Raw genomic sequence first — 144,179 nt, 5'->3', positions numbered from 1 at the left:
ATATACCTAACAGTAAAATGTTGGAAGCTATAAGTTGAATTTCACTTAATGTGACTTCCCTTTTTTTGTCTGGTCTATTAATAGGATTACATAAATAGTGAAATAAATAAATAAATATCACTAAGTGATAAACAGGTTGGTCCAAATTACTTCACACCTAGCTTGTTAATTGACAATTATGACTTAATGTTAATCAATTAATGATTTAACTTTTATCGATCTTTTTCTTCTGTTAGGTGGCCAAGCTTGAAAAGAGTTTCTGGTCTTAAAAAAAATCAAGATACAGGATTTGATGTGACGTGACGTAACTCACACCTCCGATCGTGTAAATGTTTTTAGTCAATATAAAATTATAGATTATTGTTCGAGAGAAAATTAGGGTAGAGTGTTTCATTTGATTGGCCCTAATGTGACTTGATAAGATCAAAATTAGGGTTTTTAAGAACCTAGCCCAATTCACCTGGTATTGTATATAAGTCCCTAACATCCCTAAAGATGTAAAACCTAAAAAAAAAAATAACTTTGACCGGCTTCAGAGTGTGCAATTTAGATGGGAATATATGGTCAACTCCAGAAAACATATATAATGAAGCCCTAAGCCCATTTGCCTCATGGGCTTTTTTTCTCTCAAACTTTGAGCATGAAAATCACGTGCTGTAATACTTGAAATTGAATTGAATAATTAATTAATACATTTGTGTAGCCTTCCAACCAACTATTTGGTGGGCTTTTAAGCCCTTAGCCACACTGCACGCTAGCCTTAAAGTAGGGTGGACTTTTTATTTCTTTCTGGATGAAGAACACATATCCATCAATCACGTCTAAATGTTCAAATTAAAATAAAATAAAATAAATATTTTTTAAATCTTATCTCAACCTTTGAATATGACTGATAGACATATGTCGTTCATCTAAAGAGAAATGGATTGATGGACCTGATAAAATTATGGGTAGGGGGTGGGGGAGGTGTAGTGTACGCTAGCTCTCCTCTCTTCAGCCTCTGAAATTGAAATGATTCTCACTTGCCTAGTTGTATTTTGAGGATTCAGATATTCTTCATCCCACGTTGCCTTCCGTCTTGTCCATTCGGCTGTGTAATGGGCGATGGTGCATCAACAGGTTAAATTTCAATCACTGGATGGAGAGGAATCATGTCTTTTTTGAAAACGAACTGATTCTGTTCTAATCATTTCTAAACAAACTTGTTGGAACCCTAGTGCTGATCCAGTGATAAATCACGCAAAATAAGAGAAGCGATAGAGTCCTTTGAAGACGGAGTTTGGCTAGTATGACCTACGTCTCCAGAGCTCAAGTTGAGCTCAATTCCACTACGAAGGACAGAAGAAAAAAATTACAGAAATTATACAAAACTCGTAAGGGCATATTTGGTTACATGAGTCTAGAGATTTCAAATCTATGGAGTCATAATTTATAAAATTAAATGTTTGGTTTTGGAATAAAATTTGTGGATTCATCCTAAAAAACTATTTGATCGGCGTGATTTTTGTGAATGTGCAAATGTATAGCTTTTTTGAAATTTTTGAATTTCACCATTTACCCATAAATTTACAAATTTATGTTTTTAGTGTAAAAAGGTGAATCTTTAGATTTCATGAATCTAAAGATTTTTACAATCAAACAGTATAATTCTCAGATTCATGAATCTAGAGATTTAAAATCTCTGGATTCATGTAACCAAACAGGCCCTAACTGAACATAAAGCTCCTCAAGAGGAATCAAAGCCCCATTAGTATTGCTAGAATCACGCCATCATTCAAGGAGAGAAAAAAAAAGAGAAGCCAAATCCCTAATCGCAGAGCTCTCTCTGCAATTCTAAACCGGCCTCCGAATGACCCACCCAATGTAATGAAATGAACCAAACCAATACAAATATATAAAGCATTGGTCCGACCCAAGAAAACAAGGCACAGAGACAAATAAGAACCCATCAGTTCAATTACAACAGAAATAGAAAGGTCAAACAACGGATTAAACTCTCTTTAAGACTGATTCTATTTCAAACCTTTGCATTCAATAATTGAATTTTACCTGTTCACACACATCACCCATCTGACAGTCAAGATCAAAAGGCAATGCAAGATTAAATGAATCCAAACTCAATTATTAACGTGTTTTTTTGTGCTAGAGTTGCAGGAACGAGTCGTTTCTTGGAATTTCTTGCATGAAAGTTTAAAGCAACAGAGGTCTAAGTTTCCTATGAATCACTGCACTTCTAGTGTTTCTAGGTAACTATTCCTTGTTTCCAGGTAATGGGTTCTTTAATATCTTACATCTAAGTGAAGCATGCATGGTCATAAATAATGAACTAAACTAAGATTTTCCACTGCATCTTCCCAGAAACTTTTCCGATGTGTGGGAGAAAATCAAAGTCTTATGCCTAACCTGATTTGGTACGACAGTGTACACATGCAATGGATTGAAACTCCCTAGAAATTTATAAAAGTTGAAAATCATGCACACACTCGAGAAAAAGAGAGAGAGAGAGAAGCCATGTCTCTTCCTTTTTTTCATTCCTTTTCTGTCACTCCTTTTTCCCTTCCAGTGGAGGAAAGATGGATTTCCATCCCTTGTTTTTGACTTTGCCTTTTGATTGGGAGATTCTCTATGTCATCACTTTGTAAACAAGTTAGAAAATTATTTTGTGAAGAAGATGCAGTGCATTAGTTGTCATATGCAAGCCCAGGCCAGCCCCCACTTGATTGTCCTCCCTGTAGGGGACTAGCCCTAATCATTTGATTCAACTACAAACGTCCAGGTTCTGTATCCATATATAATTAGTCCAGTTAATTGGGGTTCTATGATCTGACACCCAATCACAATCACCTTGCCTAGTGTTATGTGTTTGATGGGTTATTTGATGTATGAGTGTTTGATTGAGCTACTGTAGTGAAAAATAGATTGAAGGTGTGATTCAATCATTTTCATCAACTTCAGGTTTTGGTGGACTAGTTAAGTATTTTGTTTTTAGTATTAAAGCTGACATTACATCAAGGGTTCAAATTTAATTTAGCAGTACCTGAATTAGGTGAACGCTTTAAGAAAATGATTATCTATTGAAATGAGAGCTATTGAGAATGACAAGAAAGGCTACCTGAAGGGCTAAAACTACTAGTAAGAGATAAAGCTGAATTTTGGATAAAAATGGAGCACTTGTGTGGAGAATATTGTTGCTCCAAAATCTGACTATGGGCCAATTGGTTCGGCGCAGGACTTAATTTGGTTCCTGAAAAACAAAGAAAGTGAGTGTGGGCTGCCTCTGAGATGGAAAGCTACCTCCAATAATTAAGTCAGAATTTGGTGAACACAAATCCTCGTAAAGAGGGGTAAATGTTCCAAGAAGATAAAAATGATCGTCTTTTGGGTAGTTGCAAGAAAGTAAATGACTTGAGTAAATGTTTTTGGACTTACCCTAATTCGTGTAAAGTATTGGAATATATACTAAGTTCATACCTCTGAGGTGGCCAAGAAGCATCGGAGCCCTCAGATCTATTGTTCCAAATGAAGGGTTGAGGTGGCTTCTGATGGGTAACTTGATTAGCAAGCCAGGAACCCAAACTACTTAAAGAAGCTTCAAAACAGCTATACCCAATCCCACCAGATCAAGTGGTCAAGTTCACGTTGATATGGATATAACAGCAGTCCCTCACTTTGGCAGACAAAACTTAAGAGTGCAATACTCGAGGAAATCCTAAGCGAATGAGAAGCTTCCTTGCAGGCATTGAGCATTTAATGAATCTGAGTGTATTTAATGCTAAAATTAATGCGTTGATTGGCGTCTAGATGAAGATACGCAGAATCCTCTTGCAACGTTATTTTAGCCGAGATTAACTTATTGGGTGCTTAATGAAAGGCCATCCGAGAAGTCCATCATGACATCTGGCTGTCTCCAAGAAGCGTCCTTCTCAGCAAGTATTCTACCAAGAAGTGCATTATGAACCTATGAACCAGGATTGAGCCAAACGAACTGGTTCGTGTGGTCTACTCAGGTCCATGGGTTTAAACCATAACAGTTATAACAAATATTAAAACCCATATAGGTATCAAAGTCAGCAAGCGAACTTGCTCTCCTAATCCACCACCTCCATTTGGTCATTTGAAGCTTCCAGATTCGATCACAATGGTTACTGAGTTTGACGTTATCAAACATTTCTTGACTTTTTCTTCTTACAAGCTATGTATGTCTCACCACATGCATATGAGCTTTAAAGGGTTTTGCTCAGAAAGACTTTCACTCACTCACTAAAAATAGAGAACACAACAAAGTAGGTACTGGGTTTACCAAAAAAAAAAAAAAACAAAGTAGGTACTGGACTCGTGATAAGGAATAATGGACTTTGTACTGAAAACCCCTTTTTTTTTTTTCCCAGGTTTCCTTTTTATCTTATGGACTCAATTCCTAGGGGGAATGTATCTTACACCATTTATACTCTTGTTTATTGTTAAAGAAAGACTAGAACTGTTTTTTCTTCGCGTACATTAGCGTGTGAAGCTAAGTCATCTTAATAAAAATCTAGCACACCATATGCTTGTGAAAATTGCCCATTCAGCTATAAAGGTTTGAAGGGTAGGGAGATAATATATATTCCTAAAGTCAAATAAACTGAATAGACATTGGACTTGCTAGAATAATATATTCTAGCTTGAGATGCATCCAAAGCAATTGAATTATCCAATTGAGGCGATGAGACATTTAAGGATTGGTGTCTTCAAAATAAGAACTATCTTCGTGTCTTAAAAATAAGGACTGTCTTTTAGTTTTCTTTCGTTTTTGAGTCTTGTATACCGCCTTCGATGTTTTTTTGGAGTACTAGATTTTAGAACCTAGTGAGTTGTTGTATTTTGGAGGTGAGGATGCAAGTTTATCCTACTCTACACTAATAGGGCGCGATCAAACACTTTAAAGGATAATGAACTTGTGTATGCCTCAACTCTCCTGTTCGTGGTCTTTGTTGCTGTTTCTGGGTTGCAGTACTCGTACTGCAAACAATCAAGTGGTTCTGACTGTGTTTAACTTCCTGTTGTACTTTCCCTGTTATACTTGTTTTCTGCTTCTTGTTCCTGTCTTAAGCCTGTTTGTGTGCTTGATCTAAGATGTTTCAGGGCTAAAGACTCCAAGGCCCAAGATTATTGGCTCATCTTGTGCATTAATCTTCAGGATCCGGGCTGATGACAGAAAAAGTATTTGATCCATATGGGTATGTTGGGCCTATCAAAAACAAGGGTGAGCCTAGTTATCACATCCTGCATTAAACATTTAAACCCAACCCAATCACCATAAGTGATAAGCAAAACTCAATTATTGGTGTCCATTATCAAACATAAGGAGTTGGAGGAACCCAGAAGCCTGGTCCATATCCTACAGTGGAAGACATTAGTAGCCCAGATGGAGTTTCTCTTTCCAGGAGTTTTCAAGTAACCCAGAAGCTAGCTTTTCTTCATTTTCTGGGTGCCTTGGAGTTTTGCATGGCAGTGGGTTAGCACTTAACCTGCTGGGGTGTAGAGAGTAGTAGTAGCTGCTTTGTGATATGTTGTAACCTGCCATGCATCTTTCCCTGTTTCGTTAGAATGATCTTTTAGCGAGACAAAAAAAAAAAGCTTTTAAACAAACTTGAGAATGCTTCCAGCTGGTTCATGTGCTTCAACATGGAAGATTCAAGACCTGCCCTAGTGCCCTTCACACTTAGGTAGACAAAATGAGCACCAGTTGGTGCAATGGAGGCATCTGTTATCATTTGTCCCACCTCCTCTAGTGCATTCTGGGCATCATGAATCCCTATAAATAGGGAGCAAGGAAATACAGCTTTAGCTTTCCAAACCCAATAGTGATAAGTTTGATGTGATACAAGTATCTTAACATGAATGCATTGTGCATGTGAGGCCAATCAAAAAGTTCTATCTTCACGTTGTATGTTTTCTCCATGACCAAATCATCCATCCACCCACACTGTTGGAAAGGGAAGCCCTACCAAGTTCCAGAGTTCTAACAGATTTACTATTTGATGGTCCCCAATGTTGATCTCTGCTGATCTATAGTCTTGTTCGGATCCAATAAAAGGTTTAAAGCTTTTAGAGGGAAAACCCCCAGCCACACAGATTTGCCTTTCTCACTAGCCAATAAACATGAATGGAACAAGCAACATGGGCCATTGATTCATCACTGTAACGGATTTGGAATGGACTGGGCCAATCCAAATAGACATACTTCAAAATTTGCACAAACACCCTCTTTCACATACACACATACACAAAACATCATATAAGAGTTCATAACAAAACCTTGTAATACAAGAGTCTCATATATACAATCCTAATTGATAACTATAGGTTACAAAGATGAATATAATAGAGTGTCTATGGTGGATGTGTTTCTTGTACAGTGATAGCAGCCTCTTATGTAGATGTAATAAAACTAAGGAGATTTAGGGATCGAACTTTTGTCATTTCCACCTTTTTCTCATCTCTTGGCGTATGGATCCACAGTCCTTGTGACTAGTTTTATTCGCATTTGTATTCGTTGAAGGGTGTCCGTATCCAAAAATTTTCTTTCCGAAAAATATCCATATCCATCCGCTAAGCAACCAGATTCGGATTTGGATAATTGCTTATCAGATCGGAAAATATCCGGATAGAGTAAAGTATTCAACATTTTTTTTCTCTGAAAATGGATGATAATCAGATTCAAAAACCAATAATCGGTAATTCCAATTATCCAGTTAGAGTAAAATATTAAATACTTTTCTCTAGAAAATGGGTTAATAATCGGATTCAGAAACCGATAATCGGTAATCGGATGCTAGGAAATTGGAAATCGGAAATAAAAAATATAAAAAAATGACAATCATCAATCAATAATCAGATAGTTTATCAGATCAGATTATTATCGAATATCCGATAAAGTTTTGGATTCGAATTCGGATGCCTTCACTAAATTTCTGGCAGATTCGGATTCAGATTTCAATAGCAATTTTGCTAATCGGATTTGAATTTGAATACTGATGTATCCGATCTGTTTACAAGTCTAGTACATAGCTTTGAAAAGCATGTTGAGCCAAATCTACATATATGATGTACGGGGTAGGAGAAACTAGAATCTTTTAATGCATCCAAAAAAATTTGATGTGGCAATGTAATCATAAATGTTTTGCGGTTGCTTGAGATCCTAGACTTAGATACATGTTTCTAGATTATATATAGGCATCAATATCCTTGAGTGAGCTTGACAAAAGTTGGATACCCAAATCTGTGGAACAGTTCAAGTGAGTGTGACTTGGTATCTGATTCATTATTGATCCATCCACACTTCTAATCTTATATTTAAGTAGGAAATATATTATGGATTAAGTGTACTAATGATTGCACTTCAAAAATGTTGTTAAGTACATTGTTATGAAAGATTTCATGCATAATCATGATCTAGGTTTTCAATTATTGAATGCAAGTAATGTATAATTGCATGAAACTATTGAATGATGGCTATGATTATGATTCTCTCATGTGACTTTTTATGACCATGTTCGATGAGAAAATGAATAGACAACTAGAAATGTAATGAGCGATTGATTGGACAAAAGGAAATAACGAATCAATGAGTAGTGACCATTTCTATTCTCAATTGGGCAAAAAAGTAGTAACCACTTCACAATTGCACCACTCTCCAGTAAGGAGCATGTGTTTAGATATTCTATTATATGTCTTATCCTCGTTAAACTCTGTCAGTGTTTGTTGTTGATCCCAAACTTAGGTAAATGAGGAGGGTCGGTGCGTCAAATCGACAGGTGGCACTAGGAAAAACCTAGGCCCCTTTTACATGAGTTTGTATTTTACACGATGGCTATGACTATGATTCTTTTGATTGACCCCATGTTCGATGAGAAAATGAATGGACAACTAGTATTGAGATGAGCGATTGATATGGACAAAAGGAAATGGACGAATCAATGAGTATATAGCGATCACTTCACAATTGCACCACTCCGCCAGTGTTTGCTACTGGTCTTAATCCCAAGTAAAGGAAGAGGGTTGGTGCGTTAGGTCAACAGCCAAGTACCGGCAAAAACCCCGTCAAACCTTTTTTACATGGATTCGTTTTAACCTCATCAAATGGTTACAAGTATGACCAGGCACCAACCCTACATGAATCCTTTAGATCGAACTCAAATTGTTCCTCTCACTGCAAGGAGCAGATCGAATTCAGCTTTCACTGTAGCCTACTTGATTGCCAGAGGAGATGCTTTAGACTGATTGTTGCTTAATAAGAACTTTAAATCCTCTGTCTATCCTGTTTTGTCCACTGGACTGCAAGCACGTTTTTCCTTTTCTAGTCCACACAACCATAGTGGGAAGATGCTTTTAGGGCGTCGGTGGGTGGGGGCCTGATTTACTACTACTTATTTTCATTCTCTAGAATGCAGGAGAAAGTTTTAACCTCAACAAAATATAGTGGAGGTCATAAAGGTGAAGAGCTTCTGTGCACTCATCAGGTAAAAACATTGATACATGGGGATATGAATCATATGATCAGTACCAACACTGAGTTCAAGCTAATACCAAGTATTTCTTCTGGGTTCTTTCAATTTCCACTGGATTTTGATTCTCACTTGTTTTATTTTTCGCAGCACTACAGTCAAAAGTGCAAAACTCCATCTATCTGTGTCAGCTAGAAACCAAAACAGCAAGCTTTAGTTCAGACCAGAAGAACCTCAGTTCTGAGCTCCTTCATGATCAGAGTTAAAGGTATAAACCCCACAGTTCTGAGTTCCTCATTATCAGTATTAGAGGTAGAATGAAGACCATGTCGAGGTAGCTACACAGAAGTGACTAATTAGGGTTCCATACATGGAGGGGTTGAGTAATTAATCCATAGCCATTGCCAACTTAACCCAAATTTATATTACAAGAAGCTAAGAGACTAAGGTTTACTCATCTTGGATGTTACGTTGCTTGACTAGGCTTGGAGCAAGGTGCTATGCATGCCTTCATTTTCTTGAGGACAAGATATCACATCATAAAAGCCGTCATAAACTACAAGTTGGTATAGCAAAACCCTAAAATCACTAGAGATTAATACCTTAGAGCATTTGGGTTTTCTTTCCAATCATTTTTCGTCATTTGTCATTGTGATCGATCTCCATTGTTTGTCATTGTTGCAGTTCAAAAAGAGTTGAATCAACAGTAAAAACCGACCTATACAAGAGGAATCTAGAAGATTTGTTGGGGAGAGATTATTTTTCTGTCTGTGTAGGGTAGTTGTCTGCAGCTTTTTTTGGGTAAGTGTAACTACGACCCACAAGCCCTGTAGCAGTGGCCTTTTTATACAGTTCGAAATTTGGCTTTGTCTGAGACAAGCACTTCGTTTCATTCTCTTGAAAGGGACTTACTCTTGGGCGTTCAGTAAAGGGCAACAGCAAAAAAATTTCAGGGAATTCAAGAGAAACCAAAATCTTTGGCTTCCTTACCGTGGAATATATTTGTTAGTGGAAGCATATTCAAACTGAAATTTATCATATAATCCTACCAATACTAAGAAACTAGTTAAAGTGGCAAGAGAATCAGCAGAGACTAGACTCACCTTAAATAGCCGAACCTTTTTTAATAAAAAAACAACCAAGTCAGCCTACGGACGACTCATGAATAGGAATCATCAGAACCAAAAGGCCCCAAACCCTAGAAACTGGCAAAGGAGACATCACCATGTCATTCCCAAAAAGTGGAAGAACACATACAAGCTGAAGCCAAGTCCATTAATGCTTCTCGGCTAGAGTTCTTCAATTGTACCCTAATCCAGTCTGATGATTCAGTTTCCACTAGTTCAAGTATCAGTAGTCCAAAAGAAATTCAAAACACAAATCAACTAAACATAGGATGAATATCTTACTTTGAATTTGCATACTAGTAAATGGCTCTTGCGAGCATGAATTTTACAGCACTAGACTGTCTCTTTTCATCATATTTTCAGCACTACCATCTGGTTGAATTTGCATATATTTAAATGGCTCTTGCAAGTATGAATTTTAAAGCACTGGACCGTATTCTTTTCACTATCTGTTACATCATTGACCAGTGATGTGTTCATTTCAATCATCCAGGTGAAACCTCAGATGCATATGGTATAGACACAAAGGTGAACTAGCATTAGGGTTTTCTATCAAAAAGTTTCTAGGGCGCCTAATAAGTTTTTAAGTGAATGAAAAATTTATTAAAGAAACAAAAGGGAACACCCAGAGATAATCATAGGACAGCAAGATAGGTTACAGGGAACCATAGCTCACAAATATGGCAAACTCCTAGCAACTTGCAAGCTCAGAAAGCCAACAAATAAAAGGAGCCAAAGCCCACAAAGCAAAGGCAGGAAGAATCTGAAAGGTTTAGTACAAAAGATAATAAGAACAATGGGATAAGGTATGTATGAGAAATCATTATTTGCGTTTTCATTTCCAGTCCTTAGCAGTTATTTGTTTTCTGTTTAGTGCCTAACAAGTCTCCTTAATTAATGGTTGCTTTGATGATGCTTCAAAGATCAAAATGCATCCTCACACGAATAATTCTTTGAAGCTGCTACTTGATTAGGTCTTCCATTAGATTCCCTAGATGAAATCAAGTGAGATTTCCCAGTCTTCGTACAATAAAATGGAGCTTAATTTCCCTTTTCTGTTCGAACACATAATGTGCAATTACATTTAATGCTACTGGACTATCTAGGCTTCAGCAGGAAAAAAAAAATGAAATGAGGAAGGAAGTTGTCTAAACCAAGTAACCAAGCTACAAGGTCTGGGATTTCAATAGATAGATAACACAAGTACCTCAAAAATTTGAGAAAAGGGATTGATTGATGAATATTCATTTGCAGATGCTTCCTCTTTTCTCGGCTCTAACCCTCAACTAAATGTACCTTCTTCACTTCATCTTTCATCTGTTCGAATCTGTATTCTAAATAAAAGCTTTTCTCATGACTTCCACCTTGTGTTCATGATATTTGGAATACCCTGCTAGACAAAAAAGCTAGAAAACATGAAATGCATAGCCATGAAACTGTGTACTATGGATCATGGCCAAGTCGAAGTTCCAAGTCTACATCTTCTTCCCTCTTTTTTTTCTTCTCTTTTTCGGTCTTTCTTGGACCAATTTGTAAGCTCAAATCTGTTGGCCAGTCCTCCTCCTCATCTAAACTCGAAGGCCTGTATTGCCTTTGAATTGGAAGTTCATATGCATGTGGAAACCTAGGGCTAGATGCTGATGATGTAAAATTAGAGTAATGACTTCTCTTTGCCTCTGGGCCTGGAGAACGTGGTGGATGGCTTGAAATGGATGAAAAATCAGGAGCTTCATTCTGTTTGATCTTTGCTCTATCTCTTCTATGAATGTTCATATGCCCGCCCAACGCTTGTGCTGTGGTAAAACCTCTTTTGCAGAACACACATACATGCGACCGACCAGTATTTGCATCAATTTGCCCATCACTTTCTTCACTTGAACTCTTTGAGTCTTTGTGCTGGCCTGAATCCATTAAAGCATAAATTAAGATTACCCAGAAGCTGGAACAAGGGCAAATGATGAACTCTCAAAAGGGTTTGAAATATGGTGGTTGAAATTAAGCCCTAGAGAGTGTGAGAGAAGATGGGGAAAGGCTGAAGGGTTTAAATGGAACCTAAGAAGGTGTGGAAGGTGTGAAAAGAGCCAGTGAAAGGCATTAACATTTTCATATCTTCTGAAGTGAAGCTGCGTTGAGGGTGACACTGTTTTGGGTTTTGCCTTGAGAACTACTAATTTATATAGCCCTTTTTTCTCTCTCTCCCCTTAGGTACTACATTCATTTTAGCCTTAAATGGTTATATACATGTGATCGGTCCTTTCAACGTATATGCTGTTACTTTGTAGCTGTTATTGAGGTCTGCATACAAGAGCTCTCTCTTCTCTATCTCTCTCTCTCTCTCTCTCTCTCTCTCTCTCTCTCTCTCTCTCTCTCTCTCTCTCTCTCTCTCTCTCTCTCTCTCTCTCTCTCTCTCTCTCTCTCTCTCTCTGTGAAACATATATTCTTGTACAAATACTCTCAATAATGTACTTCAAATGGTACAGAAAAGGTGATAGTAGGAGACCCTGCAATACATTCAGACATGAATAAATAGTTGATAATGAGTCACTACTTACTCTCGTTTTGGAATTAAAGCAATTATGTTTGCCATAATTCCAAGCAAAGGCCATATGAATGAAAATAGTCACTTCCTTTTTGCACAAATGGTAATACAGTTTCTTCTTCTTCTCCTCTCGCTGCTACCACCCAACCACCTTCTTATCATCATGATCAGAAACAGCTCCATACCCATGAATTCAAGGGAGGGGCTACCCTAAGACACTGAAAAAAAGGCCCTACAAGTGGAGAGGACAACTCAAATCTAAAACCTCTAGGATCAAAAAAAAAATCCCTACCCATGAACTCAAGATCCAGCCCAAGAGAGGGCAGAATCCCAAAAAGAAATTGAATTTAGACCTAACTAGAAGATCAAATGTACTGGGGATTCCCAATTGCTCCACGAGGTCTTGAATATTCTTATGGGTCTTCTTCATTATCTGTACCTTGACGGAACAATAAATGCCTATCTTGATAATCATTGCACAAGCTACAGATAGCCCCCCCATTTGAACTATATAAATTTCTTCTTTTTTTAATGAAACCTTATACTAGGTTCTTTGTATAGTGGTATGATGAGATCCTTATTAGATGGAAATATCTTTCAATAATTTGCAGGCTAATTCATGGGCAACACAGTAGAGCTACTGCAGTTGAAATAGTTTTCTTTAACTCGATCAGTTTCATATTAAATTATTTTCCATCAACTCAAGTAGAAGGAAAGAGGAGATTCCATGTGCAACCCTTTTGGTTGCTTCGTCCTGCTATGTTCTACTTTAGACCCCTCTCAGAAAAGAGAATAAGAAGACGACAAAGAAGAAGGAGATGAAGGCCAGACAGAGAAAGCAGGAATGTAGGGACTACTAAAAGTAGGAAAGTGGTTGAAAAGAAAGAGAATGCAAGCTCATGGCATTGGTTGCTAATAACAGATGGAGCCATGGAGGGAGAGAAGAGTGCAACAAACACCTTTTAGCACCCAAAAATAAGAGAGAGAGAGAGAGAGATCATTTCTGCTACTTAGCACTACAGTCGATCTGGGTTTGGAACTACCATTTCTGTATCTGTTCATGAGAGCTGGAGGAGAACACAAGATATAAACCACCAGCCTATGATTCCTCCAGGGACATAGGTAGGAAATACCCCTACGTTATCATAATGGAGTTTAGGCTCAGCAAGAAGTGGGTTTTGTTTATCTTAATACTAAGAAAGAAAACTGAGCAAAGATGGCTGTCACTGTATACCAAATGTGTTATGTCTAGGAGCTTCTTGAGATGATTCACTATCTACTAGAAGAAAGGCAGAGTGAAGGTCTCTCAAAGTCTCAACATAATAAAGGCTACTGATGCAAGAACTTTCCCAGAAAAAACCCTAAATTTAAAAATCCCTAATCTTAGTTGTTCCACTTGTTTACACTACAAGACACTAAAATCAAACTCTGTAATGCTCATCTGAGTTGGTTTGATCTATAAGATATGGTAAGTCCCCAAGCCTTCCATTATCATAGAGCTCTTGGAACAATCGAGTTTTGAAAAACTGTTCTTGAGTCATACAGACTTATAAAAATATAAGGGTGTTAATTTGTAATCAAAACCGAACACCAAATCCAAAACTTAGCCACATTACTTGGATCAGACCGAACTGAATTAAATTGAGTTGAATTTGGATCAATTAGGTCTTTTTTTTTCAAGCGTACTACAAATTAGGTCTAACATATAACACTGAAACCCCACTAGCCCTTATCACTTAATTACTTTAATGAACTGATTCAGTACCTTAATTACTTTAATAAACTCATTCAAATTTCAGCAGACCTTTGGATTTAAGAAGTTTAATTATTTCTATTTAAAAACAAAAAGACAAAACAAAACAAAAGAAGAAGTTTAATTATAGGTGGATTATTAATGTTTTTAACTTAAGAATTATCATCTTCTATTTTAAGTGATTTTGTTCCTTTGAAAAAAATAATAAATAAAAACTTTTTTAGTAATGGAGTTTAATAAGTTGGCTTAAAACTATATTTAGGATCAATTTAGAACTGAATTCTAGAAGTGAATTGGAACTGTAACCAAACTAAAACCAGCAGGTTTACTTTTGGATCGAGAAATTGATTCAATTCTTATATCGGATTGGATTAATTACAGCGTCCTTACTTAAAACTGGCAAAAACCCAAATCAGATAATTGAAACCGAACTGATTGACACCCTTTCAGACTAGATTCGAGGATTAGGTGTTATTCAGGTCGCCTTGACTCTACTTTGTTGTAGATGGTTTTACTCGTCAAACACCAATATATCAATGAATTTAGGACTAGATGGAGCCATGACTTGACCTTTTGGGAACCATCTATGGCTCCGCCAAGTATTCGTTTTCATTCTCATTTTTGCTCTACTAAAAGAATCTAATATTAAATTTTTTTTTTATCGAAATGAAAATCTACTTGGTAACTATTGTCCAAATAAATTGTAGAATCGAAAATGTATTTGTTGAGTGAATAGTTGATTAGTTGTTTCTTAATACTCAAAAAATAGGATGCAATCTGGTTAAGTAATCTATGAGAAAAATAAGTGGGCATGTCAAGCACAAGCTCATTAAAGAGAGAAATCTTAAAGTAAAAAGGTTTTTAGGTGTGGGTCTCCTTAATGCAATATATTACATGTGGGTCCTAACCAAACTAACATCATTAGTCACGGTTAAGTATATTCAAGTTTCAAACGTAAAGAGACCAAAATTCCCCTCATGTTTTTTAATACATTGTGTTAGTATAATTTTTTTCTCCTTTTTCCAATAAAAATCCTATTTTTTCTTCTATTATTTATGGGTTAGTTAAGTTTGACCTAATATCACATATTGTCGATTCTTGTTGGCGGTAACATCTCTTTCTTCTTCCTCTATTCATTTTCTAATATAATTCTTCTACAGGTTCAACACAACTGATTTTCTGAAGAGACTTAGAGGAAAAAGATTGGATTTTGTGAGAGATTCACTGAACATAAATATAAGAACTTACAATCAAAATGTCCAAACTTAATGAATGCATATGAAAGAGTTTTTAGTGAAGCCGATGGAGAGAGAATAGAGGAAGAAATAGAGAAGGAACAAAGGAAGAAGAAAGAAACGTTACTCTAACCGTCATTGTTTTTCTCTTTTCTTTTTGAAAATTTAACCGGTGATAGAAGGTTATCTAATTAACCCATAAATAATGGGAGGAAAAATATGAATTTTTTTCAACGATTTAGATTTAATCAACAGATTTGACAATATAAATTTAGAGCCGTTTAGTTAACATATTCACACATCCGTTCAACTACCGTCTTCCCATATTTTTAATCATATAATTAATGCTTAATGACCAATTATCTCTTCTTAAAACCATATATTAACACAATGTATCAAATAACCTGAGGGGCACTTTAGTCCTTTCATGTTTGAAATATACTTAACAGCGGCTAATGTGTTAGTCTGCTTAGAACCCACACGTAATATATTGCGTTAAGGGGACTCAACATTAGTTTATAATACAGTAAAATGACCCACATGTAAAAAACTCTAAAGTAAATGATATTCTTACCGAAAAATCTTAAAGTAAATGATGTTCTTACATTGGTTTTTCATGTCATATAACCACTTGTTCATTAGAGCTATTCTAAAAATGATAAGAATGGTTTACCAAGAAAAAATTATAAGAATGAATATTTGCCTGAAATCCATAATTGATTGAGATTTTTTTTATTTTTTTTAAATAAAAATACGTATAAAAATAGATACCAAACATGAGAAATAAAAATGAAAATTGATATAAGAAAGAATCTATGTTGTAAGTAATTCATATTTTTGGAGATTAGGGTTCTTCTAGGTATCATTTTCCTATCAATCCTAAATGTGGGCCATCTTTTTTTTATTTCTATTTTATTTTTATTTTTTTGGAGGGAGTTGGTAAAGAGACCATCTAGATGAATCGCATGAATATTGTTTATATGTAATTTATTTTATATTTTTTTTTTTCCAACCGTTGTACTACTATGTTGTTAATTATTTTTAACCACCTAAGTCAAATAGAATCCCAGCCTAATCATGATCAGCCGGAGATAAATTGAGCTTAACCATCATTACAGCCTAAAGAAATAGAAGATTAATAAGAAAAGGCATTTTGGTATATAATAATGAGACGCAAGAGAAAATGATGATGGTGTAATGATGGCACGGTCATCAACCATATAATAAGAAATATAACTACCTAGTGGGATGGGAGCATAGGAGAGGATGGTGATTGATGATGATGGGTTTTGCTTCAGTCCTGCATAATTAATGCGTAGGACTGTTCGGAGATCGTTGGACAGTCGTCATGTGATTCGGTTTAAAATTCCGATCATTCGTTGCGTTTTTTATGATTTAAGCAAGGGCATGTTTGGTTATTTGAATCCAAAGATTTCAAATCCCTGGATTCATGAATCAGATATTTCAAATCCCTGGATTCATGAATCGAAGATTTATACCTGTTTAGTTGTAAAATATCCTTAGATTCATGAATCAACGGATTTCACTTTTTCGCCTAAAAATGTAAATTAGGGGCCTGTTTGGTTACATGAATCCACAAATTTGAAATCTCTGGATTCATGAATGGGCGATTTGGATTCACATCATCTGTAATTCATTTCCCTGCAATTCCCTGTAATTCTCTCATAGGATTGTACCATGTGGCATTTAAGTAATCCAAATGTTATCCAACAAACTAGAGTTGAAATAAAATTCAAATTTATGGGTGAGTTTAAATAAAATACAAATTTAGTTTAAATTGGATAACCATTTGATTACTTAAATGCCACATGACACAATCCTATGAGAGAATTACGGGGAATTGTAGGGAAAGGAATTACCAGACGATGTGAATCCGATTTATATTCGTTTGGTTGTGAAAATCTCTGGATTCATGAAATCTAGAAATTCATTTTTTCGCAATAAAAACGTGAATCTGTAGATTTATGAGTATGGGGTGAAATCTAGAAATTTCACCTCTACCATAAAAGCACTAAACATTTGTGCATTCACAAAATCACGTCGACCAAATAGTTTTTCTTAATGAAATATCCACAAATTTATGTTAAATTTTATGAATTATGATTCCAAATATTTGAACTCGCAAGATCATATAACCAAAGAGGCCCTAGTCATTCTTGGGTAGTGGATGAAATCCATGGATTCCATCATAAGTATAAATTGATGAAATTTGTGGATTCATGTGGAGTAACCCAACGAAACTCTGTGAACTTCGATAGATTTAAAACTAACCAAACACCAAACAATTTATTTTTTGAACCATGAATCCGTAAATTTGAAATCTATAGATTTTAAATTCCATTTCATTTCGTAGTTCATGGATTCATATAACCAAACAGGCAAGTAATGAGGAGTCAAAATTTTAATCGGAAACGCCACAAGACAAGCCTCTGCATTAATTACGCAGCACCGAAACAATCCCTGTGATGATGATGACGACGATGACACGATGACAATCAGAGTGCACTCCGAGATTCTTCAATGCTTTTAATATCTTAACTTTTTCTTTTTTTTTTAAATCTCCTATCTTTCGTCCACGTGTGGGGCGACAACGCATTCACTTTTATTTTCTTTTCTTTTTGATAAAAGGCAACTCATTCATTAATTAGTTACCATGGAGCATTCACACACCGACTTAATCAAATCGATTACATTTCTCCATGCTTCACGGCTTTAAACCTACTTGCCAAAGAAAAATAATAAAAATAACTTTTTTATTTTTTTAATGAAAAGAATAATAAGAAATAGAATAAATTATATGCATCCCTTGCTTTGTAAAATTCTTTTAATTTAGAGTTTTTTACATGAGTCATTTCCATTTCAATTGAAAACTCAGTGCACCCCTTCAAAATTGAAACCTTACAAATCCCCCTTCTACATTTAACACTGTTAAATTTGCTTTTCAAATTTGCTTTACAATTTTACCTTCAATTTATAAATTTATTTGAAATCCTAAATAATATTTGTAAGAATTTTTACATTAACCCCCTCATTTTCATTGGAAACATGGCGAAACCACCGACACGGCGACATATCGCGATATGTCGGCCGAAGAAATCTAACCCTATGTCGTTGTTCTAACATCGCCTTCTGCTCACTGCTTCTCTCTCTCCATTGGTTCCATTTTCTCCTTTTTGTTCCTCCCTTGCAACAGGTTTTGGATCTGCTCCTCGACCCTTACACAAAGGTACGTAATGCACTTTCTCCGTTTATTTAACCGTGTTTTACTGTAACTTGCTATTTCTGTCGATGTTTACAGTTTACGGTTTACCATGGAAACCCCAGATGGGCGGCTTTGGCTTGCAGGTGAGTTTGGGAGAGAGAGAAGCAGAGAGATCGTTGGCCGGCAGAGATCGCAAAGATGGAGAGAGATAAGAGGAGAACGCAGAGATGAGAGAGCACAAGTTTTTCTTTAAATCTCATACTCCATCACCGTCACCGCCATGGTTTCCGACACTGGTCACCACCATCGTTTTTCCGGTCACCCCCATCGTTTCTTCCCTTCTCCCAGAAATCAGAGTCCCTCTTTGATCTGCGCCTCTACGGTGTTGTGTGTGGAGACTGGAGAGAGAGACATAAGCATAATCGACTCCTTTTACCCCTCTGGCCCTCTCTCTCTCCCCGATATTTTAGATGTTTTTAAATTTTAAATTTTAAATTTTGATATTTTCATAATTTATCGCAATATATCGACTTTTATCGCGATATATCGATGATAAATTGATTTTATCGTATCGCTGGGGGGTTTCGTGTCGCCCCCCAACGACACAGTGAAAAATCACCCTTTGTCGGCGATAAATTGCCGACACAAGGTACCATGGGTGCACCCCCTCCAAAATCAAAACCTTACAAAGCATATTCACACTTCACACCTCACACCATTAGTGAAGGTACATGGTAAACTGATTAATGTCAAATTAATTTGTTTATATAACCACATTGGCCATAGAGTGATAAAATGATCATATAATAATTTTTTTTAATTTGAGAAAAATTTCGGTCATATAATTTGGGATAATATGGTGACATCAAAATATTGTTTGAATATTAAAAATATTATTTATAATTTTATAAAAATTTATTAAGTGTAGGTGAAAAAGTAAAATCATATTACGGATAAAAGAAAACAAATAATGTGAAGTGTGGAGGGAGGAGGGAGGAGGGAGGAAGCTTTGTAAGATTTTGATTTTGGGGAGGTGTTGAATGTTTCCCATTGAAATGGAGGGGCTCAGATAAAAACATTTTAGGATTTTAAATAAATTTATTTAAATGAGGGTAAAATTGTCAAATTAAAGTTAAAACTAACCAAAACCTAACGGTATCAAATATGAAAGGGGGCTACTCTGTCACGTCCAGCGCTCGACATATACACGTCCGTCTTAAAAATCAGTTTTGGTTAGTTTTCCCCTCCCCATTCTTTATTCTTTCTTGGGTTTGGGGTTAAAGATAAGTAGTTTGAAAACTTTGAAAATAAAATAAACATTGAATCATCACTTAATCCCATTATTCTAAGAATAGGGATGTGTTTGATATATAATTTAAAACATAAGAGATATAAATATAATAGAATGTTTTAAGGAGTATAAATATAATAGTTTACAAACTCAAGAATGCACGTGTAATTCACTCAAAAGAATAGCTTTTTTTGAGTGTAATAATGATGAAAAATTAACACGGAAGATAACATGGTAACACCCAAGTCCCAACCCCACGGCTTTGGCTTTGGCTTTGGCTTTGGCTTTGGCTTTAGCTTTCGACCCATCAAATCAAATCACTCACTCGTGCAAGGGAGCAGATCCAATATATCCAACAACCTTTATTATGTAATTTTCAAATACTTTTGTGAGGGTGATAAAATCACGGGTGGTACGGTTAAAATGGATAAAGTAAGAAATGATCATATTAGAATTAATAGAATAAAGTGTTATTCTGATTAGGATTGACAAGAACTTGGTCCAGCTCTGGGTGACCCTAGTTTGGGTGGCCCTAACTGGGGTCAATGTCCGCGTGAGTGACAGGATCAAGGATTAGGAATTAGGATTAAAGGACAGGATCAAGTAAAGATATTCAATGTAGGGCTAATCTTTGATACATGATAAGTTACTAGCGTCATTTCAAGTGACATGATCCATCATTTTCAATAAAAGTTTTTGAAATTTTAATAAATAAATAAATAAATAACTGAAAAAACTGAGTTGTCATTACTCTTGTGATGTTGGTGGAGGATCATGGTATTTGATTCTGAATGAAGAAAGTTTTTTTTTTTTTTTTTTTTTTTGTTAAAGAGATTTTTATATTATATAATAATAACTAAAATTAAAAAATATATATAAAAATTCTTTAAACAAAAAATATAATATAGTATCAAAATTGCTCAAAATTAAAAACAACGATAAACCAACAGGGGTTGGTCCAAGTGGTAAGCAGCTTGGTTCGCTTAAGCAAGGTTTCGGTATCGAATCCTTGTGGATGCAAAAATTCCCGCTGGGAGACTCACCCACCACAGCCAGGTGTGCGACGCGGGTCGAACCACCGGTATATAAACCGGGGTTGGCAAATAAATTAAAAAAAAAAAAAAAACAACAACAACAACGATAAACCTTGTCCCAACTCCACCAGTGTTCTGCTACTTGTTCTAAGCTAGGATAAAAGAGGAGGGTTGATGTGTTAGGCCGGCAGTCGACACAAGAAAAAATCTAGCTAAATCCTTTTTCATAAATTTGACCTTATATGCAAGGTCCAAAATATCAAACAGTGTCGCATCGGTCACTGACGACACCACCGACTCAGCAACATTTCAGTGACTTTTGGCAAGGGTGTCGATGAAAATTCGACCCCTGGTTTCAGGGGGTATTTAGGGTCGTTTTGGCTTGAATTTTGTTATGTAGCCTAATTTGGCCAATAAACACAATATGAACATTTTTTTTTGCCTAAAACATCACTTAATATAAAGTTTCGATTGGCACATACCAGGGATATATGCAGGCAAAACTAAAAGTTTGGAAAACTCATACAAACTAATGTAAACATGTAAAGAGAACACAAATACACAAGTGGTGAAGAAAAGTATTGAAGTCTACAATTCATTATACAATTATGTTGAATATGACTCATGCTTCACATTCTGTTGCTGACAGACAGAATCCCGATCCCCGGTGAGTGGGCTGGGGTCCGGGGAGCCCCCCCCCCCCCCCCCCCCCCCCCCCCCCCCCCCCCCCCCCCCCCCCCCCCCCCTCCTTTTTTTTTATAAAATTAGATGATTTTGGATAAAAATTTTATTTTTTTTTTTTTTTTTTTTTTTTTGTCTTTTTTTTTTTTTTTTTTTCTCTTCTCCCCCCCTCCCCCCCCCCCCTTGGTTTTTGCCGGGGGGGGCGCCCCCCCCCCCCCCCGAAGGGGCATTTTTCCGCGCCCCCCCCCCCCCGCGCTTATATATATATATATATATATACTAGTAAAAAACATACGTGCAAATGCACGTAGTGATATATGGGGAAAATAATTGAAGCAACTATAAATTTGAAAAAAAAAAAAAAAAAGGATTTGCAAAAAAAGGTGAGGAAAAATTGAAGCAACTATAAATTTGAAAAGAAAAAAGGTTTGCAAAAAAGGTAGAGTACATGCTTTTATAATAGTAGTATAAATGCATTCCACGAAACAAGGTAATCATAACTTTCAGCTGCATTTGGGCACGTAGTTATGCGGTTATACATAAGGTTAATCCCAAATATTGGGCACGTGATTTATAAAATATCTAGAGCTTGATATAAAATCATAGAGTATATCCCCGTGCCCAGTATAGTGGTAACGAAGATGTCAGCTTTTGAAAGCACATCTTTAAGGGTCAGGACATTGAAGCCTTCCATCAAAGCTTGAAGGGCACAAATAATGTTAACCGTATCAGTGATAATGTTAGGATGTTAGCAAATAATGTTAATGCCGTATCAAAAGATAAGATAATGTTAATTCTCGATTTTGTGAATCCGGGTCAATAAATCGAATCCAAATTTCGAGTTCTATAACAAATTCAAGAGCTAATAAAAAACTCTTTAGCAAATTGTTGAATTTCAACGGAATTGAAATTCAAAAAATGTAGAAGCGAACACTACAAATGGTACATAGGTGGATTAATACCTTGAAAACCCTTGACGCCCGCTTTATTTTCTTGGCACATCCTTTGCAATATGCATGTCGACATTCAAAACCGCCATTATCGATCCATCTTCTTTCTTCCCCATCTCCTTCTTCTCACCATTGTTCGGCTTCTCACCATCGTTCGGTTTCTGATTATCTTTCTGCAATGAGAGAACAAATACATAGAAACCCAATAAATTCCTCGAATATAACTGAACATCAAATTCAAATTTCAAAATTGAGAGGAAGAGAGAAGTAGAAGGCAACCCACCTCACCCATTATAGCTTGCTTTTCCGTGAACATGCGTTAACAATAATATACCAAAGAAGAACTTGAGCGTGCAGGGTTTACTTCGGGCTCTTACCTTCGATTCAACGGAAGGTGCGTATCTCTTCGGTTATTACTTTAACGAACTCTGCGGGTAATTCTGCAATAATCGGTTGGGAATTTGGAAAAATTAGATGAAAGAGAAAAATCGGACGAACGGGAAAGAAGATTGAGAGAGATTGGGGGTTTAAGAGAGTTCGAGAGAGAGTTCGAGAGGGAGGGGGAAGATTGAAGACTCGAGAGATTGAAAGGGATTTAAGAGAGATTCGAGAGAGAGTTCGAGAGGGAGAGGGATATAGAGAGCGCGACTTTGAGAGAGATTGAGAGAGGTCGTAGAGAGTTTAGAGGTGCGGTAATTTAGAGAGAGAGTTCGGAGAGAGTTTGAGAAGGAGAGGGATATAGAGAGTGACGGACTTTGAGCGAGATTGAAAGAGGTCGAGAGATAAATCGAGAGAGAAATTGAGAGAAGGATTAAAATTAATGATAAATTAATAATAATTAATGACTAAAATGTCTAAATTATCCTTATAAAAATAAATAAAGAAATAACAAATAGTACAACATTATTGGTATTTAAAACAATGATAGGGATAGAAAAGGACAGAAAAAGATTTGCGAAAAAGGTAGAGTACATGCTTTTATTATAGTAGTATGATATATATATATATATATATATATATATATATATATATATATTTTTTTTTTTTTTTATATATTTATATATTTATATATTTAAAATAAACAAAACTGCTTTTTATCTTGTCGGCAATGCTTTTGTCTTTAGTCAGCCTTTAAAATGTTGGATTTGAAATAATAAAAGGTTGATTTTATTTATTCGGACAAAAAGAAAGGTTGATTTTATTTATCTATGTTGGCAATGGATCCTTTTCTTTGTGTGGTGAAAAGAGAGATGATCATGTTATCATGATGGGCAAGGTCACCGCCTGATGATGATGGCGGTGATAGCGAAGTGCTTTGATTGTGAGTTTTCTTCCATGAACCGACATGGCCCCCCTCCTCTCTTAGTCTCTTCACACTCTTTGAGTTCATAGAATCCCAGCAGGTCCCCAAGGGTCACTTCTTCAATAATCAAGATTCACCACCACACAAGGTACATCGCTACTTCCCAACCTCAGGCTTTGGATTGGATCCATCAACCCAGCAAGATATAAGTCTATCCTCCCCTAACGGAGAGGTAATCCGACTCAAAAATTAAAAATTCGAACTCTTTTGAATCCTGACAAAATGAATGAACCCTGTCCCGAGGTCTGGTAGAGAGAACTGATGGCACAGGGATCTAAGACTCCACTAGTACTTTTAATGACTCACTCTTTTACATTTCTTGTTTAAAACACTTTTAGTGTTAGATTCACCCCTTACAAAAGATGCTTGTGTTCCCAACTGCCTTTGAGATCAATGTGAGACAGCAAGCAACCTGAACCCATGAAGTTACAAGTACCTCAAGCATATTTAGAGGAAGAAACAAGTAACCCATGGCCACTCAACTGCCTTAATTTCACCAAGGTATTAGATGCATGAGCTACTTGATCAGATATGATCAAACACACACAGAGAGTTACCAAATAAAGTCTAGTGTTGCAAAGCAGCAGATTCAGGAAAAGATAGCAGATGAATGTAAAGCATGGGTCAAACTCAGCTCGGCATTCAACATCTGGATACTGTGGATCCCCTTCTATACATTAAGATTAGAAACTACAGCCAGTGTACTGTACAGAAAATATGTTCTAATCCTAAACAACAAGGGTTATCATAATCTGATAGCATTACCCGATATATGATCAGCACCTTCAAAACCAAAAATAAAGTCCATTTGAATCTGGTTGTCGCTTCTCTATCCACTGGAGATCAGGATTCTCTATGATCAGTCGTTCTTCCTCATACAATGTTACTGGATACGTATGTCATCACTGTCTCTAGCATCTGGACCACTCCCCCAATCAGATGTCCCTCTAGTCAGTAAATGCATCCCTCAAGGCTGTGACACGGTAAGACCCAGACTAGTTTTTTGTTCTTCATCATTACCCCTGACTGGAATACTCCCAAACTGTCCGATATCTACATTTGAACTCATTGCACCGGCTAGAGAAGATGGCGACTTGCTACTAGAAGCAACGGCCTTTTTACGTCCACTAACTACCCTTTTGTTGTCAATCAGAAAGGAACCAAAAACAACCTGTGCAAAGTTTTACATTGAAAATTCAAACTTCAAAGAACTAGTCTGGCTCAAAACAGAAAAATTTTGAAAAAAAAGGAGGGAGCGGGAGAGGGGAAGTTGGGAACAGCACCTGTACTGGTTCAGCAGCATAAAATGGTCCTCCTACTACCACACCTCCAACAATCTCACGATTGACGCCTGCCATACATACGCCAAGCCCACCCGTTATTGAGTTTGCCCCTCCAACCTCCTGATGAAAGTAAGATCCACTCAGTGAAAGGATCTCAAAACGCCCCTGATCCAATTCATCAAAATCGATATCAACACATGAAATGAAGCAACATTTAATTTTAGGGAATGAGATGAGAAATGAAAAACGAAAGCAGGAAAGTGAAAAGAAAAAAGAAAGACGAAGGTAAGAGGAATAGCCAAGCAAGCCCAAAGAATCTCAGCTAGCTAAATTGCCTCCACTACATGGATTACTGCCCTCCATAGGCTCTATCTGAGGTCATACTTGATAAAAGACTTAAACTATGCATGTCCTTCCTCAATCAAAGATCATGGCGCTTGTCCCTACTTGGGCATCCCTAGGCCTCCATTGAACACGTCTGTACCCCCTCAAATACAGAAAATAATCAAAAGATGAGATTTAATAAGATTATGAGCACAGGGAAAATGCCAGATGATTGGAGGAGAAGTGTTGTGGTTCCAATTTACAAAAATAAAGGAGATATTCAAAGTTGTAATAACTATAGGGGCATTAAATTGATGAGCCATACGATGAAATTATGAGAGAAAATAATTGAAACCCGTTTGAGACACTTAACTACAGTTACGGAGAACCAATTTGGGTTTATGCCGGGAAGATCTACAACGGAGGCTATTTACTTAATTAGGAGACTTATGGAAAGGTATAGAGAATGTAGGAAAGATCTTCATATGGTATTTATTGACCTAGAAAAAGCTAATGATAGAGTCCCTAGAGCATTAATTTGGCAAGTACTAGAGAAAAGAAGTGTTGCAAGTAAATATATAGATATAGTTAAGGATATGTATGATGGTTCAGTGACTAGTGTTAGAACAGTGGGGGAACAAAGTAATGAATTCCCGATAACAATTGGACTACATCAAGGGTCAACTTTAAGCCCATATCTATTTGCACTGGTAATGGATGAATTAACCAAAGACATTCAAGATGAGGTCCCCTAGTGTATGCTTTTTGCGGATGATATTGTGTTGATTGATGAGACCCAAGTGGGGATTAATACCAAATTAGAATCATGGAGATTAGCTTTAGAATCAAAAGGCTTTTAAACTTAGTAGATCGAAGACAGAATATTTAGTTTGTAACTTTAGTCATGATCGGGCAGATGATGAGGTGGTGATACTTGACGATAAAGAGATTCCTCAAAGTGATTGTTTTAGGTACCTAGGTTCAATCATAAGTAAAATAGGTGATTTAGAAAATAAGGTTTCGCAAAGAATTAAAATAGGGTGGATGAAGTGGAGAGGTGCGTCCGGGGTCTTATATGATCGGCGTATTCCATTAAAGCTTAAAGGAAAATTTTATAGGACCGTTGTTTGACTAGCTATGATGTACGGTGCAGAGTGCTGGGCTGTTAAAAAGAATCATATAGATAAACTCAGTGTAGCAGAAATGAGGATGCTAAGATAGATGAGTGGCAAAACTAGGATGGATAAGATAAGAAACGATTATATTAGAGTTGGTTTGGGAGTTGCTCCCATAAGTGATAAGCTTAGAGAAAGTCGTTTGAGGTGGCACGGCCACATTCAACGGAGACCTATAAATGCTCCTGTACGGAGAAGTGATATAATCCATATTGAAGGAACTAGAAGAGCTAGGGGTAGACCTAAGATAACCTTAGGAGAAGTGGTGAGAAAGGATATGTATAGCTTAGGCCTTGTATCTAGCATGGCCTTGAACAGAACTGATTGGAGGGCAAGAATCCATGTAGCCGACCCCATTTAGTTGGGACAAGGCTTATTGTTGTTGTTGAATCAAAAGATGAGATTTAGAACTCCGTTCTGATAGAAAAACCTAATGAGGTGATATGGATGTTGTCTTCTAACTTATTGCTTTTGATTCAAGAAATCCATGTTTAAATCTAAATAAACATTAAAAGTAATGATAGCAAACCCCCCCCCCCCCCCCCTCTTCCTCTATCAAATTCTTTTAGCCCAAACTAGATCAAGAAGAATCTTGCCATATAGCTTGATGGTAAGATATATTATTAATTTTCATCAGAGGGAAGGAGTATTACGTGTAGACTGCCAACAAAAGATTTATTGGATAACAACTGATAAGATTAAACCAATGCAATGAAGAGAAAATGAGAACTCAATCCAGAAATTAGGATATTGGATATCTGACTCCACATGACATGACAAAGAAGCTTGGAATGGAAAGGGAAAGCGACACATTCTGACGTGCAGTTCTGGAAAAGAAACTCCAGATTTGGAATCTAGCAAACATTCTTCAGTCTATCAAATTTAAAGAACAAACCCTCACCATCCACATGTTTTGGAACAGTAACATCCAATACTCCATTATGTTTTTTCATGAGTCTGTTATGAAATTGGCCTCGTTAAAAAGTTCACACTATCCTACACCGTCTCCATTAATGATTCTTTGCATATGAGAGAGAGAGGGGCAGCGAGTGGAACCTTGAATGCTGTTAGAGCAGGGAGAAGCTTCTACTTTATCATGGAGAAGGGGTGCACAAATGACCTGTTTCAGAGAGTGTGACAAAAGATTGTACTCTGAAAGGCACTCGCAGAGAATGGTTCATTTAGATCTGAGAACCTCACTTGATGGAATTTCAACCATGGAACCTAATTTGATCTCTATCCTCATCACTGAAAACACAGTTACTGGAATCTGACAAGAGTCTTACATAAGGTGAGAAAAGGCACAATGCAGTTGCAAGATGGAAAGTCAACTTACGCAGTGGTGAGTAGACAAGCATTGATATGCATAGATAAGAGGCTATGGTGTCTCTGTGACTTCAGGAAGCAATCCACAGCATTGTTGGAAGAGATCATGGGAGAAGCATGGTGCTTCTTAACTGTAAAAAGAGTTTTTTTTTTTTTTTTTTTGGGGGGGGGGGTGTTTCAAAGGGCGGCAGGGTGGGGCAGCAACCTAGGACATGCTTTGCTTAAAGAACGTAGAAAGAGAGGAGACAATTTTATTTGTCAGGTTCCTAATTGGGATGCCTTTCCTGAAATGCAGATCGGGGCACCTACCTCCAATGAAAAATGTACCTTCATAGAAACATCACCATGGATTTGGTCATATGTTCTTTCACCAAACTCGACAATAAAAAACCAAGCCAAGAATGCTATTTTGCTCCTCTTGTAATAAGATGCAAACAATGATACAAGAGTACCATCCAAATGATAGATCCTATAGGGAATATATGGAATATGGGAGAGGGTTCTTTGAGCAAGCAGCATAGAGGAGCCCACAGATGAGGTGTGGTAAAATGGCACCATACATGGGAGGGCAGCAAGCACATTGCATGTGAAGAAGAGAGAGGCATGGAGATGCTAATAAGCCCTACACCCAGGGTCAGAAAAACTTTTGGCTCCCATGCCACCTGCATGGGGGCAATCTCCACACGACACCAGTGACAGTGTGGTGATTTCATTCTGTAGGGGGCCACATGCTGTCTAAGGAGAGAGAGTGTTACTGCAACCCACACACATAATATGTGAGAGACCATGAGAAAGAATTCCCACATTGCTTGCATTTGGGAATTTTCCTCATATTTATATCAGGACAACTGAATTTACCTGGGGCTACAATAACACCTAGAGCAGATACCATATTGTTTGTACTCCACATAGAACAGTGAAAGTAGACCCAGTGCCAAGGATGGGAGTCATGCCATGGCTGTGATTCACAATAAGCATGACTAATACTTTAGTCCACTGAACAGGATTCCTCCAAAGCCACTTACCTCTCTTGATTTTATGCCAATCAAATCGATGGGCTAGGGCAGTCCTTGAAGATCATCTTCCCCGTAAATTCATAAAGCTTGAAGGCCAACAAGAATCAAGCATAATATTAGTTGATGGAACAATAGAGACAAGTCTGGGGAGCCACAGATGAACAAGAAAATGGGAAAGAAAAAAAAAATTGGGGGGCTGGGGGGAGTACAAGAATGATCTATCTGTTTGACAGATGGGCTTGGGAATTTGAGGGGTTCATTCCTCAAACCATCAAAATATGAAATATAGACCCCACGCCCAACCCCTGTTCCAAAATAAAACAATAGATGCGAGAGAAAAACTGAAACACATTCAAATGCCAAGTAGCAGTAAGCATCTAGTATGTAGAACATGTCTTCAAAACCCAGGTTTATAAGCAGGTTAAAAAAAATAGCTAGCATCATAACAAGAATACATGGAAGTAACATAGGGTAGAAAACCAACGAAATTCCTGGGCAATTGGATGCCAGTATCTTCCCCAGTACCTGATCAAATTATCGTTTCATAAACTGAAAGTTTCAAGAAAAAACACCAAACCCAAAGGAGAATATGTAAGGTTATCTACCTCAAATATCAAGTTCCTCTCTGCAGCAGGATGGGAAAGAGTTGCTTTAGAAATATAACCTGTTGCTGACAGGACACATACTGAACGCTTCTCTCGTTGAATGAATGACAAGATACTCTGTGCAACATCCTATCAATCGAATCTATCCATTAGGAGGAATCCTATAAACTCAAATAAATTCAATATCCAACCTGTACATTGTTTATGACAAGTAAATAGTCAAAGATGGGAATGAAATACACAGGGGGAAAAAAAATTTAATGCCAACTAGTGAGATTCACCCTGAACTAATCGCATAAAGATGACCTAATATCTAAGATTGAACTCCGTGTTGTAGTAGATCAATATAGTGAAAATGAAAAAGTAAAATAAGAAGAAACTTTGACTAATGAGTTCCAGTGTTTTGTAAATAATTAACAAGGATGTCTCTGGGAGGGGATGAGGAAGTAGGTTAACCAACCTTGTAATGCCTCTGCCATCCCAAGCACTACAAAGGAAAAAGAATGTCTGAGCTCCATCGAACAGACATTTTAGAAAATTCTACTTGATTAGGTTAGAGCTGTAATACCACCAAGAAACTCATCTATGACTAACTTCACAATGTTCACAGAATATTACACCTAATTTTCCATACCTATTCAACTTGAAACCTAGTCTTGCTGGCAGCAGAATGCATGACTTATTTGCAACCACCCCTATCTAAATTTTGATGAATCTTCACAAGTTGTGAATGGTTAACAACATTGCCTATAGAAGCCTTTACTCCTTAGAGCTTAGAGCGTAGATCATAAAACCCTGAGTATATAACATGATTTCTAGTTAAATGCATATTTTCCAGGTACATCATGGTGAAAGAAATGGCAGAGTGCATACTTCTCCAGTAGATACAGTAATGACATGTGGTGTAAACCCCTGTCCTGCCTGCCCTGCATAGAATAGCAAAGCAATAAGCTGAACTTTAATTCAAATAAAAGAATACCAAGAAAATAAAAACTTATTGATAGTGCACAATGAGAGGAAAAGGGAATTTGTCTAGAACACAACTTTAAGAAATTTCAAAGTAGAGACAAATCTAATCTGTAGCAATCTAGCCAAAGTTTTCCAAAGAAGTGGGAGACAGAAACACTCAAGTAAGATATTTTCACTGAAATCCACTAGTAAATTGGACAGGATATATAACCACACTGAAGCATTGCACAACAGTGGCTCTGTAAACCCCAATATATTCCCAATGCTGTCAACGATCACAATGAAAGTCATTATCACCATACAGCTGAAGGTTACATTCATGTAAAAAGTTTTCACAAGATGATGACTTTATTCATCTTTCTTGAGAATTGCAAGTGGTTTACCACAGGCACACAGTACCAACATGGTAAGCTAGAAATGAGAAAGCCCTGAAAAAGTAAAACTAGGGATCCAAACCAACTTACCCCTGAATAAAACAGATTAGGTTTCCATCACTTACACGTAAAGATGCATAAGTGAGGTGTCAATTAGAGCAAGTAACAACTACCTAAAAACCCAAGCAAAGTAACTTAGTTGGCAAGTATCAACATTTTACGATTAAGAGGTCATGAGTTCAACTCTTCTTGGACTACCTATCCAAAATAGGAAACAAAAGTCCAATTACCCGAACCACCAAAATTAAGGTAAGGTAAGCTTGTTTATATTGTGATACCATTATCAAGTAAACCAGTTCCATGAAAAATAAATAAATAAATAAAACTACTTGTCAATTAACTCTTAAAGCATCTATAGCTAACTAAAGCATTTTAAAGAAGCAGGTATCATATGAATGAAATTAGAGAAAAAAACCTAGAAGCAAATTCCCAAATACCCATGCCTCAAAAAGAATCACATACCTGTATCAATGCTTAGTGCGTCAGATAGGAGTATTCAAAATAAACAAGTAACCTACATGCTTCTTGGTTTGACTTATTATCAAGTGACAAAGATATTATGCCTCATTCTACAACTGAACCTCTCCCTTACCCTTCCATCAGCCAAACATTGTGGTCCCATTGAGTGAAACAGAGATATCTTGATTTCCATCAGTTTTAAGAAATGGATGCCCAACATCAAACCATAATTCATCCACACAAGTTTTTCTTCCTCCCACCCCAACCCCCCCCCCCCCCCAAAAAAATCCCCTAAAAAATGATATATGTGGTACGTCCAGACCTATTTTCATGTGTTCATCATCCTTTTCCTTCTTATTTCTTTTCTCCTTTGCATGTTACAAATGAAATAACGACTAAGTAGTTGAGCAGAGTGAGATGGAGTCATGGAACCATAAAAGAAACCAAATTTGGTTTCTTTTATCATGATAGCAAAAGGCATTATTGTAACTAACTCAACATTAAAAATTTACAAGCAAGGAATTATTTCTAATGCGTGTTCACTTTATTTATTAAAAATTCACAAACGTTTTAGTCATCAGAGGCCAAGAAAAAGTAGAGGCAAATATCTACCTTGCCTTCCACAATATTTGGTAAGAACATTCTTTAATTTACAGAGAGAAGCATCACCATAAGCATTACCGCATATAAAACACTAATCTGACAGAGTTGCTTGATTATCTCTACTGTACAGTTAGATTATGCGATATTATATCCTCTTCTGCCAACTTTATTGTATTGATGAAATCTAATATCTGTTGGTAATTTTACTGGAAAAACACTAATCTGACAGATGTACTTGATTGTCTCAACCGTCCAGTAAACATAACTTGATTCCCTTGATAGCGAAATATTCTCTCTTCTTTCTTTCTTTTTTTTTTTCTTTTTTTTTTTTTTTTTTTTTTCAGGCGGCTGCAATTTTACTGCATTTAATAATAGAATGTGAACTAGAAAACCATATAAAGTTCCTAACTGTATTTTATAGCCTCCATCCTAGTTGTACTTTGATAAAGATATACCAGTAACATGTTCTTGAAGATATATGACGAAACAAAGATCAATCAACCAGGCAACACAAAAAAGATTAACAGGTTCAGCAAAATCTTGAAGCGTATTACGCTGTGCATGTACACACAAGCCCACAAAATCAACGATACTACATTCGCAAATAAGGAGAAATATTGCATGAAACACTGAAACAGAAACAAGCCAATGCAAGAACGCATGCAAGCATAGGAAAGCGAGCAAGATTCTAGTTAATTCACAAAGAAAATGACAAATGAGGAAGGGTTTTGGAATACTAACCAAGAGCAGCCAATTGGGCTTTCTTAGAAGATAGAGACTTCTCTGTTTTACGAGAATCAGCAGCAGGAGAAATAACAAGCGAAGAAGCAGAAGTAACAGGCGTCTTCCCTCGCGAATAAAAAGAAGGGTTATCACTAGGTGCTGGTTCTGGTTTACCATACTTTCTGGGTCTTCCTCTCTTTTTCTTGAAGGGCTCAGCAGAAGAAGAAGAAGCCACAGGTGCTTTACCGGTGACGCTGTGAGGAAGGAAGATAAGTGGGGTCCCTTCAGAAGTTGGGTAATGAATCCCTGATGAAGGGATGCCCTGAAGAGGACTAGACCATTTAGCATTCAGTTCATCTAAGCTGACGGAAATTGGGTTGGAGAAGGCACCGGCGCCGGCGGCGCCACCGGGTTGGTGTTGCTGATTCTGGTGGTGCTCGGGCTCTAGGTGGTGCTGGCTGTGGTAGTGTTGTGACTTCAGCCTAATCTTTTTCCCCTCCATCGAAGGAAAATTAAAAATCAAATGGATGGGGATTTGGGTAAAAGGTGCTGGCTTTTTCATTCTTTTTCATTTTTCAAGCGTATATAATATTACATAGAAAAATAGGGCTTTCACAAATGTTAACCAGAAACTGCATATCTATTATCATGCTGTACCTGCACGCATCATCAAATCTTGACCGTTCATGTATAAATCATAATCTTTTTACATAAATATCCAAAATTATCAAGGTGGGCCATGGGCACCTAGTTTATAATTTCAAACGTTTTTGTTCTCAAGGAAATATATAATAACATGGATTTTGAGGAATAAAATATTATTATATTATATATAATAAGTAAATTAAACTTTTCAAAAAGACAGAACAGGAACAAGACGAGAACCTTGAATTCTAAATTTTAACTATTACTCATTTCTTCATTTTTCTTTATTGTCTACAACTTTTTACTCTCCCAAGTCCCAATCATAAATTCTCACAAAGTTCAGGAGATATGGTTGATGGGTAGTGTTTTCAAACAAGGGATCTAGGGGTAATATTGAGAATTAATAATAAAAAATTAACAGTGTTAGTAATAAAGGTTTGACTAATAAAGTTGGGTCTCCTTAGTGTGATAAATTTCGTTTAGATCCTATAGCAACTAACACCATTTAAGAGGTGTTAAAGTTTGGTTGTTTCGTGACTAAAATACCTCTCCACCCACCCAATCCCACACCCCTCTCTGGCATCAACATCGTTCCTATTCTTTTTTGTATGTCTTTTTTTTGTTAGGCTTGCTCATTACTTTGAACCAGGTAAAGATGATCACCATGAAACTCATCATTTTTTTCTTAGAATTCTCATCTGTCACCATCCCAGATCCTTTAGAAGCAAGAGAGAAAGCAGTTTCAAAATTTCCAATGGTGAGGGTTATCCTTTTCTTTTTTTTCTAGTAGTGATCACAACATAATGCAAAGATAGGAGCAGAAGACAAAAACAAAGAAAGGACGTGCTCAAATGATTTGAGAGGGAGCTTAAGGATGATGTTGATGCCAAAGGAGGGTGTGGGTGTTGGGTAGGTGAAAATTTATTTTAGGCATTTGCAACCAAACTTTAAACTTTCTAAACGGTGTTAGTTACTATGGACTTATACATAATTTATTGAACTAAGGAGACTCAACATTAGTTTATGCTCTACTAAAAGAACCCACACGTAAAAACTCAAAATAAAAAGATGGACTCAATTGGTAGTGGAATGAGAAACCAAAAAAACATAAAAAAGAGAAGTGAGGGAAAATATGGAATATACAGCCCCACAAACTTATTTAGTTTTACTCAAAAACCTCACCTAAAAAGTTTGAACTTTTTCTTAAGCATGGAATGGCAAAAAAAAACTGGGGCAAAAGGTGGAAAAAGTTAAGTAAAACTCATTTCCTTTAGAAAATTTAAGGAAGCTTGTTTGTTCATTTTCCCATCCCGCAATAAACCAAACAAAGCGAACACTTAGAATTTGATTGGAAATTTACATTTTTCCCACTTTTTTTTTTATCCATCCTATTTTATTCCAACAAATAGATCGTCTGTAGGAGACAAAATTTTGGAGATTTTAATCTTGTACTACCGCTCCCGTTGGGTGTCTTGCTACAACCACATTTGACTATTGAGATCATATTTTGACATAAGTTGGGATCCTCTTCTCATCAAAGTAGAGGATTGTGCTCCCCTCACACTTCTCATTTACCTTTGAAGTTTGAACGTTGATAAAGTAGGCATAGGTGGGTAGAGATAAATTCTCCCATCACGCTTCTCCACCACACATCAAGAAGATGGCCCATGAGGGGACCCATGTTCGATTTTTCTTGTCAAGATCCAAACGTGGTCTGCTTTCTTTTTTTTTTTGGTAAACAGTACTTCATTCAGATAGCTAAAAAAAATACAAAAACAATAGCTTGAGTACACAAGGTTCAAAACGAACCAAGGAGCGGAAAAAGACCAAACTGTCATGCATTTAATAGACAGTGTCAGCCAGAATAAGGGTTGAGTCAGGCCCAAAGACCCATGTTCGATTTTTCTTGTCAAGATCCGAAGGTGGTCTTTCTAATGTGTGGTAGAGAGGTGTGAGGAGAGTAAAGACCTCTACCTTGAATGATAGAGAACCCCAACTTGACAGAGGTGGATTCCCCTCATAAACATTAGTCCGGATCATTTCCCCGTCGAGGGTGCAGCCACACACTATGGTGGGGCCCACAGGCAAAAAACAATTAAAAAATTAAATCTCACCACCTTCACCTGTGGGCCCCACCGTAGTGTGTGGTTGTAAAGCCGTTAGGGACCACAGAGTGCACCTCCAACGGGGAGATGATCCAAACTCCATAAACACGTGATGGAAAGGGTAAGCAAAGCACAATCCTCTATCTATTGAGATAGAATATCCAGACTCATACGATATTACCATACATACATGATAATAATTGTCTCACAAATCCATCACTAGTTATAGTGTAACATGTAATAATCTGATGAAGCAGCGGATGCTAAAGAACACAGAGGTCTCAGTTGAGCATCCAAAAAAGATCTGGATTGTGTTGGACTGAAACTTAGTTCTGAAGGAGAGCCAGATTAAGAGCTAAGTTACCTATATTTAAGGCAAATCCTGAAACTAATAATAAAAAGATTTATTTCATCCTTTTTTTTATTAATGCACTTCCAAACATAGCCTTCCAAACATAGCTAGATTTGATTCCAATAAGACTGATGGGAAGGACAGAGGAGGAAGACCAACGGTTGTCTTCTTTTCAAGTTGAACGACCCTAGTAGTTTTAAACGAAAGAAACCGTTAAATTTTATCCTTTCTCTCTCACTTTTTTCTCGCCCTGGTCTTTCTTCTCCCCCAGAAAACAATCAAATTCGATATCCTTCGATTAACGCAGGGATTTAAGGCAGTTCTGGTGGTTTTGAACTCTTGTTTTTCAGATTATGAGCAACAGCAATGCCAAGTCAATGGAACCGAAACCCCTCCCCAACCAACCCCAACCTCAAGACAACCACATCAACATGGCAGGAGTTTCAACAATGGAGGAAGGTAGTGTTAGATTTCCATTTCACCATCTCCCTACCCTGTCTCAGTGATTGTAGATATGTTTGTGTTTCTGCAACAGAAAGATGTACTAAGACCTTCTTTACTTCTTGAATGGCTGTTGTTGCAGGCGAATGTCAAAATAGTAACGAGGAAATAATTGTGGCAAATGCCCTAGATGAAGAGAAGCATGAGAGCAAAGGCAGCCACCTTGTTGGAATTTACGATAAGCCTCTTTCATACTGCGGATGTGGAATTGGTTGGTTCTTGTGAGTCTAGCAGATTAATTCATTCTTCCTAATTCAGATATCACTGTCGAATACTCACTTTGGATCAATCATTTGAGATGATTTCTTTCTTTGCAGCTTTATGTTTGGATTCGTCTTCCCGCCGCTTTGGTACTATGCTGCAGTTCTGTACTTCAGTAATCAAACTCTCAAGGATCCAAGAGAACGAGCCGGCCTTGCAGCTTGTGCCATTTCTGTAAGAAACAAAAGAAATATTTACTCCTCTGAACTTCAACTTGTTTAAAGCACACAGTATGGTTAGTGATTACTTCAGCCCTCCAATCCTAACCCCCAAATAACAAACTTGATTTGGTGTTGCAGGCTTTAATATGTACGGTGGTGGTCTTGGTCTTGATTGTTCTATTTGCTGTATACTACCGCCCTCTGTTGTGGAACAGTCAGCACTGGCTCAAGTAAGGATGTAGATGTACCCTGAAGCATTTAGTATTAGAATAAAATTTAAAGTATATCTTTAAAGATTTTCCATTTTCCTGATTGATCAAGAATCTTGCAATGCTGGATAAGAATCATATTGTGATGATTTTCATGAAAATTAAAAAGAAAAAACAAAATTTAGCAGATGAATTTATTGAAACTCTGGCTTATTATACATGTGAGCAGATGTGTTGACAAAAACCCAGTCCAAGAGAAGATTTCCCAAGAATGATTCTTATTAGAGGAAACTTGGGATACAACAGTGGCAAGAAACTATAAATTCCAATGAGGGGGTGGGGTTTTTTGTGGTCAATTGATAAAACTGGACTCTCTATCTTAACAATCTACTAATTCAGAACCAAGATGTAATAACATCAGTCATGCAAACACTATTTAAAAAAGGCTGAGGTACAAAGGATTCCTCCAACACTTCAAATCAGTGTTCTCGATCACATAACAAATTTCTACAAATAAATGGCATTGATTATATTATGGTCCAAAAGCTGTCGCGGACACTTCTCATAATCCATCCTCTGTTGTCTCTGCATCCACTGTGTTCTTAGAGGCTGCTATAGGCTGCAAGTTTCTGAGTTCCTCAAGCTGCAGTATAATGAACAATAGCATGCTAACATAAGACAGTAACTCAGCAACATAACTTGCCTTGTACATCCAACCAAAGAAATTCAACAGGTCAAGAAAATAAGTGATGAAACTAGGGAGGGTGTCGAGCATCGGATCCAAAGACCATTGCTAATTCAGTGATTATGGATTTGGCCCCACTCAAGTGTGTTACAGAATCCATGTTCTAGGTCTTAAATGTGACAACATTTTCAGCACCATTTCAACGTTAACAAGCCTTGACATCTTTGCCATCTCCACCTTTTCCCTGGTGTGTGATTCCAAAGAAATTAATGTAGCCTCAAGTGAATGAGGACCAGATATCCAAGACATTTAGATGAATATAAGTAAAAAGTAGGGTTTCACGGGGTTTTGACCAGAATTGATTCAGACCACTGGTTAGGGTTAGAACAGCAATATAAATCAGGTCTGAATTATTAGTTTAGAAATTTAGGACCCCCGTTTCTGAATATCTTAGATATCCAAATGCTGGGCTCTTTATCCTTGGAGGATGGAATTAGGGCATGGGCAACAAGGGCCAAGTCTTAGAGGCCTTGTGTTATGGGTTAAGGGGTCTAGGATGAGGGTTACAAATTTAGGTTTAAGGCATCAAGGATCTAGGGTCAGGGTTTTATAGTTTTAGACTTATCGTATTAAGAATGTAGGGTTAGGATTTTACAGTTTTAGTGTTGGGGTTTTAAGATCAGGGATTGGGAATCTATGGCAAGAAGGAATTAGGGTTTTGGAGTAATGAAAAAGGCTGCAATTGGGATGAGTGTCAATGGAAGTAGAGGTATAATGGATCTGCAAGGGGGTGGAATTCTGATGGAGGGGCGAGGAAATATGGATTTAGGGTTTATGAAGACGGAGGGCCAGGCCTCGGCTCAACAGTTGGACCACAGTTGTAGCCCCAAGGCCAAGGCACTGAAACAGCCTCCCACCCAAAATTACTGGGGTAAGACATTGTAGGAAAACTGTCCCCCTAGACTCTACTTGTGCAGGAGCCTTTGCCACTGGGTTCACCCATTTTTTAAAGATGGAGAGGTGATCAAATTGGGTAGGGTTCTCAAAACAGAAATTAAAAGAGTGGAAGGGAGAATTAGGGGGCTCTGCTGACATGCTACTTACCTATGAGGCTGTAACACAAGTCTTGTAATGGATTGATATGATGATGGACAGAAGTGGAGGCAGGTTGCAAGCACTGCCTAAGGAGACCCTTCAAGTAGAAACCCTATGTTTGCTCATCGATCACCTGGAGGTACCGCACCACTGAAGGAGCAGCTCTAATCTCATAATCACACTCTTATGCAGCAATAGACACCCTTTATTACTGCGTTTATAGCCTCTCTCTTTCCTAGTAACACTGAAAATAGAAACTAAATTTGAAAATAGGACTCTAATCTAAACACTAACCTAATGAGGACTGTTTACTCATGTGTATAAGGCCCTTGATAAGGATTATCTACTGAAGGTGTATCTCAGGGCCTGATAAAGTCTATTAATTAATGTATGTTATTCTTGATAGACCTGACCTAATCTAAACAAAATAAATAACCTAGTTTCGCACTTGGCCTAAACACTAAACTTATGGCCCCAATGGATAGGCCCATGACCACACCTACCAGCTAAACAAAGGCCTAATGCGCATATCTATCAACCCTAAGTTGATTTCAAGGGGAAATAGGCCAATTTGGTGTTGGACCTGCATCAAAATTGCAAGTCACCATGGAGTCTTCCATACCTTGTTAGATGGAAATCAGCAATGCCCCATACGCTGACCTTGTCACCTCACATGAATTTGGTAATTCAACACCTTATGTTGATCAGACAACTGAGGTGGGTAACAAATTTGGCATGTAATCAGTCGAATGCAAAAATATTGTTCCTTATGTAGCCCTAGATGAGACTAAGGACACACTAACAGGATCCCCTGGACACATTGTGGTGATTGTTAGTAAAAAGAGTTGGATTTTCTTTCAAACTAATAGTACATGATATTGTTGTTTGGCTTCATTCTAAAACTAGATTTTCTTTTTCCATTTTTTTCTTTTGGCATGTTAATCTCTATTACTCTTGAATAGTCCCTCATCGAACAGACCATCACTTGCTTTGTTGTTTTGGAAAGATGCCACGTTCTACAAATATTGGATGGGAATATTCTACAAACATAAACAACAATAGATTGCATACAATGTGTAATTTCTGTGATACACAACATTTGGGAGGTGGGTGACCAGACAAAAACAACTCATGGCAGGAGGGTATAGGAATGTTGCCAACTGTTCAAGTGCCTTATAGAGTTAAGTAGGGCAACACAAAAACATCTTATTGAAAGTAAAAGAAGGCCACTCGAATACAAGAAGATGATGGTGCCTTGGTAACCAATTTGATGGAGGATCTTGATGAATACGAAGGATTAGATATAGAAGTTGAAGATGAGCTAGAATTGGTATGGGCAATGAGGGAGTCTAGGAAAGAAGCTAGAGAAAGAGAATGGAGAGATGAGCAGTTGAGAAGAACTCAATCAATTAGGCCACAACCACAAGATCCAAAAGAAGTTGATGGCTCTTCTTATCGTCCATGTAAGGGTAAGGAGAGCATGCTAACCTCAATTGATCAACTAATGTTCAATCTATGTTTGATCATTGTGGTAAGAGTGGAAAAGAAAAGCCCGGATATCAGGGGCATGGATCTTAATTTATATAAGAGGATAGATGAAAGTAAGAAAGGATTTAGGAGAGCTTTTAATCAATAACATTGAGCAAGAGGATTTGTAGAGCAATATCTAGGTGGTTCCACAGTTCAAGCATCCCACCTCACAAGGCTAAGGATCTCCACGTCAAAGCATTGGTAAAGGAGACTCAACATCGTAGGACAAATGTAAAGCCACCGATATGTGATTCTTAGGCCATACTTAAATGAGATTGTAAAAGAAGTGGATGATAAGTTTAGGTAGAAGTGGCCTTTGTATGGGGGACCATCATGTGTGATGGTTAGAATGGCCAATTAGAGTGTGGCTCATAAATTTTCTCATATACTGTGATGGTTGGACCTTGTTCCATAAGTCTGTGAATGAACCCAGTAATATCAAACATGCAGGTTACTTGTTTCAACTTAAGGATGGTATTGTAAACGAAGTAGGGGAGGAAAAGTTGTTCAAATAGTAACTGATAATGCTGCCAATTTTAAGAAGACTAGTCATCTGCTTATGTTGAAGAGAAAGCATTTAATTTGGACACCGTGTGCAGCTCATTGTATCGAGTTGATGTTCAAGGACAATGGAGAGTTGTGTATTTTCGACACGCCTCTCGTGGCTTTCAAGTATCAAACGTTAGTTATGTATTTAAATCTCAACCTATGCATGCATACATATTAATCTTATATAATTTAATGCATTAGTCTTCAATCTTTAGACTTATAATCCATAGCAAGTGTGCCACGGCTCACATCTGGCTCAATTCTATTGACTGCTCTCCTTAGTGCATCCAATAAATCCATTCTAGTCCAAGACCGTGCTTGTGTGGATTTCTAGATTCAAATAATACACTACACAATGCATAAATAGTGAGTAAATGAGTAGCAACATTAAAAATGTGCATAAGGTATAAAGATAAGTTTAAGATTACTTTTTAAATGCAAATCTTGAAGCATCATATTTCTCCATCTACTTTTAATGATCTTCAAGTATTTTTTTGCTTGATTTTGGTTGGTCTACATCTATCTTCTTCATCACTTGTTCCATCGCATCAACAATCTTACCCATAGTTTGCACTTTATCTCCATAAACCTCAAAGAAGGCAAAAGAATGGATGCATAGCACCATGGATTTGATGCATCATTTGCCAAAACCTTGGCTCTGTGATGGCATTTTGGACTTCTTTCCCAATTTCTAACCTTGAATAATTACTGCCCAACCATTCCTAAAAGGTGAACATCCGAAGTAGGCTATCTATATGGGAATGGAGGCTATCAATTGCAATATAATTGGTTGCAAATCTTGTACTTGTAGGCCTCAACAAATCCCCTCTCATGCACCTTCTCATCATTGCCAACACATAACATGGTTACAAATTAAATCTGTAATCCTTCTTGCTTAAGAGACAAGCATATTTACTGTTGACAACTCTCCATTGTCCTTGAACATCAACTCAATACAATGACCTGCATACGGTGTCCAAAATAAATGTTTTCTCTTCAACATATGTAGATGGCCAACCTTCTTAAAATTGGCAACATTATCAGTTACTATTTGAACAACTTTTCCTCCCCTACTTCGTCTACAATACCATCCATAAGCTGAAACAAGTAACCTGCATCTTTGATATTATTGGGTGCATTCACAGACTTATGGAACATGGTCCAACCATCACAGTACATGAGAAAATTTATGACCGACAATCTAATTGGCCCACTCTAACCATCACACATGATGGTCACCCCATACAAAGGCCACTTCTCCTTAAACCTATCATCCGCTTCTTTTACAATCTCATCTAAGTATGGCCTAACAATCTCATATGGAGTCGGTGGCTTTACATTTGTCCCACAATGCTAAGTCTCATTTACCATTGCTTTGAAGTGGAGATCCTCAGCCTTCTAAGGTGGGATGCTTGAACTATGGAACCACCTGGATATTGGTCTATAAATCCTCTTGCTCAATGTTATTGGTTGAAAGCTCTCCTCAATCCTTTCTTACTTTCATCTCTCCTCTTATATAAATTCAGATCCATGTCTCTGATATCCGGGCCCTTACTCTTTCCTTTTCCACTCTTACCACAACGATCAAACATAGATTGAACATTAGTTGATCTACTGAGGTTAGTATGCTCCTTACCCTCACATGGACGATAAGAAGAGCCACCAACTTCTTCTGCACCTTGTCGTTGTGGCTTAACTAATTGAGTTCTTCTCAAATGCTCATCTCTCCATTCTCTTTCTCTAGCTTTTTTTCCTAGACTCCCTCATTGCCCGTGCCAATTCTGGCTCATCCTCAACTTCTATATTAGATCCTTTGTACTCATCAAGATCCTCCATCAAATTGGCTACCAAGGCACCATCGTCTTCTTCTATTTAAGTGGCTTTTCTTTTACTTTCAGTGAGATGTTTTTGTATTGCCTTACTTAACTCTATAGGGCATTTTGGACACTTGGCATCATTCCTATACCCTCCTGCCATGTGTTGCTTTTGTCTAGTCACCCACCTCCCAAATGTTGTGCATCACAGAAATTACACATTGTATGCAATCTATTGTTGTTTATCTTCGTACAATATTCTCATCCAATATTTGTAGAACATAGCATCTTTCCAAAACAACAAAGCAAGTGATGGTTTGTTCTATGAGGGATTATTAAAGAGTAATAGAAATTAACATGCCAAAAGAAAATCTAGTTTTAGAAAGAAGCCAAACAACAATCTCATGTGTTATTAGTTTTGGAAAAGAAAATCCAGCTCTTTTTAATAACAATCACCACCTTGCAGATTACCTATAACTCTATTGGTTGATAGTTTGCCAGTTGAGATGCAACCTCAAGGGGTTTAAGGGATTTTTCTTATGAGGTTTGTGTTTAGAATAAACAATGTAACAGAAAATAAGGTAGCAACCAAACAATGAGCTTCCTAAGACATGTATGGCACATTTAAAAAACTTCAGAGCCTCGCATTTTATCCTAGGTCATGAATAAAAGGAGCAAAAAAGACAGACAGTGGAATGGGAATTCTAACCAACAATCAGCTTATAAAATTCTAGTTTGATTTACAGTGCCTTCTATATCTACAGATGCAACAGAAAATGAGATAGATGTTTGGTTAGCTTTGTTAAGTCATGAGTAGTAGATTTGAAAGAAAATGGTTGCAACAGCGGTTTTCTAACAAAGGATTACAACATGTACATAGTTGGTTTGCCAATCTGGTTTACACAAAAAGTTTGTGTAAAGAGTTTGGTGCACCTGGGAAAAAGGTAACAACAACTGGGATACAAAAATTTCTAAGGAAGAAATTTGTGGATAAAAAAATTAAAATATTACTAAACATGCAAATAATGATGGTTTAAGATTGGAAAGGATAGCTTAGAATAGTATGAACAAAACGAAGGTCATCATCGTTTACTTTTATTGCGGTTTACTCTAGCTTTCTGCTCCAAAAGGGCAACGACAATACAATTCATGAGAGAACTAATCTACATTATCCAATCTATCTGGGATTTTCAGCTTGCAAACTTCAGAGAACTGAGAGAAGGTTTTATACCAATGTTCAGGAATTCAATTTAGGGATCTAGTTAGGAAAGATTCATAACTAACCTGACTTCAATTTAGGGATCTAGTTAGGAAAGAATCACCAAAACTTAGACAGAAATAAAAAGAAAAAGATGAAAACTAAACTAACCTGACTACTGAAAGATTCATAATGGAATTTGTTCTTATCCAACGATGTGGGAGACAATGAAAACTTGAATGATTTACTTGAAACAATCGACCACAGTGAATTGGGTACAGTAGACATTTTAGTCAGGTACCTTAAGACATCTCTAAGCGCAGCCAAGAAGAGCTAGGCTTGAGCAAGGTTTGAAATGAGGAACCCTTTTTTCCCACTTGTGAAGTAATTCAATATGAATGGATTTTATCAATATGTGTATTCTTTGCGATACTTATCGATACAAGCGATAGCATCAATACGTATACGTAAACAAATATGTTCTTTTTAAAAAATGAAAAATAATACGCATTGTAATATCACATCATTTCATGCCATATCATCCGGTACATCGCGCACGTATTGTTCTATTTGAATTTATTTTCAACTAATTCTTTTAAAAAGAGACATCTCGGTGTATGTATCATCTCTTGGCATATCGGCCGATATATTGAGAGTTGTGGGAAACAATAAGGAAAAACAAATTCCTAGAGACGTACGGCCTTATATCATATCGTAGGCATTCAATACCAATATGCATTGGCCAATAGGAGGCCTATACTTAAACTTTCCTATAATCAGCCTAGGGACAGAAAAAGATATTCAAAAAGAAGAACAGAAGAAGGAAAAGGTGAATGGGAGAAATAGGGACTCTCAAACATGAAATTTTTCCCCTATTATGCATTATAGATTACTAACTACTCTTAGTTTAGGAAAGTTTTCTAAACTAAATTACAGCAAGAAGAAAAAGTAAATATGCATAGATTAAATAATATCTCCCAGATCTACAAAAAGGAAACTAACCTAAGGAGACAACTTGTCAGTCAAGCAACAAGGAAAATAGAAAGTAAAATATACTAAGGCAACTTCTGAACCGCACATGGCCAAGATTATCCACGATATGTTAGCCGTGCTAAAGATGTAATCATCAACAGATGTAGATCCGAAATTGAAATGTGGGTATCGTTGGAAGTCCAAAAATTCAACAAAATAGAAACAAGGTGATAGGAAAGAGGATGGATGTAGGCTGTCAGATACCTGAATGAGGGAGCCCTGGGAAGCTGTGGATCGAGTGGAATGTCTTCGTGAAGTGAAGGCTCTTAGTTCAGACACAGCAAGGATCTAACTTGATCTCACCAAGAACCTAAGGTTTACTCAAATCCCTAGAGTTACCTTTAACAAGATCAAAATACCAGCAGCACTAGCAAAATCACATACAAAAGCATTCTATCTTTAGGAAAAATAACTTTTCTAATCAATTGTAGTCTATTCCGTCAAAACAAGAGCTATTTATAGCATCAAATTTGAAGTCCTAATGATCTTAGACCCTAGAAACTGATTTAAAATAGAACAGCAGCTAACATATTCTTGCACTAATTAAGCAACCAAAACGTGGGCTGCATTACATGAGTTAAAAGCTGGAAAAACAAAACTTACCCTGATGTAAAGATTAATAATCTAAATGACCATGCTATCCTTGATTTAAAAGTTGGGAAGAATTACTAAATTGCAACTAATTACTTTAAATGTTATTTAAAAAATACTATATAAAAAAAGCCAAATATTAAGTCTAGAAAAGCAATAATGATTCAAAATGAAACTGGGCAGCATGTCTAGGGGCTTCACCTCAGCTTTTGAAGGCAAGGCAGCAAATCCAACTATCCAAGGGCTCTAATTAGAGGTTGCATCTGCATCAGACTCCCTTACCCCATCTTTTCCTTGTGTTATTGTGTTTTGTGTGTGTTTGCCTGTGTGTTTTCTTTTGGGGGTTGGGGGGGGGGGGGGGAGTGATCAGACAAGAGGACTGAAAATGAATTTTGATATTGACTGTGTCATATTATGGTTTCTGTTGCTTAAAATCCTACATAAAACCTTTTTGTTTTGGCATTGACCAAATTGATATGTACTAAATTAAACCGAATAAACAGGAAATATAAGCTTCACAGATCATGGTACCAGTGAAAACTTCAAGATGGAAAGGTTTGGCACAATCAAAGCCACAAAGAGCTTCATGTATCAAGGTTTTATTGAAACTGGGAGGGTTTATGAGTTACAAAAGTTTATCACCCTGGCACTTGCATCTATAGCCACACAGATTACAGTATATAACTTCTTGAGACAGTGCAGGAGATTAAAGCTCTAATTCCAGAGAGCGATTTTTGAGTTACCGCAGAAGAGTGTCATGAATGAGATCCAGATCAAATGCAGATCAAGTTGGGTACTCCTATTTTGAATTCACTGAACTTGTGTTTCTACTGCCTATGTGATAAGGATAAGGCAGTCTAAGCTATCTACTTTTTGACTGATTAAATCTATCAATGGCTATAAACAACAATCAGAGGACCTATTTCTTAAGGACTGAAGAGCTTTAAATCCAAAGACAGGAGATTTAGAAAGCTGGAGCAATGACCAGCTAAAAGAGTAAGGTTCACCTAGAGTATGATTGTTGTTATTAATATTTATATTTAAATGTGATACCCAAAAAATATTTATTTATATCAAGTGCGAAAATGAGAATATCTGCTACAATTCAAGACTAAACCAAACCTCCTGGCAGGTTTTCTTGTGTTCCACCAAGAGTTCATCATACTTTATCTGCAGATCTGACAACTCAGCTTGTAGCCTTTCATGTTCAAGAACAGTTGGACCACATAGTTTCTGCTGAATGAACCTATCAAGCATTCACCCCAGAAAGAAAGAAAGAAAGAAAGAAAGAAGGAAAAAAAGGACCTATCAAACAGAGATAGAAAAGTCATATGTCAAGACTAACCATTGCTCCCTAAATTACTTTAGGATACTTCTCATTTGGACCCCCCGAGGTTTGAAACAAGTTATTTTTAGTCCAAAAAACATGACATTGCATTTGCCTCCCCTGCAATATCCAAAACATTTACGGGCACCTTTTTATGACCAAAATGCCCTTATGCATTTTCAATTTCTTTTTTTTTCCCGATCACATGACAGACAGTCAGATTTGCACAACATATACAAATTCCAATCCAACAATATCAATCAAAAAAAATCTAAGGTATCCATGTAATTATAATTTTTTTACGCTCAAGGGTTTCTTAGATTTTAAATTGGCATAACTGAGCCCCTGACTGAACCTAGATGGAAACCCTTGAATGTTAAAAACAAGGGTTCATGTATACAACCGTAGGAAAACCCTATGTTTATGTATTACATTTTTTGGTTTACCTATTTGTGGGGTGTTACTGTTTGTGAGATCAATCTGATGAGCTTTTTGTGAGAATGAAGCAGAGAAGAGAAGATGAAGCATCTGCAACTCTGCTTTGTTCTCTATCTTAGTTTCAAGGGCAGAGTTAGCATGGTCATCAACTTTTCCAATGGCAGCTTCAGTCACGGACTGTTCCTAGGCTTAAAGATTCCAATCCATTCTACCCAAACCAATACCATGATGATCATACATGATAACTGAGATGCCAAGAACCACAACCACAACCTTTTGAAATCATAATCAAAGAAGAACACCAACCCCACCACCACTGGATTCTAATAAGATAGAAGGAACCCAAAATGATATATTGCTCCTACCTTCGGCTGTGCAGGTTCTCTGGTGTCTTTGTTCATTTTGTAAATTTGTAAAAAAAAGAAAAGGTGATGTGAGAATCTTAAGATCTGAAAATGAAAACTATGAATCTGTGGATTTGAAAAGTAAGAAAGCTCATCAAATTGATCTCACAAATAGTCACACCCCACAAATTGGTAATCAAAAAATGGAATATATGAACATTTCATTTCACATTCCTTTTCTCCTCTTTTCTTCTCTAGGATTTTCTTGTAGTTGTATACATGAACTTTTCAAGGGGTTCCATCTAGTTTCAATCAACAGCTTGATTCTGCAAATTTAAAATCTAAGAAACCCTTGGATGTAAAAATAAAAATAAAAATATTATAATTACAATTTACAAGCATACCTTAGATTTTTTTTTTATTTGAGGACATTGGATTGGAATTTGTATATATTGTGCAAATCTGACAGTTAGTCATGTAACTAAAAGTCAAGAAAAAAATTGAAAATGTATAACGGCATTTTGTTCATACAAAAATCAGTGTGTCCTTAAATGAACATCATAGGTCAAACCTCAACGGGTCCAAATGAAAATTACCTATTACTTCATTATATAATTCCATAGGATGAGTCCCTGCATAGGTGATGTAGTTCAGATAATTATATTCAGTTGATGAGAGGGGATGCTGTAAAGAATTATCTTCAGTTAATGAAAGGGGATGCTGTAAAGAATCTTTCAAATGGTTAAGTACTATGTATCAATTGAACAATGACAATGGTCCCAAAAATGAGAAGAATTGGTCATCCCGATATGATATAAATGTCCCAACTAATGGTCATACATTTCTTAAATCTTTGATGACAACAAGGCTAGCAGAATAGTAAATAGGAACTGAATTGATACAGAAAACTTACTCAATTGCTGAGGAAGGTTTGTCATTCTGTTCATATAACTCAACAAGTACTACAGAAAATCCATGTAAGAAAATAGTTAACACATAAGTATGTCATAGGCTGGGTTAACTAGTTTAAGATATCTAAAAAGATGTGCATGTGCACATGTGAGGGGTGTGTGTGTGAGAGAGAGAGAGAGAGGAATACCTTTGGTGAGGGCATCAAGCACTCCACTAGACTCTAGATATTTCCTAAAAGCTCTCTTCTTGGCTTCCTTGTCCTGTATAAAAAAATTAATTATCACCGGCAGAATAAATCTTATCAAGAGGAGATTCAGAGACTATAATCCAAATCTTTTGTTTAATAGCACATATATTTATTACCATCAGAGCTTCAGCTGCTACAATTTGGACAACAAACCTTCTCTTCCTTTCCACTACATCTGGCCATCACTTCCTTTTGATATGCTGCTTTAAATACTTGTTCAATTCTTAGTTCAAGTGATTTCAGCCTCTTCTTTATTCTCATAAATTATTTCAGCGTTCTCCTGATCGTCTTAAAATCCTTCAATCTGAAGTGAATAGCTCTCTACAGACACTGCATAGGTGATCTTAGTTGCCAATGACCTCTTCCTATGCCCAACTGTATCATCCTTAAAGAACCATAATCCTAGATTTCTGCATCAGACAATTGCATGCTTGCATTCTCAGGTGTTTACTTAAATGAAATAACACTTGAATTGTTTTGTTCTTCCAATGATCAGCATTGTACTGTTCAGCCTTTGTTAAACCTTCCATTTCAACATTTAAAGAAGAAAACTAAATTAAAACCAATACAGCCCCCAGCCTCCACCAACACAAAATCTACTTGCAGATATAGAAGGCATTAGATCCTCTGACCAAGAATCCTAGAAACAGCATACAAACATAACCTGTTCAGGAATTTTCTTTGCATTCAACTGCCGGTAAAAATATTGAACACTTATCCAACAACTGTGATCTCACCGGAAAAAGCAAAAGCCTCTTAACAGAAGTTGAGTATCAATAGTCCTTAACACAGTCTCTATGCCAGCTTTCTCTAGTGCTATAGAACAGAATTAAGTAACCCGCAAAGATAAAAAGAGTCCTAAAGACTGAAGTACCCACTATGTAGAAGGCCAAAGAACAATTTGTCAAAAATTGGGTATTGAAAAGCCCTTTTGAATATGAATGGGTTTGAGAGATTTGCATACAAAGTAATGTCAAGTAATTTCTCAAGCACTTTTCTCCAGACTCCAACTAATAACTTAAGGACCAACAACAACAGAAGACAAAGCAACCAAGCAGTTTTGGTCCTAGGGCTGTCTACTCCTCCAGTTTCCCTAAAGATGCTCCGGATCGACCTTCATCTTCTCTGGGTCTTGGACATTCCCCTCTAACCTCCCTTCTTGTCTCACCGCCGCCCTTTCCTCACTCCCCTCTCACCCTAGTTCTCCACACCCTGACATTCTCATCTGGCCCGGAATGGTATCTTCTCCAACTCATCCGCCTGGCACTTCTTCAGGCCCCTTCCCCTCGAGTCCCTTGGTCCAAACTTGTCTGGTTCAAGGATTATATTCCTAGACACTCCTTCAATGTCTAGAGAGCCTTCAACTCTTGCCTTTCCACCCAATCCTCATCTATCATCATATCCAGCCCCTCCCATTTGCTTTCTCTGCAATTCCAACCCTGAAACCATCCCCCATCTCTTCTTCTCTTGTCCGTTCGCCGAACCTATCTCGCTTCTTGCCCTTTCCTCCTCCATTTGGCATTGTCACAGACACCCTCACGCTGTTGACCTTGAGTGTGTTTGGTTTATCTCTACCTTTGGCAGGTCATTGATCGCTAACGCAATTGCCAGGCTTGTTTTGGGTGCTTCTATCTGCACTGTTAGTTTGAGCATAATCTCCGCAGATGATCTCCCAAATCTCGCTCCATCAACACAAGTTGGAAACCCATTAGTAGTGATATCAGTATTAAGCTAGCTTCTGTCTCCCCAAAACCCCTTATAGATTCCTCATGGAATAGGCATATTGTTGTTTCCTAGGGCTTAGATCTCTCTCTTTTGGTCCAGTCACGGTATTCTTAGATGCAGCCCCCACCCCCTCCTTTGTACGTTCTTCCCTTCTGGTTGGAATTATATTTATTATTCTTCAAAACAAAAATAAGCAGAAGAGAAACTAGGAGCAAAAGCAAGTTGAAATTAGGAAGTTCTTACTATAAGTCTCTGGGTCTTGAATCTAATGTTCACCATAGTAATATGAGCATTCATGCAAATTCCACGCAACTAGCTAGCAAAATGCTAAACCATCTAGAACTGAAATAATTTATTGAAAGAAATGTTCGCAAAACACAGAGACATCGCTTCAGAAATAAAATAAGGTGACCAAACTCGCTTATTTGCAATTGGAGCTCAAAAACCATGGTTATAAGCAGGAAACAGAAGCAGATATCTGAAACGAGTGAACATATGCAAGTAGGTAGGAGGAGATTCAGGTGAACTTACCATCTCTATTGCATCCGTGAAATCCAAGCCAGATGTAATTCTTTTCAGGGTTTCAGAAAGATGTAACTGAGAAGGGGACGAAGCATCAGATGCAAAATCTCCCAAACGTGAAGCACTCAGAATGAAAACAGATTAATCAGTACTCTTCGTGTACGTTCAGAGCTCGAAAAGAACTGGCCACCCAACGGTCCCAAATCCCACCAAGCAATTACTTTCTCCGTCTTCTGCCAACCACCGACTTGAACATTAGATCGACCGGAAGTCGACCAGTCGATCAAGATCGAACTGGGTTAACCGGCCGGTTCATGTGAGCTCTATTTTCGTCATTTCTCTACTATTTTGTTAAACCTGAATATATTTTTCTTTTCCTTCTTGGAAAGGCTTTGAATAATCTTTGAAAGCTGACACCATTTAATTGGGACAATGCTTATTGTTGTTGTTGAATAGTCTTTGGAATAGACGTTGAGTAAATGGGTTGGTTACATAGATCCTTACTTCTAATCATATATATTTAATCACATGCTAGATGTAAAGTGTCACATATCCTCAAGAAGGATTTGATTTTGTATTGCCACTGAGTGACTGGCTTTGTGATGTTTTGTGAGCTTGAAGTTTTAAAGGACTTTGTTAAATGTGGATGTACCACTTTAATCAACTTTCTCTTATCTAGAGCTACATAGTCTAGCTCTCAGGACCCACTTGGTAATTGGCCAAACAACAATTTTTAGCGTTATTTCATTCCATAATGCCAAAGAACACTAAAATTGTTTGGGTAAAATGGGACGTTCTTTCGTTAAGATACGAACCGGTCCAATTTTCATGGTTGCTAAGGTTTTTGCAAAACAACTTCAACCTGTTTCATTGTTCTCAAAAACAAAAAACACATCAAAATTATGTCAAATATGGACAATCAACCCCGATCTAATCTTTTGTAAGTGCATCTCAAGCCTCTCCGTTTTGGCCCCCGCCAAGTAAAGTCAAGTATAGACGATCCCAGATCTATCAAGTTGTAGCGATTCAAATTTTCCCTGAACTTTTTGCATTTTCTTTCCGATACCGACACTCTCCCTTTTGATTCGGATGAGTTTAAAACATCATTTAAGTCTCTTATAACCAAGCAATGCTAGCTTGTTTGAGACGCTTAGAATTGTATGGATATCAACGCAACCTTGTTGCCTCAATGTTTCCGATGGATTTACATACATTGCTACCATATTCCATTTAAAATTACCCCATTCGATTTTCAACTTCCACAAATAAATATTGACCATGAGTCTGAATCACTGATACTTGGACTTGAGGATTGAAGATAAACCACATTCCCCCAAACAATGTCCATAGCGTCACTTCTAAAGTTAACTTCTCCACGAAGCTTTTTAATCACATCCTTTCCTCTTTTACTACTTATAGGGGTCTCCACGATAATAATTCCATCAGGATTGTATTCCTGTCTGTAAAATTTGAGCATTGGAGTGAACGCTTTACTTTCCACCCCTCTACAATTTCTACATTAAAACCTTCATAATTAACAAATCAAAGGTTTGACATCCTTCTACACGTGGATCGATTATTCATTTATGATCAGTTTTTCCACATGTGCCCCATTTGGAGGGTTGATATGTGGCAATTTACCCATCTTTGTTCTTAATGCCAATTGATCAACTTCCATCTGGTTCTTTGTACTAACAGTAGTAATGTTTCCCGAGATGGGGTTTGGATATTTATTTTCTCTTTCTTCCATTATGCCCATCAAATTATGCATGCATTCAACTCCTCCATTGTCTTTCACTTTACCTATCGTGAAATGTGCTCATTGGATCTCCACTGGCAACGTGTAACTTCTGCAAGCATCAATTACTAAATTTGTCGCTCTTAGACGTGGGCCCATATTGTTAATTGATAATTGTTTAGGAATTTCATCCTGCCTATTAGATCATGGTGTTCTTTCCTTATTGAAACTCTGTTGAATTTGTCTAATTTGACCAGTTTCTGGAACCATCATAGCATTTGAATCCGATTGGGACTCTACTGGCTCCTCATTAGTTTCCTCCGACATGAGTGATGTGAATCTAGAGCCCATAACTTGTATGATAGTTATGTTTCCAATTGTTCCCTATTATGGTTTTGCCCTCTTTGATCTTCATTTTCTTCTCCTTTCCATTCCTCCGGCAGTTTTCTTGTTATCTTTCTTGTATTGTTGCTTTAATTTACCTTATTTTGTATGGGGAAAAATATTATTATAAATAATTTAGCCATTTTTTTAAATATGTGTGGACCCCCACAAAATACATGTTGGTCATACATGGGCCCACACAATATGTGTAGTGAAAAAAACATTAGTGCTTCACCAATGGGGAGGTGATCTGGACTCTCATTTTCTAGCCTCCCCCCAATGTTGAATCCTAGTTCCGCTTCTGCCTAACATGATCTAAAGATTCTTAGACCTATAGCTCCTTTTGCAAGAGGAGGAGCATCACCGTTATGATAGCATCAAATATGAGAAAGATGGTGTGTTTGTACGTGGTGTTTCTTTGGTCATTGTAACATTGAGGCATGTTTTACATCTTACAAGAAAAAAGTTCTACAATGGATAGGGATGGACCCCCGTCAATTGTGATGGATCACAAAATGCTGTAAAGGGAGGATTTGGTGTCATTGGTCGTGAATGTCATGCCGACCAGTTTTTGCTATTGCAAGGGTACAACCCAATGAAAATACCCCACACACTAAACTCATGGAATTAAGGTTGGATTTCAAGGAGCTAAAGATCTGAAATATTGGCGATTAAAAGTGAAGTTTGGTTCAAAGGTAGGCACACTGATGTTTGAAGGGTGCCTACAAGGTTCTAGGGTATGTGTTACATACAATTACTTAGATACTGGAGCTAGCGACAGGTTTCTTGGAGTGCACTTTCGACCATCAAGTTAGGGAGTTAAATTCGTGTGCAGATTCCTTGGCTGGATTCTTTCAGTCCACCCAATTAGTCCATTTCCATCTCCATACTCTACTAGTGACACTTTCCAAATTCATATGCAATAGTGCCAATGGGAACAAAATATTTTCCCCTATAATCTAATCCTTTTGTTATTTTAACAAGGTTCCCCTTATTATAAAATAAAATATGAGAACAATAAATAAATAAATAAAAAGAAAAGAAAAAAGAAACAACATTTTCCAATACAATTCAATAAGCCTAATTAGTATTGTGCTTAGAGCTTTGCAAGATTTTAACCACCAGTAGATAATCTGAGAAGACCTATACATAATCAACATCCAAAGTCATGGCTATCAAAAAAACATCTCATATAGCCTTTGCCTTCACAGCTTGTTGGAATAGCCATACCAGCTCCATTGGATCATTAAGAATGAATCCCTTTGAGTCACCAATGAGATGTTAGCCTTCGAGGCAACATCAATAAAAGGCAAATAATGTTTTTGTAACTAAATCTATATTAATATATAACATTTCACATGTTGCTCATGTCTTCTAACATAAGTCTTATTTTGACACATTTCATTTTCTTTTATATTTTGGAATTGAGTTCACCCAGCCCAGCTTATGCACAAATTAACTATATTCTTAGGTAGGTAACTGCTACACATGATTAAAATATAAGGCATGGCTTCTTCATTAGTCACAAGGTGATTCGAACTCTTAACGTCCCTACTTGGAGGTATTGGTCTTTTGCCAACTGAGCAACCCCTCGAGGTTATTTTGTCACATTTCTTTCACATCTCATGACTTCAACAAATACACACTAATTGAACTCTTTCCACTTTCACCAACCTTAAAACCCTAATTTGAATGGTTTACCCAAAACCCTAATTTGAGGTTTTTCTGTCCCCCAGTTCTCCAACTGGCTATTCATAAAGCCCATGAGATCAAACATGCATTTATTGTCTCTTCCTTCCTTCTCATTTCTTAAGCATATAGTTCCAACCCTATGGTTGATAAATTTTTCTTTTTGTTGGTAAGAATAAAAACTTCATTCATTAAACTATAAAAAATAAATAAATAAATAAACACACAAAAAAATAAAATAGTTACATAAAGATAGATGCATGAAAACACAAGGTTTGAACAAAAACATCCGAAAGCAAAGACCGGAATTTGACCAAACTATCATACATGCAACAGATAGGGTCGCACAGGCTAAGGTATGGGTCAATAAAAAAAAAAAAAAGATGTAAATATAACATGAACCAATAAGCTCAAAATATGTGAAATATGCATCCTCCATCACAAACGCCCAAGCAGGCGGAAACATGCCACAAAGGTGGAGATTAACTTACCATATGGGTGGAGAGATAATACGCTATAGGGGCAGAGAGATAACACACCACAAAGGCGGAGCAGCTATAGCCTGTGTCTTGAACAACTACTGGATCAAATGAGAAGTCAAACGTGCAAGGAAATTTCACCACTTGACTTCGTGCTTTGGCAGTGGTGACTTTTCCTTCGCCATATTTGTGGCCGGATGATGTTGCAAAAGAAACATTGGCTGAGGAAATTGTAGGGGTTGTGATGGTAACAAAAAGCAATAGAACAAATGCTACAACATAAGCACACAACATCAAAACTTCCAAATTCGATGAAGTTGCTTCCAAACATAGCATCTATGATAAATAAGGGAAAAGAGAAGGAAACCAGTGGAGAAAGGGAAAAGATTTATGAAAATCGAAGAGGATATACGAGAAAGGAGGAATATGAAGAAGAAGAAGAAAAGGCAGAGAGAGGAGGTAGAGGAAGAAGAAGAAGAAGAAGAAGAGGCATAGAGAGTGGCTAGGGTTTCTCCGCTATTCGAGAAAGAGAACCCTCACACAAAATGAAAAAACATTTTATCCAAAGGAAAAAATGAAAAAACATATATTTTATCGGTTGCAGATGTATCAACAAAGCAACAACAACAACTGGAGATGCGTGTGCCACGCTCGTGGCTTAACTAACCAACTTGGTCGCACATTACTGATAGATTGATAGTACAACAAGACACGTGATAAATTTCCGTTTGTACAATGAAGATCGCATCCAATCGTTATATGTTTACATCACCGCTTTGTTCAGGCATGCAATCACTCGATGCTCAAAATCTTAAACTGCACTAAAGAAAGAGAGATCACATGCAAAAGAACTTCCCCCTTTTAACCTAAATGACACGAAAACTTTCCCTTTTGGGTGGCGACCAATTTTGATATCGTGACGTCCACTATGAAGCAACATATTTGTTAACACCAATGTGGCCATGCATGTGTGGGAGGCTAAGATATGCCGTCCGTTCACGTTAGTAGCCAGCTCAACATCTCAATCCAATCGCAACGTGTGTGGTTGGTTGGACCGCGAACGAGACAAGATGCTTACGTGGCCTCATATGTTAGATAATAGATAGTGGTAATTATTTTTTTACCATTTACCAAAGAAAAAACATTTCTTACCCAGAAAAACCGTACATAACATAAATAATTAATAAAACTCATAAAAACTAATAAATGAAAATACATAAACATTTTAATTTTCATTCTTTTTGTCAACAACCATTTTATATATATTAATATCAGTTTATATATATTAAGATAGGATTGGGGCATTACATAATAGGCGAGGGTACGCCCCTGGCCTGAGGGGATTCAAATTCTATTATCCTACTTGGAATTATTGGCTTTTTGCCAACTGAGTCACCCCTCTTCATTGACATAAATATTATAATGCTTAAGAGCACTTTGACTTAAAGTCTCGACCATTTGATTTGTATATTTAATTATCATTGCTATTACCAAGGTGAGATATAGAATCTGGATCTTCTTCTCATTGGAGTTACTGTATATGCTCCCTTTACGCTTTTCTATAATGGAGTAAGAGTGAAATCCACTTTTGAATATTGATAAATATATAGTGAGTTTCACTGGGCCTCCCTGTTTTTCCAAGTGCAGGTTTTCAGATTCTAATCAGATGGAAGAAATTATGTGACTCTACATGATCAACGTTCTTTAATCTACTGCTGTTGGTCAATACTTCGTATAGTTTAATACTCTAATTAGAAATGATTTTTTTTTTCACAAAAAAAATGTTATTTTTTTCATTTTTGTTATTAGCTTCATTTTTTATTATATTTTTTTCTTATTAGTTTCAATTTTTTTCCCGTTCTAGTAGAAGGAAAAACAAGGAGAGACAGACAGAGAGGAGGGAGAGCCCCTTGTATCCATATCTGTTTATTGGGTTATCGTTGGTGTTGTTATTATTTTTATATTAATTTTTTTTTTGGCCTCTGCTCTGCTAGCCCTTCCGAGTTCCGTCTCCAATCTCTTCTCCCTTTTTTGTTTTCTCGCTTGAAGCAGGGAGAGAGAAAACGGCTTCTATTTGCCATTGACGAGCTCTGTTCTACATTAGAGGTATGGGGTATTGTATATGAATTCTTATGTTTTCTCCTCCGATTGTAATTTCTAATTCGTCATCCTCTGTAGATTTATGTGTGTCCGTTTGCATCGGATGGGTTTTGGTTAGGGTTTAGAGGATTTCCTTCTCAATAATGTTTTTTCCCGGCGGAAGTTTTTCTAGGGCTTATTCAATTAGGTTGCATGGAATTGGGTTTATCGATTTAATTTTCTTTTTACAGGTTTCTAAATTTTTTTTTGTTGTTGTTGTTATTTGATATTTTGAATCTGGTATTTTTATGTGTGCGTTTTGTGCATATAAGTTGCTGGTTTTGATTTCTAGAAGAATTATCAGATGGGTCCTGTCTTTTGGGGGTTACCTCAAGCGCAAACACGTATTTTCTTTCTTGTTTCTAATATTTTTCTGTGTTTCACCTTTGAATACATTTACGGTGATGTTGGAGAGGGGATCTTTTTTTTTTTTTGTTATTTGGAGTGGAAGATTGTCCATTTATATTGATTGGGAATTCCACACCCCAACACTCCTCCCTTCCCACCCGATAAAAAAAAGGGTTCAATTTCTCTTTTTTGGATACCTCTATGTAGTGATTTCATAAATTGTCTTAAGGTGTTACTTTTAGGCGGTTTGTTTTTGTGCAAAGTTTTCTCTTGTGCAATTTGGCGTTGTTGAAGTTGGTCTCAATTGTTATTTTCTGGTGGGCGATGGTGTAGGGTTGCCGAAGAATAATTCTTAGAGTGGGTTATGGCTGGGAGTTTGAGCGAAGAGTATGGGGCTGGGAGGTCTTCCGAGGGTATCTCAAGCACGCAGCGTTGTCAATCTGGGGAAGCTCTGGCAGAATGGCGGTCCTCTGAGCAGGTTGAGAATGGAGTGCCATCAACTTCACCCCCTTACTGGGATACTGATGACGATGATGATTATGGTATGTTCCTTTTATGTATCAATTGCTTAGCGTCTTTCGCTTCGTTCTCCTGCAACCTCATTGTCTTTTATTGACCATTTTGTATTACAAATGGCAATCAAGCGTTTTACATATTGCTTTACACTTGGTGAATGCGGAGACAACCCTTTCCTTTTTCTATTCTGGGAGAGGGTTGGTAAATGGCTAATGATAGCACACTCTGTTGCTATTCTGTAGCATACAGTGTCTAACTCATCCAGTTGTTTAAAGGGGTGCATGCTTTCCTGCCATTTTTCTTGTGAGAGTTTGAAGGGCTTCTGTGAGTCAGTTCACTTCTTTTCTGTTAATTGGTGGAAGATTAGCTATCTAGGCATTGTTCGACTATGGGACTGCCATGCTGGCTAAGATTGACGGTAGGCTGCATATATGTGAATGTGAGCGATTAACTTGTACCCAGCATAACATTGGGTAGTGCGACTGTCTGATGCAGTCTTTCTAGTGGTCCAAATGAGGCTTTTTTATGAACTATGGTTCCTACAAACCTGCTCAAGGGTCTACATTTTGTGTGAACTGTTTCAGGTCCCTGTTAGATCAAGAATGCAGCTTTTGTGCTATTATCTGGCTTATTTTGGAAAATCCTTGAAACAAGTGGTGCACCACTGTGGTAGTATATGGAGGGGAAAAAGATAGAAGACAATAAGGTTTAGGTTGATTGATGGTTCCTATTACTCTATATTACTCTATATGTTGGTCCACCTTTCTCTTTTGTTGTCTTCTCCACATGACATACAAAGGGATGTTTGTACATCCCTATGATAGTAGTAGTTTTTGACAGTGAGTTTAATTTTCAGTTCTCTTTGCGGCTTGGCGACGTTGTGTCGGATAGGAAGAGAACATTTTTTAGCTTTTAGTGAGATGTTCCATGGGTCTTTTGTTTGGTTCCCAAGCTAGACTTACTGATGTGTGTCTCAAGACTCTGAAACATTTCTCCTTCATTAATCGTCTGTTTTATGTGTGTATGTAATAGTTATTGATAACAAAGAACAGTTTATTTTATGAAATGTATTTAAAACCCACAGCTTTTAAACTCCCTGCTTTTATTTTATGAAATATATTTTGAACTCCCAGATCTTATAGGAATATTAGTTAATGTGCATCTGTATTGTTTCACATCCATTCGTTTCAATCTGGTCATATTAGTGTTGTACAGCTGGAGAGTTTGCAATGTGGGTGGTGGGCAGACCTTTTTTTAAAAGGATGAAATTGGTCTTTCTTTCCAGTACATGTTTTTGTCATCTTAGCTAGATGCATAAATGGTGACTGCCTTGTCTCACCAGACTACCAAATGGGCATCAATTAAGTATAAGCTTTATGATTTTACTTTGCTGGGATTCCTGTTCAGTGCTGTCCATTGGAGAAAATGCCTATTACTGAGAAGGCAGTTGTGTTGCAAGTTTTTGATAAGCATCTAAGGGTTGTGCGGCCATTTCTCCCTTTCCCTGGAACCTCTTTTTTGGGGGTGGTGAGTGTGAAATTTGGTTTCTAAAATGTATTGGATGGTTTCTTGGATGCTTAATAAATAGAGGAAGGGGATAGGGATTGGGTCTTTCATGGCTTCTCATAGCCTTTGGCTTGAATCAAGCATATTTTTCTCTCTAATAGATAGAGGAAGGGGATAGGGATTGGGTCTTTCATGGCTTCTCACAGGCTTTGGCTTGAATCAAGCTTATTTTTTTCTCTAACTCAAATGTGGGTTGTATTCTTCCTAGTTCCTTATTTTAATAGTAGTTGGTTACCACCAAAGTATTCTAGAAATAAAATAAATCCTAGTAGCAATTAATTACCAAATAAATAGTCCAAATTCCAAAAAACAGAAACTATCAATTACATGAAGCAATTGCATAAGTAGAAACTTCCTAGTCTAATAAAACCCCCACGCAAGGCTTAACTAAACCCTAAAACATTAGAACTTTGCTAGCTGGAATAATTTATTCTCTCCATGCAATTAGCATTTAATCACCAACTTCATCTTCATGCAGTTGGGTTTTCCTGGTCTAAACATTATCTCCTCCTTAAACAGCAAGGAGATTGGGGGAATATCTCTATTAAACTGCTGGCTGATACTCTATCCAAATCTGGAATCTAGAAATCATAATTCCCCATGCAATCTGGTCTTGGGCTGCCTTATGAGAAGCTTTATTGTACCCAAAAAACCAACCACATCAGCAGACCAGGGTTTCTGTAACTACAATTGAATTCCACCGTGATACTGGATGGTTTTGGGCCTTGTTTGCTTATTCCTGCAGCTGCATATGGCCTTTGATCTACAGTAGCTCTCCTCATCTTGAAACGAAACTTATCCATGAGTTCAGTGAGTTATCGAATCGGACTTGCATGATGAATCTTTAATGGGAGGTAGAATGCGACAACCATTGATAATGTAAGACTGGATTTTGAATGACCTTATGTCATAGCCCTAGGCAGGATTTCAGCCAATTACTCACCATACAGTTGTGACCTCAGCAGCAGTTGATTACCATATAGTTATCAAGGCGCCCTAACTCCTTGGTCATCTTGGATGCTTTGGTGGACGGACACCTTTCGGCAGGGTGCCACCTTTATATTTAGAGCCTCTCCAATGTTACGGTCATCCGGATGCCTTGATAACTATGGCTTACTGTTGCTGACTACAGATTGCAGCAGATCACCAAACTTGCAAATTAATTGGTAAGTAAAAGATGGATGGATATAGAGATAGCAGGAAGATAGGGATAGGTTTCTCCCACAGGGCTTCTCTATGTACCTGTCTCCCACAGGAAAAGGCTCAACCACTCTCGCAACTGCAGGGCTGAGGATCTTCAAAGTGTATGAAGCCTTATCCACTGCTTTTGCAGGGTGGTCGTTTCCAGATTCTAACTCACAACCACTTGTCACAATGGAGCCGTCTTACCGTTCCACCAAAGGCTATTCTATATTTTTGGTCTTTCTCTTCTTAATAAAGTTCTTGCTGCTGTTGGCAATGAATATTTTGAATTAACATAGACTGGAGGAAGAAAGTTGAAAGATTGAAAATAGTAGATCAAGAAATGATTGCAATAGGAAATATCACTGAATAGTTTGAATCTTTCACTAAATGAGACAATTATTACACCAGATAAAATAGCTTAGTTATACCAGTTGAAGACTCCATTCCTAGTGCACAGATGTAAAGTGGAGGGAGGACATGGTGGAAGTTTAGTGGTAATGACTTATGATATGGAAGAACATAATCCCAGATTGTAATATGGGATGACATTTATTAGGCTGACCCCAACAAGATGAATTAAGTTCATTGGAAAGAAACTGGAATTGGAAGGGGAAGCAGAACCTAATATGCAGGATATGCTCCATTGCGTGGGGTCTGGGAAGAGTGTTTGCAGACTCAGAACTTGGTCATAATGGAGATACCTTATTGTAGCACCGAGGCAGTCTGTCATGCAAAGCATAGCTGGAATAGTCTTCCATGTTTCCTCCACACAATTAATGATTCGCCTTCAGCATTTTATATAGAAATTAGAAAATTTATAAAACAAATCCTTGACAAAAGATGGGCTAAGTGATATAAAATGAACTCTGTTTGGTTTTCTTAGTCATATCTATAAGATGAGATCATGTAAAAAATTTGATGCTTTCCTTCTGTTGGTTTAATGGCCATCCACCAGGAGTTCTGGGGTTTCATTCCAATGTTTTGGCAACAAATCCATTAAAGTTAAGTATGATGCTTGGTGTATCGATCTTCCGTAGCAAGGTAGCTTGTGGTTTTATTTGTCTCAAGAATAGGCTTGATGCAACTTTTGTGCATGCAATAGCAGAAAAGTAAAAATAAGTGATTTTTCCCCTTATCCCTATTCTACCTATGGTAGTAGAGAGTCTAGAGACTAGAGATAGAATTCTTATTATATTTTAGAGCAAATTGTTCGGGCACCCCAAAACAGAGGCCTTTATATATCGACACCTCACTTTATTTTTGAAAAGCAAAGACACCCCAAAGTTGCATGTTCAATGGACACGGTAGTTCACTCTTTGACTAAATGCCATTAAATCATTGTTAATTTTTTTGAAGTCTGAAGACTACCCTTTTAATTATATGGGATTATCTAGATTTACCCTGATTTAAAAGAAAAAGGGAAAAAAAAAAAAAAAAAAAAAGAAAAGAAAAGGAAGAGATTGGGTTGAGGATTTAATTAAAATTACTTTTTGCTTCCCTCACTTCTTAAATTCACAGACGAGAGCCAAACGAAAGGGGAAGGGCTTGATACGATTGATCCATAGCAACGAAACCCTAGCCAAGAGCCATTTTCATTGGAGCAAGAAAACTTTAGCCAAGATAAACTAAATCTATCTCAAAAACCTAAACCGTAACTCTGACATTTCCTATTAGAGTGATTTACGTGAATGATATATGCTCTCTCTTTCTTTATGGTATTTTTCTGGTTCCATTTCATATAAAGGTAAAGAAGTGACAGCAAGGAGACTAATTCATATCCAGTGAGCAAAGAGACTGATTTTAATATTCAATGGGGAAGATGCCATGAAGATTGCCCCAAAACAGATGGTATCATCTTTAGCATCTGCTTAATAAACTCAACATCATATTTTCTGTTTTTCCCCTCCAATCTAGAGAATTAGAAAGAATTAAGATTGTAGTACCCGATCACCAAAATAGAGAACACTAGTTGATTAGAAATCTATAACTAGCATTTTAATATTCAGGTTGGTTGTTAGTCTAGGTTGGTTCATCGTAAATTTTCTCTGTAAAACGAAACAAAGCAGCTGTTCTTGAACGAACATCCAAGCAGTTCAAATTGAGCACTTTAAAATCATAGGTCAATAGAATAGATGTCTGGAGACTTGTATTTTGAATTTGAGACAGATCCCTGCGATCAGAATATCAGGAATTATGAGATGAGAAAGTGGGTGGGGCTTCTTTTCTCCAATGAAAATGGCTTGAGGGGTTTTTCCTTTCGTTTGGATTTGGGTCTCTTTTGTGAATTTAAGGAGTGAGAAGAGGCAAAATGTAATTTTCATTCCACTATAAATAAGGGTATAACGGTCCTTACAGTGGTACCATTAACCATTCTTAACTGAATTGGAGCGGTGTGTTTTTGAAAGATAAACTGGGGTTTCAGTGTGTAAAGGCTTCTATTTCAGGGTGCCGGCAATTTGCTCTATATTTTATGAACTATTCTAAAGTCTGATTATTTTTTATAACCTAACAATATTGGTAAATTTTTTTATTGGTGTTGACAGAACAATTGTTTTTTTCTATTTGAAGGAATTGAAAGTGAAAAGACAAATTTGGTAGCTAATTAGAGATGTTCTACCTTTTGCCCCTTTTATATTTAAGGCAGTTGCTACTTTTTTCATCAAGTTATTGAAACTATCATGTGGATGAGATTTTTGCTGAGTTGATTTGATTATATAGGGCCAAAACCATCTGAGCTGTATGGAAAATTTACATGGAAGATAGAGAATTTTTCACAGGTTAACAAAAAAGAACTTCGGAGTAATGCATTTGAGGTTGGCGGTTACAAATGGTATGGTTTTGTTCTGTACCTGCTTTATTCAATACTTATTTTATGAACATCTTCCTCAGTTTTATTTGTAGAGTTCATTCTGTTATGTGCTATAGATCAATGCTTCTGGTATCTTGTTCTTATGTCATTCTTATGCTGAATTTTCCCCACCTCACCCCCCCAAAAAAAAAAAAAAAGAAAAGAAAAGAAAAGAAAAGAAAGAAAAAAATAGTGTAGGTTTGCCTTTTGGTTGTGGGTCTTGGTTCGTCACATCTTTGGATGTGATTCTTTTTTCTTTATCGATCACCATGACAATTTGGGAAATGGATGATTGGAGAGTCTGAGCCTTTTTCCAAAGGTAAGGAGGCGACCAAGTTGTAATGTTTTCAAGTATGAAAGTGCCTCTCTGCCAAAGTAGGGTTAAGGCTATGTACATGATGATCTCTCCAGACTCTGCAATGGTAGGAGCTTTGTACACTGGGTATGCCTTCTTCAAATAATTGGATGCACATGTGTAATGTGGTGATGGGAAAATCGGCTGATTGCAATGATCTTTGGCCTGCAGTGTATGGCAGAGTTTAGATAATTGAGAAAGAACCGGGGTGGGAGAAGTAGAAATAATGAAATGAGGAAAGATAGCTCAGTCCTATAATGAATTTAATAGAATTTTAGGACTCAATTTTACCTTTGAGCAACAAAATTATCAATTGAAACCATTCATCACTAAAAGGTCGCAATTTCATAAATTATTTTGATTTCAAGCTTGGTCAAAATCAGACTTGAAACCAGAACCTGGGTCCTGCTATATAGAACAGCATTTCAAGTGAAAAAAAAATCTGCCTTAATTTTCTTTTCAAGTGATTTGGCTGTAAACTTGTCATTCTCACATTGAGGCTATTAACTGGTTAAGCATGTATTGTATATTTTAGCCGACCATAAGTGATAAGCTTCGAGAAAGTTGTTTGAGGTGGCATGGCCACGTTCAATGGAGACCTATAAATGCCCCTGTACGGAGAAGTGATATAATCCACATTGAAGGAACTAGAAGAGCTAGGGGTAGACCTAAGATAACCTTAGGAGAAGTGGTGAGAAAGGATATGTATAGCTTAGGCCTTGTATCTAGCATGGCCTCGAACAGATTGGAGGTCAAGAATCCATGTAGTTGACCCCATTTAGTTGGGACAAGGCTTATTGTTGTTGTTGTTGTTGTTGTTAAGGCTTCTTGATGTTGTGTGTATTATATATTTTGCTTGAGGTAAATAGTTAATTGCAAGTGAAGATTGCTCAACTTTTATTAATGATTGATTATTCAAAAAATTTTGTTTGTAGGTATATTTTGATCTACCCACAAGGGTGTGATGTTTGCAACCATCTTTCTTTGTTTCTCTGTGTAGCTAATCATGACAAGCTACTTCCAGGTTTGATATAATTTATGATTGTGATACTTTTTAGGATATCAATTATTTTGTGTTATTTATAACTAACTTTTACATAATTATCATTTAAAAAAAACAGGATGGAGTCATTTTGCTCAATTTACAATAGCCGTGGTGAACAAAGATCCAAAGAAATCAAAATACTCAGGTATAACATTCTTCTCTGTGCCAAAATTGTTCGAGGGTTTGATCGGGCCTCCCATTTCCCTACTACGCTCCTTAAGGTGGGTGTCTGCTCAGTCTTCGACTCTATCCGTTGGGATTTCATTAGAGATGTCTTCACCTCAATGGGGGTTCCCCTCTCCTACAACTCTATAGAAGTCTACATTTCTACCCCTCATTTTTCCATAATTACCAATAAGTCCCCTATGGGCTTCTTCCCCTTTGGGGTTGGGATCCGCCAAGGATGCCCCCTCTCCCATTTCCTCTTCTCTCTTGCTCTTGAGGTTCTTTCTAGAATCATCTCTAAACACTAACCAAATCCTCATCTCCCCCATCCCTAAGTGCGGAGCCCTTGACTGATCTTGTTTTTGTAGATGATCTTATAACCTTTACCTTAGCCTCTCGTTCCTCCATCTTCTCATCCTATCTTCTTTGAGTCTCTCTTTGGATCTGCTTTGATATGGAGAAATCCAGTCTTCTTGGCGGATGTCGCAAAGTTAGTTAAAGCTTCCCATTTTCAGCTCATGGGATTCACTCATGGTTCCTTCCATGTGGTTTATTAGGGTTACCTCGCAATATGGAGGGGCTTACTAACAACCGTTGCACCCCTATGCTTGACTATATCTACAAGAAAATCCAATTTTGGAAGGGCAAGCTTATTTCCTAGCAAATTGATACTTCAATCTTCTTATTTTTATTGGTGTGGTGTCTTATTTGTTCCTAAAGCGACCACCAAGAGTATGGCGGCCCTCTTTTGTGCTTTCCTTTGGAAGCACTAGGAGACCACTTTTTTCCTCCACCCATCAGCTGGATGACTATTTGTCATCTCAAGGCTGAAGGTGGTCTAGGATTTTGCCACAATCAAGACTACATTGTTGCTAGCTTACTCTAGCTAATCTGCTAAATCTCTGTCACGCATGATTCTATTTGGGTTGAGTAGATCTACTCCCATCTCTTGAACTTTGACTCTATTTGGACTGCTCCTCTCCCCATAATCCTTCTTAGGTCTAGGGAAAGCTCCTATTCTTTAGCCCCATAGCCCTCTTGCTACTCCCATCATGGTCTTAAATGGCTCCTCTTTATCCTTCTGGCTTGATCCATGGCATCCGTGAGGCATCCTTTATAACCTCCTTGGCTTATGCATAATCTATGAGTCTCACGTCCCCAGATCCACCCCCTTTGCCTTCATTGACATTGTGTCCTAGTCTCCCCCGCCCCCACCCCCAATCCCAGTCCAACCTGAGTCGTGCAGGTTTCGACCTCACTCCCACCCTTACATCCTCTCTCCCATAATAGAACCAATTGGGTTCCATCCTCCTAGGGCACCTTCTCCACCTCCTTAGCTTTGATCCTCACCCATACCCCTGGCCAATTAGTCCTATGGAACCCCCTTGGTTTGGTTAAAAGGTCAGATTTCCCCGCCATTCCCTCACTCTTCAGAGTTTCGTCAACCAATGTCTTCCAACCCAATCTTTTTTTATTCGCCGCTATATCCTTGCCAGCTGCAACTGCATCCTTTGTTGGAATGGCACTGAAGACTGTGACCGTATCTTTTTCTCCTGTCCTTCCGCTCGGTGGGTCACTGAACTCAATTTGAAAAGCCATTTGCTTTCATTTCTCATCTAGACTCTAGTTATTTCCCCCATCTGGCTGTCTTGGACTCCCTAAGGAACAAATACTGGGGCTTAGGTTCCTCTTTCAGCCTATTACTTAAAGGCCGGTCTCCCTCCCACTCTCTTCCCTTTTTTTTTTTTGGGGGGGGGTTTGGGTAATGATAATTCATTCATCCACCCAAAAAAAAAAGAACTCAGGTTTGTTTCTTCATGTTTTAGTTGCTGTAGTATATATGGCTTATCAACAGTTGTCATGTTGTCTAGCTGACCCCAACTGTTGGAGGATACACAAGTTAACACTAACAAGGCACTTCAATGACCTAAGCACATTTGACAACTATGAGCCTTCTCTTTTATCCTTCCCATCGTATCCAAATGGTTTTGTTGCTGATAGTGCTAATTGAGGTGTGCAGATACATTACACCGGTTCTGGAAGAAAGAGCATGATTGGGGGTGGAAAAAATTTATGGAGCTGTCAAAGGTTCAAGATGGTTTTGTTGATGGTGACACTCTTGTAATAAAGGCTCAAGTCCAAGTTATTAGGTACCACTGAACTTCACTGGGTTATCTGATTTTTATCCATTTTGTTGGCGACTGTATTTCCCAGGCATTACTGGTCTGTTTTGTGTGTTTCCCTTACACATCTCCCTCTTTGTAACTCCCCTCCGTGGGGGTGGGGAGGGGTTGAAAAAGACATCTCTAGTACCTCTTCATGTATCTGGTTATGCGTTTAGAGTAAGAATTATCTATTAGTTTCTACTATGAATACGCTCTGATGTTCCATAGCTGTAAAATAATGAACCAATTGAGGTTCACCATAGAAGTGCTTTTCATTGTTTCTTGGTTGATGCTCTTCCCCATGTGTGATATCAGCAAATGCTCTCCTTTCTTAAGCTCCTTTTGCCTATCTCGATGTCTCTGCTGATGCATAACATTGATCTATTTTTCTCCCTATTGTGATACTCTTCTGATGTTCCACGTTTGGAAAATAATGTGACAGTGGAGGTTCTGAATGAGTGGAAAATGAATCATAAAAGCAGTTTTTCAATTTTCTCCTATTTAAGTCATAGAAGTGCTTTTCATTGTTTCTTGTTTGGCACTTCTCCCTATCAGCTCCAAAATCAGTAAATGCTCTATTGTTCTTAATCTTCTTTTGTTTGTCGCTTGTGGCTTGTGTTCTCCTTGAGCTGATATACACCGTCATAGAAATTGTGTCTACCTGATAGGGAGCAATGATTACAGTTGGGATTTGTGCCTTTTGATAACTTGCTTTCTTAATTAAAAATGAGTGAAGCCCTGGTGAATGGCAGCTGCAGCCATAATGGTCTTAAGGTAGTGGAATTGCTTAACAATAAGTTCTCAACCTTACGAAAGGCATGATGGTGAGGGCATTGTCTTGGAGAATGCGAAAACTTGATCTGCTCCTTTTCCGTGTGGACCTGTTTTCTTTTTTGTATTCCCCCTTTTACTCTGTGGTACAGATATGTATTTTTTTTCTATTCTTTCTTTCTGTGTGAAACCTGGCGTGGATTAATCGTGAACCACTTCATCTTTAGTGTGGCCCAAATTTATAATTGTAGATGGAAAACATAGGCTGAACTTGCACTCTTTTTCTGGCGTGTCCACCATGTGTCATAAGATGGCTTCTAAAATTAATGCAGATGGACCACCATTCACCACAAGGTGCTTATTTTAATGGAAATAAGCCTGGGGCTGTGTCGTGCTTTCAGTGCAATGTGTTTTTAGTGTAGTAGGCCACGTTATGCCCTAAACTATGAGTATAATGGCTTTCATGTGGGGTTGCTATTGGTAGGAGTTAGTTTCTTCTGATTGGTTTATTTTTAAGTTGTTTTGGGTTGGTAAAATTAAAAAATTTCTCCTGGTATAGTTTAAGTTGCAAATGATTTTTATCAAGTGCTTTGATCAGCTGGATTAGGATCTATAAGTTCAGACATGTTTCGAGCCTGTTTCCTTTATTATTTCAATTTCCTAGTCAATTTAGGGTACCTGATTGGGTTAGGTCTTTTGTTTATTGTGTTTGATTTTTTCGATTGCAAATGATCTTTATCAAGTGCTTTGATCTGCTGGAGTAGGATCTATAAGTTCAGACATTTTTGAGTCTGTTTTCTTTATTGTTTCTTATGGTTATGGGGAGAAGAGAGAGAAAACCCCCGGGGGGAGGAGCAATGTACAATTTGTTTAACGAGATATTTGCGTGAGCCTTTTCTGTGAGATTTCGATGGCTGAGTTATTTTCTGTGATGCTATTTGTGCTAGAGATCAAAGTAAGGTGCGAGGCCCTGGGTGAAAGACTCAAGTCCGAGAGAGTAACCCTTTTTTCTCGTTGCCTTCTTCGCTGCATTGTTTTTTATTTTAATTGTTCTCAATTTTCCTGCAAATCTAATAACTTATCACAATTTTACCATTGCTGTACCTAAGTTTGTGATCCTTCTCTGATACTTTTGTTGTATTTTCAATTATCTGGTCGAGGTGGGAGTGTTCTAGCAGTATATCTGGCTACATTGAGGACCAGATCATGTTTGGTTTGCAAGCTTGGTTTTTAAGTTTAGAATATTATATTTGATTGCTGTTTGTCTGGCTAAGAAGTGCATGGCTACAGATAATGCTTTACTAGGAGCTGGGTTGGTGCGGGTAGTCTTTTGTACTGGGGTCCATTTTATTGCTTGCTTCCTTGTTGACATATGTAACTCGAATCCTCCAATATAGGAGCTGTATCCACGTCTGGCAAGCTTGGATGTCTGGACATTGGGTCTTGGTCTTTACATCGAATATTGATGAGGGTCAATAATCTTTACTTCGGGTGGATGGGTTTCTTTTTATTTATTTTCTATTCTTTTTGGGGTTGGGGTGGGGGGATTGGTATAGCTCGAGTTAAAGTGGCCATGAAATTCCTGAACATTTCATAGTGAGTGTATTTATCTTGGACCAGTAGTCTGGCCGTTGTACAATGTATGAAAAGTTTACATCTACGTGTTACATCAAAGTTAACTGGATTTGCTTATTGACTCTGTTGAACTTGAGTACAATAAACTTATCTTTTATGCCCTTTTTTTGCTTTGGTTTCTCAGACTGCATGCATGCCATAAAAGTTGCATAAATGAATACTTTGGTTTTTATGCTAATTTGTTTCTCTGCCTCTGGGGATGTATTATGGTTGATCCACCATCTTATTGTTTTGGGGTCAAAGTGTTGCCTGACTAATATTTTTCTGGTTTCATCCTCAAATTGGATCCAGCCATCTGAATTAGGCTTCAAAGCATAGTCAGGTGATACATTACCTAGGAAGGAAGGCCTTGAAGTCCAAGGTGGTTAGCTGTTTCTTGTATCAAGGTGCCCACACCTGCAACATTTTAGAAATATCCCTGTCTCCTGGACCTAGGGAATTTTAAAAATACACCTGGAAAATGGTGGTTTGCCTTTTGTGCCTTGCCTTTGCTTACCTATGTACAATTACAACTGTGGTTGCAATTGGGAGTACATGACATCATGATGCTGACTATTATGTTTAAATGGATCCTGCAAATTTCCACCTGATTCTTTAACTGAAAATTTGCAATTTGACTTTGATTTTTTTTTGCATCAGGGAGAGAGCAGACCGCCCTTTTCGTTGCCTTGATTGTTTGTATAGGAGAGAACTGGTTCGAGTATATCTAACAAATGTTGAGCAAATATGTCGGCGCTTTGTGGAAGAGAGGAGAGGCAAGCTTGGAAAGTTGATTGATGACAAAGCGAGATGGTCAAGGTAAAATGTTTTTTCCAGCTGTCACACTAAATTTATTGTGAAGAGCAACTGTTTTGATTAGTAACTTATGGGATTTATTAACTCAGGAGGCTAGATTGCTGCATTGCGAGTTGCCAAGGACGTTTGCTTGAAATTGTGTCTTACTGAGATTGCTAACATTATTTGGAAAAATGTATTTCTCATGAACTGGGTACAACCTTTAAAATGTCCATCTTTTACATTGGACTCCAATGTGGACTACTGCAGGATCCTTACTATATTGGAGATATCTTCATTTATTATTCTATATTTTTGTTGTCATTAATTACCTGTTCCAACTAGTACTAAGCTACAGCAGTATTGGTACATCGGCAGTTTCTATGGAAACTGAGGCTTTCCATTACGTACTATTGTGGTTGCTGCCTTAATCAGTTAGATGGTCTTGTAAGTGTTTTTAGTCTGTACTGTACTATTATTTAAAAGAGATTTTCATTTTCGTGCTGGTTGCAGCTTCTGCTCTTTCTGGTTAGGAGTTGACCAAAGTACAAGGTGGTGCATGTCCAGGGAGAAATCTGATATGATATTAAAGGTTGTTGTGAAGCATTTCTTTATAGAGAAGGAAGTCACCTCTACATTGGTGATGGATTCACTCTATAGTGGTCTGAAGGCTCTTGAGGGCCAGAGCAAGAGCAAGAAAGGGAGAGCAAAACAATTGGAGATTGAAGAAACACCAGCTCCTATTGTCCGAGTCGAGAATGACATGTTTGTCTTGGAAGATGATGTGTTGCCACTACTCGAAAGGGCTGCATTGGAGCCACTCCCTCCAAAGGATGAGAAAGGTCCTCAAAATCGCACGAAGGTAAGCATTAGTGCATGGTATATTCTATTTGAGGTTTAAATATGTGTGGACTTCTACCGACCAAGCTGATTAGGCGAACTCCAAATTTATACACTCAGTTGTTGGAATTCATACTTAACTGCAGTCACTTGATTTCTAATTTATGTATTTTGGTTCTTGAGTTATAAAATAATAATTTTAAATTGGACTCTGTGTGTTTGCATTGGAGAGTTTCTTTCCCTCGTAAAACATGGCTCTGTTATTTGAGAATTTTGTTGGGGGTGTGTTCTGTTATCTTTTTATTTTTTAAATTATTGATTTGGTGTACCATCCATGTTTCTGATCATTTTATGAATAGCTATGCTTGTTTAAAAATGCATATTACTTTAATGATTTATTCTAATTGTAGAATGATAAAGCAGGAGGCCTTTTTCTTTCCCACCTGATTTTGTTACAATACATCAAACTGCCCAGTGTAACAAAAACTAATTGTTGGTAGAGTAAGAAAGTTGTGTTATTTCTGCTTGTGATGCATTGCAAAGCAAAATGTTTTACGACAGTATTTAGGGATATTTCACCTTAATCCTTGTGCAGGATGGGAATTCTGGAGACGATTCCAACAAGGATTCCATTGAGCGTGATGAAAGACGTCTCACAGAACTTGGTCGGAGGACAGTAGAGATCTTTGTGTTAGCACATATTTTCAGGTTATTCAACCTCCCATATGTGTTTCTAGTGGCCTGCTTTTGAATGTTTGATTCTCCATACTTTTTGATTCAGAAGTTTTCCAGCATTACATGTTGTGAACACTAGAACCTGCTTTCTTTTCTAGACAGTTCAATTCCTGTGATAATTACTGGACTGTGGGAGATTTAAAAGGATCCTTTACTTTAACAAAAAGTGCAGCTGGCCATCGTTTCTGTCCAATTTCATCTAGTTGTCTGATGCTTTTTTAGTTCTGGCCTTGGTCGATTCTTTATCTATTTATGTCATAGTTTGTGATTCAATTACAAGGCAAGCGATGTTTCCCTTGCTGACTGAATTTTCACTATATTTCCTTTATCAATTAGAAATCAGTTAACCCAACTGTGTACTTCCCTCTTTCTTTTGTCATTTACTAAGGCAAATTTATCAAGGTGAAAAATTAAAAGATAGGATCTGCACATTTTCATTTTATAAGACGAGTCAAAGTCATCAGGGAGAAAGGTGTTTGGATGGAGGATGCAGTGTCTCAAGCATATCTGAAATCATGAGAGGTGGAAAAACCTTCCCTTGATAGTGGAATAAAAAGAGCATCCAAAAGAGCTAAAGGATTTGAAACTCATTGCATTGATGAAACATTTGAAAGGTTGACTTGTTCTGGATTAAGGAGGGAAGAAGTGCCGTTGTGAACAGGGATGGTATTGAATGGCGGTGGGTGAGAGTGTATGCCTCTTACACATTGCTCGAACTGGAGGCTTAATGGCCACTGCCAGCATGCATTCCTTGTTCAATTCTGATGTTTGTTCCACACTCTTGCTGTGGTTTTCAGCAAACTGTTCCTCCTGTGATTGATTTGGGACTGAGGAACAGGGCAGTGAGCATTTGATGGGTATTTCCTCATCAAGTGGCTCCACTGGGTGATCTATCAGCTTGAACCTCGGATCCAATTCCAACCCATGTTTAGAACCTGTTATGTAATGGCTGCGATAGTGATTATATTGCACCAGCCATCAAGGGTTGCCCTCTAGGTGGAGCATACTTCCTCGATAAACAGAAGTTAGGTTATTCAAGGTTCCCTTGGAAGCTTCAATGTAGGCTTTTAACATTGTACAACATTGTTCGAGATCTCATGAGATATCTAGGTTTTTCAAGAAACCATGATGGGAAGTGATATGTGAAGAATTCTTTACCTCGGTCAAGACCTTGGTCAAGTCAAGATCTTGGTTCGAGATCTCAATACGACCAAAACCTGATAATATATACAGAGCTAGTTCGAGATTGAGATTGTCACGACTCAACTTGATGAGATCTCATTCCTCTCCCGACTGCGCTCTCCTCCTTTGCTTGATTTGTGCCTTTTGCCAGAAGTTTATCAGAGTTTTTGCAGGAGTTGGATGAGCTGCTTAGTGCCTCATTGATTTTAGTCTTGTTTCTTGTATTCCATGGTGTAGCTGATAATACACCTATCTTGTCACGTGAGCATGTTTGATGTTCTGTTTGAGATTAAACCTTAGTATTCATTTATATCACATCATGGTTGTGTACTGTATGTTTTATAAATCTACATCTTCACTTCTTTAGTGTTCAAACTTAGGTTCAAAGTGGAACTCGTATCAACAATTTTTTCTCATAAATCTAATGACACTACTGTGTTTAGAAGGAGTAACATAGACTGGATACCAATTTATAGCGCAGACAAAGCTGAGATGGGCCACTGAGTTGGCTCGAGTTTGTTTAGAAAAAATACACAATCTTGACGAGATCGAGATCTTGGTTTTTTGGCTCACTGAGATGGCCAAAGATTGAGTTCTCGAACCATGGAGTACAACCTAAGGAGGGCATCTGATGCAGCACAGCCAATAGTTACCGTTCACACCATGATAACGTGAACAGTAATGCTAGGAGACATTATTCATATTTTGTGGGTCCCAGTTCCAGCTTGCAAGGTGATTATAGGAGATGTTGTTTTGTGTTTGAGTTCTAGAGATATTGTAGGTTTTGTTATTTATTCATTTGGATGATTATGCAAGTAGAATTTTTGTCTGGATAGAGTACAGAGGAACAATTGTAGTTAATTTAAATCGTTAAAATCCTAGTTTTAATAGATTTTTTTTTAAATTATTTAAATCCTTGTATCCAGTTTGAAAAGAAGGAATAATGAAGATATGAATTATAAAGTTTTGTATGTGTGTTTGCACCCTCCCCCTTGATGCAGTATCAGACTGGTTCAATCGATTCTGGTCCTACCTGAAAAAGGAACCAGCCCAAACGGGTTTTGTCCAACAAGATTTGGACTTAATTAAGTATTTTACTTCAGTTCTAATTTTAGTCTTCGTTTTGTTTTGGTATTCCTAATGAGAGTGTGTTAGACTTTGATTTGGAGTCTGTTTTAAGTTTATATTTCAACTAGGATTTAGGTTTAATTCCTTTAAATAGATTGGCTAAATATACAATTTTCATACTGAACATAAGCTAAGTTGATTTGTTTGTGAGATTTCCCTTTCTTCCTCTTCCAATTGTTCTAATTCCCCTTCCGTTACAGCCCACGATTGCAGACCTACTCTAAGCCTGCATCACCCCCCTTCCTCTTCTCTTTTTCTTGTCTTCTTATGATTCTTCTTCTCCCTCTTTCCCTACTACCAGTCTGATTCTTCTCAAGTTTCCTCTTTTGTCCTCTATCTTCTTTATCCTTCTCTATTTTGTCCCCCATTAATTGGCATCAGAGCCAAAACCTGGGTAACTTTTCTCTCTCTAAGGGATTCTTCAGTCTCTCGCATTCTATCTTCCGTGCTTTTCTTCTCCTTACTGAGATCTTCCTATCTCTTATATCCCTCCGTCCCTTTCTTTTATTTCCCTAATTTCTTTTCTCAATGATGGTGACCGAACAACGCTGCAGCAACCCATCAAAGCGTGTTTTTGTGGATATTGTTTTTTATGAAACATGAGGATGCATTTTTTTTCTAAGAGTGGGAGAAGTCAATCTTGCACAACCAATAGCTACTGTTCACGCTACAGTAACGTGAACAGTAACACTAGGGATAATTATTCATATTCGGTGGGCCCCAAGTCCAGCTTGCAAGGGGATAAAATAGGAGATGCTGTTTGTTGTGGGAGTTTTAGAGATATTATAGGATTTTGTTATATATTTGTCAGGATAATTATGCAAGTAGAATTTTAGTTTGGATAGGCTACGTAGAAGCAATTTTAGTTAATTCATTAAAATAGTTAATAGTCCTAGTTTTACTTAAATATGTTTATTTTATTGTTTAAATCCTTGTATTCAGCTTGGGAAAAGGAATAAATATTAAGCCTTAAATCTGCATTTACGGCCCCCCCGCTTTCCTCTCTTTTTCCTTGTTTTATGATTCTGCTTCTCCCTCTTCCCCTACTGCCAGTCTGTTTCTTCTCAGTTTCCCCCCTCTTTCCCCTATGCTCTTTATCCTTCCTTCTTATCTATTTTGTTTCCCTTAGCATCTCTAGACGATAATCCCCCAAAAGAACCTCCCCCCCCCCACACACAAAAAAAAAAAAAAAAAAAAAAAGTAAAAAGAAGAAGCTTTGATCGCTGGGTTTGAGGGCTAAATGACTAAATTTGGTCCCAAAATTTTTGTTTATCTTAGCTTAGGCCTCAAAACATTGTAGAACCCTTAGATTAAATAAATGCACCCTAGGTTTGTTGTGTATGCTGTATGCTAATTGTACATTCTCTCAAGGCCAACTACCTTGCGGAAATTCATTTTTGGAAAAAGTTATATGCATTTAATTTTGAGGCTTGCACAAATTTTTGACAAATGCAACCTTTCCTACTTATCAAATATTGAGTTATTTGGCAGGCAATCACAAAACAAGAAAAAACAAAAAAGGGAGGAGGGGGTTTACACGGCCTTTTTGCCATAATCAGTGAAGTGATTTCAACCCATTTTGATCATAACTGGGCTTTTAATATTAAATGGATGATAGATCAGAACTGGGCGTTCTATATTAAAGAGATCGCAAATCCAACGCCAATTGTGCTATTTTCCTCTGAAATCAACCTAGGGTTGGTAGATTCGGGTCTTGGTCCTTTGTTCAATAAGTTAATGTGGTCATGGGCCTGAAAAAGTTGAGTACCTAATGAGTACCTAAGCTAAGTATGAAAATAGTTGCTTTAATAATGTAAATTGTGCTAACTTAAGTTATAAGGGCAGAACAGTCTTTACCTGTATCCTAGTAAAATTCCACGTACAAATGCACAAGTCAGTATGTTTTCAAATATAGATGATTGATGGATTGATTTGTTCCTCTAATATGAATATAAATTTTCATAATTATGAAGTTTTTATATTATTAATCTCTTAAAAAATAAACAAACAACAATGGGTACATGTAGGGAAAGTTGCATTAGTAACAAGGCTGATAGAAAGGACTTCAGAGAACGGGAATTATCCTTTGTATTGATTTAATTTATGTTCTAATTAAAAGAACTTATTTTAATTGTCCTTTTAATTGAGGGAGATAAAAGAGTTTTTCTAGAGAGTCAAGGGAGAGAAGTAATACGTGACAATGTAAAATTGTAATTGATTAAGAGAAAATTACTTGCACATCCCAAAATGAAAGACTTAATACACTGACACCCCCCTTTATGTATGATAAGCACAGGTACCTGGTACCCCAGAGTTGAACTTACTCTGGACACAGTAGTCTCCGTTAGTGTTTTCCATTATATCAATGTTTGAGTTGTTTTAATTCCAAAACTTCCCCTAGTTGTATACGAGATGATGGTAACACCTCTAACATTCCCTGCGTTTTCTTTGTCCACTCTGTTCATGATGTAAAGGAATTCCCCTAAACCTAAGGGCTGCCCAGGAATTCCAGCAAAGGATAAGGTTATTCTAGAATGTTTAGGGTGTTCTATTGCCCTGAAAATCCTGCTGTAATGCCCCAATCAGATCTGAATTTTAACACAATTATGAAAAACTGGGGTTTAGGGTGTTGCTAGGGTGGGAGAAGAGCTGTACCTTGCTGCCTTGTGTTTTAGACCTTGTTTTAGTGGTCTGAAATGCTGGTGATGGTCTGAATTGCAGTAGTTTAGGATTTCCCAAAGTATGAATAAGTTGCAGAAAATTCAGATGAAGAAAAGATCAATTGCAGTGATTTTTTTTTAGAACTAAGAAAGCAAGGTTTAATTGGGGGACTAACTACAGGGTTAATTCCTAGAGGGTGGTGCAATCCTAAGGAAAGAACAAAGGGAGATTTAGGGGCTGGAAATTTGGAAGTTGCAGGGGGAGGGATTCTAGGGCTGCGGTGGGGAAGGAGGAGGGGTGGGGGAGGCTCTTGTTGAAGTTGAGCAGCTAAGGGGAGGGGACTACCTAGGTGTGCAGGACAGGGGAGAGGCTGGAGACGAAAGGCAGGGGTAGGGGAGGCTTGTGGGTGATAGAGGAGGCAAGGGAAGGGGGTGGGACTGCTGTGCTTGTGTGCTTGAAGAAGAACTTGATTGCTTAAAGGTTGCTGGTATGAAGAAGAAGATGCAGAAATCGGTGGTAGTTTGCTGATCCTTGAACAACTTTACTCAACCAGGGCCCCCTCAACTAGTTTATTTAATCATCCAAAAACGGAAAATTACATGCAATGCTAAGCTATTTATAGCTTTCAAAAGACTCTAGGACCCAGTAGAATTCCTTAACAGGCAAGGATCCCACCACTTAACCTGGACTCTTGATTTGAAATCTAATAATTAAAGACATGCTGAAAATGAAAGACTAATATACTTAAAGACTCTACTAAGGAGTTTCACGTGAAAAAGAATTCCCTAGGACACTAAATGACTAACTACTAAAAGACTTTTCTAATTAAAGATAAGATCCCTCCTAAAAGATAGGAACCCCCTTTATTCAAGAGTCTTGTCTTAACCACAACTCAAATTAATAAAAACCAACACAAACTCTAGAAAATAAATTTGGAAATAATTCCAGAACCGAAAAGAGGGCTAAAATGCCCTAAATACCCCTACTAGGGGGTTCGGCCAGCTCAAGGAGGTTTCTTGGAGCCATCTTGGGTCCCCACCTAGGGTTCGTCCAAGGGGTGGTCTCTGTGACTGTTCACATCAGTTCGTTCTCTAAAAACCTTAATTGAAATCCAAAACCCTAGCTCTAAGAAGGCTATGGCAACCCAAATCGGGCTAGGAAGCAGACCACTACAGGCCTCAGCAGGGTAGGCGAGGATGAGATTGAGGCCATCTCGAACAGGCTTGACCCATGGAGGACACAAATCAAGGCCTGGGAGTCGTCACCTGCAGAGCATGTGACAGTAGTTATGCAGAGCCCTGTCGATGGTGTTGACACTGGCCTGGTGCCTGTGCAGCTCGATGACGGGGAGGGTGGGAAGAATGAAGAAGGTGAAAAAATGACCAGCCCATGTGTGCCATTGGATTTGAATCTTTCTGTGGAAGACGAAGGTAATATTCATGATAATCAGTCTGTTGATGACATTGATCTTCTAGAAGCTGCTGATAGACGAATAGTTTTCAATTTTCCAGAGCGGCGTGGGTAGTTCTGTTTTTCTTCTGAGATTCAGGTTTGTTACTTGGGCTGTGCTTATTCTTGAAAATTTCCAGTCTTGTAGATGGACATAACTGAATCTCCTTTATAGGTTTGCTTTCTTTCCACTTCCAAAATAATGTGCTGCGAGGTTTGTTGATTGTTGAACCCTACACGATTAGATTCCTAAATCTGGGTTTATCATCTTTTAATTCTTATTCATCTTTGTTTCGATTATTCATCCCATACCAAATAGGGCTTTTGGTTTTAATCAAAGAAGGCAACAGAAAAATAGAAGCAAAGGAGGACAAACATGGAAGCCAAGAACTATAATCAAAATCCTCTTTCATCAATTCATCTAATCACTAGCTTCAATCCCTTTGTTTTCATTTTTTTTTTATCTGTATATAAATTTACTTCTCTGGATTCTTTTCATCTTTAGTCTGCAGGGGTATATTGGTCCTTATAGTTAGTCCTCACTCCTCATCCCCTATAGTAGGATATATTGGGCTTTTTGTCTCTAGTACTAACAGGATTAAGTAAAGCTGCTTGTTTTGGGCTGTTACTGCAATTTGCTCTAATGTTAATGTTATTGTAATTTTAATAAAATGAGAATTTACAATTCTAGGCTTGCATAATTAATCATGTCCACTTAATCAATGATTGAGGGTAATTTTGGAAGTAAGGGGATTTATAGAGAAATTTAATGGACATTTGGAAGTGAAAAATAACGGAATTCGAAGAGATGAAAATTTAAGATTGTTTTGATTTTGTAGAGAAATTTAGGGGGAGAAGAATAAGGAAGTTCCAAGAGTACTCCCCTCGTGGTAAGTGAGACATTTGGGTCCTTTGATGCTCCTAATAGAATCTGTCACATACAACTTATAGAGTCAATAAGATTCATGAATGCTAGAAACATAGAGAAATAAACTTGATTCCTCATAATCCATAGCATACATATTTATATCATCTCAAGAGAACATAGGAGAAAAATAAAATAATTAATAGTAGATAATTGTTTGAGGGTATTTTAGGTAATATGATCAATTAATAGTAATCATTACATTTCAATTAATATTATCCATTAATTATTATTATAGTTAGGAATAGAAAATTACAATTTTAGACGTGATTTATTAATGACTTAAATGTCTAATGGATTGAATGGATAAGAGTATTTAAGGAAATGGAATTGTACTCATGTCTTTTCAGTTCATTTTTTATAATAGTACATGGAACAAAAATCGATCGATATGTCTGCATTTTTTTAATTCGAAACGAAATGTAGTAGTAGGAACATAACGTTTTGTATCAACCGATATATCGGTCGATACGAGTTGAAATATCGGCCCGATACCATATCGGGCCGAAATGTTACCTACACAGCTTATAAAGTGGCCAAACCGAGCCACTTTTCGACCTATCGAGCGATATCGCCCTCTGCATTTCGACCTCTGGAAAATTTTGCTGATTTTTCTTGCTTTCATCCCCTTCTACACCTAATTTCTAGTATTCCATTTCCTTCAAACACTTGATTTGCTCCTCCATTTGTGCATTTTCTCAAATCATGCAAGGTGAGTAACCAACTTCTTCATTTTTTGATTTTTTGGTTCATTTGTGCCTTAAATCATGTTAGATTGCTTCCAAATTTATATATGTTTACTTTAGAGTGTTGATCTATGAATTTGTAGTGTCAAATTATTTTTTTATTCTTCCTACTATTTTTTTATTTTTCTGTTATTAAAAATTATTTACTAAATTATGTATATTGCTAAAAATGTATATGTATAGGACATGTATAAGCTTCAAATGAATGTATGTGAGAGTTGAGACACCATATTGCTGTGATGGTGTTGAATTAATTTTTTTCTGTTAATTATGTAATTTTACTGTATTTAATATATATTTAAATAATTAAAAAATATTTAAATATTAACAAAAACTATTTATTTTCTGTTTTAAATTTTAAAATAACGGAGTATTAGTGGAAGCATATATGCAATTTTTGGAGCATGTTGTGGATATTTTTAAGATAGTTTGTGTGTAGAATAGACTTGTAACTCACTAACTTGTAAGTAATAACATTCCCGCTTCTTCTCTGATTCATGTACTATATACTTGGAATGTTGGATATTTGGATGTTACATTTTCACTAGTTTTTTATTAAACTAGTAGTTCTATAGTGTTTAATATGCTTGAAATAGGTAGTATGCAAAAATCCAAATCAATTTGAGTGCATTTGAGGCTCGAAATTGATTTTTCAAGAGTCAGATAAAAAGTATCCAGTTTCGGTCGAAATTTCGACCTTTTTCTAGGTCGAAATTACCATATCGATTGAAATTTTTTCCTTGTAATAGTATATGAAGTGTGATATTTTTACACCTTTTTACATGCACCTCTTCCAAACTGAACTTTGTGTCCCCCCTCAAAAACCAAAAGCTTTTGGATATCCCTTCCAGCCTTCACACTGTTAGTGACCGATTGCAGCTAACTGTTTCAATGTCATGATCATATTATGTTGTTCCATACTTGCATTTTTGTTTGGACTATTTCATGTGCTTCTGTTTTTTCTCATCAGTTGTATGCTGTGATAGATCATTTGATTCAATTTATGGTAGTTTGCTTTAATTTAGTGGGGAAAAATCATCTAGCTGAGTTTAGTTATACATTTTGATACTGCAGCAACAGAATTGAAGTTGCATACCAGGAGGCTGTTGCTTTGAAGAGGCAAGAGGAGCTCATACGTGAGGAGGAGGCAGCTGGGCTAGCTGAACTTGAGCAGAAGGCGAAACGTGTAGTAGCAGAAAAGGAGAAGCGTTCCAAGAAAAAACAGGTTTGATATTTTCTTTGATGCTAGCTGTGTCCCATGTGCTCCTGATCATCCATTTCTTTTTCTGCCTTGCCTTCCCTTCTCTGCTGCAACACCATTACTGTTTATGTCACAAGTATTTTTGTATGTCAACGTGCCTGTCAATTCTGTCTGTTATTTATTTATTTATTATTTTTTTGTGCGTGGAAGGGGGTTGAGGAAAGATGTTAAATGAAAAAACTAACCCTAAATAAATTGCCTGAGAAGTGGCGAAGCATAAAAATCTCCTATACGCAGCTGCATCTAAGGTTAATGGAAGACTTGGAAAAAAAATACACACATGACCAGAGATTACAGTTGGACCACTCGCATCAACAGCATTAATGCCTTTACTGATCTGTAACTGTGGATGATGGAGACACTAAATAAACTGGTGTACGATAGCATGTCCAAACTGATCTGGGTTGATTTCAATCATAATAGAACCAATCAGCATCAGTTAAGGTTATCACAGGGTAGGAGAACAGGTCGGATACTTGGAAACTAACAGCCAACATCCTTGGAGTTCCAGTCAGGATTTAATATCAATAAGAATCTCAGCCAAGAGGATGTTAAGCTGCTGAGGTATTGATAGATCACAGAGTTAGGAACTAGGATCCAGAATTAGTATCTAAATGGTAAAGACTGGACCATTCAATGGATCACTTCAAGTGCCATTGAGGCTAGGACACTGGATGGCTATTTGACTGGCAAAATTCATTGAAGCTCTTGCTAAGGGACCTATCAGTATTAATGGATGTCCACTCTGCTTGCGGAGTGATCCAAGATCAGTATTCAATGAATGGTTCTTTAAAATCTGGATTGAGCAGTCAATGCCTAAATAACCTTCTATGGATTGTGCTAAGTATTTAGATAAGATAAGGTGAGAGGAGTGAGGGTTTTGAGGAGTTGAGGGCTTTGAAGGTAATTTTTGAGTAGGTCAAAGGTCCAGTCCTTAATATTTTCTTAGTATGCTTTAGTCCTGCCCCTTGCTAATAGAAGGCAATGGAGAGTGGTCCATGATCACATTGGAGGCAACAAGTGAGAAGGCCCCCTAACCATCTAGGGTAGGAGTGCATGTTAGCCCAATCTAGGTTTAGGGTCTTTCTCATGGTTTGAGCCTTTGAGGTCTTGCGAGATCTTGGGATCTCAAAAACTCAAGATGAGTTCCATTGTAAAAACCAGAGAGATTCTGGATCTCGGTTTGAGATCCTCTTTTAAATTCCCCAACTTGATGACCCAAGTCAAGATCCCGCTGTCTTGACTCCTTTCTCTCAATGCTCTCGACCCAACTTCTTCCCAACTGTTGTTTCTTGAGTTTCTGCCTTAAACCTGCCGGAGCTTCACTTGCAACACTTGTACACTCTCCTTAGCTCATCTACAACAGGAAATCAATGACAATCAAGGGATTTTGAAGGTGTTCTTCAAGAAAGGTGATTTTCCTATTAGGATCAATTCCTGGGAGCAATCACACAATGAAAAAGAGGAACAAAATTAATATAGAGACACAAGATTTTTTACACGGGGAGCCCTCAAAGGGAAGAAACCCACGGCCGTCAACAATCCACTGATCTTAATTCTCAAAAATCAGTTACATTGGATAGGAGAGTTATATATTTATATCAAAACCTCAATCTGAGATATGGTCAACACTGTACATCTCTCAGGGTAATCTAGGCCGCTGGATAATTAATCCAAATGCAATTCGGGCTCCTCCAAAATAATTTTGGGCGCAAAGCTTGTGCAGCTCTTGTAAACTCGGACTTCGTTTGCTTTGTAGGGGAACTCTGCTCGCTCCGTTCCCTGCGGGCGGCTGCCACCCCCTGCATTCACTTAGATTCAGGCCCACGTACATAACATAATATGTTGTAGACTTGGTGTTTGAGTGAGGATTCAATCTATGTTGAACATCTTTGCTTGACCGACAATTTCATGAAAAAGATTTTTGATGATGCTTATACTCTACTCTCGTGATTTTGTAATGTTCTACTGTGTTCTGATATGGATTGAATTGTGAACAATTTAAGTTGTTTGATATATGTTATCACTTTAAACCTTTATGTTTCCATTTATATAAATTAATGGTTATGTATTTCATGTTTTATAAGACTGCATGTTCATTTCTTCAGCATTCTGGTTTCAAAATTAGGTCAAGTTGGAATTCATACATACACTTGTTTTCTCTCACATCTAAAGCCACCACTGTGTTTAGAAGGCCTAAAATAGGTTAAAGACAAAATTAAATTTCAGCCCAACCTGATCCTTAAAACCCACTGAGATGGGTCCTCGAGTTCACTCGAGTCGGCCTTTTATTTTATTTTTATTTTTTGGTTTTTTGGCCTGATCTAGGCTGAGATCAAGCTTAAGACCCCGATTTTGAACCATGATCTTTCTTCGTAAGCGGGCCTAAAAGCAATCCCTAGGTGCTCAAGCATGTGTAAAGTTAAGTCCATGTAGCATGTCTCCCACATCTCACTTTCTTGTGTGAACCGGCTGGGCTGCAGTTTTATGCTGTCTCGAGCATGAAGAACATCATTAAGTGGACATGCCTTTGAACCTGGATTGAGCAGCCCTTGCATAAATGTCTTCTATGGATTCTGTGCTATTTTTAGTCAAAAGTTGAAGTCCATGTACCCTATCTTCCACATCTTACTTTGTTTTGTGAACCAGCTGTTCTGGGGTTTTGTGCTGTCTCCACTCTGAAGTTGCGCCACCACCTTTTTTTGGGCGTGTCCATGTGCTTTTTATGGTATGCACTGTTAAGCATGCATGGAAGTGTCAGTGGGATCCTTTTAACTGTTGCCTTGCTTAGTGTACTTGTTGTGAGCAAATGTCTATTCAGATACATGCAGGGAGGTCTTTTGTATAGCTCATGTCTCTCCTTGATGTCCTTTTCTTTTTTCCCCTTTAGTTCATCCAGTTATGGCTTTTTGGGGTGCTGATTTGCTGCTTTATCACTGTGTAGGCTAAACAAAGGCGTGGCTGTCGGAAAGGAAAAGATAGAGGAAGAGATGAAAAGTCTGATGTGGCTGTACAAGAAAAGCACCAGCAAGGGAGCAGTACTGATGGGAGAATTGTGGACCTACCCGAAAAACAGCAGCAGATATCTGTGCTTGAAAAGCCTGATGCAGTAGAGGATGTTTCTGATGTATCTGATATAGGAGATTCTGTTGCTGAGTCACAGCCTGAATTGGAAGATAGAGATGCTAGTCCCGTCAATTGGGATACAGATACTTCAGAAATTCATCCTGCTGCAGAAGTCAGTAGCAGTGGAATGAGTATCCTACCTGTGCAAAATGGACGAGTGGAGAAGAGGTCCCTATCTGTAATGGATGACAGCTCGTCAACATGTTCTACAGATTCAGTTCCGTCGTTAGTAATGAATGGGACTTGCAAAGGGAATTTGACTCCAAACCACAAAAGTCAGACGTCTCCTGGAAGGTGAAAATGTCTCTCTGTTTGCTCATTTCGTATTGGCAGAACTTTTGGTATCCATTTGAGCCTTTACCAATTTTACAGAGGAAAGACCCAGCGTGGTAAGGAAGCACTAGACCAGACTTCTTGGGGTCATGAAGAGAATCATCCATCTGGTCCAACATCAGATAGCAGGTTCCACAATGATGCTTCTGACAGCTTAACGGCATCTGAACCTGAACCAGAAACTGTTGTTGAATCATTGAAAGATCGGATACAGTGGCTTGAGCAGCATTTGGTTGAGAAGGTCAAATCGGCTTCATATTGTTCTTCTTTCTATTGAATTAACATCTGAATGAAACAGTTCATGATGATTACTTTGTTAACAGGATTTCAAAGTATTGGCAGGGTGTTTAATATATTCTGATTTTCTTGATATCTTATCTAACACTCCAAACATTTTTCATTGAAAAAAAATTATACAACAGTTTGAAGTGCTCCTAAAAGGTTCTCTATTTTTCACTTCCTAAAGCATGATGGTCTAGGACACCTTCCTAATAAATATAGAAATACATGCGTTCTCTGATCCGTAATGTAAACTCGGGTGGGTATTAGGTCCTGTATACACTGTAGTAAATTTTCTGTGGAGCAAATTGAGATCTTTCTGTTCATGAACTTTGCTGGTATTTCTTTCTATGCAGATGTGCTGTTTTTGGTGCTTGTTATTTTTGTTTCTGTTTTTGCATGCTGAGACCTATTGGTCCTTGTCAGATTGGAAAATGACTGTGTCCCTTATGGGAAGTTTCAATTGATTTGATTAGGAGAAAAGATATTGTATGGGTATTTTCATAATAAGTGCTTAATCAACTGTGGGTTGCAATAAAAACTGAAATGGTTTTTCTGTGGTTCGATATGACCAAAAGAGCTAGTAGCTTATCTGTGGGTTTGTTTGATTGTTGATGGGTCTTAGAGGGTTTCATTGATGCATTTATTCTTGGAATGTTCTGTATCCAATATGATCTGATGGGCTGCCACTGATTCTTGTGTCAGGAAAAAGAAGTTTCTACTCTGCAAAGGAAACTAAGTGTGAAAGACCCGGTTGATGTTGAAAGGCCTATGAACCAAAGCAACGCAGTCGGATCATCAGCTTCCTCTCCTAGTAGTCCCACCAGAAAATTTCCTGTTACAGTGCAGCCTAAGTCAGTTGCTGAGAGTGTGGCTGAGTCAGTTACAGTTGATGAAGTATCTTCGAATAGCCCCAGAAAAATGGAGAAAGGGGTTAGTCAAATGACGCCACAACCCCAGACTTCTGATTTGTCCAAACCAGAGGCTCAAAGGCCTTCATCTCAACCGAAAACACCAGTCCATGCAGTTGAGAAGCCAACAGTACCGCAAGTTTCTCTAATGTCTAGGCCCTTGAGTGCTCCCCTGATTCCTGGCCCCAGACCCACTGCGCCAGTTGTTTCAATGGTTCAAACGGCACCTTCATTAGCAAGGTCTGTGAGTGCAGCTGGAAGATTGGGCACTGACGCCTCCCCAACTACCCACGGTTATGTTCCTCATTCCTATAGAAATGCCATAGTGGGTAAAATTGCTTCTGCAAGTACATCTGGTTTTGTTCCAAGTCACTCAAATTCTGCTTCCAATTTGTCTCCTGCCTATTCTCAGCCCTCGTCCATGATAACATCGTCATTGATGCATTCACGTCGGAACTCACAGGAGGATCATGGTGTGGTTAGGTCAGGCTTCACTTTTGGCACAGTAACTCCAGAAATACTGCAGAATCGACCTCAGTGGATGGAAGAACGCTCCCAAGGTGATGCCAGCAACGTACTGTGTAGTCCATCCCTGTTGAATGACATGCAGAACCTTGATTTGTATGGTTCTCGAACATACTTCAGTGAGGAGCTGCCTGCTGGTTTGTCTTCACGCCAAGGACAAGGGTCGTCAGCTGACGAGTTCCCTCACCTTGATATAATTAACTACTTATTTGAAGAGGAACATAGCATAGGGAAAGCAGCCAAGGCAGGTGCAGTCTTCAATGGTGCAAGTAATGGGTATCACCACTCGTTGAACCGGCAGTCCACTTTTCCTAGCGATATGAGTATGTCCATGGACATGGGTCCCTCAGTGAACTGTTGCAGGTTAGATCGTCCTTCTCCAGCCATCTACAATGAAGATGGGATGCAGAGGATGTATGGCTCTTCAAGTAGTCACTTTGACAGGCTTAGGGGTGTGATTCCGCATGTTGGTCTTTCAGGTTATGGTAATGGTCAGATTGATGGGGTGATGCAGAATCAGTGGTGTCTGGACAGAGCTGATTTATCATTGCTTGGTATGAGGAATGCTGAGGCTGATGGTTACCCATTTCAGCAGCCCGAGTATTCTAATTTGGCATGTGGGGTTAACGGCTACACTGTATTCCGGCCTTCGAATGGTCACTGAAGGGGTTACTGTGCCTGACAGAGAGTGCCTATAATAAGTAGGCCATCATCTGTCCTAATAATGTATTTCAGGGAAGTCCCTTAGCTTTGGGAGTGAGGTTGTAATCCTTTCATAAGAAAACGTTTTGTAAAGAATGATTCTACCTTTGCTTCACATCAGGGTTGTTTTCATATGTTATTGATGTTGGAGAGTACTTTCTAGATTCCTTGGGTTTCTAAGTTCTGGAAATCAATCGATTCACTTTGCTTACTTGCTGGGGTCCCTGTGCCTATTGGTTCCTGTAATGATGATTCAAATGTAGTTGGTGTCCATAAATAATACTGGAACATCGATCAATGATTAGTTAGAACAAGCCCATTTTCTTAGCATTTATATGCCCAACTGAATCAATAATGTAATGTGGTAAGCTCTTGAGAGGTTCTGTTACGATAAAATACTTTTTAGGCTTTTATATGCTGTGAGAACAAAAATTTGCTAACCTATGTTTGATAAATCGATATATTTTTTGGGTACAGGAGAACGAATCCACTGTAAATCTCACTCAAAAAACAGTTTTTGTAAATTTCCGTCACAACTGGAGCTTAAAGCCCTTTCAAGACCTCATACAGGAACATGGGGCTTAAATTCCTCAGTGGGTTTGTTCAATTTGGGAAAGGAGACAGAATCCAAGGATGACCCTGCATCAGGAAATGAGGCTTCAGAAGAAAAACTTGGAACCCTTCTAACTATTGCGTTAAGAATGGTAAGAGATACAAGGGCTGCAACTCAGGTGTCTTCAAATAGCAGTAATCATTCTCCAGGAAGGTGATCAGATGCATTTCAGAGCTTGCAGAGGGAAGAACATCTTTCTACCAAAAAATAATAGGGAAGAACATCTCAGCATAGGGGTTAAATGGATAAGGTTGAGCTGAGGTACCTGTCTAAGTATTCATTTGCAATACTCTGTTTCGATCGATTGAAAACTTTTCAGCTACTGCAAAAATGAAATCTTTACTTTAGATAATCAAATACTGATTTTGCAAATTTATTCTCCACTTATGTAACTTGAGTCCATGAGTTATGAAAATTATGGTTTTCTTATCCTGATATTACCAGTGCTACTTTACTTTGATAAATTATTGCTCTTACCCTTTCTTTCTTAAACGAATTGATCAATCTTATAGTCTATTGTAGTACTTCTTTGTCCTGAATTTTTTTTTCTTGATTTTATTATTGGTGGTTTTATCAAATCAAGTCACACATGAACCATTTAAACCTCTCATAACAAGCCACAAGAAACTTGTGAGTGCATTCCATCTACATAATGAAAAATTGATGCTTCAGAATTCAAGCATCAATGTGCTTCAATCATGGTTAAGACATGAACTGATATAAACAAATTATTTTAGTATTTCTAAAATGCTAATGAATCATAATTCCTGTCATAAAAATCAAAATGATGGTTGTCAAAAACTTCCCAATTATTTTGACATGAGCTGTGTGGGATTTATCTCTGTAGGTTTTATTTTTAATTCTCTATATGTAAGTTCTTTGCATTACATTGACAAAATCAAGGATAGCATACAAGAGAATGGAGGAGAGGTGACTCTATAGCAGGTCTTGGCAATAACATGCTAAATACCATAGCAACCGACCTGATAGGCACTAAACCCTCTTATTGGTTTGGTGTACTTGGTGAATTCTTAAAATTATCATCTCTCTTACACAGTTCCAGGTGAGAACCCTTTTATTGAGAACTTAAGAAGAGGGATATGTACTATGAGTTACTTTGTAACTATGACTGCTACATCCTATGGTGCTTACACAAACCAAGCTTTGCTTAAAATTGTTCTATAATTTGAAGTGGTTGTTCATCACATTATAAAAGAAATGTTGGTTTTAGATCTGTATCATTTGGATGCAATTGAGCACATTGTTCTTATCTTGTCTCTGTTTTACAGGGCTGTGGATCATAACTGTGGAAGATTGCAAGTTTCCCCTGGTGCAATAATTGTTTTGACTTGGAAATATCTGTTTACTTGCCAGTTGGTCCCATCACGGCTTTATATGTTGCAGAAGTTTTTGGTATCCATTTTCAGCTACCTGATCTCACCCTTGTAGTTACTGAATTTATTAACTTTTTAGCAAATCGTGATGAAACATTTAGTCATCCAAGTAATTGCTTTTGTAGGTGCTAATAGTCTTGCCTCACCGAGGGATTTTCTTGTCCCTGCTACTTGGTATGAAGACAGTGTTATGTTAGGACCCGAATTCATGTATTCCGATTTGGAAGATGGACCCGCACCGACATTTTTGGTGGGTGACCTAAATGACCCGTTTGTAGATATTTGTAGTGGAAGCAGAGGGCTGTAGCCCACCACTAATCTGGACTGTGAAGGGGTGCGAGGGCGGAGCCCTCGAGGTATGGTATGACCCGAACCTGTTTACCTGTTTTTGTTTCTTTTTCTATTCGTTATTTCGTGTTGTTTGTTATAAAAGATATGTTTTGTCCAAAATACATTGTTGTACAAAAGTTCAGTGGGGATTTCTTCAGTACAAAGCAAGATTTTTCTTCTTCCTAGTGTTCTTGCTTGGCAAGGTTTATGTCCCTTACAAGGTGTACCTATTTTTTTCCCTCATGCCACAATAGGGACATATACAGAAACTTCTTATGGTGAGAACCTCCTCCATACATAGTCAATAAAAATTTTGTAGTCTTCTCCTAATAAAGTAACTTTCCTCAAGTATTTGAAAGTCTAAATTTACTTTGCAACTTCTCTTTATATACACACAAACTTCTCATGGCAAGCCTTCTCCTTACTTAAATTTTGTCCCAGTAAAGTAACTCTGTTTTAGTATTTAAAATCCTCTGGGTTTTAATTTACTTGTGTTCATTTTCAATGGAAAGACATCTATACCCTTTGTCCTGATAGGACAGAAATTCTCATTGAGCCTATACATGTTCTTGGCCTTCCTGATGCAAAGGATCAATGCACCAGCACCAGAAAACCTCTTCCAGATAAAGTGGTATGAATTTTCTAGGCCTGACTGAAACATGATGTAGCTCATCATCCAGCTTCACTTTTCAACATTTTCTGATACTAATCATCTCTGGGCACTGAGGGGGGGCACCTGTGGATTGGATACGTTATCAGACCCTAATTTGAAGTCATTTTTTTCTTCTAAATATGAAACCCTAATTTGAAATTTCCAGAACACAGGGACAAGAAAATCCATTATATGTTTCTCTGTTGTTTTCACTTTTCTGAAGAAAGGGTAGCTGTCTAAGTTGACTTTCATGCTGCAAGTTGCATACCCTTTTGGGCTTTTAACAAAATTAAAATCTGGAGTACTGGAAGGATATGTAGTGGAAATGAAACTGCTTTTCCTATTTTCTAAGCCAGTTGGTGTTTGAATGTTTCTGGTTTTTTGTGTCTGAGTGGTGGGGTAGTATTTATGAATGGACTGGTTGTCATTGCTTGCATTTATATTGATCAGTTGGGAGAGATGAAGATGACATCCAAATATCCAATAACAACTGGGCAACTAGCAATCACTCGAATCGAAGAGTACTGGAACTGCCCTTTATCTTTGAGGATTAAATTTGATTTTACTTTCAGGAATCATTAAAGAGAAAAGGATATGACAGATAGAGGTGGGATCCATTAGAAATTTGGGTTTCAACATTTTTAGAAATTTCAATCCACATGTTAAATACTTACACATATATATATATATGTTTTTGTAGAAATTTTCTAAAAATGTTGAAACCCAAATTTTCTCTCCTTTTATAAGAAAAGATGATTTTGTTTTGATATCAAACAAGTGTAAGCATCCACGTGATTGAAATTTAATGAGAAAAACAGGAAAGAAAAAGAAATAACAGTGAAGAAAAATATGAAATATAAGCCCCACGAACTTGTTTAACTTTTCTATAAAGTTTCACAAAATCCTAGGGTTGCAATAGGGCCGGAGTTTGGGCTTTTACAACCTCAAGTCCAGCTTTACATATTCTAATTTAAGTAAATTCATGTACTGAGCTTAAGCTCTATAAGACCAAGTTAAACCCATTATTGCCCTGACCTTAAGCTCTATAAGGCTAAGTTAAACCCATTCCCGCCTTGATTGGTCCTGTCCCTAGACCTAGCTCTGGCCCTAATCCTAATTAGCCTTATACTTGATCTTGTCCCTGGCCCTGATTGCCCATATCCCTAGCTTTGGCCTACTTTTGTCCTTGTTCTTAATTCATTGAGATCAAGAACAAAATTAGGGCTAAGATTCAGGAGAATCAGGGCTAGGGACAAGGCAAAAAATCAGGGATGGATTGGGACAAGCTCGACGGGCCAAAAAGTAATCTTAGACCCGACCTTGCCCCTAATCAGGGCTAAAATCTTGAGTCCAAGCATTATTCAGGGTCTTGAAGCCAAGCATTATGCTTAAGGTGGGTCAAGGCCATCAGGGCCAAACTTGCAATACTACAAAATTCCACAAAAAATTATGGGTATTTTTTAATTGTGAGATTGAAAAGAAAAAAGAAAAAAAGTGACACATTAGCACACAAAATTTTTTTTTTAAGCAAATTTATTTCTTATTTTTTGAATTTTTTACGTGTGGATCCCTTTAATGGACCATAAACTAATGTTGGGTCCCCTTAATGCATTATATGGATCCCAGCAAACTAACATCATTAGTTGCCGTTAAGTATATTTAAATTTGAAACATGAAAGGACAATAATGCCCCTCAAATTATTTAATACATCGTGTTAATATATAGTTTTAAAAAGAGATAATTGATAGTATTAATTATATGGTTAATATATTAATAAATTTGAATATACTTATCGACGACTAACAGTGTTAGTCTAGTTATAACCCACACGTAATATATCTCACTAAGGAAACTCAACATTAGTTTATGGTCTACTAAGGAGATCCACACGTAAAAAACTCTATTAGTAAACTTTTAAAATTTCATTAATAACAGTATATTTCAATGAGACGTCATTGTGTAAATTGTTACCAACCCAGATCCTGTAATTGAGGTTGAGTGAATTGAGACGGGGCAACATGAAAGTTCTCCATTTCTGGTATCTAGAAAAGAATCTCAATCTCCCTGTAGACTGAAGACAAATTGGGGTTAAACCGTTAACGAGATTACCAGAAAGTTTTAGTTTATAGTCACTTAATCAAAAAGGTATTAAGGTTAATAACCAACAGATTATTTGCATGATGTCTCGCCATTTATGGGTAACACAATCTGGAATCTGATAACGTCACTGGTCACAATATCTCCACGTTGGCAACTGTTCAGCCACTTGTCTCAAAAACCTTCAAAAGCACAAAAGGTAAAGACTAAAACCTGCCAGTACATAAAAGCAAAGCTTCCATGTAACTGTGGTTGCAGAAAGCTTGGCAGTCATTGTCTTTCTTCTATCCTCCCCTCTCTCTCATCCAACATGCATGATGCAAGTCTCGTCTCTCTTTTTTCCTTTTTAACCTTCTGTCCATTTCTGTCCGTCTTCTTCCTTCTTCTTCCTTCTTGTTCTTTTTCTTTTTCTCTTTCTCTTTCTCTCTTTCACACCATTATGCAACTCTTCTCTCTCTTTCATTTCTCTACATCTATCCGTCTCTCTCTGTCTCTCTCATTTGGCTTCTCTCATGTCATGAGTTTCGTTTGATCAGTCGTCCTCTCTGAACGTTTGAGAAATTCTTCTAGCTTCTTCTTTCTTTCCTTTTGCATTGGGCAAATATGTATCACAATACTTCTCTGGGAGATGCTTACAGCTAAGAAATTTCAGAGCAACGCTTGGGCAAATTGGATGCTGTATGGATTTGAAGACTTGAAAGAAGCAAGTATGTTCTCTGAAACCACTTGTTCTTAATGGGTTTTAATATTTCGGAATACTCTTTTTCTAGGGGCCACTGTTTACTACTTCAATCTTGGGTTTTCATTTCCTTTCTGCTCGCTTTAAGTTCCCTAGGTTGGATAGAACTCTGCGCCTCCTTCCTGCTGTTTGCTTTCTGGGTTTTTCGTTTTCTAGAGAAATTCATGTCCCAGGCCTTGCAAATCATATGAATGCCTCTTAGACTTTGAATCCTGCGACGATAGCATGAGGGGGCACTCCTTTCACTTTTTTTTTTTCAGTTATTGCTTTGTTTTTAGCAATCTGAATCTCAACTAAGCATTTCCAGCTGTAAAATAACACAGAATGGAAACCCCTCTGGTAATATTTATGGGGCAGATTTTGGCGTTTGTTTTGTGGGATACTTCTTACTGCTCTGGAATATTGCCTGCTGAAGTGATTCTAAGTTGTGAAATTCTGATTTTTAGTTTGCTTTAATTGGTGCGTGGCTAGTTTAATTATATCAGGGGTGTTTTAAATCCTCAACATGGAATTGAGGTGTGTTATAGTTGTTTCTAGTTATATGGCTTGCTCTGTTCATCAAATTTCGAAGGATTAAATTGGAAGTACTGGGTCCAACAAAGTTTCTTTTTGGAAATGTTAGAGGTGAACTCACTGATGAATCTGGGGCATTAGATTTTTTTCTTAGTAGAATAGAATAGAACCTGGTTGTATATTGCTAGCGGAACAGCTCTGGGCATTTGATGCCCTCTAGAGGCTAAAATTTGGGGAGATAGAGGAAAGCCATAGAGAAGGTTATGAAAGAGCCTTGATATCTTTCCAGTTAATCACAGATGAATGAGAAATTTATTTGGTATTCTAAGCCCATATAGAAGGGATGTCCGTAGACCATAAGCTGTGTTTATTTTGGTACCAGAATGCACATTAATGGAGAAATAAAATAGAGTGGCATAACTGGGATTATGTTGCTTGCAGGCACAGGGTGCCTGATTAAAGGCAAGGAGGGGGAGTACAGTGGACGCTGTTATCTCAGCTTTTCATAGTGAGCCAATTATATTCTAGAAGATAAACATGGACAGTAACTATGAGACAGACGCAGAAGAAGGGCTTGCTCTTGATTCTGCCAATAATTGCATTCAAAGGGCACTGGATGGTAATTCTGGTGCAGGTATAAATGCAGCGTCAATGAAAGAGATGATGTTTGTGACTGCCAACCCCTTGTCCGAACTAATATGGTCTCCACATAAAGGTTTGAGTCTTAAATGTGCTGATTTCAGCGTGTCCGAGAAGAATCACTCCTTTCTTAGGGGTATAGGATCAAAAAATATGATTCTTGCACCTCATGAGGTTAGTACATCAAAGGGAACTAACAATGATGAGCCTCAATCTGATGGAAACTTTCTTTCAACGCAAATGGCATCTGAATTTGACAGTGAAGTTTATGAAAGAATCACTTCTGTCTGGTCTCCCGAAAATATTTCAGGCATCATTGCAATCAATGGGCCAACAGCTCATGGACACAATCTAGGTAATCAAACTTCCATAGTGTGAAATAAATTACCATTGCCTTCTCAATGCAAAATGCTGAGTAGGTCTAGCTACAATTTAATTACTTGAATTCGTGGGCATGTCTCTGGTTCAGTAAAATCCTCAACTGTATTATGTTATGAATTATGATGCTAAAAGTGTTATTCTCTTGGTAGGATCAGGTGGAACCAACAAAGAGTCAGATGCAGAGATGGAATTGTCAGTTGAAGATATTGATCTGCATGCAGAAAACCGTTCATCTGAAAAAGGGAAGGGCCTTCATTGTGCAAATAACATTCAAACAAATGAGACTTCTGGGGTTGGAGGAAACACTATCTCAAGTTTTCAGGCTGAAACCTCTATGCCAGGTAAGCACCAACTATAGTCCTTATTGCTTTCCTATTTCATCATCTCACAGATGAACATGTTTTTCTGCAGATCTAGAAGATGTGAATCTTGTTGATTCATCTAAAATGGACCAACAAATCTTTGATCTTTCACGGCTAGAAACAGTATGTGCAATCCCTAATGAAGGAACAAGCTCAAACCCTTCTGAAAATTCTATTGATGTTGGTATGTCCAAAAACTCAATTAAACCAACTAATGCTCTCACTAACTATTTGCCACTTGTAACAACCCCAGTTAAAAATCCTGGGGGAGAACAACATGAATTGGCAACCGAAAATAATCTATGTTTGAACGATGAAGGTTCTGAGGAGGGTAGAAATGTAGTATCAGAGTCACAGCATTCTGATGAATCTAAATATAGTACTGAACAGAATAAGGGGGAATTTCCCAAGGATCAAGTATCTCCAGGTGAAGCTTCTCCATATTACAGTGGAGTCTGTTTGCGTCTACTAGAATCTAAAGCAAGATCTTTGTCTGATGAAGAAAATGGGAGAACTAAAAGGAACGATGACACCAATGAAAGTGTTGAGAGTTGCAACAGTGCAGGGTCATGTAAAATAGAAAAGAGACCACGGAGCTTTGAACCAAAATTGGTTGTCAGCAATAAAAAATTGAAGAAAGAAACCATTAAAAATCTAGGTTCTGCCTCTTTTGAGAGACCAAACAGCTCTTTCATGAGTTGGATTTCAAACATGATTGGGAGATTACCTAAGCCTGATCCAGTGGAGAAATCTTCATTAGCTCTTACAGTGAGGCCACTTCATGAACATCCAAGTCGTGGTCAGAAGTGCATGCCGTGCCAGAAAAACCCAGACCCTGAGTGCACAAGTATGGGTTTCCACGCTATTTTCCAGTCTCTCTATATTCCAAGAGAAAGGAGGCAGGACTCAGGAACTTGGAATCTTGATCATCAAGAAGAAAGGATGCAGGACTCAAGAACTTGGAATCTTGATCATCAAGAAGAAGGCTTGAAAGAACTTGATCTAGCTAACATGATACGTGATAAAAGTACTACTCCCATATCATGTGATGAGGAGAATAAAAAATTATGTGAGCATTTACCTATATCAAATGAAAAGTTTAACCAGGGTACATCTGGAAGTGCAGGTCCTTCAACACTTCCTAACATGTATACCCCACAGCTTGCTGTTCAGGCAAGCCACAAGGCCAGCAATCCTACAGTAAATAACAAGTTGCATGCTTGTACTAGTGAGGAAGGTGCACCTGGCTTATCCAACGTCCCTCTTTGGAATGATTCTAAGTCTCCATCTGGAGGAAAAGAACCATATGGAATCATGGAGCAAAATAAGTTTCCAATGTCTGAAGCAAACAGAGGAAGTCTCTTTGTTAGTGCCTGGATTAGTAGATTTTCTCCACAAGCTTCAGTTCCCTTGTCAAGTTCACCTCAGTGCAAGCATAACGGGTGTGAGACTAATGAGGGTTCTTCTGGCTGCGTCGAGCTTCAACCTCAACCCCAGAATTGTGCAATTTCTGCCAAGCAACAAAACAGTTTGGAGGATTGCAAGGATCCTTCTGCTGAGAACCCAATGGATATCATAGAAAAGATGCAGAATTATGCAGTGAACATATCCACCTCATTGGGTTTAGAAAGTAGAAAATGGCATAACTATCAGAAGGGCACCTCTAAGTTGAATCCTATTTTTCCTTCAAAAATATTCAAAAGTTCAGAGGATATGGCTTCAGTCTTTGCAAGGAGGTTGGATGCTCTCAGGAACATTATCCCATCAGTAGTAGAGAAGTGTACAGTTCCTGAAAGCACAATCTGTCTTTTTTGTGGCAAAAAAGGGCATAATTTGAGAGAGTGTTCAGAGATAGTTGAATCTGAGCTTGAAAATCTTCTCAGCAGCATCGGTCCTGATGACGGATCAGAAGATTCTTGCTTGTGCATCCGCTGTTTTCAGCTTAATCATTGGGCCAATTCATGTCCCAATGTACCCTTTAGAAGAGAAACTCATTCATACAATAATGCATCAATGGTTAACTTTGGCAGTTTTGGGAAAATGCAGCCAAATCCATCAGATAATACTCATGAAGGGGAAGCGCATTTGATCCGAATGAACATGAACAAAAAAGTGGATGAAATGAAGGTGCATATTGGACAGCTTTCAGGTTTGAAAATGCTTAAGAATTACTCTCCAGGAAAGAACTTATTCGGAAATATGGAAGAACAGAGAGCGTCCACAGAATATGTGCTGAAAGGAAAGCAGAATGCTTCAAGTTCTCAAGAGAACGACTACAAAGAAAATCGAGTTGTCACACCCTTGTGTGACAGTGTCACTAGGAATATCCCTGATGTACCAAGAGGAACCTTTGAAGCAATAAAGATGCTTCGTCTTTCTCGAATGGATATCCTCAAGTAAGTGGTCCATTTCTTAGTGGCTTGACTATCTGAACCACTCCCTCAGCCAGATAATCAGAAAGAGTAAAAAAAAATTCTGAGTTGTATTTTTGAGGACTCCTATAGGATATGTGGTAATACAACACATGATATGTTTTGGGTGCTAACTGTTATTTTCCATTTCCCAAGGCATCAAAGATCTCTAAGAGAGTATCGTCAGCATACAGTTCTTTTAATTCCAGCTTTCATTCTCGAAGCCTAGATATTTATACTTCACAAGATTCTTTGTTGTCACTAGACTAGTCCTGGTAAAATATCGGATAATAACATGATTGGAAGTGTTAGATCAGAATTCTAATTTTAACTTTTGTTCAATTGGAAGCACTGGTGACTCACTCCAATCCATTTTGGTTCTTTAGAGACCCTGCAATTTTTTCTGTGATATTTAAATCTCAACTAGCATAATCTGATGGTTTATATTCCAGAGAAAATCTTTCACTCATTGAACTCCATATCTTACATTTATACTTCCATTGTACAATGTCATCCTGGAATTACTACCATCCTCTTGCACTTTTCTTAGAAGGACAACTTGTCAGTTGTTATTATGCACTTGCGCTTCTCTTAGAAGAACTTGTCAGTTGTTATTTCTGTAAAGCATTATAGAAAAAATTTTAGGTAGTCTATATAAAGGGGTATACCTAGTGCACAAGGTTCCCACCAGGTGGGGTCTGGGAAGTTTCATTATCTATATGGCCATAGGCCTGCTTTCATGGAGAGTTGTCTTTAAGATCAGTTGAGATTATTGTGACAAGAGCTTTCTTATGCTTCCATCGGACTCTGCAGCTCTATCTTGGACAGAGTTGCACTTCCACTTGTATCTCTATAGAGATATTCATGCATGAATTACATTTTGTTTCATTTATACTTGGACACAGCTTTAAAGAGACAGTTATTATCTTGTGAGAGGAAACAACTGAAGGATGATACTTGGACTGAATTGTTATGTATCAATCAGTCTCATTAGGTAGATGACTGGTGCAATCCAAGACTTAGGAGCTGCCAAGATGGTCAATCAGGAAAAGGGCAATATATATATAACCACAAAGCCAACAAAGAATACAAAGCAAGGGAGAAAAGGGGGGGGGGGGGGGAGGACACCACAAAATGGACTGTTCAAGACCCCAGGTAACAACAACATTCCTTGGGGTGCTAAACCCAAGAACGATTGGAAGGGAGGGGGTGGTCTAGAAAGAGTCTGATTTGAGGAGGTAAGAGTGGACCTAGTCAACCCAAATAGAATTCTTGTTGGTAGAAATCTTCCAGATGAGCTTGAGTAGGCCAGCAGTATTGTAGTCCTCAATCCGTCAAATGCCCTAATCACCTTCCTTTTTAGGCTTGCAAACGGCATCCCAGGGTGGGGTGGAGAAAACACGTAGACTCATTTCCTTTCCAAAGAAAGCTACAAAACAGGACTTCCATTGCATGGATAGTAGTAGCCTTCGGGAGGGTGAAGATGCTACACCAATAGATGTAGGAGGCTTGGAGGATGGACTGGATAAGGGCGAGTCTCCCAGCACAGTAAAGAAACGGACTGGATAAGGGTGAGTCTCCCAGCAGAGTAAAGAAATCTGCCCTTGCATAATTGGAGGCACCTTTTAATAAGCTCAAGCATGGGAGCGCAATGATGGCTAGAAAGCTGGGCCGGGATAACGAAGTATTTGACTGGCAATGTACCTAGGGAGAAGGAGAGTGAGTGAGGGAGGTGGGGAAGCCAGAGAAAAAGAGATTGGAGTGGTTCTTTTTGGCAGGGTACTAACTGAAGAAGATTAGGTAGTCTAAAAATGTCTAAAATTTAGGGGACACAAATATTTAGTTAACCACAATACTAGTAATCATCCAAACCTCTTTTTTATTTTTTAGTTTTCTCCACCAACTATCCCCCCCCCCCCCTTTCTCTACTTTTGTTCCTTCCCCACTAGGTGGATAGGGCTGGGGGAAATAAGTTCCTCCAACATATCAGCATTTTCTTCAATTGCATATGCTGTAGTCAGTATTGAAGTGAATACATTATTGTCAGAAAAACCTGAAACACATAGGTCTCCTATCATCTCCTTATAGGATGAAATGATTGTCTATTGGAGAACAGATTCTTTTTATTCGGCATTTTATGTTCATAGGGAAAATATGTACTGTGCAGCTTTGAAGGTAATTAACTACCTTCTGTAAACACTACCTATGGAAAGAAAGATCACAGTGAGAGGAGAACGTTAACATACTGATAGTAAAAGAAAACAACCAAGACACCTAATCCCTTAAATCTTGGAAAAAAACACCAATTAGTGAAATTTGAGATCCAACTGAGAGGTGTTCATCCGAAAAAAGATCATCCAACTGAAAAATGACCAGTCATCTGCTTGTCAAGATAGGCACTGTGATGCATAATAGAAATCAAATTGCTTTGTTAGCATTCCTTCTCTATGGAGAATCCTTGTGTTTGATCATGGTAGGTTGGTGTTCGATCCAATCAATTCACCTTGCGGTGTGAAGCCCGGGTGTTACATTGTTATTCTCAATTCCCTTGTATTGTCCTTTCAATTTCTTCATCATAGTTTTGCCCCTGTTTTGAAGATCTATTCAGCCCATATTGTCATGCTATTATCCTTATAATACCAGTCTAGTTTCAGCCCTCTTTCACATCTGAATTTTATTTAATCTTAAGTCTATCAAATCTGAAATTGATTCCCTGGGAAAGGTCCTATTTGGCTACTGTTTTGATCAATCAAATACAGTACCACATTACACTGGGAGATAGGTTTGCTAAGGGAGATACTCGTCTACCTAGAACACAGACCTAGGTTACCCTAAACCTTTTTCATGGAAGTTAAATTGCCAATGATAACATTTATTTAGCCTTGGCTCCTCGAATAATGATTTAGCTGGAATCATTATGACTTCTGAAAAGCAACTCCTCCTTGAGAATTAGTTAATTTAAGTAATTTTTACAGTTGTCACAAGGTGAGGGGATTAGACACATCAGTGATGCAAAGGAAACATGTATGCCCAGCCTTGTGTCCTCTATCAGGTGGACAGTTCAATTCAGTAAAGTCATCTTTCAATGTGACTAAAATATATACCCACCAGGAAAGCAGATATTTGTGAACCATCAAAGGATGAACTGGTGGACTGAGGATGTGTGATGCACTAAATGAGTATTTCGGTATAGTTTTCCATACTGTTCCTCTAAAATTTATGTCCCATCCTTGCTAGTTTGATAATTTCTGATTATGTTTAACTTCAGATGGACAGCATCATCAAGTTCAACTTCTCAGCTTGATGGATTTTTTCTGCGTCTGCGGCTTGGAAAGTGGGAAGAGGGACTGGGGAGAACATGTTACCATGCGGCTTGCATTAATGGTAAACTTGGTTACACACAATCAGAACCATAGTCTCTGGTTTTTGTATTGTGTCTGTCTCTACATGTATGAGTTCTTGTTATAACTTTTAAGTTGTGGAAATATTAGAGATATATAACTAAGGCATACATGAAAATATTAGGTGTCTGTTTTTTCATTATTGTGATTTTACAGGGACACTGACAGAAAAGTCATCCAGAAGTTCTAGAATTTCCCTTTCTGTGACCATTGGGGGTTTCAGATGCTCCATTGAAAGCCGCTATGTCTCTAACCACGATTTTACAGAGGTTAAGTTCTAATTTCAGCCGATTGCCTTCTATTTGAATAGCAGTCCTTTTTCTCTTTTCCCTGCTTTTGTTGAACTATGGTGGAATGACTTGATTTTCACCAAACCCACATTTGGGGGGGGGGGGGGGGGCATGGAATCTTATCCTTAAACCTCCTTGGAAATTATGATATACAGTCTTAAATCTTAATCCTTTTGGTTTTCAGATGGTATGTCTGTCTGTCTGTGTTTAACCCTTCTTTTTAACTTTTTGGTTGTCAATGACCACTATATTTTATCATAACCTTGTCAAGACAGTTCATCACATAGTAATATTTCTTTCTTTCTTTCTTTCTTTTTTTTTGGGGTGTGCGGGGTAAGGGACGATCAAAAGAACTACTTAGTTCAGCTCTTTGGTGACGACATGGTTTTTTCCTGTATATATTGTTTATACGTTTAGTTCTTTTCCAATTTTAATAGCAAGGTAGATTTATGCGGTATCAGTGTTACATGCTTTGTAGTGATTATGCCTACTTGCTGTTTTACAGGATGAGCTTTTAGCATGGTGGTTTGCAATGTCAAATGCTGGTGAAAAACTGCCCTCTTTAGATGACCTGAAAATGAAACTTGAAGAGAAAGAGAAGCTTGGCATCTGACCATGGAAGGCTTCTTGTGTCTTCCTTCCAATTGTAACGAGGGTCTGTCATGTGAAAGAAATTATTTTTCTTTTTCTGATCTTATGCATTCATTATCTGCAATGAAAGGATGGTTTATATTTAGACCATTTAAGTAGTCAAGCCTATGATTCTTTGCTGTACAAAGCCTTTGAATGAGCATCTCAATTGTGAAAGCATTTCATGAAAGTTGAAAAGGTTTTGAAATATGAATCTAAGAGCCGTATCCCTCCATGGGTTTCAATATTGACTTCCAGACAAGTAGATGTTTTGTACTCTCAGGATACGAGATGGATTTTGGGGTGGGGGTGTGCAAAATAACACCTTGGGCGTCTAGAGATGCTCTTCTTTACCCAGGTGTAAGGGATAAGTTTCAGGTGCTGGAACTGTTCCTATCCTACATTTGTACATTTCCATCTTTGCAAATGTCAGTACAGTTGACTAAGTAATAAGTTGGCTACGAAATGATCAGAGACAAGCAAGACCATTACAAGTTTACTAATCTTCTTTCAAAATTTTGAATTGAAGTCCATGACACACCAAGGTATAGTGCAATTGCTTGGGGAAGATTTAGATTTGAAGTTTTCTTTAAGTTCTTGGGACTATGGTATGCCTGTATGAACTTCAAATTGGAACACGCCAAAGATGGCCTTGTGGTAGGTAAACAAAGATGTAAGATTCTTGCATGGATCATAACTTTAGATATGGCACCTAGGACCTCTATGCTATATTGTAGAATCCATCTCCATAACTTTGCATATCGAAGAACTTCAACCTTTTGGAACTTTCTAATAAATATATCACTATACTAAGTCTTCTAAACCTACAATTCTCATGTCATTGGGTTTCTCCTCCTCCAAACACTGTAACAGTTCTATTTCAGATTGACATTCCAATCATAGCCTTAAGATTGTTCCGTTTTTAGGTTTGACATTCCAATCAGTAGTTTCAACAAAAAGCAGATAATTCTGGGGCAATCAAGGGCAGTACTGTGTCTAGAAGCGTCGATGCTTCAAACATCAACAGTGATGAATACTATTTACACTACCAGAGTCTTTAGAGGAAACAATCTTGAAAAGTCCAATGAAGAAAAATAAAATCATAAACGAAAAAGTAGCAAAACAGACGAAACTTAACTGAACCTTGAAAATAAAGCTCACCTTATGTGATCTTTAATTCTCCAAAAGTTACGCATTTGACGAAGAGACTGCATCAAATTTCAAACCTGCACAAGCGTTTCGAAACAGTCAAAAATCGTTGAAAGACGAACACAATGGATGACTATATCCAAATCAGAGAAGATGAACGAGACCGAAAACGAACGAAGGAGCAGGAAAAACTTTTTTTTCTTCGGAAAACGAAGAGTCCAACCCAACGCATACTTCTGACCGAATTTTCAATTTACCATGCTCAACTTTCCCGCTTAACAGTTTTATGGGAAAATTACTTGATTAACTAGATTTAAGTTTTTATTACAAAATAACCACTCAAAGTTTTACTTAATAAAACTAAGGGTAATTTTCATCTGGACCCGAGGTTGGCAGACACTAGTCCGTTGTTTATTGCATAGGCTCCCTTAGTTTGAATGATTAAATAAGACACACTTAATAAAATTGTTAATTTAATTTTGTGACAAATACCTTGGTCCTTAGTTTCTTTTATTATTTTAATTTTAATTTATTAAAATAGATATCTCAAAATAACCTTCCACTCACCCTCTTCACCTTCTAGCTTCTCATCTTCTCCTCCACCTCCAATTCCACCACCACCAAAACCACTGCTCCCGCTTGTGCCGGCTCTCGGTTCCCGCTCCCCCGGCCTGCTTTCTCCTGCCGCCCTTTTTGTTCGGGATTCCGTTTCCGCCGCCGGCGGCCGTTCTTCTCCTTTTTGTCGTTCTCCGTGTCGGCTCCGTTGGCTTGGCTTTGGCGTTTTCTCCGTGTGCGGGGGGGGGGGGGGTGGGGGGTGGGTTGCTTTTCCGGGCTCCCCGCAATCGCCTCCACCATTGTGGTGCTTTGCTTGTGGGACCATGGCGTTCGTGTTGTTGGTTCTCTTGGCCGTGCTGGTGGTGGTGGTGGGGGGGGGATGAGCTGGCGGGTCGGTTTTTGTGTTTTTTTTTTTTTGGTCCGGCCGGGTTTTTGTCCTTTATTTTTTATTTTTATTGTGTGTCCTTTTTTTTTCTTCCCGGGGCCTTGCTCCGCTGTCCGCCCCCGGTCCGTGTCCTCTCTAAAACTGAGTTTGGATTTACAAAACTAGCCAAAATAGTGATTTTCACCAATTTGAACATTTTTATCCTTATAATTAATCATACTAATAAATGGGTAAAAATATTCAAATGGAATGAAAAATTAATGATTTTTTCATTTTGAACAAAATAGTGATTTTCCTTTTTTAATGTGGTTAATTTTAGGAGTTAAAAATGTCAAAAGAATGAAAATTTACTATTTTGGCTAGTTTTGTAAAACCCAAACTTAGTTTTAGTCAATTTTATTAAGTGAAACATTGAATGGTTATTTTTATAAAAGAAAACCTAAAAGTGGCTAATCATGTAATTTTCCTCAGTTTTATGTCACCACATCATGGTATCCACCATATCAACGGTGTAGAGCCAAGCTTATCTCAACCTTGTGTGAGACCCACAACAATCAACAGGGTAGAGGATTCAGATACTTTCTGTACCACATCGTCAGGTTTTATCGGTGGATATCAATCCATTTTCTAAAAGCGTGATTTTTTTTTGGGGTAAATAGGCGCTGATTAATATAATATAAAATAGTAAATTAGAACCTATAATAGATATTTCCCGTGGTATCGTCTACAACAATTTCCACCAAACGATGGACGAAAATACAATTTGTAAAATCCAAACCCTCAAATGTTCTCTAACAAATCACGCACTGTCCAAGATACAGCCTCTGGTTGATCCACTAAACTACTAGAGTGGTTGATCCTCTGGAGTAGTAGGATGGTTAGGAACCTGATTTTTTAGTTGAGAGGTAATGAGTTCAACTCCTACTAGCGGCATATGTAATATAACTATCCTTATATATATTAAAAAAAAAAAAAATGTCTTTGGGATTCACATCCTCCTTTCCTTACAATTCCCTGTAATTCCCTCATTGGATTGTGCCATGTGGCATTTAAGTAATCCAATGGTTATCTAATTTACTTAAATAACCATTGGATTACTTAAATGCCACATGGCACAATCTAATGAGGGAATTACAGGAATTGTAGGGAAATGAATTACAGAGGATGTGGATCCCTATTACTAATACACCCATCGTTGCATATCTTTCCTGATTCCCAACCACCGATTCTTCTATATACAGAAGTTGTTATTTTCTTTCCTTTGCACGTCTTCGTTATCTACGTGTCAACATCTGACAATATTACCCAAAGGCGTGATTTCTCTCCATCCATGAGACAACGTCCTCTCCCATCTAACGATCCTCTCCTTCCCATGGACGAATCATTATCATCCAACGGTCGGACCCCAAAGCTATACCAAAATCGACTCTCATTAAAAAACAAAAAAAATACATGTGGCACCCACCTAGTTAACTTACTTTATCGTTCAGACCAATCCTAGCAAAATTGCCACACCACCACCAAAGATATTTTATAAGAAAATAAAAAGTAGAACTCGACGTGCTGATTGGCAGCTGCTGCTAATTTTTTCAAGTTCACAAACGCAACCCCCAGAAACCTTTTCTCATCGCGAATTATGTTGAAAGGATTTCCAACCTCAGGAACGAACAGGAACAGATTCCATAAACGCAAACTTTGTCAAATTTGCATCATTGCTTTCTACGAAAATCTTCGTCAGGTGACTATAATCCAGGAATTATAACCGTTTAAATTCTATAAAACCGAGGAGGAAATCAGATACTACTGTTGTACAAATTTTGGTTCCATCTTTTACGTTTTAAGCATCTTACAATCTAAGATGATCAACTCCATTTAAATTTACATCACTCTACTCTTCTCAGAAGGCTGAAAATCCCATTTTACTTCTTCGCCTTTCTGGCAGGAGCTTTCCTCACCGGCGATTTCACACTCTTCGGCTTCTTCACACTCTTCGCCGGAGCCTTTTTAGTCGCAGGAGCAACTGCCTTTGAAGCCGCCGGTTTCTTCGCACCCGGAGAAGATCTAGTGATAGTTCTCGCAACCTTAGAAGCTGGCTTAGCCTTTGGCTTAGGTCCAGGCTTAGGCTTCGCAACAGCCTTTGGCTTCGCCGCAGCCTTCGGCTTGGCTGGAGCAGCAGCTTTCGATTTAGCAGCAGCAGGCTTAGTCTCCGCTTTACGCTTAGCAGGAGCGGCTTTAGGCTTGGCTACAGCCTTCGGCTTCGCAGAAGCTTTGAGCTTCCCAGCTACAGGCTTCTTGGGAGCGGAAGCAGCTACAGACTTCTTGGGAGCGGAAGCAGCTGCAGGCTTCTTGGGAGCGGAAGCAGCCGCAGGCTTAGCCGCAGATGGCAGCTTGTATGAGTTTTTAACCTTCACGAGCTTTCCTCCTGCAACAAATTTCTTCAGGTGGACCAGGACAAGCTTCTTAAAGTTTGGTGGAAGGCTTTCCTTCTGCTTCTCCTCGATGAACTTCGTAATTGCGTACTGGCTTGAACCAGTTCTCTCTTTCAGAGAGACTATCGCACCTTGGACCATCTAGGGTTTACAATTACCACATAAAAAACGAACAAATCAGATCCACAGAACAATTACATCGATCGGCAAGAGCGACGAAACCAAATGATGAAAATGAGTCGAATCTTGAATAAATTACAGAGTTTCGGTTACCTCAAGGTATGGAGGATGAGCAGAAGCAGCCTTTGGTTTCTTCGTTCCAGCAGCCTTCTTAGGTTTAGGCTCTTTCTTAGCAGCGGCTTTCTTCGCCTTCGATGGCTTTGTTTCTGGTTTCTCTTCGACCTGCTCCGTAACCGGAGGATCGGAAACTAATTCGACAGCAACAGTAGCTTCTTCAGTAGACGCCATAATTGAAGCTTGATGAAGAGATTGAAGATCAGAAATTAGGGTTAGGACAAACGTTAGAACGAAACAGCAAAGACAGAGAGCGAGAGAGAAAGAGAGAGAAGAGGCGTTAAGAAAAGGCTATCAGCAATTACTAACGACCAGTATTTTCGTTGGGACTAGACGAGAAATGGGGGGAGGGATTAAATACTCACCGGCTAAGAAACGCCAGCCAAACAAATGAGCGCTGATTGGTGGAAGGCACACTCATTCGGATCTCTAAGTTGGAAAATTTTAAATGTGGGTCATTGGATTAGTGGCTATCGACGGTCAAGAAAGTCTATTTGAGATTGGTTCGGATGGATTGTAAATCAAAATAGGAGTTTGGATATAGTTGTGTGTGTTTTCCACCTCGATTCTTTTAGGGATAACTTGGTTGATACTGAATGGAATTTAGTAAGGTTTGGATGGTTTTGTAGCTACTTAGAATAGCTTTAAAATGAGTGCTCATTGGCCTTATAAGGCTAAGGGATGTGAGAGATATTTGATTTCAAAGGAACAATGGTCAGAACTAGGGTTTTGATGGAGTTGACTATACTTTGAATGAATTTTAAGAAAATGCTTAACACTAATGCATGGGTTTTTATTCTAATTTGACTCTAATCTACCTAATAAACATGTAGGTTCAAGAATCGCGAGAATCCAACGAAAAATGTGGGAGAAATCTTCATTTGAATACAATCGAAGTTGAACAAGTTTTATCTCTATCATTGTAGCATTTTGAATACAATTGAAGATTCCATGTTTATATGTGATGTTGGTGTTTAATCTACACAACTTTAGAATACAAGTCAGTGCAAATCTTAGTTGAATGCTTATTAGTTTTTGTATTGGTTACATGAGTTTTGGAGATTTCAAATCTATGGAGTTATAATTCATAAAATATACTGTTTGGTTAACCTGAATTTGTGGAATGAAATTTTATGAATTCATCCTAAAAAGCTATTTGGTCGAGATGATTTTTGTGAATGTGCAAATGTTTAGTGCTTCTATAGTAGGGTGAAATCCAAAGCTTTCACCCAATACCCATAAATTTACATATTCACGTTTTTAGTGTATAAAAATAAATCTCTAGATATAATGAATCCAAGGATTTTCAAAGCCAAACGGGTGTAAATCTCTGGATTCATGTAACCAAACAAGCCCTTATGTCATGCAAGTAACAATGCGTGTAAGCTTTCACGAGGTTGTCCACTCAATTCTTTTATATTCAACCTTTGCCATGAGCTTTCCATCGTCTTCCTTTGTTCTGTATTATAAGTTTTAGTTGAAAATACATTTAGGCATATAAATAAGTGAATTGAATAAAAACTTTACTAGGGAAATCAATAAATTGTGTCAACCACTTAGAGTACTCTTTGATACCAGTTAACGTGTTGATCTATCAAATGACTTCCCTACCTTTATATGCAAAAAAAAAATGTGCATGTTTCATATGGCAACATGATTTTGTTGATATCAACCATATATTACAATTTGAGCCTAACAAATGACTAGAGTATACCACATTTCTATGTAGACTTTCCACTAAATGATATGTTTTATGTCAATCCATTATTTAAATATAAAAATCATGTTCACTATTCTTCACTTATTATCATTCATCTTGTGGACTACACTATATTCCATTTGAACTCTATATTTGCCCATTTCCATCTATTCATTCTAGTTGTTTTTTTTTGTAAAACAAAAAATTTATAGTTTATTTGGGTTAAAATCACTGTTATAATAGTTGAATATCAACATTGATTGAGAATTGCATGACAAATGTGGTAAAGTTTTTAACTTAAAAGTTAGTGGTGTATTTTACATATAATCCTTCAGTATTAAGCAATTCAAATGATGCAATCATACAAACAAAATTTACAACTTGAACCAATAAGAGGACTGGAACTTCATTGGGAACCAAAATCGGAGGGGTAGTAGGATGGTTAGGAACTTGACTTCTCAATGGAGAGATTGTGAGTTCAAACCCCTACTGGCATATGTAATATCCCTATCCCCTATATATAAAAGCGCCTTTGTACTAAAAACGGAATTGCCACCTAATAACTTACTTGGATGAATCTGGTTCTAATGATTTGTTTATGGGTCGGATATGGTCTTAGTGATTGGAGCAAATGAAACCGTTAGAACCGGTTGGCATTTGCATAAATTTTATAAAATTTCCTCACTTTCTTAGCTATAAATAACTAAGTATTCTTTAGTCTCTAGGCCTATTTGGTTACTTAAGTATGGAGATTTCAAAAAATTAAGAGTTTTCAAATCTATGGAGTCATGGTTCGGAGAGTTCTATCTAGGTGATTCTGTGAATGCGCAAATGTTTAGTGCTTTTATAGTAGGGGTGAAATCTCTAAATTTCACCTCATACCCATAAATCCACATATTCACGTTTCTAGTGTAAGAAGGTGAATCCTTAGGTTTCATGAATCCAAGGATTCACACAACCAAATGGGTATAAATCTCCCATTTGTGAATCCAGAGATTTCAATTTAATAGATTTCAAATATATGGAGCCCTAATTCATAAAATTAACTATTTGGTTGTGGAATGAAATCAGTGGATTCATCCTAAAAAACTATTTGGTCAACGTGATTTGTGTGAATGCGAAAATATTTAACACTTTTATAGTAGGAGTGAAATCTCTGTATTTCACCTTATACCCATAAATCTACATATTCACGTTTTTTGTGTAAAAATATAAATCTATAGATTTCATGAATCTAGGGATTTTCCACAACCAAAATGGGTATAAATCTCGCATTCATGAATCCAGAGATTTGAAATCTCTGGATTCATGTAACCAAACAAGCCCCAAAATAGTCCAAAAAGGATGTGATTTTTACATGGAAACCAAAAAAGAAAAAAAAAGTTGGATAAATTGGACTTTTCTTTTTTAATAATAAAAGGGGATGCAGTAAAGGCAATCTTGTGCCTCCCCGCTAACGCAATCTTTGGACATTCAAAAGAGTTCAACCTATGCAAGCATTAGCCATGATGTTGGAATTCCTAAATGTTAATTAATATTGCATTATATCACTGTGTTATTCCTTCCACAAACGTGGATATATTTATACATGAAAAGAAAGTTACTTTCTTAATTCTATATATTGTCTTGCTTACCATTCTTGCCAAATTTTGATTTAAGCAATATGTCTTTCCTAAAACTATTCCTATCAATTTGTGATTACAACAAAGATAGAAAACAGAATATACAAGGAAGAAAATATATATAAAATACATATATGGAAAGATATGGAACAATGAAATATAAAGATATGATAAGACTACCCCTCAAGATGGAGCATGGAGATTACGAACGTCCATCTTGGATAGTAAGAACTTGAATGGTTCATTGCCGAGTGATTTAGTGAAGATGCGAGCAAGTTGGCAACCTAATGGTGTGAGGAATCTTAGTTGGAATGATGAGGCCTTGTTGTCGTCAATTATGAATGAGGTGGCAATTTATTTCAATGTGATTATCATGTTTGTGGAAAACAGGATTTTGTCAGCCATATGAAGGGCTACTTGATTATCACAATATAAGGAACACAACATCATGCAACAAATAAGTTATCCGTATCAATTCACAAGTAGCAACAACCATTGCACGATATTCAACCTTAGCATATGATCAAGAGACGGCATTCCCCCCAAATTCAGTAGGAAAACTATATTTAAAACGAAGTGCACGTGCAACATTAAGAAGGTGACAATGTTTACGTTCTACAACACCATTGTATTGGGGGGTTGCCAACACAATTGGAATTGTTGAAGAGCCCCCAAAGACAATAGATAAGAAGTAGTAGCATGGTTAAAAAATTCAGTTGCATTATCAGACCGAATGCATTTTATTTTAATGTTATATTGATCATAAACCATGGCAAAAAATTGAGAAATTAATTGAGTAACCTTAGATTTAAAGGTCATGAGAAATAACCAAATACTACGAGAATAATCATCCACAATGGTTAAAAATAATGTGAATCAAATAAAGAGTTCGATAAGGTCCCAAAAAATACTGTTAGAAAATGGAAGACAATATTGTTTAGCTAATGGACAAATAGTTCATGTGCACTTATTGGAAAAAGAAATTGCAGGACTAATACTGTGCAAATGAGACATAGAAGTGGGACCCGGGTGGCCCAACCGCCAATGCCAAAAATCAAACTGGTTGCCAGGGACATCAGCTGAAAAGGGTGGTGCTAAGTTAAGAAGGTAGTGACCACCATGCTTGTTACCCATCACAATAATCTTATTCGAATGTTGGTCCTAAAAGGAACAAGAATTATTAGTGAATGTGACAAGAAAATTGGAGGAAGAAGTGAGTTTCCCAATAGAAAGTAAATTAAACTTAAATGATAGGACAAACAAAACATGACCAAGGGTAAAGTTTGGTAACAAAAGTGATGGATCCAAAATGTGTAACAAAAGCATAAGAACCATTAGGTAAAGCAATGAGTAAGGAAGAAGAGCATGAGGCAAGGCTTGTAAATCAAGATGTGTCAAAAGCAATGTGTTATGTTGCACTTGAATCAAGGATCCAAGGAGAAACAAGAGAAGATGCTAAAAGATTACCTGCTATGTTAACCATAGGGTGATTACCATTGGGAATGAGTGTGAGAAGATGTTGGATCTGCTTAGGTGTGAGAGATGGAGTGGTGGATAGAGCAGAAATAGGGGTAGCAAGTCGAGCAATAGTGCTAGGCAATGAATTAGAAGTGGGGCGCTTTGTGTCATGCAAACAGTCCATCACTCAGGGTAGCCATTATTTTGGACAACTCTCTGAGTGTCCATCTTTATTGCAGTAAGCGCAAAGATAAGTGGGCTTGGATGAGGATTGGCCAGATCAATTTGTGATTACAAGAAGGATAGAAAACAAAATTTACAACAAACGAGGAAGAATATATACAAAATACATATGTGGTAAGATATGGAAAGATGAATCATACATATGACAAGACTAAGGAACTAGAACTGGTGGATAATGATATCAGATTTGGAACTAACAAACTTATTAGTCTAGATCTACTCTTGATGTCATAAAATGGAACCATTAAGAAACCAAACCAATAGCCCAAAACCTAACCAATTAACATCACTATTACTAGAATGTGTCTTTGTATATAAATACACTTGTAGCCTTTGTAATCTTATGCTTAAGTGGTTACAATTGGTCATTAAGCATAACTATCTCCATCCTTAATATTGTACAACAAATTGCTTCGACACCCCAAAACAAAGGTTTTAATGCACTGACACCTCATTTTATGTTTCATAAGTATAAACACCTCAGAGTTGGACTTGTTTTCGACAAATTAGTCCAAATCCTTGATGATCTCCGTTAAACTATAATTTTTTTTAAAAATTCCATAGCTACCCTTTAAGGGGTTGTAGATGACCTAAATACCCTTTTCATCAATCAAGCAAAACCTTTTTATTTATGATTATGTTTAGAACTTTAAATGTATGTCCCTATAATTTCCCTTATACAACTGTACTATTGTACAAGAATGCCCATCTCTTCAATCTGTTTTCAAGGTCGATCTCATGATCCATTTTTGCCTTAAATTTTATTTTTGTTTTTTCATTTGGGTTTTCAATTTCATTTAATGGGTGTTGGGGAGTAAAAAAAATTAAAAAAAATTAAAAAAAATAAAAAAATAAAAAAATAAAAAAAATAAAAAAAAACTATTCTAAGGTGAAAGGGGCCAATTGCCTATGAAACTTAAAATGGGGGTGTCAATGTAATAAGGCTTTTATTTTGGGGTGTCGCCGTGTCGGTGCTCTAAAAGGGAGTTTTTTTAGGAAAGCCATTTTAGAGATTAAGTGGAGATAGAATCCTAGATTAGAGAGGTGACTAAATCGTTTGTGAATATTTCTTAAACTATTTGACTTGATTTTGGACTTTTGAATTGATAAGTCATCAGATATAAGAGTGTTATACATTAAGGGTATCAATGAAAACCATATTGATCCAAACATGCATAAATTTGCCCTAAGTTTAGCCCAAACCTAATTAGGCCTACTTAGGCTAGTTAGGTTTTAGGTTTAGGCCATGAGCTAAAGGCCTAAACATATTTTCGCAAAACTTCAGTCGCCATTAGTTTATCAATATCATCAGATCTAAGATTTAGAGTCTCTTTAGCTGCCATTGAAAACTAGTTTTAGGGCCAAATAACCAACATGATCCTACCTGACCAGTCAAGTTCAATCATGGCCCAGATGGGGGCTCTTACATCCTGTAGGATTGGTTTTAGATTTGGTGTTCTAGGGTAGAGTCATGGTTTAGGAAGGCTCAACCCAACTCGATTCATTAACAATCAGGTGAAGTTAACATCGAACAAATGGAATCAGAGATGAATGTTCGAACCCAAAACTTCTTTCGTCTTGGGTTCAACTCTTTTCCTTGGAGGAAATCTCCCAAGGAGTGCCTAATGAGTGAAGAGAAGCTACCATGTGTCAAGTGTTGATCTATGGGTCAAGATAGAACATCTATTTTTACCATAGTTGAATCTTGATTATGTGAAAACCCAAATACCTTCATTCAAACATGATCTGGATTCCAATCTCCCCCTACTGACAAGTTTTTGTCTTCCTCTTTGTGAAGACAACAAATGGTGTTTTAGGGATATTTCTAGTTGGTTGAGGGTTTAAAGTCAATATAGTTTCAACCATTTAAAAGTCTAATTGCTCCAACATTACTTGGAGAAACAAAGAAATTAAGTGCAAGCCGTTGCTTCTATCTATCGCCTTATTTCTACAGTAGCACATTTATTCAGCAAAACTAGAGCAAAAAAAAACTCACTATCTTTTCAATGTATAAAGTCAAAGTGTTTGATAATGAAAATTTTTCATCAAAATACATCTAAAGAAATTCAATTTGAAGCTAGTTATGACAAAGGCCCATGAGAGATTTAGCTGACGATTCCACAACAATTATAATATAGGTAGGCATGAAAAAGTTATATCTCAGAACCTAGCTATTTCAAGTTTAATAAATTGGCTTATTACATTCTCCTAATTTCTTCAAACTTTGGGATGGGAAAACACCCAATATCTCATAGCGAAACTCTCTTCGACTTATTCTTGAAAGGGTATAACCGCATATCAACTAGCTGGAAGAGATGGAACATGAGAAGGGACCCAAGAGAAATGGAAGTTAAGAGATAGATCTACCTCACGAAAGACATCGAAATCCATTGAAATCTCCTATCTTGAAGTCTTTGCAATGAGGAAGACGACTGGAATCCAAATTGGCTCGAGTTTTCACCAAATTGAGTTTCAATTAGGGTTAAAATGGGCGTTCTACCATGGCTCTTAAATTAGCATATGACACATGGGAGTTTCTCATTACTCATCGGGCACTCTTTGTGAGATTTTCTCCAAGGATAGGAGCCAGACCCTAGTATTACTCTGCCTCCACATAAAAGGTCAGCATCGCTATGCTAGAAGTACACTGATGATTGAGAACACCCCTCCCCCACCCCCACCAATAATAAAAAATAAAATAAAAGAGAGTAAAAAAAGAGGCACGTTTATGGGGTGAAATCAAATGCGCTTGGTTTTTTCTTTTATATCGAATAAACTAGATCTATTTAGGGCCTGTTTGGTTACATGAATCCACAAATCTTTGGATTCATGAATCTGAGAATTATACCCGTTTGGTTGTAAAAATCTCTAGATTCATAAAATCTAGAGATTCACCTTTACTAAAACACATGAATCTGTAGATTTATGGATAAAGAGTGAAATCCAGAGATTTCAAAAAAGCTATACATTTGCACATTCACAAAAATCACGTCGATCAAATAGTTTTTTAGGATGAATCCACATATTTCATTCCACAACCAAACATCTAACTTTATAAATTATAACTCTATAGATTTGAAATCTCTAGATATTTGAAATCTCCAGACTCATGTAATCAAACAAGCCCTTTGGTTACATGAGTCTGGAGATTTCAAATATTTAGAGATTTCAAACTGTTCAACTATGGGTTATAATTTTAAGTTGTGTTTGGGGGTCATCCTTGATCGTTGAGGCGCTCTTTCCCCCCCTTCCTCCTTTGTGTAAGGTGTCTCGTTTCGTCTTTCCCGCTTTCGTCTGCCGAGTTTATCTCTCGTAACAAACCCTTTGCTGGAAAGGAAAAAAATCGTTTTTAAATTTTCCTTTTCCATGAAAATACAAACACAATTCATTTTAATTGTGGCGTTAAAGAAGAAAAAAAAACCAACTCAACCCAAACCAGACCAAGCCGAATGGTCCAAACTGAGTAAGTGACCTATATAAGGTAACATCTTGAGAGCCGAAAACCTAACCATCGGTGAAGGGGAATTAGGGTTTTATCTTTGCATCTTCGTTTCAGTATCCTCTAGCTCTTGCTTTGCAGTCATGGTGGGTGGAACTTTTCTCTTGCTTGATGCATTCTCATTCACTTCTCTTAGTGTAAGACTTTACTGATTTCGGTGTTTTCTTTGTTCCCTCTAGGCGGATGTGGAAACCGATGTCGTCTCAGGACTGCCAAAGAGGAGAACATTCAAGAAGTTCTCCTTCAGAGGAGTCGATTTGGATGCTCTTCTTGACATGTCAACTGATGATCTTGTCAAGCTATTCACTGCCCGCGCTCGCAGAAGGTAAGCCTCACAATCATCGCATTTAACTGCAGGTTATTGCTTTAATCCATCTAAAAGTTTCTGGTTTTTCCTTTTTTAAGGTTCCAACGAGGTTTGAAGAGGAAGCCAATGGCTTTGATCAAGAAACTGCGCAAGGCGGTGAGATTTCGTGTCTTTGTTTATTTCTTTAGATTTTTCGTACGAATTTATTTATTTGTTTGAGATGTAACTATTAAAATATTAATTCGCCTGGTTGTGTTGATACGAGATTCTTATTGCTGATTTGTTCCGCCGTTGTATTTAATTCTGTTGGATCTATGTCACCGCGATATGATTTCTGGTTCACTATCAAGTGATAGCTAAGTTTTTTCTCAAACTATTTTTGTTTGATGTGTATAATTGAAACCTTTTGACTCAATGCTGTTATGTTATGCAACTACTGGAGTCTGTGCGATTTAGACAGGAATGTGCTTCCTTAGTTGAACAAGGAAAACTTAGTTTATGTCTGTTCCTCGGATGGATTTATGACAGCCAGCTTATTAGATTTCCCTCTCCATCAAGTGATGGCTAATCTATTGATCTGTGTTATTTATTTCAAATTAATATTGTTTTTCTTTTCTCTTTTTGAGTTTTCTCAAAATATGTTTGTGGAGATTCTTTTCCGTTCTGAAGCGTTAGAACCATTTTAGTTTATTCTGTCATGTAATCATAGGGACCTGGGAGATTTTGGGAAATTAGACTTCTCTGGCTAGAATCAAGAGAATGTTTTTGGGCTTGTCCTTGATGGCTGCTTATTTTTTGATGGAGTTTCTTTAATATGGTCAGAGGGCTTCATAGCTTTGGATATGAAGCTATTGTTTTAGCTTCTCCCTTTGTGTGCATCTCTATGATGAACTTATTTGTCTGTGTTTGCTCTTCTATTGAACTGCCTTATTGCGTTTCTTGCCATGATGAAAAAAGAGGATAGAATCTAGCTTAGTTAGTGTTGTTATAGCATGAGAATTGGAGTTGAAATCATGATTTTGATAAAATTTTCAAGGGAGAATGCTCTCAAGACAGGGATGTTTGGTTTGGCCCTGATGAGGGTCCAATAAGGCCTCAACAAATAATTAGAAAATTTAAAAAATTAATTGTAATTATTAAGAAGTATACTGTAAAGAGAAATTTATACCAAAAGAAAAGGTTACATGTATGGAATTTGCTTCTTGCATTTTATAGGGTGGGGTCTGATTTCTCAGTATTCATACCTAGCATGGATTTTAGTTGAGGTTTTAAAGCAAAAAATGAACATGCAATCCAGTAGGTATTAGATGTTTAGGCAGTAGGCAACAATACAAGCCAGATTTGACCTTATATGCAAAATCAAAGGATAGAAGTTGTCAAGGGTTGTATATAATGTTTGGTTTACAGTATTTGTTTGAAGCTACAAATCAGAGCTCATGGCTAGCAATGGGACATGTGGGTTTGGTAGATTATGTAACTATCTAATTTATGCCTCAATTCAATTTGACTGAATGCGCACGTGAAGCTGATTTAGTTTTTCACATGGTAATAGGGATTATTGTTATGAACTTCATGTTATTATTCATGTTGATTTAATTTTTCCTCATGGTAGCCTGGTAGGAGATAGAGTTGAACTCATTCAGAATTTAAATTAGTTTTTGACAAGGAGCTAAGGTACGAGTTATCATCAGCCTTTTTCTAGTTGATTTGTAGCAATGTAGCCTATTGATTGGGATAATGAAATTGATTATACCATGGTATGCTTGGTTGGGACACCCCCACCTTTCCTTTTTCAGTTTGAAGACCCTGTTTTCTTCCCATCAAGCCTATTTTCCTCCAATAATACTTTTGTCTACTCTGCTGACATGTTATTCTTTTCCATCTTACTTTCCCAACTGACTCTCTTGTTGGCATGGCTTGATAATCCATAGCAATTGGTATAGCTGGTTGGTTGTAAACCCCAATTATTCTGCAATTTGGTGGTTAACATTGCCACTTAGGATATTATCCTGTTGTGTGGGTATTTAAAATCTGCTTGAGAACCAATTCTGACACTGTCACTCTCTGTAATTCAATTCATTAAGGATATTATTCTTTTGTATCTTATTTGTTTGTCCATTGTAATTTAATTTCTAGGGTGTATGAACCTGAGATTACATCAGCTATGGTTGTGCTTCTGTTTATTGCAAATTTCTCTGGCTGGCCAAGAGTGAGATTGCTTGTATAAATGGCTATTGGAGATTGATTTTATTTAGCTCTTTCTTGGTAGGAGTGGCAGTTTGATTTGTTTAATTGATACCCAACAAATTATTTTGTGCCTGAACACCTAGCCGGTGTCGTATGTCTTCCTCTGTAGATGATGAAGTTTCTTTAACCATATGCCTAGTTGACGTTGGCGTCATATCAATCATCACGACCAGTGTTTATATTTTGGAATTCTTTGATCTGAATTTTTTATATAGAATGTTTTGTATGACTTATCACTACCGCAGTTTATTCTTGGTTCCATATTCATGGACTCTTCCTGAATAAGTAGAGTGGTATTTTTCTTGAGCAACATCATTTGCTGAATGCTTACAATTTTGTATAATTGAACAGAAGCGAGAGGCTCCACCAGGTGAGAAGCCAGAGCCAGTTAGAACTCACCTCCGGAACATGATCATAGTGCCCGAGATGATTGGAAGCATCATTGGGGTTTACAATGGAAAGACCTTCAACTCTGTTGAAATCAAACCAGAGATGATTGGTCACTATTTGGCTGAGTTCTCAATCTCTTACAAGCCAGTCAAGCATGGAAGGCCCGGTATTGGTGCTACCCACTCATCCAGGTTCATTCCTCTCAAATGAGGTCTTCAGAGGCACTGTTGGATTTCAACTAATTTTCAGATCTCAGAGATTTGTCTGGTGCTATTTATGTTTTCTTTTGGTGCCTTTTTGACTAAGATTTTGTCCCCGTTTATAATTGTTGTTAGTTCCTTAATTAGTTGGATTTATACTTGAAACTTTTATTTGGGCAAAATCGATTTTGGACCTTGCAGCTTCAGTTAAGATAGTCTAGGAATGCCTTTTCTTTTGTTTACTGTTTGTTGGAAAATTAGTATTATTTTCATACCCTAGTTGCTTGTTCAATCTTGGGAGGGTTTTCAATGCCTGCGGCATACTTTTGGTTGGTTAAATTGAATGCATTTCCGGCCAATGGTGTGTGGCTTTGCAGGCCATAAGCTTGATTTGCTTGAGGTAATCGCCTTTAATTAAGCAGTACCTTAATCAGAGAGATTTTTTTTGGTAACCTAATCAGAGAGATTTGAAGGAGACCGAAATGATAGCTGACGAATAATAGAGTACGATTAGGAGAATCTCAGATATTATACGTTTGCATCTCTAATCCATAGAGATGCATATTGTCGATGTATTTCTCTATTTCTTGAAGGATAAATATTAGTTTATATCAAAATATATTGTCTATACAATACGGTATGATGCCATATCTCTTAAAATCATAAAGTTGGTATCTACTCATCCTTTGGCTGCATCATTGGAAGAGAAGAATTGCAAGCTGAACATTGGCTCCCTTGGGGGATTATGTGAAACTCAACTCCTGCTTCTTGTATGAATTGTGAAAGTGGATTGGGTGTCATTATAAAAAAACTCTAAAGATGAGCGATCGACTGCAGTTTCCATTCCTACTCATCGACTGTAGTCTCCATTCCTACTGATTTTTTTTGAGGTAATTGAAGGTGCGATTCTTGGTATTACAATGTTTAAGCGATGGCTTATGCTGGGTTAAAGCGAAGGTGGATTGCTAACCCTTGGTTAACTTTGTCAATGGAATAGTGGAGGTTGCTATCATCATTCACAATTTGTTAGAGACTTCAATTTCTTTTTTTGTTTTTTATTTGAGAGAGACTTATTAGTTTTGCTAACTCTGACAAGGATGGCTGTCTCTGTGCGAATGAATTTGAATTACCGAAAGAAAGATACTGGTACTTAAGATCTTGACAGTCATAATTTATAAAATTAAATATTTAGTTGTGGAATGAAATTTGTGGATTCATCCTTAAAAAACTATTTGATCGACGTGAGTGAATTGCATGCTGCTTTTTTGAAATCTCGATTCACCCTTACCTATAAATCTACAGACACGATAGTAAGGTGAATCCAGATTTCATGAATCTGGAGATTTTTACAACCAAACGGGGATAATTCTCAGATTCATGAATCCAGAGATTTCAAATCTCTCGATTCAAGTAACCAAACAAGCCCTAAGTGAACCAAAATCGGAGGCCGCTCATGGAGGGCAAACAGTGAATCATGAAACTAGTGACATATCTAGAATCTGGTTGGAAAGCAAGTAAAAGGCCTTCTCAGGGAAAAAAATTCGGTGAAACATTAACTCTTTAAGAATCGATTTCACATGCGGTTCCTGCAATTTGGAAGGAAACATGGCTTATTCTATCCAAAACCGAAATCTTACAGGTCCCTTTCCACCCTCCACACCGATAAAACCGTTCAGGAAAGACTTGAACCTGTCCTTCACACACCTGAACATCAGCGAATTGGGCAACAAGAGTAATGGGACTGGTAGTGAGAAAGAACCCCATATATGGCCAACATGACCGAGGGCCAAAATGCATGGATATGATGATGAGGGTGATTCTGGAAGAGCTCACCACCGCAGCTCTGATATTCGATGCCAAGAAAAAGGACTGGTAGTGAGCAAGAACCCCATATATGGCGCTATTCTCCCATACCAATTCCCTGTTCTGTAATTGCTGCAACCGGTCACCTCCAGTCGTGGTTCCCCATTGGTAAACCTTTCCTTCGTGATCTAGATTCATTAAACAAATGAGAAATTTTATAAAAATTCACACCAAAATGAAGACAAAATTAACAATGGAAGGATATATCAAATACTCTACCCAATAAATGTTCTTACATCTGTTATAAGACTACAACTATACAAATTTGAAAAGAAAAAAGACTAGTGTACAAGACTAGAGAAGATTTTCTGTAGAGTTATCTGGAGTGACATTTGAGCATTGCTAGAAGTCAGAACCTGTAATTTTCAGGGTCAACAGAATCTTGGTGCTTCAGGATCTTCTTTCCAACTTCCTTTCACTAGATTTTTTCTCTTCAGCCTCCTTTCGCCGTTGTTGCCTGCCAGTAAAATAGAGAAGAGGGGAAAACCATCAGAACATCCATTATAGCCACCATGCACTAGAACTAACCAAAGAAAATACTGCATAGCACTCTTCAGAAATAATTACAAAACAACCGAGGAAAGTCTATTGTCTGATTTAATAATTTGACTATCCAAGTCATTGTAAACAATATTTTGATCCACCTTTGAACTATTATCAGCTGTCTTTATGTTCTGAAGCAGCACCAACAGAGAGCCATCATTAAGTTAGCAATCTCTTTTACTTTCCCACTAACAGACATTCCTTTTTTCCTTAACAAGGATAGCATACTCTTAAGCTAATTTCCACACGTGATTGTGGTAAGAGTTAAGGCAGCAAGCATGGCCATCAGGAACTTGTTCAATTGGAAAAAAGAAACAAGTCAGCTAGACAGCAGGCAGATGCTCAACAAGCAAGATCACATGCTTAAGCTATAAGAAAACTACTTACGCAAAAGCCGTATAACCAGCACCCAAATTAGCTGCAGACAACAGTGCTGCATGTGCCCCAACTTTAGATACATTTTCTTGCCCACCAGGAAGTAGGGGATTTCTTTGATCGCCATCAACCTGAGACCAACAAGATGTTATAAGAGCATAGCGAAGTAATGGTTATTAGCCGTCTGCATCTTACAAAAGAAATTAATATCCCAGCTACTAACAGGTGCAGACCTTATCCCACTTGGATTTTTTGTTCTGTCTACCATCCCGGGCCAAGGCATCAGGAACAGTTCCTGCAAACAGTAATTCACTAAGACAAGATTGGAGGATGATTGTACAAATAGGATCAAAACGTAAAAGCATATTTGGATACAAGATGTAAATACCTATTTATTTATCTACACCAAAAGTTATCTCATAATGTATAGCAGGGCAGGCTTTCGAACCTGGGATTGGCACATTGATCTTTGGCCCTATACTAACAGACCCCGGTTGTGTCACCCCTCCAGATGCGAACTCAATCCTCTGATTCTTCTTCGCTTCTTGGTCTTTCTTCTCGAACTCACGCCGCATATCTGCCTCTATAATAACAAACAGAATATTTTTATCAAGAGAAAATAATTCATGTTTACTTGGCACACATTAACCAAGGGAGAAAATAAATGTCCATTGCACAATCTAATAGGTCATATATTCTCAATTTTGTGCAAACATTATGGTCTGGTGGAGAAATTGGATAGTAGTAATGGCATGCTTTTCTAAATGGTAAGAACAGTATCTCAGAGTCTATGAAGACAAACAGCAACCGGAAAAGAAAAAGGAAAAAGAAATGTGCCTTTCAGGAAAAGGCAATCACACATTTAGCCTAGAACATGGAAGGACAAATATAATCATAGAAGATGGGCTACAATTTTCAAGGTAGAGAGGCTAGAGAAGATATGGAAAAGACAGGAAGAGAATATGCATATACTAGATACATACTCAGATATGAAATTTCAGATTTTCTTCCCAAGGTACTGCCTCATAGCTGTGCCACTTAAAAAAAAAGACAGTTAAATTGGCATTTACCCCACTAGGATTGGGGTAGTTTGTTAACCATACCTCAAACTTCTCAGGTAGAATTTTCTATCACAATGAATACAGATGATGATACCACTATCCTACTTCACAAACATGTTCTATTAAACAAATGGTAAATCTACAGCAACACCAGTGTGTTTTATACATATTAACTAGAGGTGCTACTGATCTTTAATAATTGTTGGCTTCAAGATAATTCTGCCCCACTTACCTAGTCTTAACTATAACACCCAACATTAATGCCAATATATTCTAAACCCATATAGGTTCAAATGAACATCACCCAAAAAGCAATTCCAATCAAATAGGCAAGGAGGAAGAATGGGCACCATTGAATGGGCAAAGAGGAAGAAAGAAAACAACTGAATTGGGAAGAACTGAATTGCTAAAGAGAACAATGGAAATGACAAAATTGGAAAGGATGCAAAATTGACAAGAAACCCCTATAAAAAGGAAGGCATTTCTGGAGATTAGCATTACACACCACAACAAAAGGAGGCCATAGTTCTAAGGAAGAGGGCACGATGTTTTCTTCTTTTCATTTATTTATTCTTCTTTCCCATGTCTAGCTAATTCTATCTTTTGATCAAGATTAATAGAAGTTGATTTTCGACAATTATGAGACTCAGGGTAATTAGTTCTCCTTAATTATTTGGTATTTATACATTTTTCATGTTCATTATGTTATTGGATTAATACTTAGACAAGAGGCCCCTATTGTTTGATGATTAATTCAATAGTTAGTCAATTCGAAAAGTTATTTATTGGTTATTCTAATATAAGTGACAAATAACATCCTTAAATGGGTAATCAATGCCCTAGAAAGTTTGCTATGAGGATGTATGTCCTAGTTTAAATAAACAAGGCTTTTCCAGGTTTATTGGCTAAGGATTAGATCTTTAATATTTGATGCGATTAATAGGCATAACTCAAAGGACAAATCCAAAGGTTATCGAGGAAGTAGGGAATGGTTGTTAGAGGACTGATCCTCGATGACCATAACCAATCTACCCGAAATTAAAGTTTTTGTTTTTGAATCAATGATCAATTAAGAGAATCAATACATGAAATTAAATCTTGATTGAAAGTTTTTGTTATTCTGATTTTCTTGTTAATTACTGCATCCGTTGTTTGTTTTATTTATTCTTTAGTTTCTCGATTCAAAACCCCCCCCCCAATTTTTTTCAAGGAATAAATCTTCATCAATCTTTGTGGATTCAACCCCACTCACTGCTTTTACAAATTCAGTTGAGAGAATGATTAACTTTGGAGGATTCAACACCCATCAACAAGCTAACACTAGATGGCTTGCCCCTACTTATAGGAAGCATTAATGGTGACAACAAACTTAATGGGAAAAAACCCACCACTGAATCCTGATTCACTGCCCAAATCATTGGAAATATTGTAAGATTTTTTGATTATGTTTGTGGAATAGACTGTAACTGAAGATGACATGACATTGTCCATGGGTCAGCATGTATATTTTTCACCGAAGAGCATGATGACTTGCAAACTATTCCTCTCCACTCTGAACAGAAAGAAGCCATCAAAATTTTACAACATCCATATAGGTGGTAATTTATCTTGGGGGGGGGGGGGGGGGACCTTTTCTTTCAGCAAAAAAAGCCAGACAATTCGGAAGCTAATCTGATGGGTTCCTAGAAGCCTACGGTGTCACCCCAATAGAAGCTGCAAGAAGACCTAGGCAGCCCTTCTTCCAATGGCCCTAATGAAGAACCAAACCAGCAGGGGGCAATTTAGGATGCATTTGAGTCCAAGTAGGATTCTATGGTCAACGGGGTTTTAGGTGAGACAATGAGCTGTGGCTTGGAGGGAATGCACAGGATGTATAGGGTTGATCCAGTTAGTTAGCTGGATGCAGATCAAACCTTGATTTTTGGGTCTTTTAAGTTTTAAGGGGATCCAGAAATTCAAAGAAGGGACAGAACATAAAATTAGAATATTGATGAGGATGAAAATTGGAGGGGATGCCGTAGAAATGGAGGGGGGGGGGTATGGTTAAAGATCAGAGGGATCTAAGTCAGATGGGACCAGATCAAAAGCCCTCAGAAAACACCTTGCTCATATTTACGAGGGAAATCTGCAAAACTGTTGCAGGCTCAATGGAGTTCTCCTAAATCTGAAATAGCAATTGAAGAATGGGTAGAAGAAGGTCCCTGACTGGTGGGAGATGGGGAGGTCATTGACCTGCTTGGTGAATCTGTAAACACTGCCCAGCAGTTGGTGGAGGTGGCTAGGTCCCAGACCAAGTCTAGACTGCTACCTAGGTCCCTGACCTGCTTGGTAGTTGATGGGAAGCACCAACCCGCAGTCTCAATGAAGAAAAAGGGGTTTTTGACCAGCTTCTAATCTCACAAAACAAATCAATTCTTTATTAAAATTCTGTTCACTTTATTCTTCCACATGGGAGAGGTTTTCTAGGGCCTTTGAAACTGAAAAAAAAAAAAAGGAAAATGTTTCTTTTGCCTTAAAGCAAGAGAGTTCTATAGCTAACTAATTCCTACATAACCATAACTAGAGCTTACCATGTTCTAAGGAAAAGTTAAATAACACATATTGACTCTATAACTAATCAATTAGAAAGCATCAACTCAAAATAAGGACTAATTAATTAAACATCTATCAACTCTCATAAAGACTAGACTTAAAAAATACTAACTACTTGGATTTTTGTACTCAAATCATGTACCCAAGTCCACAAAGATGACTAATTAAAAGGGGAAACCGAAGCAATGAAGGCCCAACCCATAAACGTATCAACCAGGTTGGTTTCCAAGGGAAAGGAAAAAGGTCTTCTTTGATGCCATATCTGCATCATAGAAGTAAAAACAAAGATGACAGAATAAAATTCAGTTATTATACAAGAATGGAATCAAAGACCGAAGATCTTTCTAGAAGAACCCATGAAGGAAACCACCACTTCAGCAGTCCATATGAGGGCCCACACCATTTTATTCACAAAAACAGTAATTTTTTTCTGAGTTCTATTTTGGTCCTTTTCTTCATCATGCTTTGATCTATATAAATAAGTGCAAGGCAAGTCATATTCAGAAGCCAAGATTTAAGATCAGATTTACTACTTTGAGGAGTGTTTAAATCTTTCAGACTAAGGCATGCAACAACCAAGGCTTAAAAATTTGGAACAGTAAGGCTTCAAAACAGAACTTGTGAAACCTTCTTAAAAGCAGAATTAACCTTCAGATCTGATATAACACTCTTGAACAGGCCAGAACTAGGGCATATAAAGAATTCAATGGAAAGAGGGGCAGGTAATAGAACAGCTCCGTAAAACTCAGGAATGCTCAAAGCCTCAAAAGTCAAAACTCTTCATTAATATATGGGGTCAACAAAGCAACCATAATTATATTTATGGTCAAAAATGGCTGAAATAGAACACAAAGTAGGACTCAGACTAAAACTAGGATTCACAGCCAAATCTCAATTAGGATTACAACTCCAAATAGGACTCTAAAATAAAAGTGACGCAGCCCCAGATTGAAGAGGTTCAACTAGGGGCAAATCTTCCAGGAACCAAATTCTAAATGGTTAGACGTAAAGGAGGAGGATTTGGGTTAGAAGATCAGAAGCAGCAGTTGGGAAAGAAAAGAGAAGAAGAGAAGAAGAAACCAAAATTGGAATAGCAACCCTGTATGCACTACCAAACAGCATCCAAACTCCAATAGAAAAGTCATATTCATTAATCAAATCATCTTCAACTGGTTTTTTTTTTTTTTTTGAAGGGGGGGGGGGGGGGGAGGATACATATATACAAGCCCTCTAAAATTCTCAACTTGACTCATAAGAGGACTCCTTACTCACTCTAAAATACTTAACAAGGTAAATCCTTCCTTATTATCGGCCATATCCCTGCAAACCCCAATTGCATCCTCTGTTGGAGTGGTTCGGAGGACCTTGAGCACCTTTTCTTTTCTTGCCCTTTCTCCAGATCTATCTAGAGAAAGCCCTGGCTTCCATTTGGCCCCGTTCGAGACGTTCCTTTGGCTTTTCCCATTATTGATCTTGGATTCTAAGAAACTTTTCAGGCACCTCCATTTGCGATCGGATCGGTAAGCTACTATACATTGCATCCATTCACCACCTTTGGTGGGAGCGCAACCTTCAAAGATGGACTTCCAAATCCCACTCTATAGATAGGATTTGGAATGCCATTTATTTTGATGTATCATCTAGATTGTTAGCTATTCTCCACCCCCTATTGATGATACCCCAAGGAACAGGCTTATTGTTGTCTCCTGGGGTCTTAGTTTTTCGTTTCGGTCTTCTGATTGAAGATCTTGTTCTCTTGTTTCTCTCAATATAATTATTTATTCATCCAAAAAAAATCAAAACAGAATTCTATGTAAGAATTAAGTATCCTAACCTAAGTCAAACAAAAAGGGCAAACTGGTGCCGAAGGCTTCAACACAAGCAGAGTCCCCTTGCCAGGGGGGGGGCTTTTTGCAGCCTCACCCCAACAATTTTTGCTGAGAGGCTGTTTCAATACCTAATCTAACTCAAACTCCAAATCAAATAATGAATTTAAAACCTAATCCCATGTATACCATCATTACCCCACTTTATGAGCTCACTAATTAGGCCCATTGTGTCAATGAACCCAAAAATAAGAAGCTTAAGAACCCATGCATGGGCCAAAACTAAGTATTTTAAAGCCCAATCCCCTTTTGGATATCCATTACTGCATCAAAAGGACTAAGAAAAAATTAAATAATCCTACACTACAACAACAATGTCACACGACATCCCCCCGCCCCCTCCCAAAAAAAAAAGAAGAAGACACAAAGCGAGAGCAGAGTAGAACAGAGAATAAGAAAAGAAAAAATCGAAGCTTGCTAATGACTCATCAGGTCCATTATCCAGATGGTGACCATTAATTTAGTACTTTTGAAACCTAAAGGCTCTGTTTGGTTGCAAGAAAAGATTGAAGGGAAGGAAAGTGAAACTTCCAAACCTAATAAAGAAACTTATGTAATCATTATACCCACATAATTATGTCGCTAACTGTTTGGTTCGAATTTAATTTCACTTACTTAGGATCCAAATCCATTAGATTTAAAGCGTACATAAAGAAAGTTGAATTTAAAGAAAATCATAACTGTAGTTTACACAACCATGTCGGTTAACAGCCTCCCTGCAAAGCAGGTGTCAGGCTGTGTACTTTGTCCTCCTAGACACTGCAGTTGTGGGACCTAATGCACTAGAATGCCCTACACAATCATGTCGAGTAATCGTTACGAAAGTTCTATTTAAGGTTTATAAAATTTCACCTACCTTGCAGCCAATGGAACCTAAAAGAAGATATGATGAAGCATGAAGGCATATCCATATAAACCGAAACAAAAGCAAGACAAAGAACTGATACTGACCTAGTTCATCATAGTAGTCACTTTTGTCATATCCATGAGGGTCAAAAACTTCCTTGCTGAAGCAAGAGCCCAACTGATCAATATCTTGATATCTGACAGCATCCAGTAAGAAGTCAGGGTTACGATAGTCCTTTCTATTGCGCACTTCAGCATTGAAGGTTTTTCCAGCTTTCTTATAAGCTAGAAATTTGTTTATCTTTTCCTGCAGTAAAAGGAAAAAGGAAAAAATAATAGCGTCAACGAACTGAGACCAAAATTTATACATACAAGAAGTTGCAGCATTTAAGTAAATTAAAACAATTGACCTAATAAAAAGTATTTCAAAAGGTTGCAGATGGTACTTTTTTAATATCTAAAACAAGCATAATAAACAAGTCCGGCTTCTTCCAATATTTGATCAAGAGTCTAATTTTGATCAAGAGTCTAATGTGGGAAAAGGAATGGCACCCAGTCACACATCTAGATACGTAGCACACTAGCACCATACCTCCAGCCAGGCACATGTGCACCGAAAAAGACCTGAGGACTGGAGTAAGACACTTCCAATTCCAAAGTAGCCTACCAGATCTAAACCACATTTTGGAGATTATATTCTCCACTAACTGCCCTTCAACCAGAGTTTTGACCATTCTAATGTTCTGATTTTATGTTATTTTCTCTAGCATCTGGTTTTTATAATTCTTCGCTGCGATTACCATTTTTCACCAAGGTTTCTAAAGCCCTAGGTTATTAAGAACCCCATCAGGGCTAATAGTCAAGTAATTGGACGCCCACAACTCCATGCAAATTCTCTCAAATTGCCAAGAAGCAACTTAACCAGAGAAGACCTAAGATCCCATACTGCTTCATAAAGGATCCACAAATATATACCAGATTTTAATGTCCTCATCGCACAAAAAATATACTCTCCCCTTGCAAAGAAGACGTTCAAACAAATACTAACTTGGAGCTGCTCTGAACACTTGGCTTTTGGCGGCGGTGGTAGAAACTTGTCTAATGGATCAGCATCTCTCACTACATCAGTGGAAACCACAATAGCTTCCTCAACACGTACATCTTCTGAGTCAATTCTAGAGCCACTAATTGAGATACTGTTATCAGATTCTAGTGTCTGTGGTTGCTCCGAAGGTTGAAGAGTTGCTTGAGGGTTCATTGACATATGAAACAGTGCTTGTGATGTTTTCTCTTGGAAGTCACCTAAAATAGGGAGTTGCATTGCAAATGAGAAACATTTAGGGAAAATAATGAAATCCAATCGAAGAAAACTTCTGGCATACATTAGCAACTAACATAGACAAGACTAATAGTTCAGTACCATACAACCAAAGAAGGGGGGGACTATAAACTGATAAAGTACTAAGCAAATATATAAGTAATGACACGAAAATGTCTGCAAAAAACAAACTGAAATGCCAAAATGCTTAATCCTGGCCAAGAACTGGTTTGGCACTATGAGATCACCATAAAACATTCTTTGTAACAAGTTTGAATTTTAGAGTATAATAAAAATAACAGTAGAAAAGTATAAGAAATGCATACCATTTTCTGTTTCCAGCTCCTCACCAATCAAGACACGTCCAGCACTGACTATTTCACCTTCCTGCAAGTGAACAGTAGGAAAACAACGATAAAATCGAAACCATCGATTAACTTGGTAACATATCAACACTTGGAAGAGGACCTTAACCAATCTCTCCAGTAATTAGGTATAGCGGTATTAATCGAAGCACAAGATTGAAGTCGCATACAACTACAAAGACAAAAAGAACGAGTTACCTCAGCTTCAGGAGACATTGCGGTTTCATCGTGAGCATAATCCACAATTGCAAGAGTTCCTTTTCTAATTCTCTGATTATCCTTAAAGGGCGTAGAAGACGGTGGTGTCTGTGATGGCAATGGTGAGGAAGTCGATAAAACCTGTTGCTGTTGTGGTGTCAAAGATACAAATCTATCACTTTTCGGAGTTGAATCTTCAGTTGGGAGAGAAGCCTGAGATTGAATCTGATGGGGTGTAGCTTCGCGAGTAGAGTCAGGAGAAACTGCATCGCTGTTGACTGCATCTCTACTGTTGTCTTCCTCTTCATCGACATCATCCATATCTTCGTCTTCGTCATTATACATGGATAAAAGGGCTATACCTTCCGACTCTTTCCTCTTTGACGCCATTGCAGCGAGTTCGATTCAGCTAGGGTTCAGGTTTGAAGCAGCGTTTGGGAAGAGAGGAAAGTTTCAATCGGCATCTCGCTTTGGTTTTCAGGGCTATTAAACACGTATTATTGGCGTTTAATTCGAATATACAACGGTTACCGTATAAAGTACGTATAAATCGGACGTCAGCTTGAAGGGTCAAGAATCTCTTCGACTTTCGCCAAAGTCCCGATCCTTGGAAGCAAATAAGCCATTTTTACAACAAATAGCTAATTACACATGCACTCCCTGTATTTGTAGATTATTATGCTATACCCTCTATAATTTAATTTAGGATTATCAAAAAAAATTAGAATTTTTTTATGTTTTGCCCACTTAAGTTGGCCCAAATTCTTCTTTCCACTTAAGTGGTCAATGTTACATTTTGTCTAAACTTGAAATATTACACGTTACATTTACCAAAAATATATATATATATATATATATATATATATATTACACGTTACTTAAGTGGTCAATTGAGTGGGCTAGACAAAATGTAATATTGGTCAATTGAGTGGGCAAATAGGAGTTTGGCCATCTTAAGTGAGCAAAATAAAATTTAAAAAAATATAAAATTAAATAAAACTCTTTATTTTATTATATTTTCACTTGTATGTTTCAAGGTATGTATCAAATACATACTTATTATTAAAATAATCAAATTAAATGATAACCCAGCATCCATTGTATTTCTAAATTCTCAATGTGCCCCCCTTTACCCTCAATCCATTTGGAAAAAGAAAAAAAAAAAAACCGTTTATTCGCTCTCCTCTCATCTCTTACATCATACAACAATGATTCTAGCCACTCTCCCCTTTCATCTCTTCAAACAATGATGGTATCGGTTCTTACTTTTCCCTTAAATCCCAAAATGGTAGATTGTTTGATTGCTTGGGATGTAAAAATGAGAGATTCAAGAAAACTTGTCTGCTGATGTGGCAGTCCAACTTTCTCACCCCAAGCCATTTTAAAACCTCCCATTTATTTGGTGGGACTTTGTGGGAAAATTGAGAAAAGTAAAAAAGTGGGACCCATCACTATCACTTTTCCAAAAAACTCTTTCTTTTCCTTTTCTTCTCCCTCACTAGTCACTCCACTATACATGGGACCTACATTTTTTTTTTTTCCACTCCTTTTCTCCCACCCCAGCTATGCAAACAAACGCAGCCATTGTGTTTTAGGTTAGCATTGGCCCTCTTGGGTTTGGGGCTGATGAGTATAAAGTACATACGAGGACCGACCGGGTCGATCCATTAGCGAACCAAAACATGAAGCTTGAAGAAGTGATTGCCTCCGCCCCTCATCCTCCTACCAACTCTCAACTTCCCTCTGTTCCGGCACATTTGTGTCACTTGCAACCCTTCCTCTCCCACTGCTACTGCCACTTTCAACATGTTGTGGCTCTCCATTGCAGAGCCCCTTTATCAATAATAAAAGATGCAGTGCTTTCAACACTAGCATCTCTCCTATATGTGTTTCACTATCCTTTACATCTTCTCTCCAAGCCACAAATTTAGAAACCCACAACAATGTCTCCATTTTCACAAAAAAAAAAAAAAAAACAATGTCTCCATTTCGTACTTTTGCATCTCCTCTCTTGAGCCCCAAACACTCCCTGACGGTGGCATTGGCTTTGCCATCTTCTCTATGCCCCTCAACAACCTCCATATGGATGAGTTACCAACATATAGAAGCAGTGATTAATTTTTCAACTCAGCCTATAGATATGGCGGGTTTCTTTTAATGGAAATTCCAACAGTGGAACTCTGATTTAGATAGGGGAAAGGTTTCAAACTAAAGGGAAATTAGATAGTAGGTGGCGGTAGTGGTGAGGTCAGTTGGAGAGTGAGACAGTAAACCACTTCTTTTTCTTTTTTTTTTTTGCAAATGGATAACCTTCGGATTAAAATTAGATGCTTGTCAATCTCCATTCATCCAATGCAAAACATGAATATCAAGTATTTGAGCAATGCAAAATATATTTTTTTTTGGGTAAAGGAAGCACTTCATTAAGAAAAGTACAACCACACATAAGAAAAGAAAAATATAGACACATAAAAGAAAAAAAATACAACAAATGCATGACAACACAAGGTTCGGTCCGAACCAAGGAGCAGAAATTGACCAGACTACCGTACATGCAATAGACAGGGTCATCCAGGCTAAGGGATGGATCAAGTTCAATAAACCCTTAGAATGAAAGACTGTACCAAATACAGCAACAGTTAAGCACCAACGCCCACATAAGTGGATACACGTCACAAGGGCGGAGACTAAACAAGCCACAAGGCGGAACTTCGGTTGTCACGTTGGTAGCATCCAGATTACGGAGAAGGTTCTGACCTGCCATCTATCACTACCGTAGAGGTACCTGTAAAGCTCACCACAGAAAAACTTGTAAGTCCAAATCTCGAGTTGTTCCAGAGATGCACAAGGTCGCTTCAACCAGATTTTTTTTTTTTTTTTTTTTTTTTGGATCCGAACGAAGTGGGAGATGGAAAAAGGAGGAGAAAGAGAAATGGAAGAGAAAACGATCCGACGATGAGGCGAGCAATGCAAAACATGAGCATCAAGTATTTGAGCAACCATGGTCGATTTTTAATTATTATTTCTAATAAGAAGATTCAACCATTTTTTTTTTCAAGTCGAAAAGTAATAGATACAAGGAGACGTTTGTAATATAAAAATTTAAATTACGTGTAGATGTAATACTTTACAAACCCAGAGGTGTGTATGTAATTTGTTATATTACAAAAAGTAGTGACCATTTACCAAACTCTTCCTTCTATTGGAAGTTTTCAATCGCATCTTCATCTAGTTTCCAGCAGATCCCTCTTCCAAGGAAGACGAATCAAATCAAGGGGCTTGACACTGAAAAACCTTAAAAAACAGTCAATGAGGCTAGGGAGAGGAGGGGGGTGGGCTTGACCCCAGAACTCGAGAAATCAAGGGGTTCGAACTCAACTAAATTAGGAAGGATGTGAGAAGATCACTAAGGTTTGGGGTTCGACCCTAGTCCTCAGGAAGACTAGTGGTCAAGGAACGCCCCACACTCCTAGAACTTGGGTCCATAGCTAACAAAGGAAACATTGAATTGCCACAACATTGTCCTCAACAACTCACCTGTCGAATTTACTGTTTTGCATATTAGATCCTATCATTTCAGCTACTTCTATTATACTTGTGGCAGGCACTAAGAGGTGAGAACGATTAATTCTTGCATCCGACATGTCAATCAATGAAGAGTTTGACACCAGTTGGATGATCTAAGGGCCTGTTTGGTTACATGAGTTCAGAGATTTCAAATCTCTAGATTTATGAACGCGAGATTTATACTTGTTTGGTCGTGAAAATCCCTGGATTCATAAAATCTAGATATTCATCTTTTAACATTAAAAACGTGATCTATATATTTAGGGGTAATTTAGAGATTTCACTCTTACTATAAAAACGTTAAATATTTACATATTCACAAAAATTATAGATGAATCTACAGATTTCATTATACATATTCAGGTTAACCAAACAGTTAATTTTATGAATCATGACTCCGTTTCTAGATATTTGAAGTCTTCAGACTCGTGTAACCAAATAGGTCCTAATGGCTTATTTCTATCGTTTTGAACTAAAAAGAATTAAGAAAACTCATGCTTTGCCAATACAGGATTAATCAAATAGTAAGACCCAAGAGGTTGTGAGTTCAATACTTACAAACGACATATGTAATATCCCATCATTTATATATTCCAAAAGAATAAAAAGAAAACTTGTCTTTTATTTTCTGTATTCTCTAATTTATGCTTCACTCATGTGAGATGGGAATGAGGTTTTACAAAGTTTCAGCCTTTATTCCATCCGCAAAGCACTCCCGCCTAAAAAAAAAACATAACTAATTAAGTATATGTCGGTATTTTGTCTACGACCGTCCGATCGAAATTATTATATAATTATACCAATCTGAATCATTTGATAGTGGTTAGTCATGATGTACGGCTCCAGCAGAAGAAAGACCACGGCAGTCAAATCAAATAATGGTGACACGTCATGCGGACTCTGTGGGAACCACTGGTCGAGACTCCAGACAGCCCATTGACTGTGGAGCCTGAGACCGCTTATCCTACGCTCCTAAGTCCACCGAACCCCACAGCACGACATGTCAATATTGTCGGCGCAGCGTAGCCGAGAAGTTTGGGAATTTCTTCACTCACTCCCGCCTCTCGCTTTAAATGTCGTTTCGCCGAAATCTGAACGTTTTGAAGTCCTGTTGAGTTTTCTGACTTTCTCACCAAAGGAAAAAAAAAGGTCTATTAAGTACTTGCATGTCTATGACCGAATTTCCATAAGTGCCCCTCGCCCATTAATTCCTCAGATTAGATTCTGAGATCACTTTGCCAAATGAGTAATTAGGATCAAATTTTAAATGAAAAAGATTCTACACATGCGTCCCCCGATATGAAGTGTAGGTGTGTAAACCTAGAATGGATATCGATGATGTACATGCATCACACATGCAATTAAAAATTACATTAAATTAAAAGATCGCTTGGGTAAGAGAATCGAATTTTCTTTTTACTGGTTTACCCTTTTCGTTTACAAATTTATTACTGCAATGCACGAATATTTGGGCATATTATAGTAAAAACAAAAGCACAAAGGGCGATTCCGGAATTTTAAGTTCACTAACCTTCCGTGCATGCCCGCATGCATTAAATGAGACAAGGAGAGAGCCTGAAGTAAATTTCCACCAAAAAGGTTTTAAAATAGAGCACCTGTCGGGTTTCAAAGAGACTATTTGTTGCGCTATAAATACCACTACCCAGAGGTAGGGTCACCCTTTTCTTTACTCTCTCTTTCCCTTAGCAAGTCTTCTGTCTTAAAGGGACCACGGCTCAGAAGCAGAGCAGTTATTCTTCGATTGCTCAGCTACGAACCAATGGTGGTGGTAGAAGCTTTACAGGCTCGAAAGCATACCTCGGCCGTCGTTAATGGCGATAAGAAGAAGACGATGAAGGTGGAGCCGAATCTGAAACGAGTTCAATATCGAGGCGTGCGGAAGCGACCATGGGGACGTTACGCGGCCGAGATTCGAGATCCGTGGAGCAAGACTAGGAAATGGCTTGGAACGTTCGATACGGCAGAGGAAGCTGCCATGGCTTACGATGAAGCTGCGAGGACTTTTCGTGGATCTAAGGCTAAGACTAACTTCGGCTGTGAAGGTCTCGCCGTCGATGGATTTGGTTCTGCTGCCGCCGCTGCTCCTGTAGTGTCTCAACGGCAGGTGAAGGAATGGCCTGCTGCGTACGTTACCGCTGACGGTCAGAACTTGTTTTCCTCTGTCGGAGTTCCGGCTGTAACTCCGGCTGGTTTTGGTTTTATTGGATACAAGTTTGATGCAGTGGAGGAGGTGGTGAGAAACGAACAGGAGAAGATGAAGGAGGAGAAAAAACCGTTGTCGATCGATCTCAACCTCCCTGCTCCTCTCTTTTAGTTCAATCTCGCCGGTTAGATCGTATTCAACAGCACCGTCTGTTCATAGTTTAGTTTTCCTCCTTCGATCCGTCTATATATCCTTTTATGATTTAGATCTAATTTCTAATTACTTCGACTGTACATTTTTAGCGAAACTCTTGGAGATGTGATACTCAGAGAGCAAATTTTGAAATAGATAATACTATATAGAACTCATGCCTTTGATTAATCGTCAGCCTAATTATCTTGTTCATGAACTAACATTTTGGTTTTTTGTGCTACGATTTTATCGAAGAAGAAGGTAAGGTTCAACAAATCCATTTATACGGAAGAAAGATAATTTATAATGCAGGAGGTAAGGAGGTTCTTTTGACGAAATCCATCCGTGCCTAGTACCTCTTTTAATCTGACAACTTGAATTCACAGTTTTGTCAGTCGCATGAACAGCTCCGATCCGGTGAGTCAAACGGAAACTGATGAACTCATTACCTAGGAAACCGTCTTAGCCGAGTTCGTAATTACACAGAATTGTTAATAAATTGTCTTAAACGGCCGAGCCGTCCTGCGTTTTTTTCTTCTGTTGGGTTCACTTTTACGATCGAAAATTTGGACATACTTTGGGCTTTTGGCTTTATCTGCGGCGGCGTTTGGGAAAGGGACGTTAAAGTAATTATATATATAACATGGGAAAAAGTTATCCGGTGGAAAAAAGACAAAGGAAAAGCCACGTAAGACGAGTGGGGTCCACAGAATGAATTTTGTAAAGGGATAATGCGACTGGGGTGGTGCTTGTAAGACTCGTAGGTGGATTTTATTAAATGCCGACCACACAGGAGATGGTGGTTTTGTTTACCTCAAAGAAAAATCAGTTTTTTTTTTTTTTTTTTTTTTTCACATTAGTTGAGTAGATGCGTACATTGTGTTTTGAACGAATCTACGTGACATCCATCTAACCCTAGGAATCAGCATGTCAGTGGTATTAGCTTAATAAGATACCTTGAGAATGGTCCTAAATCTATAGATCACTTTTTATTGGAGGGACACAATGTTTTTTGGTTTTTAGAAAAAAAATGGATCATACACGACCTAACAAAAAAACTAAATTGGTCTGACTAATATGTCAATTCAAAAACAATTCCTCTAATTTCAGAGGTGGTTTTTGTAGGATTTTCAAAATTTTCATTTTATCACAGAACATCCTTAAGTACCAGTCGACTACTTAATTTCCTTCTCAGTCTAGTGTAGGTGAAACTAATATGTCTATTTGATATGAATATTTAATGAATGTTATTAATAATATTACTAAACTTTCCTTAGATCATCGGATAAGAATAAAGAAGTAGGACAACCTGGACAGGAATCGATTCTATATCAATAGACCATGCATCGATATGACATATTGTTTAAGTAACGCTTTTTCATCACATAATATGAATGAAGTGTAAATTTTGAAAATAAAATTTTATAGTTTCATATGCCATCTTGACTGGAACGCGAGTAGGCCCCACCCCTAGCAGGGATGCGTGGTTGTGTTTGTAGGGATTTTTACCCGCTCCTATTTCAGCATCCTCCAGTTGTATCCAGTCCACTATTGGATGATTGACTACTGTCTTATTCTTATCCTAAAGTCAGTATTCTCCCATTTTTAACCATGATTTTTCCTCACAAACCTTTTACCACTCCTCTTCTCAAACAGCTCTCATCTCTCCTACACTGCGGTCTCCCTCTTTGACTTTGACACAACCAGCATAAACACCAACCGACCACCGCCTGCCATCTCCAATGTGGTGGTATTCTTTTTCTTCTGGCATTTTGGGTAGATGGAATAAAAAAGGAATGACAAAGAATAGAGGATTTGATTCAAAACTGCTGAATAGGAAAGTGAAAACTCGGAGGGATAAATCATGAAAACTCAGACGGATAAATCAGAGTCTGGATTTACCAAATTCCTACTAAGAAACCTCAATGATGAAGAAGCCATCAATCACCGCCATCTTTGCATTTTCATCCGAGTAACTATTATGGCGAAATCCTCTGTTCCCAATTACATTTTTCTGAAAAGAAAAAAAAAAGGAAATAATTTTAGGTTTCCTTCTCAGATCGGAATTTCTTCATTCTCATATGTTCCCTTAATTTTTCACGTTAAATTCCAATCAAGTTTTCAATTAAATCTCTCTGTTGAACTTTTTCTCGCTGAAACTTGTAGCCCCTCCAAAAGGATAGAATCGTGCTTTTAATATTGCAAAAAATTTAATAATAGAAATTTGGTTTAGAAAATGGTAGGAAATGGCTTTTGAAAATGGAAGAAAAAGTTATAAGAAATGGAGACTTGAGTCATTGTGGCAGAGATGAGATATTGGAAAAAGTGGGTGAGAAAAGTTGTGAAAACAATTTGTTAGTACTATGAACAAAGAGAGAAGATGAAAAAAATGTATATCTAAAGGTTAAAAAGGGTAGAGAAGGTGATGACAGTGCTACGTTGCCGGAGCTGAAAATGGAGAATGGGTTAAAAAGGATGATAATTAAGGATGGAAAAATTCTAAACGTTAGGATAAGAATAAGACATCTGTCAATCATCCAATTGTGAATTGATGCAACTGGACGATGCTAGCGGATAAAAATCCCAGCGTACTGACACGAAAATGTGACGTCAGGGAACGGCCGAGGAGTCCTTAGCATGCGGCGCCCACGGTGGGCAGGCAGCACCACAGAGTCACATATCGCACCTCCCTCGCTGACCGAGTCTTCAACGCTGCCCACTGTTACATGGCGCCGCAATTATTCATTTTAAAGCGAAGCGAGCGAAGCTCATAGCCTATCTTACCTAGCTTACGGAGCACGGGTTTCAAAGTCTTGAACGCGTGTCACATCTTTATTACTGTATCTGACAGATGACGTCTCATTAAGTCGCGTGAATGGGAAGACAATTGACTGGCCAATAAAAAAATACAGCTTTGAACATGTGAGGACCGTCAGATTCGAATTTTTTTCTAAAGCTTGACAGAAAAGTGATAAAATCATAAAATAGGTGGACCCTGATTGATGGAGCTGCAGGAGACGACGAAATTAATCGTCCGAAGAAATGCAGACAACGGCGTATGTTAGCTAAATCGATTAGTTATGAGGTCAAGCTCCCTCTGAGGTGGACATTATGAGCCATGTTGGCCTTGGGATTGGGAAACGTTACAACCAAGCAGTTCGTACGAGTGGTTGTTTAAACTTTAAACTTTAAACAGCTTATCTAATTGGATATCGACGATCTACGTGTACAGCGATGAGTTGGAGACTGCATGTATTCACCATGCAGTGGCAAGTAGCTGATAGGCCCTTCTGTAACGCAACCTTTTGCCCGTCAATCCCGAGATTCTTTTCGTTTTTATATCAAAAGTAGCCGCTACCTTTTGTTTCTCCGGTTGCAAATTTTCTTTTCTTTTGTTTTTTCAACCGTAAAGATTGCATCCACACTCAACGCACGTATATTCTAATAGTTAAAAGTTAAAACCAACACTTCTGAATGAAGAAGTTGTGGGTTCGAATCTCGCTAACGCATATAATATCTCTATCTCCTCGTACATTTTGGTGTTTTGTTCTTTTGAATGACATCTTCTTTGTTGCTTTAATTTAGCTTCAATGCTGTGCAATAATGCACATCACTAAGCTGCAAATGGTGAGGATTCAAGATCGTGGTTGAGATTATATCTCCACCCCTCGTTTTACTTTTATTATTAATATTATTATTATTATTATTATTATTATTATTATTATTATTATTATTATTATTATTATTATTATTATTATTATTATTATTATTATTATTTTTATTATTTTGAACTACACCAGCAAAACGGGTGGTCGAGATTGAATTTCAACTACCACTTTTTGTAAATGTCTTGAATCTTGTTCTCCCATAGTAGTCCCACACTCGATTTGTCTCCTTCTAGTTCATCAGATAAGCCTGCACTCATAAGGATTGGTAAGAACCTATAATTATTTGATGTGTTTAAGCATTTAAGGAGGTGGGGTGATGATTGTGTTACTTCCACAATTTTGATTCCCATGCTATTTTGAGTGCAAAGCTGTAATCTCCAATCCACCTATTGATATTAACAAGTAGTTTTAGTGGGTTTGGATTTTTGTTATTGTGGACCTTAGATTTTTTTTTCTTTCTATCCAGTCATCCAGATGTAATAGCATGTGATTATAAATATGGAAAAAAACAATGTTTTAGTCTTTTTGTCAAGGTCATGACGGACTAGAAAGAAATTGTAAAAGTTAATGAAAAAATTATTATTTATCAATTCCGTTTGCAGTCCCAATGATCATGCTGCCCAATTCTCTTTGTCAAACTGCACGATAGAAAGTTGTGCCACAGAGATTCCTCATTATTATTGCATAATTCATAGGTTGGATATGTTCTTGCACATTTAGAGATTATGGCTTTGGTTGACAATCCTACATTAAAAAAATTGCCAGAATGATTTTTTAAACCTTGGGTGAATTGGTAATTTTCAAAAGAATTTCTATCATCTAGAGTGAGGTGTTAGTGAGTTATTTAGTTTTGACAATGTTTTCCCAGCTAACTTAACCGTGAATTCGTCTATTTTCGATAAAAGAAATAACCATAAATCCGGTGTTTGTGATAGGATTGAGTGGGATAAAGATGTTGGGATGGAAATAGCAAGATTAGGATTTTGTGACTCCTTGGTTCTCTGTTGATGAGAAGTATATAGTTCCAGCATCGTGGATTGTCTTTTTTAGAAATCAAAATTGTGATCGCCTATCATAAGATTCGTTGATGTTTGATTCCATGGGTCAAGCTAGAAGTAGGTATTCCTTCCATCTCCGATTTTTTCTCAAAATCATAGTTTGTAGCCGTGGGAGAATAATTGTTATGCTCTGCCAAATCCATAATTCTTTTTTTTTTTTCTTTCCCATTTTCTTGAAGCCTAGCCCTCCCTGTTGTTTAGCTCTGCAACATCTATCTCATGATATGAATGTTAATTGTTTTTTCTAGGTTGGTTTCCTAAGCCAAATTCTTTGGCAGACCACATCCAAATTCCTGCATACATTTTTTGGAAAGAGAAAACACTACATTAGATATATGAATTGAGATTGAAAAACAAATTTCATCAGAACTTCTTGTCCTACATATAATAGGGCATGTCGCCATCCTGTTTCCCATTTTTGTTAGAACATAATCAAAGTGTTTTGATTTGTTTCTTCCATGGAAAAGTTGAGTTCCCAAGTAGGCAAGTACACATCATTTTTCTCTGTGGCTCATTCCTTGGCTTAGGAAGCCCTAGTGCTTGAGACAGCACTGGTTTGGCATAATTCCACTGTCTGGCTGAAGGAGACTGTTCCTCAGCCAGAGCTTGTGTCTCCTTCTACTTAATATAGTTTTCTACCAAAAAAAAAAAAAAAGTACACATCATTTTTCTTCATTTCCTTGATCCTAAAATCACTATGATTGTTTATTTCTTTGTAGGATCTACATTTCTTGAGAAGAAGGTGTCACTTTTCTCAAAGTTTGATAGTTTGTACCGTGAGATCAGAAAATAGATCAATTGCAGCTTTTAAAGCCAGTACATTATCCTTTTCTGCTTTACAAACGAAAAAACTATCATCAACAAAGAAAATATGTGAGATTTTCAAATCATACCAAGCAATTTTGATGCCTTGAAAAAATTGAGGTCCTTGTATTATGTCAGAGGTTTGAATAGTATTTCTATAATGATAAGGAAAATGTATGGGTTAAAAGGGCAAGTGGACAACCTTGTCTCAACTATCTAGACCCCGAGAACCAAAGATAGAGACTTCGGTTTAGTTTGATCGAGAAAGAGGTTGAAGATATGAGAGTTTTGATTAGGACACATCAATGGTTGTCAAAGCCCCACAATACTAAGTTAATATTGATGAAACAAGGAATTCCCGGTACTTACATTTGTTCATAAATATAGGGAAAAGAAAAAAAAAACTTACTGTTGTGAAGAATTAAATTATGATGTGACTAGCATTGTGTGACTAACATCATCTTAAAAAACTATAGGTTAAGATGTCTATTGGTTACCAATACCGTTTTACTGTAGTGAACTGCACCGTTTTCAAATTCGAGTACGATATATACCAAAATCGTTTTTTGGAGTTCGGTACAGTACAATTTCGGTTTTAGGAAGCATACTGAAACTATAGAGTATACTGAATTATCGTACCGAATTTGACACCCTTTTATCTAGTTTGGGTTGGGCCTTAACATTACTATGGGTTGGGCCCAATTGTCAAGAGAAAAAAAGAAAAATAAACTTCAAATTAAGAAAGCTTATATTAAAAATATACGGTACGAATAATATAAATATAGGTTATTCTTCTTCATATATTGTAAATCTGAATAGTTAAAATATTGACTAAAAAACCATATTACACAACCAATACCATGAACACTCTTAGGTTGTAAGTGAAGAAGATTAGAAGAATGAGTTTTTTACCAACGGAGGTTGGTCCAAGTGGTAAGTAGTTTAGGTCCCCTTAAGCAAGGTTCCGGTATCGAAACCTTGTGGATGCAAAAAATTCTCGCTGGGAGACTCACCCACCACAGCCAAGTGTGCGACCCGGGTCGAACACCGGATTCGTCAGGGCCAAGCCTTGGAAACCGGGGTTGGCAATAAAAAATAAAAAAAAAAAAGAAGAATGAGTTTTTTATACCCAAATTATATTGTACTATATACCGAACTGTACCCTTTTCTTCGTACCGATTTTATATCGAAACCATACTGAACTATTTCTGACCTTTTTTATTTCGGTATGAGGGTTTGAAATTGGTACCGTACTGAATGACCGGTACATACTGAATTGACACCCTTACATGGGGTCCAGGCCTGGTTCCTTTTTTTTTCTTTCTTCCAAGCCTGGGTTACAAAAGCCGGGTCCAGATATGCCCTGAGGAGACCTGGGCCCTTCAGGGAGCTTGGTGTGATTACGGGTTTTAAAGGGGTTCGTATTTGGAATATAATAAAAATGCACTACGGATTACAGACCGTCGTCACGATCAGTGTAATACAGAAAACCATTTCGAATGCTTATATCCTCTCTTACATGTTTTCTTCCTCTGCTTTCCCCATTGCTACTCTTCCTGGATTTCTTACTCAAATGTCCAAATCTCTCCATTTCATTCAAAACCCAGATCAGAATTCCTTGTTTTCTTCTTAACTTCGATTGATTTCATCGGATTCTACTCTGATCCTGATGAGGATCCGAGGTTCTGCAGTGGTCACTTCTAATTCTACTTCTTCATATGCAGCAAGTTCTACAAATTATTTTACTTCATCTTCATTGGATTCTCCTTCTTCTTCTCCATCGTCAATCAATTGCATAACCCGATGTGAAGGTCTTGATATTCTGGCGGAAGCTGTTCAGTTTCTCGCCGGATCAGCATTGCCAATGGGTATTCCAGTTACTCGCAGAAGAGTCACCATTAGAAGGAAAAGCGCTTTCAAATTCAGCAAAATCGATGTGAGTGAAGATGGAAAGCAAGAAGAGGTCGAAGTGGAAGAAGAGATGAATCAAGATGATGGAATTGGGGTGATTAGGAAGCCAAAAAAGCGAAAAAGAGTGATGGCTGTGCCTTCGAAGTACCAGGATTCAGTTCTTCAACCCTGGAAGCGTCAGAATCGTCAGAATCGTTAGAATCGTGGATCAATGTGCACGGCTTATGATGGTGCCGTTTAATGGAGGGGCAGTCTGATATGGGTTTTCACTCTGGTGTCAAATGATCTTCTCTTCTCCGTGGAGATCTGCGTAAATCGAAGTCTGAACTTGACTTCTAATATATCTTTATCTGCTGGAATTCAATGAATATCAATGCTTGGAATTTCTTTTCTTCTTCTTCTTCGCTTGTTCCTGCTTTATATTATGTTGCAGATAATTTAGATAAAATATAAATTGAAAGTTGGGTTTTTGTAGAAGTTGCAGATCCTTGCAATCTCAGATGTATCCATGAACTATTTTGCGGTGCTGGCATAATCACATACAACAATTACAGCAGCGACCCCAATAATTTTAGGTCTCTGGTAATTTATCGCTTAAATTCCTCTACCTGTTCGATTTTTATTTTGATTCTTGGTCTTGCCCTTCTTTGGCATTCTCTTTTTCCACATTTTGGGCGACTGTTCGTTGGCAGCAAATTCAGGGTAGACAGCTCCGAAATCAAAATCTACTTGTTTGCACCACGATGTAGTGCAGAATGTTTCTGACTGAAAGAGAGGAATGATTATCATCTTGTTCGGGTACAGCTCAAGTTGAATTATTTTCATTTCAGATCAGGATTGATCAGTCAAGCTGAATTTCTCCCATGGATGCTCAAGTTGAATTATCTTCCCTGTTTAATATGCCCTTACATCAGTTCCTGCAGTGGACAATTATTTTACTGATAAGTGAAACTGCAGTTTCCAACTCTGATCTTTCCTTCCTTGAATCCTGATGCTTGGTGCACTCTGCAATCCTTGATCTATCTCAACCGTAATATTCCTCTCTTTCCAAGTTATCAGAAGCTGTTTCTGAACTCTAACACGATCTTAATTAACAGAGCATTGCCAATTGAAATGCCATTTCTTCTTGTACAATTTGCAGCCACCAAGTAAAGATGTTTCTAATAACTGTCTATTGCTTCTTGAATAACTAGTACTTCCTTGTTTACCATGTAGTAGCTGTCCACCATCAGTTCTTGTTGCTAACACATTACATGCTTAGGGGAATGAAAACACCATTTTCTGGTATGAACAGGAACATTATTTCTTGGTTGTTATTGACTAAAACCAGGCAGTAAATCAGACATTTTATCAAGGGGAGCAGCAGTGTCCAAAGGCTTATCTGTGAGTTG

The 144,179-nt window shown here is 37.6% G+C and overlaps 9 protein-coding genes across 18 annotated transcripts; 4 read left to right on the top strand and 5 right to left on the bottom strand.

Annotated features, from left to right (window-relative positions):
- Positions 1-10,898: 10,898 nt before the first annotated feature.
- On the bottom strand, positions 10,899-11,577 carry LOC149003306 (uncharacterized). The gene has a single exon (XM_089136120.1). The coding sequence runs from the start codon at positions 11,522-11,524 to the stop codon at positions 11,057-11,059; it is 468 nt and encodes a 155-aa protein (XP_088992246.1). The 5' UTR covers positions 11,525-11,577; the 3' UTR covers positions 10,899-11,056.
- A 12,365-nt stretch (positions 11,578-23,942) lies between these two features.
- LOC149003305 (AT-hook motif nuclear-localized protein 14-like) lies at positions 23,943-33,139 on the bottom strand. Its single transcript, XM_089138149.1, has 5 exons — positions 32,618-33,139; positions 30,285-30,337; positions 29,412-29,540; positions 24,966-25,130; positions 23,943-24,853 (listed from the first exon to the last, which is right to left on the bottom strand). The coding sequence occupies exons 1-5, from the start codon at positions 33,099-33,101 to the stop codon at positions 24,650-24,652; spliced, it is 1,035 nt and encodes a 344-aa protein (XP_088994275.1). The 5' UTR covers positions 33,102-33,139; the 3' UTR covers positions 23,943-24,649.
- A 2,438-nt stretch (positions 33,140-35,577) lies between these two features.
- Positions 35,578-51,045, bottom strand: LOC149003304 (uncharacterized). Of its 6 annotated transcripts, XR_016170160.1 has the most exons (7): positions 50,852-51,045; positions 48,536-48,608; positions 48,350-48,398; positions 46,450-46,573; positions 36,711-36,873; positions 36,482-36,635; positions 35,578-36,396 (listed from the first exon to the last, which is right to left on the bottom strand). XR_016170160.1 is itself a non-coding variant. In XM_089136510.1 (6 exons), exons 2-6 carry the CDS (start codon positions 48,712-48,714, stop codon positions 37,396-37,398), a joined length of 330 nt encoding a protein of 109 aa, XP_088992636.1. In that variant the 5' UTR covers positions 48,715-49,005; positions 50,852-51,045; the 3' UTR covers positions 36,881-37,395. The 6 variants fall into 6 exon arrangements, 3 of the variants coding, with proteins under 3 accessions (XP_088992637.1, XP_088992636.1, XP_088992635.1); XR_016170159.1 differs by having other exon boundaries at positions 35,578-36,635; XR_016170161.1 differs by having other exon boundaries at positions 35,578-36,635; positions 46,493-46,573.
- Positions 51,046-57,007: 5,962 nt separating this feature from the next.
- On the top strand, positions 57,008-88,182 carry LOC149003303 (TNF receptor-associated factor homolog 1a-like). The gene is made up of 13 exons (XM_089137525.1): positions 57,008-57,238; positions 57,953-58,161; positions 63,605-63,716; positions 65,025-65,113; positions 65,211-65,279; positions 67,320-67,449; positions 70,510-70,668; positions 71,158-71,506; positions 72,080-72,192; positions 81,385-81,535; positions 84,516-84,991; positions 85,070-85,271; positions 86,015-88,182. The coding sequence occupies exons 2-13, from the start codon at positions 57,984-57,986 to the stop codon at positions 87,407-87,409; spliced, it is 3,423 nt and encodes a 1,140-aa protein (XP_088993651.1). The 5' UTR covers positions 57,008-57,238; positions 57,953-57,983; the 3' UTR covers positions 87,410-88,182.
- Positions 88,183-92,794: 4,612 nt separating this feature from the next.
- TZP (zinc knuckle (CCHC-type) family protein) lies at positions 92,795-102,006 on the top strand. 4 transcript variants are annotated; one of them, XM_089136923.1, is made up of 7 exons: positions 93,152-93,241; positions 94,228-94,780; positions 94,962-95,147; positions 95,218-97,564; positions 100,848-100,963; positions 101,137-101,249; positions 101,776-102,006. In XM_089136923.1, the coding sequence occupies exons 2-7, from the start codon at positions 94,324-94,326 to the stop codon at positions 101,881-101,883; spliced, it is 3,327 nt and encodes a 1,108-aa protein (XP_088993049.1). In that variant the 5' UTR covers positions 93,152-93,241; positions 94,228-94,323; the 3' UTR covers positions 101,884-102,006. The 4 variants fall into 4 exon arrangements, with proteins under 4 accessions (XP_088993051.1, XP_088993050.1, XP_088993049.1 ...); XM_089136922.1 differs by having other exon boundaries at positions 94,956-95,147; XM_089136925.1 differs by lacking the exon at positions 94,228-94,780 and having other exon boundaries at positions 92,795-93,241.
- A 3,789-nt stretch (positions 102,007-105,795) lies between these two features.
- LOC149003301 (uncharacterized) lies at positions 105,796-107,034 on the bottom strand. Its single transcript, XM_089138884.1, has 2 exons — positions 106,692-107,034; positions 105,796-106,559 (listed from the first exon to the last, which is right to left on the bottom strand). The coding sequence occupies exons 1-2, from the start codon at positions 106,884-106,886 to the stop codon at positions 105,909-105,911; spliced, it is 846 nt and encodes a 281-aa protein (XP_088995010.1). The 5' UTR covers positions 106,887-107,034; the 3' UTR covers positions 105,796-105,908.
- An 8,213-nt stretch (positions 107,035-115,247) lies between these two features.
- On the top strand, positions 115,248-118,619 carry LOC149003300 (small ribosomal subunit protein uS19x). Its single transcript, XM_089138031.1, has 4 exons — positions 115,248-115,319; positions 115,413-115,558; positions 115,639-115,696; positions 118,139-118,619. Exons 1-4 carry the CDS (start codon positions 115,317-115,319, stop codon positions 118,385-118,387), a joined length of 456 nt encoding a protein of 151 aa, XP_088994157.1. The 5' UTR covers positions 115,248-115,316; the 3' UTR covers positions 118,388-118,619.
- Positions 118,620-119,836: 1,217 nt separating this feature from the next.
- On the bottom strand, positions 119,837-129,923 carry LOC149003299 (transcriptional regulator family protein). 2 transcript variants are annotated; one of them, XM_089137433.1, is made up of 9 exons: positions 129,425-129,923; positions 129,188-129,248; positions 128,592-128,845; positions 127,649-127,850; positions 121,607-121,741; positions 121,392-121,453; positions 121,171-121,289; positions 120,597-120,697; positions 119,837-120,368 (listed from the first exon to the last, which is right to left on the bottom strand). In XM_089137433.1, the coding sequence occupies exons 1-8, from the start codon at positions 129,812-129,814 to the stop codon at positions 120,631-120,633; spliced, it is 1,290 nt and encodes a 429-aa protein (XP_088993559.1). In that variant the 5' UTR covers positions 129,815-129,923; the 3' UTR covers positions 119,837-120,368; positions 120,597-120,630. The 2 variants fall into 2 exon arrangements, with proteins under 2 accessions (XP_088993559.1, XP_088993558.1); XM_089137432.1 differs by lacking the exon at positions 119,837-120,368 and having other exon boundaries at positions 120,378-120,697.
- A 4,781-nt stretch (positions 129,924-134,704) lies between these two features.
- Positions 134,705-135,700, top strand: LOC149003298 (uncharacterized). The gene has a single exon (XM_089138272.1). It carries the CDS (start codon positions 134,772-134,774, stop codon positions 135,324-135,326), a length of 555 nt encoding a protein of 184 aa, XP_088994398.1. The 5' UTR covers positions 134,705-134,771; the 3' UTR covers positions 135,327-135,700.
- The last annotated feature ends 8,479 nt before the right edge of the window (positions 135,701-144,179 follow it).

This window comes from Hakea prostrata, chromosome 10 (assembly GCF_041222555.1).
Source record: "Hakea prostrata isolate BN-2017 chromosome 10, UWA_Hpros_2, whole genome shotgun sequence".
Classification (NCBI taxonomy): domain Eukaryota; kingdom Viridiplantae; phylum Streptophyta; class Magnoliopsida; order Proteales; family Proteaceae; genus Hakea; species Hakea prostrata.
Note: the sequence above shows the minus strand (reverse complement) of the source record. Positions and strands in the feature narration are given on the sequence as shown.

Bases quoted from the DNA above. Each gene is read 5' to 3' on its own strand.
- LOC149003306 (XM_089136120.1), bottom strand. From the start codon at position 11,524: ATGGATTCAGGCCAGCACAAAGACTCAAAGAGTTCAAGTGAAGAAAGT.
- LOC149003305 (XM_089138149.1), bottom strand. From the start codon at position 33,101: ATGGAGGGGAAAAAGATTAGGCTGAAGTCACAACACTACCACAGCCAG. The intron at 25,131-29,411 runs GTAGATAACCTT...GAATTGGATCAG, and splicing joins AGAGGAACTTGATATTTGAG to GGGCGTTTTGAGATCCTTTC. The intron at 24,854-24,965 runs GTGCTGTTCCCA...AACTTTGCACAG, and splicing joins ATGCTGCTGAACCAGTACAG to GTTGTTTTTGGTTCCTTTCT.
- LOC149003304 (XM_089136510.1), bottom strand. The intron at 48,399-48,535 runs GTATTCCTCTCT...GATTTTCTGTAG, and splicing joins GCTTGATGCCCTCACCAAAG to TACTTGTTGAGTTATATGAA. The intron at 46,574-48,349 runs GTAAGTTTTCTG...AATGCTTGATAG, and splicing joins AAACCTTCCTCAGCAATTGA to GTTCATTCAGCAGAAACTAT.
- LOC149003303 (XM_089137525.1), top strand. From the start codon at position 57,984: ATGGCTGGGAGTTTGAGCGAAGAGTATGGGGCTGGGAGGTCTTCCGAG. The intron at 67,450-70,509 runs GTACCACTGAAC...TTTTTGCATCAG, and splicing joins GCTCAAGTCCAAGTTATTAG to GGAGAGAGCAGACCGCCCTT. The intron at 81,536-84,515 runs GTTTGATATTTT...ATCACTGTGTAG, and splicing joins AGCGTTCCAAGAAAAAACAG to GCTAAACAAAGGCGTGGCTG.
- TZP (XM_089136922.1), top strand. From the start codon at position 94,324: ATGGACAGTAACTATGAGACAGACGCAGAAGAAGGGCTTGCTCTTGAT. The intron at 97,565-100,847 runs GTAAGTGGTCCA...GTTTAACTTCAG, and splicing joins TCTCGAATGGATATCCTCAA to ATGGACAGCATCATCAAGTT. The intron at 101,250-101,775 runs GTTAAGTTCTAA...GCTGTTTTACAG, and splicing joins CTAACCACGATTTTACAGAG to GATGAGCTTTTAGCATGGTG.
- LOC149003301 (XM_089138884.1), bottom strand. From the start codon at position 106,886: ATGGCGTCTACTGAAGAAGCTACTGTTGCTGTCGAATTAGTTTCCGAT. The intron at 106,560-106,691 runs GTAACCGAAACT...TGTAAACCCTAG, and splicing joins CTCATCCTCCATACCTTGAG to ATGGTCCAAGGTGCGATAGT.
- LOC149003300 (XM_089138031.1), top strand. The intron at 115,559-115,638 runs GTAAGCCTCACA...TCCTTTTTTAAG, and splicing joins ACTGCCCGCGCTCGCAGAAG to GTTCCAACGAGGTTTGAAGA. The intron at 115,697-118,138 runs GTGAGATTTCGT...ATAATTGAACAG, and splicing joins TCAAGAAACTGCGCAAGGCG to AAGCGAGAGGCTCCACCAGG.
- LOC149003299 (XM_089137433.1), bottom strand. From the start codon at position 129,814: ATGGCGTCAAAGAGGAAAGAGTCGGAAGGTATAGCCCTTTTATCCATG. The intron at 121,742-127,648 runs GTCAGTATCAGT...TTGTTATTATAG, and splicing joins TGACTACTATGATGAACTAG to AGGCAGATATGCGGCGTGAG. The intron at 120,698-121,170 runs GTAAGTAGTTTT...TTTTACTGGCAG, and splicing joins GCTGGTTATACGGCTTTTGC to GCAACAACGGCGAAAGGAGG.
- LOC149003298 (XM_089138272.1), top strand. From the start codon at position 134,772: ATGGTGGTGGTAGAAGCTTTACAGGCTCGAAAGCATACCTCGGCCGTC.